Source organism: Equus przewalskii, chromosome 25, assembly GCF_037783145.1.
Source record: "Equus przewalskii isolate Varuska chromosome 25, EquPr2, whole genome shotgun sequence".
Classification (NCBI taxonomy): domain Eukaryota; kingdom Metazoa; phylum Chordata; class Mammalia; order Perissodactyla; family Equidae; genus Equus; species Equus przewalskii.
In genome coordinates this window covers 37,969,816-38,113,994 of record NC_091855.1, presented here as the reverse complement: position 1 = coordinate 38,113,994, position 144,179 = coordinate 37,969,816, and the positions used below count along the sequence as shown (strand labels likewise).

The 144,179-nt window shown below is 48.5% G+C and overlaps 1 protein-coding gene across 1 annotated transcript; it reads right to left on the bottom strand.

Annotated features, from left to right (window-relative positions):
• Positions 1 to 68,629: 68,629 nt before the first annotated feature.
• Positions 68,630 to 110,542, bottom strand: C25H14orf132 (chromosome 25 C14orf132 homolog). The gene is made up of 2 exons (XM_008537685.2): positions 109,983 to 110,542; positions 68,630 to 75,258 (listed from the first exon to the last, which is right to left on the bottom strand). Exons 1-2 carry the CDS (start codon positions 110,007 to 110,009, stop codon positions 75,034 to 75,036), a joined length of 252 nt encoding a protein of 83 aa, XP_008535907.1. The 5' UTR covers positions 110,010 to 110,542; the 3' UTR covers positions 68,630 to 75,033.
• Positions 110,543 to 144,179: the final 33,637 nt, after the last annotated feature.

The window sequence follows — 144,179 nt, the reverse complement described above, 5'->3', positions numbered from 1 at the left end:
TTTGGGGGTGGGAGCTTGGGGTTCAGAGGGGAAGGACCCTCTGGGGACTCAGAGCCCATACACTGGGAGTTTGGGTGAAATTTCTCCAAATCCCTGAGGCACCAGGAGGCCCAGCTGACCCTTAGGTTTTGTTTGTATACATGAGTTTAGGTTTTCATGAACCTGGCCAAACAGCCTGAGAATTTTCCCCTTCCCATCCACACTGGTGTAGCTCCCTTGGCTGCACCCAGTGCCCTGGGGCTCCTGTCCATTCAAGCTCTGAGTTCTGGAAGCAGTCCTGCCAAGCCTTGAATGCCTGATCCCCTTAGCCTCTGGCAGAATCCAGGCCTGCTGGATCACCCACTTCCTACAGATGCTCTGAACATTCCTGATCTGACCCCATGCCCTACCCTCCTCTCCCACCCACCCCTTCCTCTGCGTCCTGCAGAATTCAGGGTTTATCCTGAGTTCTGATCATTTCATCTTGTACTAACCCAGACCTGGCCATCTGCTGAAAACACTGCTTCCCTCACAGTCTTCTCAAGAGGTTGGTTTTTGCTGTGACGCTCCACAATCTCAGGATCTGGGAGCAGTAGACTCAACTCGTTGCTCTTCATTCCACTTGCAAACTCTCTCCTTCCTCTTCAAAGCCCCTAATTCCTTTGAAGTTCATTGTCTGACTTCGTGACCCTTGCTCCTTCTTGTGGCTGCCATTTCCTGACTCCTCATCACCCCCCTTAGTCACCGGTAACATTAGTACTGATTCACTGACTCTTTCTCCACCAGTGTGCTCTTCATCATTCTTGGCACATGAATATCCATCTGTCTTAGAAGCAGAACCTGAGACTGGATTCCTGTGTAAATAATTTATTGGAGAATACTCCCAGGAAAAGGGGAGACAGGGAAGAAAGACAGGGCAGGTGGAAAAAGCTAAGTAGTAAAGTGGTCTCTGCTGGAGACCGGCTTCTGCCAGATCCCACGGGGAGTTCTGGAGCATTAGCCGCACCAAAGAATTAGTTCCATCTCCAGGAGGCAGCCTTTGTACCTGCCATGGGTCTGCCATTGACTGAGGTCTGCAGAGTGCAGGAAGCCTGGCCTCCTGGAAACTGGGCAGCAGCCACTCTACCGTCCCACCCCAAGTAACCTCCTAGTTGTCTGATCTCAAAGGACAGCCAGCCATCTTTTCTGCCACTTGTCTTAGCCACCCATTCACAATCTTGATTTCAAGCTACCCGCTTTCTGACCACCATCTCTTATTCTTCCAGCTCCCTTCCTTCCAAAACTTCTCTGCTCTCACCATCTGCTCACCCTCTGCCTGCATCTGTAGGCTGATTATAGCCAGAAAAAAAATCATGCAAGTGAGCTGGCTGTTCCCATTTCAGATTTGGGAGGACGGGTCTCTAGAGGGGCAAGGAGAACCTTCCATGAATCCAGCTACACTTCCTAGAGACATACACATCCGCTTTCCTCGTTTACCACTTCTTCCTTCTCTACATCTTCCACGTTGCTTTCTTCCCTTCCTCTTGGCTGATGGTCTTCTCTCTCTCCCATTTTATGGAGTCAGTTGATGTATTTAGATGAGAACGTCCCATCACCGAGTCCCAGCCTCCCAGCTGGTCACCACATGTTCCTCAATGGAAGACATGTCTCTGTTTCAACCTACTTGGCTCAGGATTTCGTTCCCTCTCACCCTCTCAAGGACTTTGCCTCTGTAATTCTCCCCTCTCTTTCGCCCATCACCAGTTATACCCTTTCTGCTGGACTGCCCAAATGTGCCCAAATGGCACCCTTTGACCCTCCCATGACCCCACATCCTCCCCCCTCCACCACCCCACTTTTCTGCTTCTTTACCAGCACCACAGAGAGTTGTCTTGACTTGTGAGCTTCACTTTCTTCCTTCTCCCCTGGCCTTTCCAACTGGGCTCTTGTCCCTACGATTCTCCAGGAGCTGCTTCCAGGCAACCAATGCCGTCCATTGTGCCAAAGCGAATGTTCAGCCCTGTCCTCATCTCCCTTGACTTGCTGGTGTCATTTGATGTGACTGGCCATGTCATCCTTCTGCAACTCTCCTCTCTGTAGGCTTCCCACCTCACAGGCTGCTGCCTCTGCTGGGTCCTCCTCCTCCCCTGGCCCTCTCCATGTTGGAGTGCTCCCGGGCCAGCCTGCAGCCTTCCTCCCCGCTCTGCCCACACTCTCCAGGTGAGCTCCTGCAGCCCCTGCCTTCAAGTACCATCACGTGTTGACTCTAATGTTTCCTTCTCCATCCCAGACTTCTCCTCTGAGCTCCAGACTCTTCCTCTCTCCCTGCCAACTGGCCGTCTCCGCCTACGTGAAGAACAGACACCTCAGACCTAACTGGACAAAGTAGAACTGTTGGCTCTCACCACCACCTCTAAGTCCGCTCCTTCTCCAGTCTGCCCCAAGACAGGAAATGGCGTCACTGCTTGCCTTGAGGCTCAGCCAGAAACCCAGAGGTTACCCTTGATTCCTCTCTTCCTCAGGCCTCACTTCCAAACCACTGGTTACTCCTGGTGGCTCCACCTCCACCTCTCAGCACCTCATTGCACCATCGGGACCCGTCACCATCAGCTCGCCTCTGGCCCCCGCGGAGCACCTGACGGGTCTCCCACCCTCGCTTTCCTCACAGAGCTGAGCGATCTTATGGAGATGGGGAGGTCGTGGAGGGCACTGTAGCTGGTGAAGTGATTCTCTTTGTCTCTTATTCTAGGTGGGATGGGAGGGGACCCCTGCAGGGTTCTGAGCCAAGAAACAGACCTGACTTAGCCTCTCAACCGATCACTCTGCCTGCTGTGTTCGTAATAGACGGGGGAGGCCAGGGCGAATGGCAGAGAACTGTGAGGAGCGTTTTGCAACAATTCATGGGGAAGATGGTGGTGGCTTGGGGTGGAAGCTCACCAGAGCCACGCGGATTGATTGCTATAATCAAGGGTCGGGTCAGCCAATATTACCTGCCAACATCGTAGCACAGCTGAGGAGGTAGCTGTCTACCGGGCACTGATCATGGCATGTGCTTTACGCACCAGCTTGCCCGAAGAATCTGGCAATAGAGACAACTAACAGTTATTAAATGTCTCCTATGAGGCAGGCACTGCCGGCTTGACTAGAACAAGGCTCAGAACCAGAGCTGCTGGCAGGGAGACCTCATTTCACACATGTTATTGAGAGTAACTTTACTAAGCAGATCCAGGGGTCAGAGAATGGCTAACGACACACGGGGCTCATGCGGTTCAGCGGAACAGAGGTGTCAGGAACCACGCAGTGATGCGAGGCTCCAGGATGAAGCGGGGTAGGCACCCTCCATGTCACCAGCATCTTAGGTCACTGCTCCCTGCTACAGGGATGGAGCTGTGTGCTAGGCAAGAGGAACAAAGTGGGATCAACTGCAGACTTTGTTCATCGAAGTGTTCAGCCCAGCCAGGGAGGGGTGCCCAACTCTTTCGAGGGGCAGACTCATTTGAGTGCAAGTAACAGATGCAAGTGAGAAGGAATTTTAGAGTCTAACGTAACTGAAGAGTCCAGGGAGTTCGGGAGCTGCTTTACTGAGGCTCACAGAATGTCACCAGAACCTCAGGACCTCCGGGACCAGGATGGGGAAGGGTGGATCCCCAAGAGGCTATTACTGGAAGGGGAGAAGGGAGCACTGGGCAGCCACGGTCATCAAAGAGAGTCTGTGACAACCAGCTGGACTCAGGCCAAACTGTACAAAACACTATCCAAGAGGTGTGTCAGGGAGGGAAAGATTGCCTCCAGTTCAGCAAGCAGTTCCCAGAAAGGTGGGCTTGGAACTGAGTCTTAAAGGAGCATTTCCAGCAAGTTGGACAGGCAGGAAAGAAAGTCATCCTAGACAGGGATGGCATGAGGTACAGGTACAGAGGCGTGGCAGTGGACGGGCTGCTCAGGGGTCAGGAGATGGTGCGTGGCTGGAGCATCAGGAGTTTTGGGAGCTAAGGGAAGAAGTCGATCGGGGCAGGATTGTAAAAGGCCTGTAGTGTCCGCGTGAGGAAGCTGGACTTCCTTTTTTCAGCACTGGAGAGGAATTGGAGGTTTGAGGACAGAGAAGCAATGTGTTCTGTGCTTTAGAAAGACTTGTGGCAGCATGGAGAGTGGACAGCAGTGCAAGTGAGGCTGCCATGGGCCTAAAATGGGGTAGAAATCCTGGCAAGGGGCAGAGAGGTGGGTTTGAGGAAACTGAGAAGCTAGACCATAAGGGACTCAGGGGCTGGTTGAATGTGGGAGCCGTGTGGGAGGCCACTGATTGCTTAGCCAAGATCTATGCTCCTCCTTCTTGTTGGCAGAAACTCAGGGCAGCAATGTGCCTAGTGACTGCTCACCTCCCCAGGTGTCTTGTGGTGAAAGGTACAAGGCACCTCGTTGTGTAACCCAGCTGTGCCAACGCAACGTAAACAGAAATCTACCAGACAAAGCTGTTGATTCCCACCTAAAAAGGAACAAACTCACGTGACATGCCCCTTTGCCCTGCATCTTCCCCTTTCTTCCTGCTTGAAATGTACCTGCAATGCTGGGAGGTAGAGCAGCCTTCTTGTGACCATGAGGATGGGAACTTCAAGGTAGGGATGGTGGAGCAGGAGGCTATGAAGAGTCTGGGTTCTTGATGATTTCCTCAAGCAGATGCACCAGCCTCAGACTTCCTGCCTCCAGATTTCATGTTACACAACACAAACAGATGCCTCTTTGGTTAAGCCACTGTAGTCGGGTTTGACACATACAGCTCAAGACAATCTTAAGAGACACAGTTTGATGAAGGCAATGTTGGAAGTGACTTTGGAAACTTGAAGACCCAGGTGGAGATTGATGCCATGAGCTATGATTGGGAACAGGTTTGAAAGGGTCAGCATGGCAGGAAAAGAGCCTGCCACCCAGAGCCAGGCCAGCCTGTGGCCAAGTGGGCCCTGGGAAAAATCTCTTATCCTGCTCACCCTCTGGATCCCCATCTGTGAGATGGGATTTTAAAGCCAAATTTCTCAAGACTGGAAACAGCGTGGCCATTTTATAAGGTATCCGATGCAAGCTTTGGGTTCCCAATAACTTACAGGTTTGTTTTTGGAGTGATAGGATAGAGGCGGCCAGCCTTGCTGGGGATTTAAAGCAGAGGTTAGAGAAGCCGGCACAAGAAGGGCGCTGAGAGCTGTAGCCCGGATCCCAGCCCAAAGGGCCCCTCAGCTTCCCATGGGATGAGGACGCCCCTGAGCCAGTGGTGGGGCCAGCGAGGCTCCTGAGGGGTGAGCTGGCCGTGGGGTGGGAGTCTGCTGCCCACACACCTCCTCTTCCTGTCCAGCATAGGCACGCTGAATGTGGAATGACGTGTAGACCAGACACAAAGATGACTAAATACGGGTGGTCGGTTGTTTGTGGGCTCATCCCTGATATTGCATTTCGTGCAGCAACATAAACTCCACGCAGCCAGCCAACAGAGCTGACCGCTAATGTGTTTATAATGGTTATTAAGAAGGGAGGTGACTTTTCCACAGGCGTTCCAAAAGGTGACTCAGCTCTCGTTGAGCCCCCTCCACTCACAGACCGCTTGCTGGAAACTGAAAGACTGTGGGCAGCAGAAATCTGGGCGCCAATGTCCTGTGGGACATCCTCTCAGGGGGTCAGGGGATACGAAGGCCACAAGAGGCATCGGAAGCTATCGAGGCCACCGCCCATCAGAGTTTGAGCGCCCTTGTTGTTCTCTGCCAAGCTGTCGCTCAGGCTCTACCTCAACACCTCCAGAGACGGGGACCTTGCCTCCCCCAGGATGCCCACCACCCTAAGACTGCGAGGATTCTGGGAACAGGTCGCCGGTTTTATTCGATTTGCATCCTCAGAGCCTGGAAGACTCCAGAAATGTCCATCCCATTCTCTTCCACCCCCCACCAGCCTTTGCTGAGCCTTGAGCGAAGTCTGGGGGGGTCTAAGACAAGCAAATGCAGTCCCTGCCTTGAGGATCCCAGAGTCTAGAGAAGGAGGAAGGCCATGGGCAGGTGATGATGATACAGTGTGATGGTGCCACAGTGGGGTCGTGCAGGTGAGACAGTTGAGCAGATGCTCATGGAAGGGGCTCCCACCAGGCACTGTGGGCTCTCGCCTGCCGGGCAGGTGGGAATGAGTGACTGAAAGGCCTTCGCTCTGTGGGCCTGAGGTCAGCAGAGACTTCCTTGACTCGTACCATCGAGGTAAGATCTTCTGGAGCCCCCGCTTCTCATCCTGAGGAAATCCAAAGACTTTCCAATATTTCTGGGGGATTTAAGCTCCCACAGATGCCTCTGGCCGCAAGCCCCTGGTTCCACCAAATTCTACTGAATACAATTCACGGCTTATCTCCCCACCCCCCATCCCACCTGTGTGTGTTGAACCCAACATGGACCCCGACTCTCTCTCTGTTTCTGCAAATGAAACAAATGAGACAAAGCTCACACAAAGGGTGTGCAGGAGCATGTGCATGCGGAGGCGCCTCCAGTGAGGGTCCGGGAGAAGGGGCGGGGCGTGCATCACTGACGCCCTCCTGTAAGCCCATTGGCCACTCTCACCGGGACGACTGTCCCTGGCTGCTTCCCCGAGACCCAGCTCGCAGCCGGCCTACATGTGTGTGACTCTCTCTTGGTCCCTCCACTCACTCTCTTCACCCCACCTCCCTGCTGGTCCCCAAATTCCGTGTTCTATCCGTCTGTTCCACAGAATAACCCCTCTCCCCGCAGCCTGCATTTACCTGTCCAAACCCACTCGGGCTTAGCAGGACAACAGGACGTTTCCCAGAGCACGCTCTTTCCCCTACAGAAGCGAGACACTTGCGAATAGCCGTTCTCCTGCTCTGGGATTCCTCTGTTCCTATCGTGAGCGCCAACCAGGCTCCCCTCCATCCTTGTTCTGTCACTCAGGCTGCGTAGAACCAGTGTGTCGCCTCCTTTCCTGGGCAGAGGGCTGGGCCAACTTTGTGTCCTCGCTCTGTCTCAGCCTTGAAGGGAAGTGATGGGCCAGCATTTCTTTGTGCCATTCACTTCCCGTCATTGACCATGAGGGTGTTCGTCCCAAGTTTAAGCTTGTGGATTCTTCCTGCCCCCAGCAGGCAATCCAGGGTGCAAAGAGATCTGTCTGGCCGCCTCTGCGGTCAGGGGTTTAGAGCAATTTTATTGTGGCACAATGTGGTGTTAAAGGAACTGTGCTGTCAGAGAGCATTCTCTAGAAGGCCTGTGGTTTGGGCTTTCTTCTCCTAGCTTCCTCAGGACTGGCAATGGGTCATAAGCAGGGTCGGGGAGGGAGCATGGAAACCGTGGGAGTCTGCCTTTGGGTCCTCGCAGGCAGAGAAATGAATTAATTGGTCCTCATCCTTGTCACTCAGCACACACCCCTGCCTGCTCCCAATTGTCCTGGCATCTGGGGCCAGGGGTAGGGAGAAGGTGCCAAGAGGGAGAGGAGAGGAGGCAGGTGGATGTCGCCTCTGGCCTCCCTTTCCTCTGTCCCTCCTGGCCTCGAGGATGCACATGAGTTTCCCTCCATGTTTTCCCAAGGATGGGGTGGAGATTGGAAGAGCTGGAATCAGCCATGTGGCAACTGGTCCTCATTTCATTCCTTCCTTATTTCCCAGGGGACAAAAGAGCCCACCGTTGCCCCCTAAACAGAAGGAGGAACACAGGGGTCCTGAGAGCTGGGCTCTAGCCCAGCTTTTTTGCCAACTCCTCTTTCTGGCCTGAAACCGAGGATATTGGCTCACAGACCACACTGCGAGAGCTGTGGCTGACTTCAGGGGTTCCCTTCAGCTAATTCCTTCCTTGTTTCCATCTCATTGGTAATTCTCCTCCACCAATCCGTGAGCACCTCAGGAGAGAGACCACGTTCACATGACTTTGATTACAGTAGATTGTTATAATTCTACTTTATTATGAGTTATTGTTAATCTCACACTGTGCCTAATTTATGAATTAACCTTTGTCATAAGTATGTATGTAAAGCCACGCGCCACACGATGACGTTGAGGTCAATGACAGACTGTGTATACGACGGTGCAGTACCATACAGCCCAGGTGTGCAGTAGACTGCACCGTCTGGATTCATGTGAGTACACCCAATGATGTTCACACAATGGTGGAATCACCTAAAGACACATTTCTCGGAGTGTGTCCCCGTCATTAACTGGTGCGTGGCTGTACAGTCATGTGCATATACAGGGTTTGGTACTATCCATGGTTTCAGGCATCCACGGGGGGTCTTGGAATGTATCCCCTGCAGTTAAGGGGGAATTGCTGTACTCTCTCCACCCAGAGACAGTTCCTGTTAATCTTTGATTTCTTCGCTTTTAGAGTTAATTACTACTGCACTGCTCTGTTTGTATTCTTTGCCAGATTTGTAATCAGTTATGCAAACAATTCTGAAGCCTCTTTTTACCCCAATTTACAATATATCATAAGCATTTGTCCGGAGTTACTTTTGTAAATATCTCTTTTAAACAGTTGCATAATCTTCTACCGGGTAGATTTGCCGTGGTTTACTGAACTGATCTCGTTTATCAGAAGTTAAGGTTGTTTTCACATTTTCAGTGCGATAAATAACACTGATGACACAGCTTCATATGTCGTTGGTTGTTTACTTGGAGACGCAGGGCCCGCTACACAGCTTGGGCTCTGCCAGGCTGAGCCTCGGCTACGAGTATACAGCCACAGATGTGTTTTGTTTGGCTCACACAGTGCTGATCTGCTTTTTTATTTTAATAGAGAATTCACAAACAAATTCTATTTTATAGCTTCTTTTGAAGAGTCAGAAGATTAGGTGACCCTAGGCCCATATTCCTGCATGTCACCATCTGCTGAAGCCCTTTGACTGGGGTAGGATCTCCCCCTTTTACCCCAGTCTCCACTGCTCTCTATTGTGTCCTTCACATGGAGGCCATGTGGCAGTAGCCATTTGCCATTGCACCTATGCTGATCGTTTTTCTTAATGAGAAGGGTGAGATATTTCTTATACTTCTTTCAAAAGTGAGAGATGAAGGACAGACTGAGAGGGCTTTTGAGTTTCATAAAACAGAGAATATTTTTCTTGGTGTAATTGAAGAATATTCCTAACACTTAAAAGGCAAATCAAGTCTCTCTTTGTGGAAGGAATGCCACTAAAATAGACATTTTGTGCAAGTTTGACACAGCATTGTAGGTTCCTCTGCCCTGACCTGCTTCACTCATTGCAGTTCTCCACTGGGCTCCTGCTCACATTTCTGTATGAAACCTCTTCTATAGGATGCTGTGCCTGTCAGTGGGCTTTGGGCAGCAAACAAAAGACATTTGATGCAAAAAGACTTAAGCAAGTAAGGAATTTATGTCTCATATAACTCATAGTCCAGAGGGAGGGTGGGCTTCAGGCACAGTTCAATCAATGGGACCCAGGTGAATCTTTCCAGTCTCTCTACTCAGCGCTAATGTCACCTTGAAGTTGGTCCCTCTCATGATTGCAAGATGGCGGCCAGTGACGATTGGGGCAATATGCTTCCTTATTCACAACCCCCAGGAGAAACTGTTTCCCAACCTTATGAATCTGTTCCTTCAGTGTGAGCAGGCCAACGTAGGATATATGCCTACTCTTTGTCAGATAATAGTCGCCAGGGCAATGCGATGCACTGATTGGTTAAATTAATCATAGCACTGGAATGGATCGTGGGGAGTCAACCTCGGGTTCACCATAGACCCCTTCCTTGAGCTCTCTCGACTCTGCTCATCCTCATTCCTGGCTGGGCTTTGGATTTGCAGAGACACAAATTCAGCTCTTCTTGAGTCAAGTCCCATATCAAATCCCAGCAGAAGCCAGTTTTCTCCAAACCCGGTAATTGGCCTTTGCACCTGTCACCTATAACCCTCCTTCCACGGACCAGACAGCCTGCTCGTTCTCAGCATCACCATTCATTTCACTCTTTGGTTTGGGACTTCAAATTATTTCTCAACAATTCCATGTTTCAACACGTAATTTTTTCCCAAGCCTCCATACGACCCCAGGAGACTGGTGATCAAGACAGCGCCAGTGGTTTACAGAACATCAGACATTTCAATGGACAGGCGGAGAGGCTGTCTTTCCCATCAGACTCCTGATTTCCCCGAGGCTGCTACTCGATGTGCTAATACAACCCGTAATCGGGCTGTTTCTTCCCGTACCAGCTAGTGTCCACCGGGAACCTGGTTGTGGTGTGCTGTGGGGAGCCGGCTTCCCTGGTTTCCGGGTTCCATGCCTTGCACAGTTGAGCGTTCCTAGTAGGGAGGTTTTCCGGCTAATGAACCTTGACATCGCTCTCAGCTATCTGACCCCACATCCTGGGCCACTGCCAGCTACGATCCAGGAAGCACAGGTCCCCAAAGCGATCAGGCACACAACAGTTTGGGTTTTGCAGCTGCCTTCCCCGTGCTAATGTAATTATGTCTCTGCTACCATTAGCCCCGACAGGGGTTGGTCTTTGGGGATCTCTAAATGCACATTAGGCCCGCCGCCAGGGCTGCATTCTCATCAACACGTGGACCGCTCGCAAAGATGTTCCTTTACGTTTAGCAGAGGATGAAATCACAGAGTATGGGACAGAGGAAGGCAACCTGGGGCTCTGTAAGTCTAATTCCTGTAGCACCTGCGTTAGGGGCTGGGATGCTCATCCAAAAGGAGGACTCTTGGGCTTCAATGCTGCTCCCCAAGGACACGCTAAGAGTCAACCACCTAGAACGGCAGCCCCTGTTCCTCCTCTAGCTACAGCCCCCCTGCATGCAGGAGGTAGCTTATTTAGAGGTGATAGGGTCACAATTGGATTACGGCACAGTCGTAAAAGCCCCGGTCCCCACATTCAGATCATTACTCTAACCAGCTTAGGAAACGGGCTTTACTATTCTGGTTTTGCATCCCTGTCCTTCCTCTTACTGGCCACAGCTCCTGTATAGGAATCGACCAGGTGGTACCCTGCCCGAGACTGTCTAGTCAAGGGGTGGGCGGAGCTAAGATCCAGCTTGCTTTCTCTTCCCCAAGTGATGTCCTCTGCATGGGCCCATCTGCCTGGAAGAAGCTCTGTCCTTTCTCTCTCTCTCTCTCTTTTTTTTTAACCATTTAATTCTTTTATTCTATATGCAAATTTCTTTCTCATTTTTATATTGTTTAGGCACACTATTGATGTAATTCCTTTCCAACTGAGGTAAAATTTACATACAGTGAAGAACACAGATCTTAAATGTTGGATCTGATGGGTTTTAACAAATATGTATATCCATGGAATTAACTCCCAATAAAGGAAGTAAATATGTCCCTTTCCACAAGAAGTTCTCTTCCCGCCTAGTCAACCTCCACCTCCCAAAGGCGACCACCGTTCTTATTGATGTCACCATAGAACACGATGGTTTGCCCTGTTCTCCAACGTCATAGAAAAGGAATCACGTGCAGTCTTGTATGTGTGGCTTATTTTTTCGGTATAATGTCTACCTGAATTCTACACATTGTTGTGTATATTGGTGGTGTCTTCTGTTGCTGAGCTGCATTCCGTTGTAAGGACAGACTACAGCTTTTTTATCCACTCACCTGCTGACAGACATTAAGGTTGTTTCCAGTCTGGGGATATTTTAAGTAAATCCACTGTAAACAATCTGTGTGGGAGTTTTTATGGACATATACTTTCATTTTTTGCCTGGGTAAATATCTAGGAGCAGAGTGTCTGGTCATATGGTAAGGATATGTTAAACTTTATAGGAAGCCGTATGAGTGTATACAGTAGTAGCTTATGCTGTGTGAGTGTATAAAGTATGTGTATACTGTATGAGTGTGTGAGAGTTCTGGTTGCTTCACGTGTTCACCAACATCTGGTGTTATTAGATTTTTAAACTTTTAGCTCTTCAAGTGATATGAAGTTGTATCTCATTGTGGTTTAATTTCCATTTCCCTAATGTCTAATAACATTGAAGACTTTGTCATGTGCTTATTGGCCAGCTGTGTGTCTTCTTTTGTGAAATGTCTCTTTAAATCTTTTGCCCAATTTTTATTCTATTGTTTGTCGTTTCATTACTAAGTTGTAAGAGTTTTACGATACATCCTGGATACCAGCCCTTCCTCAGATGTATGTTTTGTAAATATTTTCTCCCAGTCTTTGGCTTGTGGATTCATTTTTTAAAAAACAATGACTTTTGATGACCAGAAGTCTTTACTTTAGGTCAAGTCTAATTTTATAATTTTTTTCTTTTATGCTTATTGTTTTTCTCTCCTGTGTAGGAAACTTTTACCTACCTTAAGTCATGAAGATCGTTTCCTAAGTTTACTTTTAGAATTTTTATTTTAACCTTTTTGTTTAGGCATTAAATTCACCTTAAATTAATTTTGCTTAATGATGTGAAGTGGGGATGTAGGTTCATTTTTTTCCAATGTCGTTATCCAGTTGTTCCACACTTAATTGATGAGAAGGCTTTTCTTTCTCCATTGGATTGCTTTGGTACATTATAAAAATCAAATAACCTACATAAATGTGGGTTTATTTCTGGGCTCTATATTCTATTCCTTTGATCTATGTCTTGGTCTGTATGTCTGTACCACACTCTCTTGGTGAATGTAGCTTTATGGTAAGTCTTGATGTCTGAAGTCAGAGAGGGTAAGTCCTCCAACTTTGTCCTTTCTTTTCAAAATTGCTTTGAATATGGTAGGTTCTTGTTCAGAAGTGCATTGTCAGTTTTGAGGAGAGAAAAAATCTTGCTAGGAGCTAATTTGATTGGAATTGCATTAAATCCATATACAATTTAGTGAGAATTGACATCTATAACACACTGAGTCTTCAAGTCCATGAACATAGTATAGCTCTGTTTATTTAGATCTTCTTTCATCCCTCTCAGCAAAGTTTTTTAGTTTTCAGTATATAGAACTTGCACATCTTAAAAAAATTTTTTTTACATTTATGTCTAAGTATTTAACTGTTTTTTGATATTGTAAATGCTATTGCTTTCTAATTTTAAATTTCAAGTTGTTTGCTCTAACATATAAAATTATGATTGATTTTTGTATGTTAACCAGGTATTTTGGGACCTCACAAAATTCACTCATTAATTCTAAGAGTTGTTGTGTAGCTTTCTTAGCATTTTCTGTACAATCATGTTGTCTGCAAGAGTTTTATTTCTTTCTTTGCTACCTTCATGCCTTTGATTTTCTTTACTTGCCGATTACATGGTAGAACCTCCAGTACCATATCGAATAGAAGGGATAAGAGCATGTGTCCTTGCCTTGCTCCTTGTCTTAAGGCAAAAGCATTAGAAATTTCACTATTAAATATAATACTGCTGTAGTTTTTCATAAGTGCTCTTTTCCCTTTAGTCCTACTTTTCTTTTTCCTATGAATGGGATTGAATTTTGTCAAATGCCTTTTTTTTCAATCTATTAAAATTGCCTTGTGTCTTCCCTCTTTCGTCTTGTTAACATGACAATTTACATTGTCTGATTTTCAAAGGTTAAGCCAATCTTGCATTCCTGCAATAAAACCCAGTTAGTCATGAGGTAGTATCCTTTTTATATAGCACTGGATTTGGTATGATAATATTTTGTTAAGATTTTTGTTTTTATATTCATGCGAGATATTTATCTGTAATTTCTTTTTACGTACTGTTTTGGTTTTAGGGTTATACTGGCTGGTTATGTCCGCAGAATAATCCTTCTTTCCTTCTTAACATTAATAGTTTATATTTAGTCTTTTTTTCTTGACCAGCCTAACTAGGTGTTTATCGTTTTTTCTTTTATCTTTTCTAAGGATCAATTTTTGGATTTGTTCATTTTCTCTTTTGTATATCTGCTTCTATTTTACTAGTTTCTGCTTTTATCTTTATTGCCATCTTCCTCCTGTTTATTTTTGTTTTCCTTTGCTCTTTTTTCTATTTTCTTATTGCAGAAGCTTAGAATATTGATTTTAGGCCATTTTTCTTTTCTGATATAAGCACTTAAAGCTATAAACTTTCTCCTAAGTGCTGTCTTAGCTGCATTGCACAAATTTTCTTCCTGTTTTAAATACTTTCTAATTTCCTTTGTGATTTCTTCTTTGACCCATGGATTAGTTAGAAGTTTGTGGTTTAATGTCCAAATGTTTGCTGATTCTCTAGATATATTTTTATCATTGATTTCTAATTTAATTCCATTTACTTCCACTTTTCATGATTTGATTCATTGTAAATTTATTGAGACTTAGTTTATGACCCAGCAGCAGGTCCGTTTCGGTAAACATACCATGTGCAGTTGAAGTAAAGATGGATTGTGCAATTGTTAATAGTGTTGTTCTGGTTGTCTAAGTCCTACCAAACTTCGTATCCAGTTATTTTATCAGTTGTTAAGGGAGGGATATTAAGCCTTCTTTAGAATATAGCCAGAGTTCCTTTCCCAAAACACGTTTTAAATCACGCTACCCTTCTCTTCAAAAACTGGCAGGGGGACCCAGCACATGCAGGGCAAAGCCAAACTCCACAGCATGGCTTTCCAGGCCTCCACGATCCAGCCGTGCCTGCTAATCCAGCCTCACCTGTCAAGAGCGTGACCAAGGCGTCCACGGAGGACCTCACTGCTGATGAGTGCACACATGGTGGAGGATGGGGACGTCAGAGAGCGGGGTTCATTCTCCCAGCCCTTCCTCAGGCATGACAAGCCACACTCCAGTGATCTCAAGAACTTCAACTGTGTTGGCACTTTGAAAGTGACCCATTTGGGACAGTGACTTAAGAGTGTCACTTATTGTCTGGCAATCTTCAGCTCCTGAAGTGTCAGTCTTTGGTTTCTGGTTATTTCTCAAATTGACATAGGCAGTGAAGGGAAGCAATGTAACACCGTGATATCACGTCGCACACAGGCTTCTTTCCAGTTTCTGAAGAGGAATTTGAGATGATGTTTGGATAAGCGACAGGAGTTACAGAATAAGTGAGTGGATACAGGAGAGGCCTCTTTGAAGACCAATGATTAAGTGGCCGTCGACAGTTAAGTAAAGTTGATTTACTCTGCCATTGCCAAACTTTTAAGTTTCTCTTGTAGGGCCTCCAGGCTCCAGCCCTGGGGCGCTTGCTCAGGCAGCTCCTTCGGTGTAGAATGCCATCTCTCCTGTCCTTCACCTTTTGGAACTGAGCTCGTCATTCGAAACCCTACTTCAATGCCTCCTCCTCCATAAAGCCTTCCTTGATTTCCTTCTCAGAGTCGCTACCCCCCACCCCCACCCACCACTGCCCCATGAGCGTTTGCTCACATCCTATTTCAGTATAACATAATGGAAGTAAAGAGAGGCTCTGGAGACAGACTCGAGTGTGTATCCTGAGTTTGCCACATGTTAGATTTAAGATATTGGGCCAGTTACTTAACCTTTCCAAGTGCCTGTTTTCTCATCTGTGAAGTGGAGTTAATAATGGGAACTTCCTCGTAAGTTGTCATGGGAATTAAACGAGGTGATACATGCAAGGTACTGTAGCACTGGCATGGAATAGACGCTAGATTGATGCCGGCAGCTGTGATGATGATGGGCTGACCATGACCGTGATTACTTGATTAATTTGTCTTTTTACCTGTCTCACCTTCTGCGCTATAACTTCCTGGAAGAAGGAAACTGTGTCTGGTTTCTGTGTCCCACACATCTGTCATGCACCTGGACCACAGTAAGCCCTCAGCCAACGTCCTTTAAAATGCAAAATGAGATGAACCAGACCCTGAAACTGAAACATAGACACTCACTTCTATCTCAACATTATAAAGGGCCCCCCAGTGCTGGAGTCAACCAGAAGGGCAAGCACTCTATCAGAATCTGTTTGTTCAGATATGTCTAATGTGTTTGTTCATGCCGCTGCATGCCAGGGGAAATGTGAGGTCAGACTTACCCCTTCCTTGCATCTCTGACTGCTTGTTGGCATTCTGCCTTTGTTGAGTTCCTGTGGTTGTACCCTACAGGATGCGGGGTGGGGGGGCCCAGCAGTTTTTATCCCTGTTTTGGAAGCTGGCTCTGCCCTGTGTATTAAGCACTTCCCCCCTCACACACTGAGTGACTGGGCTGGGAAGGGGCTGAGGGATGGGCCAAGGCAGATCTCACATACCGCCCATGAATGCATTGCCCCAGAGGGAACTGGCTGGCGTGTGTTTTCCCACTCCTGGCACATGCACACAGAAGTGTTTGTTCTGCAGTGTCCGGGGGAGCTGCAGGCCTCGAACAATGGTGAATGATTTATTTGGTAACGTGTATTTGAGTTTCCAAGGGTTGCTAAGCATATTAAATAGCTGTCCTCTCTTTTCAGTCCCAACCAGTGGTTTCTGGAAACGCCCAGGAAGAATTTCACCTCGTTCACATGGTTTTTCAAGGTGCTGTTTAATCTTTCCCCTCAGTCTTCCTGGCCCTTGGGTGATTATCACTGTGCCTCTCAACCTTATGGCTGTGGGTGATTGATCAATCTTATGGAAATTTTAAAAATTAAATTGGAAAACTCCATAGATTAAAATTTAAGGCTAATCACGGGTGACTCCTAATCTATTCTGTATGAGAATCATCGTTCTTCATGTTCTGATCTGCCATGGGGATGTTCCCCATCTCCATGGGGATGTCGTGTCTAAATGTCTAAATTGGCAGAGGTCTCACCTGGATGTGCGGCAGGGCAGGCATCAACGTGTGTGGGGGCTGGTGTTTTCTACTCCCCTGTGACAAAGCATTGCTCCTAATCCCCGCATAATAAACCCGCTTTCTAGTCTGCGCCAGGGCTATGAAAATAATCATGAGCCAAATTCTTTCCTTGAGCCTTCAGCAAAAATCCAGAGGCACGACGTTCTTGCTTCCATCCGGATTTGATTGATCCCCTGTCAAGCTATGGAATCTATTTTGTATGTTTTTCTAAACAAAATTGTCCATAAGTTATATGTTATTTTGGAGCTTTCTCCTTGCAATTACAACATATCACAAGCATTTTCTTACAGCATTCAGTAGTTCTCTCCGCAATCATTTTTAACGGTTGCAGAGAGTGTCACTGAATAATTGTCTCCTAATTTATTTATCCAAAATATTACTGTTGGATGTTTGGAATAACCATATCTTAATACCATTTACTAAGTCATTTGTCAAATGTCCAGTAAGCATCAATCGCATGCCAGGCCTCCTAGGGATAAATAAGACTCAGTCCTGCCCTTAAGAAGCTCCCAGTCTAGCGGGGGAAGATCTTGTGATCGATTGTGCTAGAGCAAGAAGAATTCTGTCCACAGATGCAAAGGACACGGATCAGGACCAGGCCAGATTTCTCTGATGGGCGGGGGCGGTCCGTAAAGCCTGCTATGCCCTCTCACCCCAAGTGCTCAGACCCTGCGCTGCAGCTGTTGGAGGAGGGAAGTGCCCATCGGGCCAGGTGCTGGCAGCCTCCCTCCGTCTCCACCTCCTTCTTGTGTAGTGGTTCTCAACCCCTCTGCATCTTAGTTTCAGCTGGTCGACTCTCAAAATACCAGCACCCAGGCTGACCAGTATAACCAGGAGTGGGGCTTGAGCAGTGGTGTGCTGGCAAATATTTAACAATCAGCTCTCAAAAAGAGTATGCATCTTTATACATGCATATATGCTTATTATACGTTTTACTGGTATAAGGGATGTGCAGGACACAACTCACAAATAGTTAAAAATAAGCAATACTCTTGGGGCTGGCCCCGTGGCCGAGTGGTTAAGTTCGCGCGCTCCGCTGCAGGCGGCCCAGTGTTTCGTTGGTTCGAATCCTGGGCGCGGACATGGCACTGCTCATCAAACCACGCTGAGGCAGCGTCCCACATGCCACAACTAGAAGAACCCACAACGAAGAATATACAACTATGTACCGGGGGGCTTTGGGGAGAAAAAGGAAAAAAAAAAAAAAATAAAATCTTTAAAAAAAAAAAAAAAAAAAAAAAAAAAAAAATAAGCAATACTCTTTCTTGTCAATTCCATAACAGCAATTGATTCTTATAGAAAGCTTTTGCTGAACCATAGTCAACCTATGGTTGTGAATGACAAAGGAATACAGTTCTGCCACGAATAATGGTTGATATTTTCATTTATGTTGATAAGTAGGATGCAAGTGAAACAACGAAGAATCAGAGCTTCACTCATCTATCCATGACACGAGTGACTTCGTTGCTGGATTGGATAACGGTTTTTGAATACTGGAAGAATATTTTCTCTCTCTTTCTTTCTTTTTTTTTTTTTTTTGGCACAATTCACTACATAACAGCTACAAACATGGCACTCTTTGAAGTTTGATCTGCATTACTAACATTTTCTCCATCAACTTCTCAAGCGTCGATAGTCCACAAAATAACAAATCAAGCCCCGGTGGGCATTTGCCCGTTCCTGTGGTGTAAATTCCCTTGGGGCCGATGTCAAGCTACTGATGTGACATCAACGAATGTAGCCTGTGGAGCAGGGGTGCCGTAGCTCCTTGTTGTACAGAATTTGCACCATACCCATGCAATAGACCTGAATGACCTCGAAGACGTAGACAATAGTAAAATGCAGTCAAATAATTAAGAAACGATGACTTTTGAGTGTTTCCACCATTGATTTAGATATACTTTACTTAACTATAAGTTTATACAATTTATTGTTTGCTAATATCCAGCAAAACTTGTGAAAATTTTGTAATCGGCTTTCACATGGCACTAAAAGTCAGCTGTCACACACCTCCAGGTCCCAACCTGGGCACTAGGGTCTTCCCAAAGCTCCCCAAGCGATTCTGATGTCCAGCCATCATTGAGAACCACTCCCCAGGCAGAGATCTTCACATTTTTTCTTTTTTTTTTCTGCTGGTGGCTCTTTAAAGTACTTTGAAAATTATCCCTTTATACATACTTAGGTTGACAGCTAAAACTCATCTTAAGTTGAGATAGTTACAAAGCCTCTAGTTTCCAAAATAATGTAAATATTGATATTTAAAAAATAAAACAGTTACATCTCTCTCCTAAAAGTATCCTGTGGAATCTAAATGCCATAGCACTTCGATACAATGTAGGGAAGGAAAAAATCTTTTTTCCTTCTACCTTCTAGGTTCTGCCTGGGGCTCTGTAACAAAAGACAGATTAACAAGAGAAAAACAGACAGAAATTTAGGTACACGTATATCTCATTTATGCGTGGGAGAAACTCAGGGATGAGTAATTCAAAGGGGTGACTAAAATTTGGGCTTATCTCGCATCTTCAACGAAGAACAATACGTTTGTAGGGAAAGGACAGGACAAAGGGAAGAGGTTTTAAGCTTCCAAGGGTGGCGGACTCTGGGAAGAAAAGTTACACGGTGGGAACCTAGTGCAGTGAAGTTTGTTTGCGGATTCCTCTGGAACCTTCTCGGGGCTGATAAGAGTCTGGACTTGTCTCCAGTAAAGGAAATTTATACCCTGCTTTTAGGTGGGAAGAGAGAGAGTTGAGAACTTTTCCTACATTTGCTGCTTCTATATTGTCTTCAGCTCAAAATAACGCTTATGTAACAGAGGCATATTTTGGGATGACATAGTCTGGTTTCCTTTAATACCCATCCAACGTTTATATAAATACATAAACAATTCATTTTTAAAAGTTATAATTTTATATTGTTCCTTTTTCTCTTTGAACTCATATTTCCACTCCACTTCCCTCCCCCAAATCTTTCTCAATGTAATAAATATGTCTTTGCCTGCCATGAAATTGTGGATGTAAATAGAAATGCAGACAACCATAATTCTCTCTGAACATAGGCTCTAAGTGTTAAAAAAAGTCTTCTGAATTGAGTTACCATTACGATTATTCCTAGTTCACAGTTGATTAAGCAACAGAATATATTACAAATTATGTTAATTATTAAACAAAAGAAGTGAAATGTTATTGGAAATGCATCTCCTACTGGGTGGATAGGGCTTTCTCCCTCCCTTTGTCCATGTGTCTGTGGATGCATATTCATTATTGCAAGAATGGGTCGGGGGCCAGCATCGGTTCCATTCTGTTTTCCATTTTTATAGATGGAAGTCCTGAGGAGCCGTTCTCACATAAATAAGTCAACAGGAATGGAAGAAGTTTGGCTTCAGAAGTCACTCAATTCTTTGACCATCTTCTAAGCTATGTGCCAAAAGTCGCACAGTTACCTTTTGTCAAAAATGATTTTTAATACTCTATCAGCACAATTAGGTCCTTCTTCAATTTAGTTGGAAGAATTACAAACCATTTGACTAAGAAAAGGGCAATTAGCCATGGGTACTTCTAACTGTCCCTTTGTTGGGCACTCTGAGGTGTTTACACCCTGAGGCAAGTCACCACCAGCCTTCCCTTTGTGAGGTGGGAGGCGGCAGGAGAGAGCACAGAAGCCACCTGCCCCTTGGGCTACAGTCCAGGTTTTGGGGTAGATCGGCTTTAGGAAAGAGTCAACTGGAAGTTGAGAATCTGGAAATTTATTCCCTTAAACCAGGCATGCCTGAATATCCTCTTGGGAGTCTTTTTGCGCCATGAGGGGCACATGTAGCCCAGTTTGAAGACCACTGCTCTAGACTCTCCTAGGAAAATAAGGAGAAGACCCCTGGACCTCTTCCAATGCCAGCCACAGCAGTGCCCTGTTGTGACCTGGATCCAGCAGTACCTGAAGCTGTGCTGGGGACGAGGTGGCCCCTACAGTGCTGCAGCATCTTCTGGGTGGACATTAGAGCTCTGCCCCAGTGACCATGCCTTCCTGGACCATTTTTCATGGAAGGCAAGAAAACTCTGCTTCTGGCAGGAGCAGAAGCCATCAAGTCCCTGTGCCTCAGTTTCCCCACTTGAAAATAAGATCTGCCACACCAGCTTCACGTGGTTGTTGTGGGATGAAATGAGACAAAGACTATTTTAGTGCTTTGGAAGCACCAAGCGTGATACAGCCTCAGGGAAGCAGTTCTCCCCCAGACAGAGTCCAAGAGCAGGCGGGAGACAGGGTTCGTGCGGGAGAGAGACTCTGCAGTTGTAGGAACCTGCTCTGTGCTCTTGAGAAAAGTCACCCCAAACTTGAAAGTAAGGCAAGTTGTGGGGGCTCGGCCTATCTTTGCAACAGTTTCCTGGGACCTTATATAATAGCCTCGCCCAAGAAGACTGTCCCTGTGATCGATGCTGCTACCGCGCACCGTGTGTGAAGTCACACGCTGGTTTGTAGATTTTTGTCTGGCAAAAAGTCCATGTTTTTTGGTTCAGTAGAAAAGATAACCCCAAAGATTATGTCTTTATGGACATTGACCACATATTATCTAGACCAGCAGTCTTATTCTCCTAACTTTAAAAAATATACATTTTTAAATATCCAGTTCCTCAAATGCTCCTTGAACCAGCTCTATTACTTGACTAGTTCCCACATTAATGAGTTGAATAAATATTTCACGTATGTCCATTCTATATACTTTTTTCATTCTATATTTTTACGAGAATCATGTATTAAACTTTTTGAAAGTTATACTTGGACCATGCTCAGGACTGGTTATATATATCATTTGTTTATATAATTTCTTTGATCTTGTTTAATTCCTTGATAATCTTGGAAATAGACACTATCACCCCCATTCTACAGATGAAGAGATGGAGGCTCATCCAGGCAAAGAAGCTTGCCCGAGCTGCTGCAGACAGTGAGGAGTAAAGAATGGACAGTGTGGGAGGGATGTGAAAATGAAGCCTGTGGCTTCTTGGGGTCCCTTATTTGCTTTTGGCTGAAAACAAGTGAATTTTTAATTCAAACTCACATCCTTCCTCCCCGACCCCACCATCCCCCCAGCCTGCGGGAGTGGGTGAACTCGCCCTTCTCTGACCTCCTCTACTTCTAGTTTGGGATTATTCCACCTACTGCCCTGTGAACTCTGTCCCTCACCACTGAGGGCCACATCACTGCTCACAGGCTCCTGAGCCCCCTGACCCCCATCCCCAGGGGCTGAGCCTTCAGATGCATCACATTTCCCAGGAGGGATGGGAGAAGTCATCATTTTCTCCACTCTGTGAGGACCACCCCTGAGCCAGAATCTCCTCCTCTCCCAACGTCAGAGGTGATGCGACCTAGCCTGGCAGGGAGGCTGGAGGCCCGGAGCAGTGAGGGCTCCCCAGCCTGCCCCCAGCCACTGCTCCACCAGTGGGTCCAGTCAGCCCCAGAGGACAGTGGCAGCCGGAACCCCTGGTGACATCAGGTGGCAGAAATCTCCCTCTTCAACCAGGAACCCAGCTATGGGGGCTCTTTCTAACAAAGTGACTTTTATTCTCCCAAATGGAGACAACTTGATTATTTTATATGAAGACTGTATTTTGTTTGTAAAAATTCAAACAGAAAGATATTAAAAAAAGATGTTTTTTTCTTCCCCTCGGTCATTCACCACTTCTCAGAGAATTTGTTATACATTCTTTCAGAGGTGTGTGTGTGTGTGTAAATTTAGATGGGATTGTGTGAAATTTTAGATCTGTAGCCTGCCCTTTGTGCTCCGTAACAAAGCATAAGAATTGCTCCATGCGATCACATTTCCTCATTTAATTTTACCCTATAACCTTCCATTGTGTGAATGGTTGCATCATTTACTAATTGATCCCTATTGATGGGCGCTGAGTTTGTTTCCAGTGTTTTGCCCTTACAATCACTGCTGGGATTGTTAACAAGGGGAGATGGAACAGAGTTAAGTACAAACCTTCCATATCAGGCCACCCCCACGCCCCACCATAGTGGCCCCTGTGCGTCAGAGCTCCACCAGGGGCTCACCCACCGCAGGGTGATGTTATCACCTCCACGCCACAGTCCACAAAGCTGACCCTCAGAGCCTTTGAGCAGCTTCCTGTGGCCACACCAACCAGTGTGTCTGAGCCCCAGTCTGCCTGACTTTCAACCCCAGAGGCCTCGGATGGAGGAATCTGCCAGGATGAGTGTATTAATCATGTTTTTTGCTTTCCATATTTTATGATGCTTTGATATCTTGGGGCCCTGTGGACCTGGAGAGGGATGGCCCCTCAGGGCTGGCTCATTCCTCCAGCTGGCAAACAACTTGCCTGTGAGTCCAGGGCCCACACCCCAATCACCTCCCTTATCGAACTCTCACGCGCCAAGCCCAAATTTGCCCTGCCCTCAATCACCCCAGGGCCAGGCGCTGGACACGAGGGACCACACCTACAGCCCAAAGCCTGCCCAAATTATCCGAACTATTCCATCCTAGCTTACTAAGCATACCTGGCGTGCCTCACCCACTCTGTCCTGTGAAAACCACAATGAAGGCTCTGGCTCACGCTTTCCCTCCCTCCTTCTGCCTCCCGCCTGCCCGGGTGCTTCCCCTTGTGGCCCCACATGGCGTGGCGTGCCCCTTGCTCCCGGGAAGTGTAAGCAATAAGCTCTTCTTCCCAGAGAGGCATCTTACCATACCTGATTAAATAAAATCCTGCATACATTTTAAAGTAATGAGGAGACCGCTGGACTCTGGCTGGGGTGTGTGGTCCGCCCATCTCCTTTTTCCTCCTCGGCCCTCTGCCTGTTCCACCCATCCCAGGACATCCGCCTTCCTCTGCTGGTCTGTCTAGTCGCAGTTCGGGCCAGTCAATTCCCCTAAGGCTGCAAAGTCTAGGCTATGATGCTTTGAGCTAAATTTGTTCCGTTTCCAAAACACTGCTTCTGGGGGCCCTGGGATGCTTACCGTGTTAGTACTCACTTCCCACCTCTGAGAGTTTATCGGAAACCTCAGATAAGGAGAACAATTGCAATCCTCTTCAAGGCAATAAGGGCGTGAGTGGACTACATTACCTGGAAGGAGCAAAAAAGCTGATTTCAATTGCAGAGGAAACATTTGCCCTTCAGGAAGCTGACTTACTCCAAGGTCCCACAGAAGTCGTCCCCACAACCGAGTTGTCAGATGTCTGGAACAGCAGACCGTGCAGGATTCCCTAAATTAAAATGTTGAAGGGCCCCATGAGGCTTTGTCTTGAAATCAAAATCTTCTGCTTCCTTTTAAGAATTTCTCCAAGACAAATCCTTCGTGTGAAGCCCAGAGGAAAAACAAGTGGCAGGACCCAGATATTGGGGCGGGGTGTGTATATGTGTGTGTATAAATTTAAATGGGATTGTGTGAAATTTTAGACCCTGAACCTGCCCTTCGCACTCAATAACAAAGCATAAGTATCGTTTCGTGTGATCATGTGTGAAAATAGGAACTCAAGGCGCAAAATGACTCAGGGTTTTTCCTTAAGTGGAAACTAGACCACGTCCTCCAGCTGAGCTTCATAATCCCTTTGTTGAGTCTCAGAAGGAGACAAATATTCTTGGGAGGTGCCGGGAAACCGGAAGGCTGGGTCCTCGTTGTGAGCAGCGTGGGATGTGTGCCAGGCTGGATTCCCACCCCCGACACCCTCTTCCTGAGACCTGCTGTGTGCCTGAGCTGGGACACTTGGTAATGTGACCTCAGGGAGGACTGACAGGGACTCCATCAGTCAAAGAACACATGGCACTCACAGACGCACGCTGGGATCACCCAAAGTCTGCGTTTCATTCAGATGCTCCACCAGCAGGTCCTGGAGGTTTCTCTCCCTTGAAACTGGAACCAGATGGCGCTGAGACTGACCTGTGATTCAAACAGACAGGACCCAGGGGAGTGGGCAGAAGGGATAAAGAGAAGAGAGACGGTTCTTAGTTCTCTAGCGTCTGCCATGGGGTGGCCTGGTGGAGTTGTCCTCACAGTGACATGGAGAGACTTGTGTGCATTAGGAGCTGGGGTCAGGCCAGCTGGAAAGGGTGAAAGAGCTACTCCTGACCCTCCACTCCTGCTGTCATGGATATTATGGGTTAGAAGATATGACTCAAAGCCAGTGTGAAGCTCTGTGAGCTTCGTACATTCTTCTGGACCGTGTGTGTGTGTGTGTGTTTGTGTGTGCTCCTGACTGCCCTGACACTAGGATGTTTAACAGTGAATGCCCCCTCAATCTCCCACAAAGGAAGTTCTGGTGCTGGCGTTCTTGGGAGGACCCCAGCCTCTCCTGTGAGCCTGAGGCAGCTGGCAATATGAGAGGTTGGGGGGTAGCAGGGACATCAGAGGTCTTGTGCAAAACCTGCTATGAAAGGGGCTGAGGAATAGGTCTGTGCCTCCAGCCTGCACATACGAAAGCCCTGGGTCAGTGCTGTGGGATGGACCAGGCTCAGAGGGAGGCACATCCAGAGCCAGGTCAACAATAGGCTCCAAATTCCGCATGCACATCCATAGACCGGGCGGCTCACACAGGAGGAGGCAGAGCAGGAACGACCAGAAAGGCAGAAACATTTTAACAGATTCAAAATGAGGTTGGGGACCATCCCATGTTCTTTCTGGAACCTTCGTATACTTGGGGAGGGCGGCACGGCGTGCTCGAGGTGGCTTGTTCAGGCTTACAACGTGGATTGTATGCCTCTCTTCCCAACTCTGCAGTCAGTGACATTGGGTTGGGAGCTTGAAAGCGGCCATGATGGAAATAGTTTCACCATGGCCATCAGCAGTTGCTACAAACCAGGACATCTTTCTTCCCACAGAGCTGGTGGTTAAGCCTTTATCAGCTCATCGCTAGCGGGCAGTCGGTGAGGGTGGCGGGAAGGCACAGAGAAAGACCTCACAGGTAGCTTCCAACGTGTGCAGGGGGTTTTGAAAGTTCTGAGCCAAGTGAAAATTCATTGTAACCCAGGCCTGCAAGAAAGATCCTTGTGGTTTGTAGATTCAGCACCAAATTGTGGAAACAGCATGGGTTTAAGAGTCAGATAGGTCTGCCTGGGTTTGGACCCAAGCTCTGCTACCTACCAGCTTGTAACCTTGAGCTCCAACTTCATTTGTATGAAGTGGGGATGGCAATGGGAGCTGCCTCGTCAAGGCGTGCATTTGGAGGGCCAGACACTTTGTATGCACTGTCTCTAATCCTCACACACCTTTAGTGAATGCAGAAAAGCATTTACTCACTTAGTCATCAAGGATTTCTTGGGCACCTACTAGTACCATGTGCTGGGTAACATGATGTCCAACAGGCCACCCATATATGGGAGGCGTGGAGGGACAAACTAGCAGAGTGTGCAGGACAGAGTTCAACTTCATTGTATGACGGGATACCCAGCCCTCAATGTGGCCCCAACGAACCCCATCTCCTGATGTCCCACCTTTGTGTAGTTCCCTCCCACACTGTCTCAGAGCTGTTCTGAGTGACCAATAGCACGTGGCGGAAGTGATGGTACGTCACTTCCGAGATTAGGCTAGAGAAGACCTTGCAGCTTCAGTCTGGGGCGCTCTGTCTTGAATCATTCTTTCTGAGGGAAGCCAGCTGCCATGTTGTGAGCAGTCTGGTGGAGAGGCTTGTAAGGGGAGGCACTGAGACCTTTTTTTAAACCATTTTATTTTATTTTATTTTGAGGAAGATTGGCCCTGAGCTAACATCTGTTGCCAATCTTCCCCCTTTTTTTCCTCCTCAAAGCCCCAGTACATAGTTGTGTATCTTAGTTATTGTCCTTCTAGTTTGTCCATGTGGGATGCTGCCACAGCATGGCCTGTTGAGTGGTATGTAGATCCATGCCCGGGATCTCAACTGACGAACCTTGGACTGACGAAGCAGAGTGCGTGAACTTAACCACTATGCCATGGGGCCGACCCCACAGTGAAACCTTTTGCCAGCAACATGCGAGTGACCCTGGAGATGGACTCTCCAGCCCCAGCTGAGCCTTCAAATGACCAAAGTCCTGACTAACAGCTTGACTGCAACCTCATGGCAGAACCTGGGCCAGAACCACCCAGCTAAGCCTCTTCTGGATTCTGACCCTCAGAAACTGAGTGAGGCAATAAATACTTACTGTTTTGAGCTGCTAAATTTGGGAGTATTGTTATGCAGCAATAGATAACTAATACAGAGAAGTCTAAGGGCTTGCGACTAGAAAACTACTATGTGGTTTTACAGACAAGGATATGTAAGTTGGAGTAAAGATGTGAAACTTACCCAATCATGGGACCATAGAATGCTAGAGAGGAAATAAGTCTTAGAAATCATCTGCTCAACTGCATCATTAAAAAAGATCATTAAAAAGAATATTTGTTATTAAGTAGCCTTATGACATCAAAAAAAAAATCACACCCATAATGCCGTCCCTCCATCGCGTAACCCATTTGCTTTTCTCCACTGCCCCTTCCACTCTTCGGCTGTGAGCTGAAGAGTTATTATCCTGGTGTATATGCAATTTGGGACCAAGTTCTTAAAACTTGATATTGCTTCATTTATACATTTTCGGCTTTCTACATAGATATCACCTTGGTCATTTTAAATGTGCAGTATTGCATGGCACCAACAAGTCATTTCCCTGGTCTTGTAGGAAACATTTCTGTTGTGTATTTTAAATAATATTATGAGAAGCAACTATGCACATGGTCTTTCCATTTTTCCCCCAGTAAGTTCCCTTGGGTACATTCCCAGGAATGGAATTAATAAGAATGATTTATTTTTTGGCTCTTGGTATGTAGAGAAGAGGTGCAGGGGACAGGCCTTAATTTTGTTCATCCTACATCTCTGACATGCCTGGAGGCCCAGAGGGCGTGCTTCCTCCAGGTGTCGACACCTGATGGCCGGATTGGCCTCTAGGAAAAGCTCACCTTAATAGAAGGCGGGGGACTGAGCTGGAGAAATAACAACCGCTATTTATTGACAGCCTGCTGTGTTCCAGACATGTTACATTCATGATTTCTCATATCCACAATGACTCTAATAGGTATCTCTGAATGGTGTGTGTGACATATACATATATATCCCATTTTAAAGATGGAGGAAGTAAGGCCACACATCTGGAAAGTGATAAAACTAGCAGTACCCAGATTTGCTGGACTTGAATGCTCTTTTCACTACACAACCTTGTCTTGAAATCAGCATTTACTGCTCATCGGTGGTATATTTTGTGACTACATTGACCCCAGACCCCCTTCACTTGATATGACCTAGGGACATCCGGGTCACAAACGTGTCATCCTTCTCAAGGATCAGTTTCAGCATCAACAGAAATACATGACTGTGTCTGTTTAACTGCAAACTCATCTGCACCGAGATTTAAGAATTTCCCTCCTTTTCTCTGGTTTAATGTGGCTTTGAAGTAAAGGGCCTCGCTCCAGGTCGCCCAAAAGTTAGCTGCACAATTCCAGCTCAGCCGCACCCCCATCAATTCCCAGTTTATGGCTTTTTGTCCCTCCACCGCTTCCCCTGCTATCCAACCTAACACCTGTGCTCCAGAGAGGTGGAAGGTAGCCCCTTCTCCACAGGTCTCCAGGAAAACTGGTGGAGAATCAGTTTGTGAAAGATTCTTCTCCTTTGGAAACTGAGTCAGAGGGTGACTAATTCCCACACATCAAGGTCCGTCTGGCTAGACAAAGCCAGGGACACCGACTTCTGCACCGCCTTGCAGGCCACAGGAAACCTGGACAGCAGCCTCTGCCGACCTTTGAAGCGTCTGTTTCCTCAAAGCACCGGGCCCCAGGGCAGCTGTTCCAGCTCCCATCTCTGGTGAGCCGCAGGCCTTCGCAGGAGACTGTCTCCCTAGATGGCAGTTGTTTTCCTGTGCTCCAGGCTCCTTCCCAAAATAGGTGCTTGGGAAGCCGTTTGCTTTTACTCACCAAGGGAAGGGCGTCTTCCAGAAAAGATGAAGATATCTGGGATGGACCCGGGGAAGGGGCAGGCACAGTGACAATTAGACCTTTGGGGTTGGTCATTAAGGGAGGGACATTCTGTCTACCGTAGTGGCCACCAGCCCATTAATCAGATGAGAGGGAGGGGTGTGGTAGCCTGGAGGGACTGTCACCGGTTCCTACAGCATGGTTCCAAGTGTTTGAAGAGGTTTTGTTCTGTTACGAAGAGATCCTAGAATAATTTCTTCTCCTTTTTTTCTTTTTTTAACTAAGGTGAAATTCACAGAAATAGAAAATTAGCCATTTTAAAGTATACAATTCAGTGGCATTTAGTCCATTTACATCGTGGTGCAACCCCATCTGTCCCTAGTTCCAAAACATTTTCATCACCCCCAAAGGAAACCCATGAAGGAGTTATTCCCCGCTCCTCTCTCCCCGCAGCCTCTGGCAACCGTCGATATCCATTCTGTGTCTATGGAATTCCTCATTCTGCACATTTCATATAAATGGAATCATTTAATATGTGGTCTTTTGTGTCTGGCTTCTTTCACTGAGCATAAAGTTTTCAAGGTTCATCCATGTTGTAACATTTATCAGTGCTTCATTCGTTTTTTTAAAAGTTGAGACATAATTGACATACAGTTTCAGGTGTACAATACAATGATTCAATATATGTATATATTGCAAAAGTCCACCACAATAAGTCTAGTTAACATTCATTACCACACAGAGTTACGAATTTTTTTTCTTGTGATGAGAAATTTTAAGATCTACTGTCTTAGCAACTTTCAGACATCCAATACAGTATTATTGACTATAGTCACCATGCAGTACAATACATCCCCAGGACTTATTTATTTTACAGCTGGAGGTTTGTGGCTTTTGCCTACCTTCACGCGTTTTGTCCAAGCTCCTGCCCATCTCTGGCAATCACCAATTTGTTCTCTGTATCTATGAGTTTAGGTTTTTTTCTTTTTAAGATTCCACATATAAGTGAAATCATACAGTATCTGTCTTTCTCTGTCTGCCTTATTTCATTTAATATAACACCCTAGTACTTCATTCTTTTTTAAGGCTGAATAATATTCCATTGTAGGGTATACCACATTTTGTTTGTCCATTCATCCATTGACAGCTATTTGGGTTGTTCTCTGAGCTGTTGTGAATAGTGCTGCTATAAATATAAATATACGTACAAGTATTGATTTGAGTGCCCATTTTCAGTTCTTTTGGGTATGTGTCTAGAAGTGGACTTGCTGGCTCATATGGTAATTTTGAGGAACCGTCGAATCGTTTTTTTACAGTGGCTGTACCATTTTACATTCATATCAGCGACATATGAAGGTTCCAATTTCTTCACATCCTCGCCAACACTTGTTATTTTCCGGAGTTTTTTTAATTGGAGCCACCCTAGGGGGTGTGAATCACCTCATTTTGGTTTTGATTTGCATTTCCTGAATGGCCAGTGATGTTGAGCATCTTTTCTTGTGCTTGTTGGCCATTTGGAGAAAAATCTATTCAAGTCCTTTGCCCATTTTATAGTTGGATTGGTAAGGGTTTTAACCACAGAGCTGAAAAGGGTCTTGCGGAGCCTCTACTGCCTGTCTCCACCCCTCCCGTTTTATAGATGAGGAAACAGAAGCCCAGCAAGGTGCAAGGACATCCTGAGATCACACAGATAGTGACTGAGCTGGGATGGAAGCAGGTCTCCTGACAGGGCTCCACGGCTCCCTCACAGCCTCTTCTGCATGGATGTGACCTGAGACCAGGTTACAGATCCAAACAGGCTGGGCTTTGGCTCTCAGGAAAGCTCCAGAGCAGTCAATTCAGGGTCCTATTGATCTGGCTTGCTGGTCACCGACTGATAGAGGCAGGGCCTTAAGAGTAAAGCAAGAGCCATAGAGAGCAGAGCCAGCAGGATTCACAGTCCACTTAGCCTCACTCCCCATCCCAGGTGTTAACCTCTCCAGGTGTCTGTTCCTCCTGCAGTTTCGATTCACCATATTTTCACTTGCATGTAAAATGCAGGCATACAGACACACATGCATTCCGTTAAAAAAGAAACAACAGGCCCATAATGGAGTCACTTGTGCTAAGCTCCACGTCAGCAAAACTAGACTTCGTGCTTAACCTAATCGCTCCTTCAGCCTCTCGCAGGAACGTGACCTTTACCCAGGCGGTCTGGAATCACCTGGTCAGCACAGCGGGCTGGTCTGCCTGATAGAGCCCCGCCTTCTCCCAACGGCGGGTGACCTTGCTGGAAGCCATCCACTCTTTGTTAGAAACTTCCTTTTCCCACTTCTTTCTGCTTATAAAGCTTTCCGTTTTGTACAGCTCCTTGGAGCTCCTTTCTATTTGCTAGATGGGGGTGCAGCCCCATTCTTGAAGAGTTGAATAAAGCCAATTAGATCTCTAAATTTACCCTGTTGACTTTTGTTTTTTGACAATACACACATACGTAGACGGAGCATTTCCCCCGCTCTCCTTTCTTTTCAGCTTTCCCACTGTGTTCTCTGGAATCCCCATTCCATGGCTTGCTGATGGTGAGGCTGAGTGGTTTTGAGGCTGTGCCTTTGGGTGCAGATGCTGTCCCTCAGATTGTGGATTTGCAGATCCTGCAAAGGCACGGTTCCATGCGGGGAGCACGGACTGTTTCATTTGTGCCTTTAATGTTTGTCTTCTCAGCTCCTCCATAGCTGCCCCCTCTCCTGGGTCCTCAGCTGGCCCCATACTCATCACCTTATCAGTTCCTTGCCAGAAGCACCGAAAAGGCTCAGCTCCGGCTCATCTTTGCAAACTTCTCTGTTGAACTCGTGTCTCACCCACTACGGCTTTCTCTCTCCTCCCCTTGTCTATCCTCCTTAACTCCTCTTGCTCATTCTCTCTCACTATTCAACGCATCGTTTGACTTTTGCCTTCTTCTCCCCATCCCATTGAAATGGCTCTCATCAAGGTGACCTACCTACCTATAAATGCAACCAGCACTTTTGAGACTTTTTATTGCACAGCCTCTGGAAGGTCTGCAAAAAGGCAGATGTGCTGGGAGCGGCACAGGAAGCTATTGTCAGTCATTAACAAGTGCACGTGGGAACCCCCGCCCCCGCCAGCTTGGAACCCTTAGGTGACTTAGATGTGGGCTCCCTCGAGGACCTAAAGTTACACGGCCCAAATATGGAAAGAACAGGAGTAACCTACCCCCGTGGATCCCACCCTGTAGCAGGTGGAGCCTCATGGGTGTGTGACCTGTGCAGTCCCATGGGGCCCTGTGCGCAGAAAGGCCTCACGCTGGTTTAATGCTCTATGGTGGCTGTCTCGAACTTACAATTTTATCTTTGAACTTGTATTTTGTAGGTTAAGTCCGAAGGGACACTGGCGCATGTGTGTGAGGAAAGGAGACACAGGCAAGATGTGTGTCCCCGTTCCTTGCACCTCATTTACACATAGTGTTCAAGACGCCCTATGGACCCACGATGTGTAAGAGTCTAGCGAGACTCAAAGTGAGTACAAGGTGAGTGTGTCACAGCTGTTATCGAACCGGATTGTTTTGCCTGCCACACGATCGTGACAATCATCCAGATGACGAGTTTGCAAAGAGAAAGGATTTAATCACAAGGCAGCCGAGCGAGGAGGTGGGAGGACAAATCTTCAATCCACCTTCCCGAGAAACCGGGATTAGGGATATCTACGGGATAAAGGGGCGGGGTGGTCTGACGTGTGGGCATAGATGATCGAAGGAGGAAGTGGGGTAGTTGATGATCTGTGCCAGCGTCGTCAAGCTTCACGCCTCTTCACAGGACGCATGTTCACTAAATGGCAACGGTCCCATGATCTGGGGGCGGAGTTGTCAGCTCCTTGACATTGAAGGGTCACTTATCAGTCATCCTCACAGGCCCAGTGATGAGTTGGTGGTCTCAACCAGCCTGAAGTGGACAAGGAGTCGACTCTCAGTTCCTGAAAAATTTGAGCACCCGTTACCATGGTGACCCAGGCGTCAGAGATGCTCTCTGTAGACTGTGTTTAGTATCACAGTATCTGACTACTTTTGCAAACAGACAACTGAGGACAGTTAAAGCAAGCCAGCCCCTGGTTTCACAGCTACAACCAAATAAGAGGGGGGCTCTGACTCCCCCAATAAGTCACACTTTCCTTTCCGACCAGAACTTACTTTGAAAGCAAAAAGGAGGTAATGGTCTTCTAAGAAGCAGGAACAACCAAGAAACCCTGCCACGTTCTTTCTTATTTGTGTTACTTCTCTGTATTAGCCAACCACTCAAGGTGGAAATGGTGACAGAGAAGAAAAGGGAAAGACAGGGCGCCCTGTGGCTCCTTTTCCTTTTGTCCGTCCTCATTCATCAGCAGCTCAAGGTAAAGGGTTACGGCAGAATGTGCGCTTATCAAGAAAGGAAATGAAAGCAGTTGAGTTAGTTTTGTTCAATGTTTCAACTGTTCTGGGCAGAATGAAATACATATGTACATACAAACTACAAAATACAAATTGTGTCATTTCAGTGATTCCATGTATGAGTTACATGTTCTCATCTTTGCATTAAAACCGGAAATGCACAATATAAAGGTGAGCAAAATTCATGCCAATAATTTAACATTTGAATTCTTCTTTCCTTCGAACAACATTAAATAGCAAGTAAAACCCGCCAGGACAAATCGAGAGAGGCCGTGAAAGAAAGCAAAAAACTTTGTATTTCAGTATCTTCAATAGCATGTTTCTCCTGTTTTTTTGAACCAGGGCCCCACGTTTCCATTTTGCGCTGGGCCCCCGCAAATTATGCAGCTGGCCCTGAGAGCCGGACCTGGTTGAAGAGGGGTTGCCAGGTCCTCTGGGCTGCGGACGACAGAGCAGGGACCACTGCGGGGGACCAAAGGAGGCAGATTTGGTACAGACTCCAGAAGTCCTTAAAGGGAGGAAGTGATCCATGGTGGAATGAGTTTCCAGGACTTAAATAGTGAGGTCCTTGGTTCTGGAACATTCCAAGCAGAAATTAGAAGCTACTGATAGGGGAATGTAGTAGAAGAGATGCCTGACATGAGTGCATGTGATCTCAGAGACCTCCTTTAAGGCTAACAATTCTGTGACTTTTAGGGGGACGAGGACAGGTTCTCAGTCCCTTCTCTGAAACCCTGGTGTGACATAATAGGAAATATATATTTGGGCTTTGTCTCTGGTTCCTGACACAGAGCTCCTAAAACCCTTGGAATTTCCTCAGTGATAGGAGTGTCTTTTGTTCTTCATAACCTTGTCTGAGTTTATGCTAATCAGGTGACTCATGGTGGCCCCCTCCCCCCATAGCTTCAGGATGAGGACCAGTTGCCAGAGGAACCAACCAAACAATTAGAGGGTTGGAACTTTCAGCCCGCCCTCGGACCTGTGGTCAGGGACAGAGTTTGAGTCCAGTCACCAAAGGCCAGTGCTTTAATCCATCTTGCCTGGGTGGTGGAATCTCCACAGTCCCCCTAAATGATGGAGTTTGGGGAGCTTCTGAGTTGGGGAGCACATCCATGTGCTGGGAGGGTGGTGGACCCCAAACTCCATGGGGACAGAAACTCCTGTGCTCTAGACCCTTCTAGACCTCACCCTACATACCTCTTCCTGTGGTCGTTCATTCGCATCCTTTATAATAAACCAGCAACAACGAAGTGTTTTCTGGAGTTCTGTGAGCTGTTCTAACAAACCAAAGGGAGGGGAGTTTGTGGGAACCCCTCAAGTTTGTAGCCAAGACCGTCGGAAGTGTACATAACCTGGGGACCCAACACTTGCAACTGGCTCTGAAGTGGGGGCGTCTTGTGGGCCTGAGCCCTTAAACCTGTGGGGTCTGAGGTTAATCCTTGGTCACTGGCGTCAGAGTGGAACTGAATTATAGGGCATCCCATTGGTATCTGGAGAGTCAGAGAACCGGCTGATGTGAGGAAGAAAACCTACATATTGGTGCCAGAAGTGCTGTGAGTTAAAACCACTCACTCCGGGATCAGATTATTCCAGAACTCAAGACTTTCCCAGTTTTAGAAAGAAAACAGTGTGCATATACCAGACATTATGCAGCACCCCAGGGGAGTTTGAGAAACACCCTGAAATGGAACACTAGTGTTTCTGGAGCAAGCAGGTGGAGCCTCAGGCCAGGTTTTTCTGGGAAAGGAGTTCGGGTCACGTCAGACTGTCCCATGAGACGTGGGGAGTCTTCCGGAATTCAGAGCTTTTTGGGCTTTGGTGTTGCAGGTGAGGGATGGTATGTGAACTCTCAGAGCATTTCATGGCCTTAAAAACAAGACAAAAGTCCCGAACAACATCTGAATGGAGGCACCTGAGACAGCTTTACAATTTGCGATTGGAAGAGAGGAACCAGCACCTTACAATGGTTTAGATCTGACAGCAGGGCCAGGGGTTCCTCCGTGTGTTTGATCCTCACGGCAACCTGATGAGGGAAGACCCGTCATCACTCTCCCTTCGCGGGTGAGGAAGCTGAGGCCAGCATTGCACAGGTGGTACATGTTGGCGCCTGCATGGAAATCCAGATGCCAAACTCTTTCCATAGCTTCAAAACCTCCCAAATGGTGCCCAGTGAAGGTGCTTCAGGCAGGGCTGCTCTTCAGCGGGATGACTCAGCACAGCTGTACTGAATGTTGAACTTCCTTATAAAGTGACAAATAACGGGTCCTGAGCTTCCCAAGCCTCTGCCTTATCCTGCTGCCCCAGCTCCTTCCCCAGAGTCCTCCAGACTCTCCCACAAGGGCAGCAACCAGAGGCAGACACCGGGCAGAATGGGGAGCCTCCTGCACCTGCTCCGGTCCTCGAGGCCGGAGGCTGTGTCCTCTTGTGACTACAGATTTTTTTTAATAAGATGTCCCTTTGCACATGTGTGCTGTGACCACGGCAGCCACTGTCCCAGCAGTCGATGACTTTTTTTCTTCTTCTCCCCATGGCCCCCAGTACATTGTTGTATATTCTAGTTGTAGGTCCTTCTGGTTGTGCTCTGTGGGACACCACCTCAGCATGGCTTGATCAGCAGTGCCAGGTCCGCACCCAGGATCCAAACTGGCAAAACCCTGGGCCACCGAAGCAGAGTGTGCAAACTTAACCACTTGGCCATGGGGCTGCTCTGTGACTACAGACTTTTGACTCTCACACCTGTTAGAGGAGTGCTAAGACACTGATTATCCCAACCCTCAGGGGGCCAGAGGTGCTGAGCATGTTGCCTTCTGCCAAGAACAATGCTTCGGCCCCAGAAGGGTTGGGAAGCCCTGGACAAGTGCACAGTAGTATATTCCACGCTTGCCCGAGCATCACAGTCACCTGGAGTGCTTGCTGAAGACAGACTCCTGGGCCCCACCCTGGCCTATTCAGAGGCCAGGGGCCCAGGAAGCTGTACTGTGCACAAACTCTCCAGGTGAACCCCGTGATTGGGCAAGTTTTGGGATCCTCGGCACCATTTCATTGATTTTGGTAAGAAGGATTGAAATTCAAACTTGGGAGTGCAACAGTAACAAAGTTTCTCTAGTTCTCACAGGCAAGCAACTTTATAGACAAAAGCTCCCGACCTGAATGATTTCCACTTCTCCACAGCCACGCCCTCCCTTTGCAGTATACAGGTGTACATTTCCACCCTTCCGTTTCTCATGGTCCCGCCCCACTTCCTGTGCTGGCCTGGCTGCTCAGTCTCCACCCGGAGGGTCGCAGAGCATTCATGGAGTGCATTCTCCAATTGTTCTCCTTTGCCCCATCCCATTGATGGGATTTCAGAAATCGCCGGCTCCCCTGCTGGCATTCAAGCCCAAATGTCCATTTGTGGAGCTCACTTCCAAACTGGCTTATTTTGGCAACGATCTGATAATGTTTCTAAACGTAGGGGAATTTTCCATGATGCCTCTTGCCGGCATCTTGAGATTGCTACACAGGAACTGGTCGCATAGTTACAGAGAAGGTTTTTCTCCCCTCCCTTCCCCTGCGGCTGACTGCGGCTGCTCGCGAGCATGGCAGCCGCATCTGTGGACAGGCGCTCTTGTATCCCAAGCAGCCTTGGGAAAATAGATGGCTTGGCATTTTTTATGTTCACCTTTTTCTGAAGGATGAGGAAATGTGGGGTCAAATGGAATATTTTGGGGGACATTCTTAGCCTCTGATGCTGCCCAAAGGAAGTTAAATTCTTTTCTTTTTAGATCTCAGGAAATAATCTGTAACATTAGAAATCATTGCAGAAATATTTATTGTTCATAAACTTCCTGTTCTTTCATCCTCCAATCTGTTGATTCTGTAACATTACAGAGAGAGGGAATAACAGTTTCAACATCATGAAAATACTGTAAGTTCCTTGAAATCCACGTTTTCTTGTGGAAATGGTTTGGAATTGGAGCCCGTTAGCTCTGTCATTTACTGGCTATGTGACACAGAAAAGTTACTTAACTTCTCTGAACCTTGTTTTTTGTTGTTGTTGTTTTAACATGAAAAGTGTTTAACAATTGCAGTAGATTACAAACATGGTCACAATCCTTCACCTTTCCCAAATTCTCCCCCTTTGCAATGTGCTTTTCGAGTCCCCCCCATCAAGAAGTAGTATTTAGGGGCTGGCCTGGTGGCTCACTGGTTAAGTGCACACATTCTGCTTCGGCAGGCTGGGGTCATCAGTTCGGATCCCGAGTGCGGACATGGCACTGCTTGGCAAGCCATGCTGTGGTAGGCATCCCGCGTATAAAGTAGAGGAAGATGGGCATGGATATTAGCTCAGGGCCAGTCTTCCTCAGCAAAAAGAGGAGGATTGGCAGCAGATATTAGCTCAGGGCTAATTTTCCTCAAAAGAAAAGAAAAGACAAAAAAAAAAAAGAAGTGGTATTTATTTCCCATCTGTCTGAATCTGGGTGGGCCTTTTGCTTTGGCTGAAAAAATGATGGGTGCCAGTTTCAAGTCTAGGCTCAAGAAGCTTTGCACACTTCAGTTCTCTCTTGGAGCCCTGCTCAGCTGCCATGTGAGGAAATACGGGATGGCTCACTGGAGGATGAGAGACATGTGGAACAGAAATGAGCCACTCCAGTGGAGGCCATTCCAGACAGCCAGCTTCCAGTTGGCCAGCAGCTGAGTACAGAGGCATAAGTGAACTCAGCTGAGCCTAGAAGAATGTCCCAGCTGGGCCCAGCCCAAACTGTCTACCTGCAGAATGCTGGGCTAAATAAGCAGTCATTTTTTTAAGCCATTAGTTTTGGGGTGGTTTCTTATGCGGTAAAAGTTGATATAATATGCTTGTGTTTCAGTGCTGTTGTATATATAAAATTAGATATTATACATAAAACACTCGAATCGATACATATTGATGAGCAGAATTTGTTTGGATGGACTGCTAATCCAGCTGGGGTACAAATTTCATCCCTCCTGGGTAGACCATGTCAGCTTCAGTGTCCGTAGCTTATAAAGTCATGTGCCGCATCATGACATTTTAATCAGTGATGGACCACATATGCCATGGTGGCCCCATAAGATTGGTGCCATATAGCCTGGGTGTGTTGTGTGCTGTACCGTCTAGGCTTGCGCAAGTACACTCTATGATGTTTGCATAACAATTAAATCTCATAACAATGCATTTCTGGGAATATCTCCCTGTTGTTAACCGACACATGACTCTCTTTAAAAATAAACATATTTCCCTGAAAAGAAATGACAACAACATAAATAGAATGTTTCCAAAAGAACCCATAAAACTTAGCTTTCATCCTACTGCCTCTAGCACAGGGTGAAGCCCAAATGTCTTTGCAGGACTTGAAAAACCCTTCAAGGTCATGGTCTAGGCTCTGCCTTTCTTCTTTTTCCCTCCTGCTGCTCCTTGTTCTCTTTAGCTGTTCATAGAAATGACATGCGATACATCCATTGTGTAAAACACCTTCTAGTTTGGGAACAAAAAACTCCCAGGTGAAGTCTGTTTTTAAGCAATCTTACTGCGGTATAATTTACATGCAATAAAAGTACGGTTTGATGAGTTTGACAAATGCATATACCATGTAACCACCACCTCGATCAAGATAAGAGCACTTCTGATACTCACAAATTTTCCCTTGTACATATTTCCAGTCAATTCCGCCCCCATCAAGAGTTCTAGGCAACCACTAATCTGATTTCTATCACTATAGATCACTTGCACCTGTTTTCAGAGTGTCTTATGAATGCAACCATTCAGTATGACTTCTTTCTCTCAAGGTAATGTTTTTGAGATTTATCTATACTGTGGTGTGTGTCCTTAGTTCATTCCTTTTTTACTGCTGAGTAATATTCCATTATGTGGCTATGCCGCAATTTGTTTAACCAGTTTTCCGTTGATGCACATTTGGATTCTTTCCAGTTTTGGGCTTTTATGGATAAAGCCAATAGGAACATACGTGTATAACTATTTTTTGATGTATGTGTACATACGTTTTCATTTTTCTTTGGTCGTATAGTTGTATAAGTTATAGAAGTATAATTATTAGGTTGTATGGTAAGCACATATTTATAAGAACTATCAAATTGTTTTCCAAACATTTGTACCATTTTATACTCCACCAGTGGTGCATGATGGTTCCAGTTGCTTCTTATCCTTGCTAACGGTTGATACTATCAATCTCTTTAATTTTAGTTGCTCTAATAGGTGCACACCTATTAATGGTATCACATTGTAGTTTCAGTTTGCATTTCCCTGAGGTCTACGTATGCTGAACGTCTTTTCATGGACTTCATTCATCATTTATATATCTTATTTTGTGAAGTCTCTGTTCATTTCTTTTACCATCCCTCTTTAAAATTGGGTTGTTTGTGTTCTTATTATTGAGTTTTAAGTGTCCTTTGTGTATTTTGGATACAGATTCTTTGTCAGATTTATGTATTGTGAATATTTTCTCATTGTAGCTTGTTTTCTTACTTTCTTAATGGTGCTTTTAAAGAGCAGGAGTTTTGAATTTTTAAGAAGGGTAATTATCAATTTTGTCTTTTATGGCTAGTGCTTTTTCTGCTTCTTTGCCTACTATAAGGTCATAAATATTTTCTCTTCTGTGTTCTTCTGGAAGTTTTATAGTTATAGCGTTTTGGTCTATGATCCATTTCAAATAAATTTCATGTATGCTGTGAGGTAGAGGTTGAGGCTTATTTTTTTTCATTTGAATAGCTGGTTGTTCCAACATCATTGCTTAAAAAGACGATTCCTTCTCCCGTTGAATTATATTGGCATCATTGTTGAAAATCGATTGACTACATAAATGTGGTTCTATTCTGATTCACTACTGAATTAGTTTACTAGAATTGCTGTAAGAAATTACCACAAACTTGGCCACTTAAAACAATGGAAACTTATCATCTCACAGTTCTGGAGGCCAGAAGACTGAAATCAAGGTGTTGGCAGGGCCACACTCCCTCCAAAGCCTCTAGGGATATATCCTTGCTTGCATCTTCTAGCTTCTGGTGGCTCACGGCATTCTTTGGCTTGTAGGAGCATCACTCCACTCTCTGCCCCCATCTTTACATGGCCTTCTCCCTGTGTCTCCGTCTTCGCCTTTTCTCATAAGGACGCCAAACATTGGATCAGGGCCCATCCTAATTCCAGGATGATCTTGTCTCCAGCTTCTTTCTTAACTATATTTGCAAAGACCCTATTTCCAAATAAGGTCACGTTCTGAGGTTCTAGCTGAACATGAATTTTTTAGGGGGACATTATTCAACCCACTAGATTTATTAAATTCCATTGACCTGCTTGTTTACACTTGCTGCCAATACTACACTGTTATGATTACTGTGGCTTTATAGTGTGTCTTGATATTGGGGAGTGTAAGTTCTCCAACTTTGTTCTTTTAAAAAAATATTTTGACTATCCTATATCCTTGACATTTCTATATAGATTTGGACCAAACTTGTCAAAGTTCTCCCAAAAAACCCTGTGGGAATTTTTTTTCACACTGAGTCACACCTATAGATTAATTTCAGGGTAATGGACACATTAACAATATTGTCTTCTAATCCATAAACACAGTATATTTCTATCTTCTTTAATTTTTTTAATGAAGTTTTGCAGCTTTCTATCCATGTGTCTTGCACATATTTTGTTACATTTGCTCCTAAGTATTTTTTCATGCTATTATAGTAACATCATTTTAAAATTTTATTTTCCAATTATTCAATGCAAGTACGTAGAAATGCATATTTTTGTACATTGGCTTTTTAGCCTGTGACATTGCAAAATTTCCTTACTCTAGTAGACATTTTGTAGAGTTCCCATGATCTTTCACATAGACTATCATGTCATTTGTGAATAGAGACAATTTGACTTCTTATATTTTCAATATTTATGCTTTTTGCTTACCTCTTTGCACTGGCCAGGACTTTCAGTAAAACATGGAGTAGAAGTGAGGAGAGGGGGCGTCCTTGCCTGGTTACAAATATTAGGGGGGAAGCATTCTGTTTTTTACCATTAAATGTGATGCTACCTGTAGGCTTTTCATAGATGCCCTTTATTAGGTTGAGAAAGTTTCCTTTTTTACTCTTTGGTTTCTGAGAGGTTTCTTTATTTTAAACTGTGAATAGGTGTTGAAACTTGTCAAATGTTTTTTTCTGTATCTATTAAGATGATCACATTTTTCTCCATTCTGTTAATGTAATGAGTTACATTGGTTGATTTTTAAAACAACTTTAAGTTATAAACAACTGCATACTTACATAAAATTCACCTCTTTCAATTACACAACTCAATGATTTTTAGTAACTTTACTGAGTGGTGCAACCATCACCATAAATTAGTTTTAGAACATCTGTATTCTCCCTGTAAGATCCCTCATGCCCGTTTCAGTTAACTCCTGTCCCACGCTGGGCAACCACTAATCTACTTTACATACGCATTAGCCTTTTCTAGACCTTTCATATATAAGTGGAGTCACACAATATGTATCTGGCTTCTTTCACTTAGCACACTACTTTTGAGTTCTACTCGTGATGTAGCATGTGTCAACAGTTTGTTCCTTTTTCATTGCTGAATAGTATTCCATTGTATGGACGTACACATTTTGTCTATGTCCAGTTGATGGACAATTAGGTTGTTTTCGGTTTTTGGTTTTTATGAATAACGCTGCCATGAACATTTACGTGTAAATTTTTGTGTCAACATACTAATTTCTCTTGGATAGATACTTAGGAGTGGAATTGCTAGGCAGTATGATAGTTCTATGTTTAACTTTTTGAGAAACTGCCAAATTGTTTCTCAAAGTGGCTACACTGAAGGATTTTTTTGAATATTAAATCAAACTCGATTTCCTGGGATAAACCCCATCTCCACTTGGTCATGGTTACACACTCTTGATTTGATCTGTTAATATTTTTTGAGGATTTTTGCATCTATGTTCATGAAGGATATTGATCTGTGCTTTTCTTGTCTTTGCTTGTTTTGGACTCAGGGTAATGCTAGCCTCATAGAACAAGTGAAGAAATGTTCCCTCTTCATCTATTTTCTGAAAGCGTTTGCGCAATATTGGTATTATTTCTTTTTAAAGTATTTAACAGAATTCACCATGATGCCTCCTGGACATGGAAATTTCTTTGTGAGAAGGTTTTTATAACTAATTCAATGTATTTAAAAGATACAGGGCTCTTTAGATTATCTATTTCTTCATGAATCAGTTCTGGTAAGCTGAGTGTTTTGAGTCATTAAGTTTATTGGCATTAAATTTTTCACAACATACATTAAATTTTCTTTAAATCTCTGTGGGATCTGGCTGGGCGTGACCTCTACTATCCCTAAACCCAACTCAATTTCAGGTATCTCTGTTCTGCTGTCAACCCCTAGCAGCCACAACCTGGAAATGATGGGCCATCTCAGCCTGCACACACCCAGCCTGATACTCATCAAAGGCCTTTTGAGGACCCCAAACAGAGACTTAGGTGCACGCCTCCTGCCTGATGCTCTGCCTCACAGACTCCAGCTACTGCAGCTTCTCTGAAGGCTGGCTTTTGCCTCCCCAGAGCAGAGGGACTACGTGGCCTGCTTAGACTCCAGCTTGCTGCGTCACAGTTGGGAAATCGTCCTCTCGGAAGGGCTGGTGTTCTAAGGGGCTCATTCTCTAAGTTCCTCTTCTTTCAGGCTGGCACGCTCGTCCTGCTGGACGTCCAGTGCTGAGAAACAGTCGCTTTGTGCATTTTGTTCAGTTTTGTGGTTGTTTACGGCGGGAAGATGGGTCGGGTAAAGTTACTCCATCATGACCAGAAAGAAAAATCCATTTTTAAACTTCCATCTTTTTATCATAAATATTTAAAAATGTTTTCATGCAGTCATCATAATTGTTTTAATGAACCTATAGTCTTCTGCCCATTTGAGGTGCTGTGTTTTATTAAACTGCTCTTCCCGTAATGCCCATTCGGACTATTTTCAGGAATTAGCCATCATAGATGACAAAGAGCGTGTTTGTGCCTTGTGGCCCCTTGCTTTTGTTTGGTTATGTTTATGGAATAAATTTCTCAGTATGAAATTATTGAGTCCAGAGTTACAAACAGCTTCGTGGCTTTCTGTGTGTATTAGCACACTGCTTTGGGGTACACTTTTATCAACATCACCAATTAATCAACATCGAGTTGTTTTAATTTTTTCAAGTTTGGTCCATTTTATACTGATTTCTAAATAAAATAAACATTTTTTTCCCCTAACTTTCCTATGTTTCTTGAGAATATGCTTGGCTGGGTGCAGCAGACACTAAGATTTCATTTTTTTCCTTTTAACATGCAACTTGTTTAATTTCTGCCTGGTTTTGTTATATCCTCTCTTAGCAAATGCAATGCTTTCCTTTAACTCTTCGAGCATCCTAAACATATTTATTTTATAGTCGTCTCACATGTAGTGTTTCATAACGCTTTTTCCATCTAGAATGAAAGTTCTTCATTCAATGTGTTGACACTCTTGCATAGCATCAATTTTTTTCATGTATTCCTGATATTTGGTTCACAAACAGAGTACATTTGGGGTTTTTTGGTTTGCATCTGTTTTTGTTCCTCACTCTTCCTGTCTATGTGCATTTTTTCTGTGGCTTCTATCTGGCTCTATGGACTGTCAGTATAGAGTCTTGGCCTGTAACTGGGTTTTGGAGCTCTGGCTTCTCGTTAACATCAAGGACAACACAATGCTGTTACAGAGATGGTGGAGTGGGAGGGTCTTGGGCCAGCCACTGAGCCTTTTTCCTCCCTACCACCCAACTCCTTACCCCAAAGGTTCTGAGAAAGCTCCAGTCACAGGCAATGGGCCATTTTCTCCCGGCCCGTTCTGTGAATTGAGCCCTCTCCATGAACCTCCGTCATCTCCCAAGCCCTGGCCCCGTGCCCTGGCTTTAACTATGGGTCTACCTCTAACCCTCCTCCCCATTACATTGAATTCCACTCAAAGCTTTGCATTCCTGTTCTCTTCCCAGTTCACAAGGATGCATGCCATGCTTTTGAGTCACATTACGTCTCCTCTGGGTATCTCTTTCTTATACTGTCTTCTCTCATCGCTACCCATTTGGGAGTGGTGTTCAAGCATGAACAACCCTTTCTCTACCAGGGCCCTGATACCTAACCAGACACAGACAGAACCTCACTTTTTCCCTGGCTTTGTATGCTACATCTCCACCCTAACTTGGGCCCAAATCCAGACCTTTGTCCCCCGGGTCAGTTAGCACACAAAACAGTGTTTGTTTCCACAACCTGGCAAAACGCTAAAGGAAGCCCTGCTGCCATTTTGTTCTGATGTGGAATAATGTGAGTCAGTTGAAATCAACAAATGTTTACTGCGGTCAGCTATGTTTGGTTGGCGGGATTGAGGATTAAAATACAACAAAAGAGTCTTAAAGCCTGTGAACAACTCCTAATAAGGAAAGGTAACAGTTACATAGTTAATCTCCCCCAAATGGCGCTTTGTTTGAAAATCTTTGGTGCCTTCCAGAAAATTGCTTCTTAGCACTTCACAATTCCACTGGCATTTACACGTCCAGGACTTCTTTCTCTTTACTCTCGAATCCAGCTACACCTATATCCTCCCACCATACTCAATTCCTGCCTCTGCACCTTTGCTCAAACCTGCGAGATTTCTGCTTGTAGCTGTAATGCAGGCTGGTGGATATTCTGGTCTGTGGCTTAGGGCAGCAGTGCGGGCTGGGGACATGGATTTGGGATCCAAAGCATAGAGATGTGTATTAGTTTGCGAAGTCTGCCATAACAAAGTACCATGGACTGGCTGGGTTAGACAACAGAAATGTATTTTCTCGCAGGTCTGGAGCCTGGAAGTCTGAGGTCAGGACGTTGCCAGGGTTGGTTTCCTCTGAGGCCTCTCCCCTTGACTTGCAGATGGCCTCTCCCTTGTTGCTTCTTCACACGGTCCTGTCTCTGTCCTCAAATCCCTGATATCTCTCCAGGTCCTAATCTTCTCCTCTTATAAGGACATCAGTCAGATTGGATTGGAGTCCACCCTAATGACGTCATTTTACCGTAATCACCTCTTTAAGGGCCTTATCTCCAAATACAGTCTCACTCTGAGGTCCTGGAGGTTAGGGCTTCCACATGAATTTTGGGGGGACACAATTCTGTCCATGACAATATGGTAGCTGAGATCACTGAGGGAGAGGGTGAGTCAGGGTGCAAACCCGGCAGCCTAGAGATCCATGAACAGAATGGGCTGTAGTCACCCACTAGCATCTCAAGTTGTATTTTTTCAACACAGATATACTTTATTTGACTATTATTCTCATTTTTTAAAAAAGTGATGTTCACAAAGAAAGGTTCTCTTTGCTAATTTTCTTGAAACCAGCTTCCCTTTCAGGATATCTTTTGGTTTCCAACTTTTGATGGAGGCCTTAGCGCAGAGAACCACTTCTCTATCATAAGAAAAACAACCAAGCAAATGCCTGGTAGATGCCCCTGATGCTCAGGCTCAGCTTTGGCGGTGCAGGGGGGCGTGGCAGGGGCGCGTGGAACCAGGAGTGTGCGCTGGTCAGATCCCATAGAGTGCCACCCTGTGGTGGGGCTGACCCAATGCTGCTGTAGTCCTGATTTTTCAAAGGAAGCTGAAAATAGGCATTTTTTAATGTACAATACCCACCTTTTTAAAATATTGGCTCAATTGCTTAAAAAACACTGTGAAGATCACACAAAACACATCTTCAGGCTATTTGGAAGGTGAGCCACCAATTTCTAACCTTAAAGTGAGACGAGAACAGACGCTAGGACAGAGCTCAGAAGAATCACGTCTACTAAAAGTCAGAAGGAATTTTACAACTAAGAACCATGACTGGATGCCGACACCATCCGATGAAAGGTTAATCAGGGACTTTACCTGGAGGAGTCTTACCCGACTCACTCTGCGACAAGGGACATTGTGTGTCTGCTGGAGTGTGATGCAAAAGGAAGTACCAGTCCCACCTATGAACTCTTTGCCAAAATTACTCAACCTGAATCTAATAGAGCCTCTAGATGGGATTTCCTGCTTACAGGAAATTCAAAGGTTAGAGAAACCCGTTAAAGGACATTACAAGGTTGTAGGAAATTCTACTGGACAAGTGGCCTGATTTTTTCATGGGGGACAAAAGGAAAGAGGGACTGTTACAGATTAAAAGAGATTTAAGAGCCAAATCAACCAAATGCAATGCGTGCACCATCTTTTGCATCCTGATTAGAACAAAAGTGAAACAGTTGGAGAAAGTTGGACCTTGGCTTTGTATTGACGGGCATTAAGGACTTTTAATTTGATTACACGTGATAATGATTTTGTGGTTATTTATTTTTAAGGCCTTATCTGTTGGAGATACAAACTGAAGTGTTCATGGGTGAAATGACAGATGTGGAATTTGCTTTAAAACACTCTGGGAAAAGAAGAGGAGAAGAGGCAGGGCGGATGAACCAGGATGAGCAAAACGTTGGTAATTATAGAAGCTGGTGATAAACACATGGGGGTCATTATATGATTCTCTCTACTTTTATGTATATTTTTAAAATCTATGATAAATAGAATCTCAGTATAAAGCCCAGGTCAGTGGGCAGCCCGTGCAAACAGGTAGGAGGACCAGGGCAGCATGCCCACCCGCCTGGCTCCCATCTCTGTCAACTGGTCAACACTGTGCTCTGACACTAGGCCTTGACTCGCAATGATAAGCTGCCTTATTCTAGCTTTTCAGTCTTTCTTTCAGCAAACATTAAGTAAGCACCTATTATGTGGTAGGGCTGGGCAAGAGCTGAGTCAAAAACAGATGTCATTTTAGGATGCTGCACCCAGTTCCAATGTGTGTAGATTTTCCCCACACCACCAAGCAACTCTCTGACACCAGCTGGGTGTCCTACAGTTCGATTCAATTCTGACACTACCTACCTGGAGACAGCATCAGACCCCACAGGTTAAGGGCTCAGTCCTTCAAAACGGCGCCCTCTCCCCCAACTTCAGACACAAGTCGCAAGTCCAGGTTTTCACCTGTGCTTGCGGCAACTGGCTATGGATCAGAGGTTCCAACTGCTCCTTGGGTTTGATTGATCTGTTAGAGCAGCTGGCAGAACCCAGAGAGACATTTTACATACTAGAGTACTGGTTTATTATAAAAGGATGTAACTCGGGAACACCCAGATGGAAGAGATGCATGGAGCAAAGTATAGGGAGAGGGGTGAGGGGCTCCCATGCTCTGAGCGGCCTCTCTCCCAGAACCTCCACCTGCTCACCACCCCAGAAGCTCTCTGAACCCTGTCCTTTTGGGTTTTTATGGAGGTTTCATTACATAGTCATGATTAATGAGATTATTGGCCGCTGAGGATTGATTCCACCTCCAGCCTCTCTCCCCTTTCCCCTCCCCGGAGGTCAGGGGGTTGGGACTGAAAGTTCCAGCCCTCCAATCACAGGGTTAGTTCTCCTGGCAACCACGCCCCATCCTTAAGTGCTGGTCCAAAAGTCACCTTATTAACATAACAAAAGACACTTTTTATCACTCTCCTCACTTAGGAAATTCCAAGGGTTTTAGGAGCTCTGCTGCAGAAATGAGAAGACTAAACATATATTTCTTGTAAGTCGCAATATTATACATTTTCACAAAGAACTGTTCTCTTCCCTAATTTTCTTGAAACAAGCTTCCCCTGTTTCCCATAGTTCCTGGGCTCACAGCCTCCTCGCTGGGCCCTTCCAACTAGGAGAGAACCTCCTGGAGGCAGGAGCCCCGTCTTGTTCTGGGGAACACTGTGTTGTTTTGTAACAACATCGCTACTTCCGGGAGCTTGCTGTGTGCCAGGCCTGGTGCTAAATACTTGTCTACCTTATTTAAAATTGTGATCTTTTATTTGTCATGGATGTTTTTTTGCATAAATTTGGATTTTTAAAAACACTGCATTAAAATAGTATTTATTAGCTTTCTTCTTTTTTTTTTTTTGCACCCCTTAAATTTTGTGCTGAGGTTAGTGCCTTACTCGCCTCACCTGATGCTGGCCCACAGGTAGGTCTCACTAAATGCCCGAAACAGTGTGGATATCTGTTATTGTACTGGTGAATGTTCTGAAACTTTCCTTAGCACCTTGCAAACCTCATGACAGAAAGCAGGACAAAGGGGATTAACATCCTCTGGCTAAAGAACACTGGGTGGCATTTGAGGCCTGCATTTTCACCAAAGCCCTATTCTCATTGTCTTACTTAAATTGCAAATCAATGGCCAGGAAGATGGGGAAGTAGCAGGGCAGGAGTTTCGCTTTCTCAAAGTCAAGGCCTTTCTACTGCCCGGAATGGGCGTCTTCATTACTGACCTTCATTACTGAAACAGTCGGCCCCTGTTTGTTCTCACAGGCCCAGGATTCCTCTGGGCTCCTGTTCTCTGGAGCTCTCCTCCCCTCGCCTCTATTCCAGGAACTCTCTCTCCTCTCCGCTTCCTGTGTCAAGACATCAACACCCCAAATTTTGGCTGGCAATTTCTCTCTAAGCAGCAGGAGGCGTCACACACCACGCTCAGACTCTGGTCGCCTCCAGCTTGTGTCTTCAGCTCGTATTGGCCACCTGCCCTCCCGGGGCTTCATGGCGGATTCCTAGTCGTGCCATCCCCAGGAACCACCTGCAAACTCTGCATTGACTGGCATCTCTCCCCTTTCTTTTCTTTTCTTTTTTAAAATTTGAACAAAGAATCAGTCATGGGACTTCACAATTGTCATTGCCAACCACCTATTTCTCACATATGTACTGAGGCTATGCGTCTACCATTTAACTGGTGGCAGAGGGAAACCCACGTCTGTATGATTCAAGCCAGAAACCACTTCAGTGGTTTATTTAGTTAGTTATTTAATTTTTTGTGTGTGTGTGAAGAAGATTGGCCCTGAGCTAACATCTGTGCCAGTCTTCCTCTAATTTATGTGGGATGCTGCCACAGCATGGCTTGATGCACAGTGCATAGGTCTATGCCCAGGATCCGAACCTATGAACCCCGGGCTGCTGGAGCAGAGTGTGTGAACTTAACCACTATGCCACTGGGCTGGCCCCCTCGGTAGTTTAAAACAGAGGCTGTCACGCAGAAAAATTTGTCATCCCAAAATATGCCTCTTCGGCATAAGGATTATTTTAGGCTAGTTATTTTTAAGAAACAGCAGAATGGGAGAAGCTCTAAAAATCAAGTAGAAGTCACGCTTTGTGAAAGATATTTACATTTGTAAGGGAAATCTCCATTCTTAAGGTTGTCTTCCTCCTGGTACAGGAGATAAGGGGAGGACCTTATCTCTAGAAACTCTTATCAACGAGGAAGGCAAAGACTTAAATCTGCATGGTGACCTTTCCCTTGTTTTCTGTGCTTTTCTTGGTGATCTCCCATAACTGACTCGCCCCATGTCTTTAGCTGAAGATGGTATTGAAGGTGGTGGCTGTGGCCATTTTGGCAAGTAGCTGAGTTTTCCTGGGTCTCTCCCATGTATACAGGAGGTATGCATGTCATTAAACTTTTGCTTGATTTTCTCCTGTTAATCTGTCTCACGTCAATTGGATTACTAGACCAGCTGGAGGAACTTAGAAGGGTAGAGGAGAAATTTTTCCTCCCTGACAAGGCCAAGTCGGTTTGGGGCTTATTTATCCAAAAGCTGTATAGACAAGAAGGAGATAACTATGTAGCATGCTCTGGCTTCCAACAGGAAAGAGAGTGACTTTCTCCCCAAACTGATGAAGAAGGAGCAGAATATCCCACCTCAAAATATGTCATTTGGTATATTGCTTATTTTGACTTAAAGTTACTTGAGAAACAGCCTGTGCAAGAAGGGCAGTCTAATCCTCCTTTGTCTCCCTGAAACAGGAGGTAAATCTCCATGTGACAGGTAATCCCCCTGTCCCAGGAGGGTCTAAGCATCGTCATCACCAGGGACAGAGACAGGGAATTTAGGGCCAAGAAGGCTGTGGGAACAAACCCTGTTACTTCATCACCAATTTACTACCCCAAGCCCAAACCTTTGTCTTGTCAATTCTTCATAAATTTATTTATTTTGTCTGAAAGATACAAAATCTCCTCCTTTGACCCTTTCTTTGAACCCCTACTTTTATGGGACTCCCATGTGTACAAAATTAAATTTGTTTTTCTCCTGTTAATCTGTCCTAGGTCAACGTAATTACAGTCATGTGGTGCCTAACAACAGGGATATGCTCAGAGAAATGCGTTGTTAGGCAATTTCATCATTGTGTGAACATCATAGCGTGTACTTACACAAACCTAGATGGGATAGCCTGCTACACACCTAGGGCATATGGTACTAGTCTTATGGGACCGCTGTCATATATGTGGTCTGTTGTTGACTGAAACATCACTGTGTGGTGCATGACTATATTAGATGAGCCAAAGAACTTAGAAGACAAGAAGGAAAAAATTTTCCATGCCTACATTGACATCCTTGACAGGGAGTTACGTCTCTAAGACATTCTTGAATTAATAATGGCGATGGTTCTCCTGAGAGAAAAGCAGTTGTTTTCTTAAAAGGGCCTCTCACAGGCTTCTTGGGCACCCACGTAAAGAGTCAATGCCCCCAAAGGCAGGGATGTGCCTGAAGGTTCTTGGTACCATAGTCTCTACTCTGTGTGAAATGAAGAGGAAACAAGAAGTAAGACTTGTGCATTAGTTAAGCTCTTGATACCATGCCCAGCACATGGGAGGCACTCAATACATCTTGTCAAATGAATGGATGAATCGGCATTTAGGTATCACCTAGGTGGTCCTATTTTCAGAGATTTTGTGGAGGGTCCCCCCCCACTACCCAAATTTTCCGTTACCTTTACTGGGAAGCCTGGAATTCCTCCATGATTGCTTGTAGCTTAAAACATTGCTCCTTTTCTTATGTTGTTAACACTTAGTGGGAAGGAAGTTTCTGGAGGATTTGGAAGACAGGAGTAATTTTTCCATGCTTGTCGTGTTTCTCGTTGTCTGCCCTTGGAACGATGGAGTCCTTCAGGGGCGGGGACTGGGTGTTTCATGTCTGTGTCCTCTGGGTCTTGCACAGAATATGCCACCCCAGAACAAGCCTCTTTGGCATACGGATTATTTTGAGAAACAGTAGACACAGGAGAAGCCCTAAAACAGAGTGGAAGTCATCCTTTTATGAGGGACATTTGGATTTATGAAGGAAATCTCCATCATAAGGGTGTTTCCCTCTCTGTACCAGAAAGGGAAGGTTGGCTCTAAATCACAAGAAACTCATCAATGGAGAAGGCACTGACTTGAGTCTGAGTAATAACCTTACCCTTGTTTACTATGCTTTTCATGGAAATCTCCCATAACTGCCCCATCCCCAAACACACACCCTCCTTTCTTTGTCTTGAGCCGAAGATGGTATTTAAGCTGGTGGCTTAGGTCACCTTGGGGAGTTACTCGTTTTCCGCTGGGTATCTCCCACGTATACGTGGAGTATACATGCTCACAGACTTCTGTTTGTTTTCCTCTTGTTAGTGTCTCTTCACTCTAGCGGATCTCAGACAAGAGCTCAGAAGTGTAGAAAGAAAATTATTTTTCCTCCTCTACGAGCTGTGATCAGCACATCGTAGGCACTCAAGAAAAACGTTTTTTGAACAAGTGACTGAGAAGGGCACTCTTGTCTTTTTGGTGGTTCAGTGGTCAGCGCAGGGCTTGGCTCACAATAAAGATTTATTCAGTAGAAGGCCAAACAAATGTTTTTTCAGAAACACTGGAAAGTGAGAAGCATTTTGACCTGGAAAAGTACAGATTCAGGCTGGATAAAGAGGCTTGCAAATATATTCCAATCAGACTCACTGTTGATGAACCTGCTTCCAAAATGTTAATTTCCCCTCTTTGTCTCGCGCCTCCCGGAGGAGATGAAGAAGTTTCCCAGGTAATCCCTGGAGGAATCCTGAAGCTGGCCCTCAGGCCGTTGGGAGAGAAGCAAGGAGCTGGGAAGTGCTTGGCCCTGGGGCCGCTGGAGGCTCTGGGACTTTCGGCCTCTTCTCTGACCTTCTGCCTCCCACCAGGGAAAAGGACACCAGGCTGTGTTGAGTATTTACTCCATAAAGATTATTAACTACGGTATCAAACAATGCACACGACAATCCTAGAGCATAGGTGTAACCCCCCCCCCCCCCCTTTACAGATGGGAACTAACCCGCAGAGGGTTAAATAACTGGCACCGGTCCACGTGTGTGGGAGGCTAAGCTGCAGAATCAAAGCCGAATAGGTTCCCAAAGCCGGTGCCCTTCTCCGCCATGCTGCCTCCTGCAAGGCGTGATGCCAGCACATAATATGCAGGATTCATGGAGGGCTCCCACGTGTACCTGATGGACACCAGGTGGGGCTTGGCAGTCCTCTTATTTTATAGATGAGGGAAGAGGCCCAAGGCCACCCAGGTGGAGCTCAGGACCCAGGATGGGAACCCAGGGTCCAAGCCCTTAAGCCCCACTGGCTTCCTCTCACGCTGTTCTCTCTGTGGCCACCATATTCTTGGCACAGACCACCACAGGGTGCCCAGCAGATCTCCCTGCCCTGGGCCTTGTCTGCCTTCAATTTACATTCCCCCTCCCCCACTGCTGCCTGCACTGCTTTCTGAATCCCAGAGCCGAGCCTGCCAGCGCCCAGGCCAGGCCCCCAGCAGCACCAGCAGGAGCCCCTTCTGGGAGACGCATTGTTTCTCAAGAGCAGACACAACCAAGATGGCCATTCATCTTGGAAACACTTTGCACAATTATCTACTTTGTAAATAAAACTCTATCTCTATTTAAAAATGTATTAAGCACCTACTGTGTGCCAAGCCCTGTGGGAAGTGTTGGTGGGTGCAGTGGAGCACACTGGGAGAGTCATTGACCTCACAGGTGTTGACCAGCCTGCAGAGGAGGGCCTGGCATTCGTCCTTGACTCCCCATATGCACAGGAACAGGAGCAGGGGCGTTAGTGTATCAGCTTGGTTAATCGACCCATTTTAGAGTTGAGGAATGGAGGCTCAGAAAGGCTTAGTGACTTACCTAAACGATACATGATGGGGCCTGAATTCAAACCCAGGTCTGTCTGCTTTTTCTCTTGGCAAACACCAGGAAGGGACACGATGAGGATGGGAATGGGGGGTGGGCTGGATGGGTGCTGTGTCTTCATAAGGCGGAGACAGTGACCTCTCGAGGGTCTCCTCATATAATGTCACTAATCCTATCAGATGCGGGCTCCATCTTTAGGACCCCGTTGAACCTTAATTACACCCTTACTCCAAATACAGCCCCACTGGGGGTTAGGGCTTCACCATAGACATATCGGAGCAACATCATTCAGTCCATAGCAGGAGAGAATCAGGAATGGTGGCTTTCTAGGCATCTGTAGAGGAGAGTTTGAGGGTTGGGTAAAGGCTTCTTGGAGTTCATCAGAGAGATTCTTTTCTCTGATCCCCTAACTCCCAGTGTGCCTCAGCTTCTTCCTCTATAAAGTGAGATTATACAGCTTTCTCGTATGGTTACTATGAGAAGATAATGAGACAATAGATCTAAAATGCTCAGCACAGGTCTGGTACACAGAGGCTGTTCCTATTATTAGCTAGGTAGGGTGACGTCTGCTTCCCACAACTTGAACCCGGGCAGGTCTCAGGACTTGCTTTGACCAACGGAATGCAGCAAAATGGACGCTGTGTGAACATCAGAGCCCACGCTTCGAGAGGTGTTACAACTCTCACTATTGCTTCCGTTCGACTCTGACACCCTCCTGTGAATAAGCCCAAGCTAGCCTGTTGGAGGATGAGAGACCAAGGTGTCACCTTACAGGTGCAAATTAGACTATTCTAGATTATCAGGTTGCAAGCTGACCACAGACTCGTGGGTGAACCCAGCAAACATCAGCCTGGCTGGCCCAGACCAGAAAAATCACCCAGCTGACCCACGGATTGGTGAGCTAAACAAAGTGGTTATGGTTTTTATGCTGCTATGTTTTGGGATGATTTCTTTTTTTCATGCAAAACAGGCTAAGTGATAGAGCGACTCTCTGTCCATCTTAGTGATGTAGGGGAGAGTATTCTGTAAAATGACTTTATGGCTTTTGTCTTCATCGTCAAACTAGGTAATGACATCTGAGCTGGCATTGAAGTATACAGCCTGAGAATCGTCCTATGACTTGGTTTTCTTTTTTTCCCTTCAAATGTTTGATTATACCAGTAAAAATTATGCACATAACCCATGCATAATTCTGTGTGTAGCAACTGGCACATCTGAGTCGATCCTTGAGGCCTCGGACGGCGTCCTTTCTCCTCGTCTTCTTCCCACAGGCAGCTGTGGTCACATCCTTTCTCTGTGCATTTACGTTCGCATCCGTGGACCCGTGGCGAGCGGGGGGCAGGGTTTTCTGTCTTCTAATGATGTCATAGCACACTTAGGTTTGTACTGCTTGCTCTGCCTCCCAATGATTGCATCTTGGAGAATTGTCACTTCAGTGCAGCTAAACTTCCTTTCTCCTTCCAAACTGCTGCTTCATATTCCAAGAATCGATAGACATCCTTGCTAGTTTACGGATATTTCAAACAATGCTGTAATGAAAATCTCTGTATGTATTTTCTGTGCATAAGTGTAGAGGTTTCTCTGGAGCAGACACCTTGAGGTGTAATTTCCGGGGGATGGGCTGCGCGCATATTTGCAAGTTTCATAGCTCTTTCAAATCTGCCCTCAAAGGAGACTGTTTAGACTCACATCTCATTGCCTCGTACCCTTTCCAGTATATATTATCCCTGTTCTTTGATTTTACCCTTTTGGCTTCATCTCCCAGGCACCGGAGGGAGCCTTGGGGAGTGATGGCCTGCTATCTCCTTGCTGTGCTTGGTGACAGGAGTGGAACAAGCACAGTCTTGCTTTTCTCTTCATCATACCTTTGGCTATGTGAGCTTGTTTGTTTGTTTATTGTCCATCTCCCATCTAGGGCTTGGCACACAGCACGTGCTTCGTTGTGGAGGGGACCCTGAATGAAGAGCGGACACGACATCGCCATCCCGGCCTGAACTGCCCCTGCCCAGGCACAGCTGCCTCCCACGTGTGCACAGCCCAGCCACAAGGCGAGCCCCCCCGCCCTGCTGAGAGCTACTGAGAGGCTCCCCTGCACACGGCCCTGGCATCTCATGGGAGAATGGGAAGGGGGACGTTGAAGCCCACGTCATTGCCATGGACATGAAGAGTAATGTGCTTGTAGAGATTGGGGGAGCAGAAGCATAAGTTTGGGCGTTTGGGTGACGGGTGTCCAGGAGGGTGGGGCGCTCACCTTCAGAGGATCCAAGCTCATGGGCTCTGGCCTTTCCGACTACTCTCCAGAGGCTTGTCCAGGTCGGGTCTGGAGACTTCCCAGCAGCTCTGGCTCAGGTGCATGCATAGAGGGTGCCTAGCACTAAGTCCCAGTATAGACAGTTTTGAGGACGGGTTTGTGTCTAAGCGATCTGAAAAGCAGGCAGCCTGTGTCCCCCAAACTCACAGGGAGCACTACCTCTTCTGCTGTGCTCTTCCGCCGTGAGACCCACACACCCAACCAGGCCAGCGTCATCCAGACCAGCTGAACGCCACACAGCCTGTCTTCTGCTTGGAGTGTTTTTGTGACATTGGTCACCTGGAGGCTGTGAATCTGAAGGACACAGACACCTTGGGGGTCTTCCCTCCTTCCCTTCCTTCTCCCTCCCTCTCCCCTTCCTCCTTTCCTCTCCTCCATTCTTCAAAAGAAATTTATCAAATGCCAACTAGATGTCAGCCACTGTGGTGAGTACTGAGGATTCAAGGTGAATAAAGCAGAAATCTAGTGAGGGAGACAAACAAATATATATACTTAGAAGGTAGGTTAAGGCCTATGACAGCGGGACACAGGAGCAGGGACACCAACAATGTTGGCTTTGTCACAGACGAGGTTGTCAGGGCCCCTGAACAGAGCTGGTCGTGATGAACCAGAAGACAGAAGACTCTGGGCAGAGGGTCAGCGTGGGGCGGGCCCGAGGCTGGGCAGAACCCGCTGCATCCACAGGACCCAAGGAAAACAAGGATGTCCTGGGGGAGAGAGGGACCTGCGTGCTGCAGGAGCCACCGTGGGGTGGGCCGTCTTGGTGTGGAGGGCTGAGTTGGGAGGCCAACTCTCCTGATTTGCCCAGGATCTGGGAGCTTCCCTGGACCTGAAGCTTCTAGTGCTAAAACTAGGAAAGTCCCTGGCAAATCAGGACAAGTTGGTCACCCTGGGGCGGGGGTAATCAGGCAAAGCTGCCCAGAGAACAGAAGAAGGGAGGCGGTGGGGCTGAACCAGCAGAGGGAAAGTGTGTGTGGGGTGACTGTGTTCCTACATGGGTTTTTTGTAGGGAATGACACAGCTTGCTGGCACCGATGACCAATCTGAAAACAACTTTTGCTTTTTGCCTGCTTGCTGCACTTGAGACCCATTGCGGAAGGCGCAGTGGGTAAATGATGACTTCACTGCCATCCTGGCCCGCCTCCCACGGTTTGGCGCCTCTGGAGAGGGCCTGGGGATGTCATTACTGTAATCTCTGCCATCTGGCTGTCTTTGGCCTCCTGCCCTTCCTCACATGGTCAGAGGTCACCCCTCGTCTCCCCAGGAGCTTCCTGGAATGGCAGCCCTCCCCGGGGCCAGAAGGAGCGGCAGGGAGGGGAGGAAGCCTCATGGTCCATTCGAGTGGCAGCCACTCCCGTGACTGAGCTCCACACGGTACTTGAGACTGGATGTTTGAAGTTCTGTCTCGGTGCATCCGTAAAACCACTGAGACAGATTTGTGTGTCTCCTATTGCTACGATGACAGATGACCACAAATTTAGTGGCTGAAAACAGCACAAATTGATGATCTTACAGTTCTGGAACCAGAAGTCCAAAATCAGCCTTAGGGAGCTAAAGTCAAGGTGTCTGCAGGGCTGGTTCCTTCTGGAAGCTCTGGAGGAGTGTCTTTTTCCTTGTCATTTTCAGCTCCTGGAGGCACCCTGCATTCCTTGGCCCGTGGCCCCTTCCTCACATCACTGCCACCTCTTGCTGCCATCTTCACATCTCTTACTTCTTGCACGGACCCTCTGTTTCTCTGTCAAGGACTCCTGTGGTTATACTCAGCCATCTGGATAATCCAGGATCATCTCCCCATCTCAAGATCTTTAACTTAATTATGGCTGCCAAGTCCCTTTTGCCACATAAGGGGGCACATGCACAGGTCTGATGGGTTAGGACGTGTACTTCTTTGGAGGGTCTTTTTCAGCCTATCACAGCGCTACTCGTGTTGCCATTCTACAGATGAGGAAACTGAAGCTGGGGGAATTTGAGTCTCTCGCCTCAGGTCCGGGACAGGACTGGAATCGAAACCCAGGCTGCCTCCAGGGCCACCACACTGGCTCGTACGGGTCACAGTTCCCTTTATGAGAATTAGGAGCAGGCACCCTTTTCCCTGGGCAGGGGTAGCCCACGCTGGGCACACAGCCGGACGTCAGCCCCCAGATGCCCCCTAGGCTACACGCCCCTGTGTAGTGACAACCTGTGCAGCCATGTGTGGCCATCGACGTGCCTGCATATATGCTCCCTTTTAACCAAGCACTGATGGGCGGGCTCTGTGGGGTTAAGTTGGGAGATGGGAGCAAATGGATATGGGGCCGCCTTCCCGTGCCAGCTGTGCACAGAGCTGCCTCCTCCTAAGCTTCCCCCCAGGGGCTAAGAGGAGGCCAGGAGGAGAGGCATCCTGTCTGGTGAGCCGGGCGGGCCCCACTGCTCTTCAGGAAGGCCTGTCTCAGTCTTATCTTCTAGGGCTGGGTTGGAAACTTTTTTTTTACAAAGGGCCAGATAATAAACATTTTTGACTTTGCCAGCCACGTGGTGTCTGCTGCAACCGCTCACATGCTATTGCAGGGCTCAGGCAGCTGTAGACAAGACGTGAATGAAAAGGCGGGCTGTGTCCCAACAAAACTTTATTTACAAAAACAGACGGTGGCCCCCGTTGGCCTCTGTGGGCGTTTTCCTTTCCCTGGCCTTCCCTGGGACACTGACCAAAGAGACGGGTGCTCCCTGATCAACTTCAAGGCACAACAGGACTTGCCCCAACTCTTCCAACCAGGAGAGACTGGTTTTAATGGGAGGCTGAGCTGATCTGGTGAGTGGTGAGCCCTCAGGACGGTAACACGTGCCGCAGTCTTCGAGTGTGTGCCGAGTGCAAGGCCAGCTGCCGACATCATCTCACTGAAGCCGTAGGACATCCCTGTATCCTATTCCTGGGAAATGGAGTCACAAATAACCTCACTCCCCTGGCTGGCCCAACACCCACCACAAGAGGGAGATGCGTGGGGCTTTTAGGGAAGATGGTACATCTTTGCAGGGCTACAGCCAGTCGGACAGCAATGTGCAGGCTGCTGGGTCCACCCGCCCCTCATGCGCTGACCCAGGCTCGTCCTGCCTGCCGCACAGTATGCCGATCACCGAGACGCTGAGTTTCACAGCAGAGAAAGGATTTCTTCACAAGGCAGCCAAGCAAGGAGACAAGAGAACAAGTCTCAGATCCACCTCCTCAAAAATAAGGATGAGGGATGTTTATGGGAGAGGGGGCAGGGTGGTCTGAAGTGTGAGGACAGATGACCGAGGTGAGGAGAGGGAGGCAATCGATGTTCTGTGCAAACGCAGTCGAGCTTCCCAGCTCTTCACGGGACTCACGTTCACAGAATGGTGGCATTAGTGTGACCTGAAGGTAGAATTTTCACCTCGAGGTCAAAGGTCACCTATCATTCTCGCAGGCCCAGTTGATAGGTGGGTGGTCTCAACTGGCCTGGACTGGACGAGGGGTCCACCATCAGTTCCTGGAAAACAACTTAAGCATCCGTTACCATGGTGACCCAAGCATCAGAGACGTTATCTGTAAGAAGCCTAGTGGGAGTCTGATAACACATTACTTATCTACGTGACTGTTAAGAATAATCGTGAACGGCTATCTGGGCACGGGGTTCACTACCCCTCTCCAAACTGGTGTTTTTAAATCCAGAGCTGCAAACCCAGTGCCTACAGGGGCCGGGCAAGAAAGGCGGGGTTGAAAGCGGCTGCTGCAGGACAATCTGGACAGTCTGGAGTGATAGCAGGGCGGCTGCTAACACGTGCCGGGCCAGGGCAATTGTACCAACAGAGGACCACATACAGTGTGTCCGAATGTGTCAAAGTCATGTAACAGCTAATGAATTATTGAGAAAAAAATACGTTATTTTTCTATTTTGACAACTATACCTTTACAACAACCTGGAAGGCTGGATTTGCCTGTAAACTTCCTGGACTCGATCATGGTTAATTTCATGCATCGACTTGCTAGGCTATGGTGGCCCAGTCAAACGCCAGTCTTGATGCTGCTGTGAAGGTATTTTGTAGATGGGACTGACATTCAAGTCAGTGGACTTTGAGTAAAGCACATTGTCCTCTATAACGTGGGTGGGCCTCGACTAATCAGCTGAAGGCTATAAGAAAAAAAGACTAAGGTAGGCTCTTCCCAGAAGAGGAAGGAATCCTCCAGACGGGAGCCTAGAAACCCTGCCTGAGTTTCCAGCCTGCTGCCCCATGGAATTTGAATTTAAGGACACAACATCAACTCTTACCTGAACTTCCAGCCTGCTGGCCTGCCCTGTAGATTTACCCGGGCCCCACAACAGCATGAACCCATTCCTGAAGATAAGTCTTTCTTTTCCACCTATCTATAGCCTCTTGGTTCCGTTTCTCTAGAGAACCCTGATGAATACAGACTCTGTGGGGTTCTGGGCTGGAATGGGTTCCCCAGGGAGAGTAAGCTCCGGCCTGGGGCCTGGCCCCCCCTTCTGCCCCAAAGAGCCCGCACGTCTGAGCTCCATCAAATGCCCCTCTCCGTGTTTTGCAAACAGCTGTTCTTGGTACTGCCCTGGGGCCTAAGGGTGCAGACACCCACGGCTGTCAGCAAGCAGATGTACGAACCGCCTAGGCCCAGAGGAAGGCACAGAGTTCTGGGGTCCCGAGCACTGAAGTGCAGTCTGGAAGGGGGAACAGAGGATCCAGATGGACACGTCCTCCTGGCCTCTTGGCCTCCTTGCCCTACAGGAAGGGGCATGCAGAAGAGGACAGGGAGGGACCCTTTAAAGCGTGGGGCCCAGGGCAGGGAGCCCTTTCTCCCGGCCTGTCATGAACTGATAAGGGCACACTTCCTTTAGAGAGCGGCCAGCCCCAGCTCTCCCAGCGCCGTGGGCAGGCAGCCACTGTGTGTGGCCCTTCCCCTTGGGTCAGAAATCCAGATTTTCTATTGCTGTTGTTGTTGGCAACTAATTAAAACGAAATTTACAAGATTGTGCAGGCTGAAGAGGTTACTAGATGAGCGAAAACGTTTGGTTTGTCGACCTGAGTCCGTGATTTATGGGGGTGATGACTTTGTGAAAATTCATGGAACTGTAGGCATGTGCTACGTGCGTTTTCCTGTCTATGTCATGCTTCAATAAAGAACTTCATTCAGACAAACAGAGCCACGACCAGGCCCATCAGAAGAGGTTTGCGGGCTGGGTTTGGCCAGCACCCACCAGTTTGGACCCAGCTTTAGTGTCGACTTGATGTTTGTTTCATGGGGCGGGGTCTGGGCACACACAAGGGCGTTTGATGGATTTCCCCCATGGTTTAGGGCTGCTCCCTGGGTGGGAACATCATCTACTGAAAGATGCCGTCCCAGATCTTCTGCCGGAGCTTCCTGCAGTCGGTGCTGGTCACACAGGTCCTACCCAGGAAACGGCGGAGATGGGCCTGGAACCCACGGTGACCGGCGGGCCACCTTGGCCTGTTCACATTCCTGACATTATACTGCCCCCTGCTGGTCCTGGCTTGCTGTGTTTTCCAGCTGACTTTGGGCCCTCAAGCCGTGCTGCCCTCTGGGGGCAATTTTTGGGAATAAATTAAACACACAGGAGGGGTGGGCCAGGGTGTAGTGGTTAAGTTTGCCTGCTCCGCTCTGGTGTCCTGGGGTTCACGGGTTCAGATCCTGGGTGTGTACCTACACACCACTCATTGAGCCATGCTATGGTGACGTCCCACATATAAAATAGAGGAAGACTACCACAGATGTTGGCTCAGTGACAATCTTCCTCAAGCAAAAAGAGGAGGATAGGCAACTGATGTTAGCTCAGGGCCAATCTTCCTCACCAAAAAAAAACCAAACAAAAACCACCTGGGTATGAGCGGAAGATGCTTTAAAAAATTAAACAGTTTAATTGGACACCTGGAGTTTTCTGAGCAAGGCAGGATTTTGAATGGGTTTCCAGAGACTTGAAAAGTGAGAGTTAACACGGGTCAGCACAGGCACAGACATACACACTCCTTCCTGTAGGAGGGGACCGAAGGTTGGGGAGGCGGCAGAGGTAGTCGTGGCTCTTTCCAACGGCTCCTCTGAAGGCAGCCCCAACTCAACAGGACTCCCCTCCCCTCGCTCCTCCAGGCCAAGGGGTGCAAGAGCCTGGCTGTCACTACCGTGCATCCAAGTGGCCCACCAGCTATTCCACCTCTGACCTGGCTTCGCCTGATGCCCCCGCTGGAATTAACACGGGGTCCTCACATACTCACGTGCCCACAGCTGACCTGGGATCCATCACGCTGCATTTTCATTTCCATATTCACAAAATAGGCTCCTGGCCGCCTCTCCTCTCTCCCACTTGAAACAAAAAAACCCTAAGCACACGGGAAGTCTTAAATGCACATAAGGAAATCTGTCTAAGTGGCTTTGTAAAGAGTTTCTTGTCAGGGCTGGCCCCGTGGCCGAGTGGTTAAGTTCGCGCGCTCCGCTGCAGGCGGCCCAGTGTTTCGTTGGTTCGAATCCTGGGCGCGGACATGGCACTGCTCATCAGACCACGCTGAGGCAGCGTCCCACATGCCACAACTAGAAGGACCCACAATGAAGAATATACAACTATGTACCGGGGGGCTTTGGGGAGAAAAAGAAAAAAATAAAATCTTTAAAAAAAAAAAAAAAAGAAGTCAATTCTAAGCATTTGTGCAAAAAGTTTAAAAAAAAAAAAGAGTTTCTTGTCTTTTTCAAGTTAAAGGCAAGAAATCTTTATTAAGTAACTTTTAATATGAGAAAAAGAAAACTCATAATTCTCCTTACGGCAAATATTTCATATCAAGTGCTTCGGCCACCTTAAGTTAAAGGCCTTTTGTCATAAAAGATATGGTTTTAAACTTCACTCAAATTGAATTTATAATCCTCGTGACTTCCCTACACGAACATAACAAAAGAGTGTAGTAAAATTAACAAGTCCACAGCTATAGTGATAATTTATCATACCTGGTTTGTGGTTTTTAGAAATAATACGTGCACCTGACATATGTCGAGTCCGTGGCTAATTAATCGCAGGGAACAGTGCGACAGAATGCATGCTCACTGAACATTCGTTTGTATCTGTAAGACACAGCTACGGATGAGCTTTCAATGCTGACGTTTGTGTTGAGCATCTGTTGGCTGGGAAGCAGTCACAACTGTGCTCAGACCCTATGGCAAGCGGGCCTGTAATTCCCGCACCATCTTGATCCTTCTCAGGGCTATCAGAGATGGACAGATGACGGCTTCCATTCTGGGATCTCCACTACTGACACACAAAGCAAGAAAAATGACGGACAAGGTTAAAGTGAGGGGGGGATGAAACTCGAACTGGGGATGCTGATGGCAGTGTTCCGTGATGACTGCGGGCTGCAGGCAGCTCCCTGAGGCACTGACCCTGAACATGAGGCTGGGGGTCAGCCAGCGCCAGGCAGACCCAAAGCAGCACCCACCATGGTGTGACTGATGGGAGAGAGCACACTAAAGTCTAGCTTATGAAGACAGATTGCTGGTGGCAACCTTGGGCATCTAATCAATGAATGGAGGAGGGGGAAGCTTAGGTTGTGGGGTGTAGAAGAACTGAGTTTGAAACCCCCTTGTCACTCACTGGCTGTGTGCCATTGGACAAGTCACCTAACCTCTCTGAGCTTCAGCTTCTCCATCTATAAAATGGAGATGAAAGAACCTAGTTCTCAGGACAGTGAGGGCGACTGCTCTAGATGTGCTCCCCAGAAACAGACCCGAGACAAGGTTCATGTGTGAGCGATTTATAAGGGAAGTGGTTCTGGGGATAGCAGGGGAAGTTAGGGGGGCAGGACAGGGACAGGCAGGGAGCAAAGCAAGGGCGGCCGTGTCTGGCAAAGTCTGGCAGAGGGCAGCGTCAGCCCAACGCTGCGGGGGGCTCTGGAATGTGAGCCACGGCCCACCGGGCAAAGCAGCACCAGTCACCGGCTAAGGCCCAGGGTGGGGAGGGGAGCGACCCCGCGTGTTTCTGGCTGCTCCTTCCACGTGGGCAGAGCTGCTGCTCCTGTGGCCTGCGGGCTGTTTGCAGGGGTCACAGTTGGAGGCAAAAATATATGGTAGGTGGGGCGGAGCAAGTGAAAACCTGAAAGCCCTCGGAGGGGATCTGGGCAGAGCACCGCAGGGGACCAAATTCTCAGATCAAATTAGAAAGCGTACGTCAGAGAAGTCCATACACTACACAGTGCTGGGCGTGTGTTGGTGACGTTTGCCTCCCCAAAGCAACGAAACTTACACGGGACGGTATAGGGGCTGCCCCCCGACTCGACTACTACAGAAAAAACCGAGGGAGCCCATCTGGTACGTTCTCATTCTTTGGGGGCAGGACCCAAAGGGATGCCAGTCACACAGGCCAATACCAGGGTCAGGTCCTAGGCGGTGGGACTCCGTGGGGCAATGCCTGGGGCCCTCAGAGACCAGGGGACAAGGCAACGATTCCATGATTTGCTAGAACGGTTCGCAGAACTCAGGGGAACACTTGACGTACGTTTGTCAGTTGATTATAAAGGAAATCCTGAAGGCTACGGATTAACAGCCAGATGAAGGGGAGAGCAGGGCGGGGTCTGACAGGGCCCCGAGTTCAGAAGCTTGCGTCCCCGTCGAGTTTGGGGGGGCGCCACCCTCCTGGCAGGTGGATGTGTGTGTTCACCAACCTGGAAGTTCTCCGGACCCTGTGGTTTAGGGACTTTTATGGAGCCTTCGTCACGTAGGTTAACTGAACACTTGCTCAGTCTCCAGCCCCTCTCGCCCACCTGGAGGATGGGGCGGGGCTGAAAGTTCCATGCTTCTAATCACGGCTTGGTCTTTCCAGTGACGGGCTCCCATCCAGAAGCCACCTGGGAGCCCGAGAAGAGTCACTCATTAGAACAAAGGATGCTCCTGTCGCCCAGGAAATTCCAAGTGTCTCAGGAGCCCTGCGTGAGAGACCGGGGGCAGAGACCAAATGTGTACTTCTTTTTCTTTTTTTTAAAATCACTTTATAGAGGTATGATTGACATGTAAAAAGCAGTACGTATGTAATGTATACAACTCAGTGAGTTTGGGGATACGAATGTACCTGTGAAACCATCACCAGCATGAGGGCCACAGACAAATCCACGCCTCCCAAAGTTTCCTCCATCCTTTTCTTACTATCATTACTACTACTATTCTTGTTGTTGTTGTTGTAAGAACACTTAACATAAGATGTACCCTGTTAGCAAATTTTAAGTATATGATACAGTATTGTTAGCAATGGACACTATTATACATTTCTTCTTATGTCGCAGATATCACGTTGTTTAACTATTTCTTTCTTGGCTTCTTGTCTACATTGTCATCAGAGGGTGACAGATACACTTTGTTTTGTTCACGTCTGCACCCCCAGGCTCTAGAACAGTGCCTGGCACACAGCAGGTGCTCGATCAGATTACTGAATGAGCGAGGACACGAGCTTCAGTTTTCTTTTCTAAAACATGGAGACGTCGTCTCTGCCCTGGGGTGCCAGCCTGGTTGGGAGGTCTTCCTCTGGCTGCACTCCCTCCATACTCCCTACTCCCAGCCTTCCCACTGTCACACCTACACCCTTTTGTCTTCAGCTGGATCATTTGCACCCCACCCCCCCCCAACTCCCCACTCAAGACAGGGAATAGGGGCCCTGCCCTGTTTATCCCACGAGTCTACGAGCCCAGCCCAGACAGGTGGCATGGGGCAGGGGAGCGCGAGGGGCGGGCGGAGGTTGGCCGAGAGGGGTCGACTCCTGAGCGCCTGCCCAGAGGATCAGGCTGGATTGGAAAATGCTCTGCAAACCCTGAAGGCAGCCCCTCCAAGGGCCGGTTACCGTGGCAGTTAATGTCATTTGAGCAGTTTGCAGAAAAGGCCCCAGCAGCCTGGCTTGTATAAATATTAATCACGGCGCCATTTCTGCTGCCCTGCTTAGGCCAGCACTCTGCAGGAACCTGAGCAATTAGCGGTCTGCCCGGCCAAACAGAAAATCACCGGCGACGGTGGCCTTTGGAGCTCTGTGGACAGGCCGGCTCCCTGAATCCCTGGGAGACCACGACCGTCCTGGTGACCTGTCCCTCCCCTCCCTCCCCTCTTCCCCCCGCCCCGTGGGCTCAGACGGTTCCTGGAGGTGATGCAGCGAATGGCCAGCATCCCAGCTCCTCTCGTTTATTTACTCACCCCTTTGTGTGGAAGTATGATGCTATGCCACGTCTGGCTTGGGCATTGTGGGGGACACAAGGGTGAGCCAAAAGGGGCCTTGCCCTCAGGGAGTGCACTAGTGGGCCGGGCAGGCTTGTCCAGGAGAGGGGAGCCTGCCCACCCCACCAACTCACAATGCAACCAGCTCCTGGACAAAAGTGAAGAGCTGTGGTTGTTTGAACGATTATTTCTTTTCTTTTTTTGCTGAGGAAGATTCGTCCTGAGCTAACATCTGTGCCAATCTTCCTCTATTTTATATGTGGGATGCCGCCACAGCATGGCCACCGACAAGTGGTGGGTAGGTCCACACCCAGGAACTAGACCAGGATCCCTGAAGTGGAGCATGCTGAACTTAACTACCAGGCCACTGGAGCTGGCCCTCAATGATTCTCTCTTTACAGGCCCAATACTGCACATTGACATTCTGCTCCAGGAAACACATTTCAGACCATTAAAATATCAAGGCTGAATGGCAGCAAATAGAATGCAAACATAGGTATTTACAAGCCAAGTTTGTGAAACCAAAAATTTCATGAAACTGCTAGCAGGGAGGGTGCTGGTGGGGAGCGGGGGGCATTTTTGGTGTGGGCTGGCCTGGCTGTAGCATCTTAAAATGTAAATACAGCAGCATTGGATTGTGGCTGTTATCATCTTTTCTTGAAAAATCTGGCTGCTAGTTTTGTTATTTCAAAATGATGCTCTTCAGTCTGGAGAACATCGGGGTGGGCTGTGTGAATACATCTGCCATCTTTGCATGCTGCACGATGGGGAGGAAGACCCAGGGTTATTGGCCCAAGCTGTGGGGAGGGTGGAGGCGCTGGGAAGAGAGCCAGAGGGGCAGGTTTGAGAAGCAAAATTGGGAGTAACTTCCCAGCTTCCTTGCTGCCTCCCTGTTCCAGACACTGTGCCTCCTCCCCCTCTGAGGACCAGCCCTGCTTGGGTACATTGCCCACCATGGCTCCCCACCCTGAGATTCAAGGCCCCTTCAAGCTGGTTTTATACCATTATCAGCCTTATCCCCATTACTGCCGTCACCTCCAGGTTCCAGCCTGTCCTCCCACGCCCCCCAGCCCTCATGTACCCGCTGGCTGTGTACCTGCTTCTCCACATTCTATGCTCGATTGAGTCTTGCTTCCTCCAGGCAGCCCTCAGTGGTCTATTTGGCTTTACTTGCTGCCTAGGGAACCTCGTACAGACCTTAACATTGTGGAACACCTTCTTTTTCTTGGCTCTCTCCGTTCCTCGGCTCACTTACCTGCAGGGCAGTTGGCAGACTGTTGGCTGGGACAGCGGGTAGCCAGGCCCTGGGCTCTCCTCATCCAGCAGGCTAGCCAAGGCAGGGTTCAAAAGTCGTTGAGAGAAAGCTGCAGGTCTCCCTGAGGCCTAGGCCCAGGCCTGGCCCAATGTCAGTCCCACCAAACCCCCTTGTGGACGCAGGCCAGCCCAGAGTCAGATGTTGGGGGGCAGTCTCCACCTCTGGATGGGATGACAGAGCTGCAGAGTCACAATGCAACAGGAACTTGCACATAGGAATGGGAACATTTTCTGGCCCTTTCTGCATCTTCCACAAACAGCATGAATTGCCTGAGGGGCCTCCTAAGAGAAGACTGCATGGCGTGGTGTGGACTGTGTGAATCTGCCCGTCGTCCCCTGGCTGCCGAGCTCAGAGCAGCGGTGGCCAGGGCCAGCTTCGTGGGCATGTGACCGGCAAGGCTGCACAGGGCTGGTACCCAGAAGGGCCCCACACTTGGTTTAATGCCCTGCAGCCGCCATCTTGAAATTCTTCATAACTCAATGAGTCCCACATTTTCATTTTACATCAGGTCCCACAAATTAGGTAGCTGGACCTGATATTGGCTGTATTATCTGTCCAGCACGGAATGACCCCTGCTCTGGAGACCCTGAGGCTCCAGGGTCTTCCTGCCTGACAGAGAACCATCCAAGGCTGTTGTTAGGGGGCACCTCTGCAGCCCAAGGCTTCTTGGTCTTAAACCCTTGATGCTTGACCCAAGAATCTTCTGACTGGCATACCTGTCCCTGCCCCTGCTCCTGCCCCGGAGGCAGAGCTCCTGCCATTTAGGATGACCAGGCTCGAAGCTGGGGCCCAGAGCTTTGGGTTTAAGCTCACGCTAGCTGTCAACTATCACATAAGCCATTGACCTAATCAATCCCTTTCAGCATTCCTGCCTCATGGGTTCCAGCCACCAGGGCGGATCTCTTTTGCAGCCCGATCTGGACCCTTTGGAAGGGACCCTCGTGTGGAACCCGACGCTTCGCCCCCTATCATCACGCTTCTCTCCTCCTCACATATGTGCTCCAGGGCACGAGCTGCTCACTTGTCCCAGGTCCCTGCTCCTGGCACAGGGCCTCCCACATAGTTGGTGCCCCACAGCTGCGGAGGGGGCACCTTGCGGAGGGAAGCCAGTGGAATACGGACTCAGGCAGTCCTGGATGCCAGTCTTGGCTCTGCTGCCCACCAGCTACACGGCCTTGGGCAGGAAACCTCTCCAAGCCTCGGTTTCCTCACTTGTAAAAACAGGGTAACAGCAGCAGCTGCTTCATACAGCTGTTGAGGAGAGCAAGTGGGTTAACACACACGGAGAGCTCAGACGGCACAGAACACCCAGTAAGTGCTGTCTGCTGCTATCAGTTAATGAATGAATAAAACTACAACTGCATAGAGTTTTATTCTATAAAACGATATAGTTTATAACTATAAAGTTATAACTATATAAATTATACTATATAACTACATAAATGAATAAAACTATAACTGCGTATAATGAATGAATAAACTCTATCACCGTCCCTTGTCATCTTGACTGGGCTGGTCTTTCAGATACTATTCACTCATTCCCCGAATGCCCGCTGGGTGTTTACTGTGAGCCAGGCACGGTGCTAGGGGCACGGGATAAAAAGTTGAACAAGATAAACTTTGCTCTCAGAGGGTGGGGAAACTGATGGGTAAGTGAACGGAGCTTGTGTGATTTGCTACAGGTGTGGTGACGGGGAGCTCGGGAGGGGTCAAGGGCAGGAGGGGGTCCCGTCATCCTGCCTGGGGTGGTGCAGAAGGAGCAGGAGAAGGGAGGTGATGCTGGAGCTGAGCCTGGCAAAGATGAGCAGTCTCCTTTAGATAAAGCAAAGGGTGGATTCAGACACTTACGAGTTAATGTTTTTGTTCTTTTTTTTAATTATCATAATAGAAAATGACAAAAACAACAACAGTGCGAAGAGTCAGAGGGGCACAATTCCACAGCCACATTTTCACATCCATTAAGGTTAGATATTTTTAATCAAAAGAGCACACTGGAACCCTACTGTTAAGAAATAGCCTTTTCACTGTAGTAAAAGTTAGCGATCCCATCAGGAAACCAGGGGGCTTGAGTAGCAAAGAACTACAAGAATAGTTAAAATACCTTTTTATTAAGTAAACTACCTACATTTACAAGTTGATTATGAAAACATCATAAGACAGAAACGTTTCCGATTCTCTCGGCGGCGTGAACTGGTATCTGGAGGGCGGCTAGTTACGAGAATAAGGTTTCTGTAAAACGTTAAATAGTAGAAAGAGCGTTGGTGCGCCTTCAACCGGGGAGACAGGGTGCGGCCGCGGGAAGGTCAGAAATAGGAGATGGAGGTTTCCCCAAGGCTGTTAAGCAGCCTTCTTCCCTTCTAAGCTTTTCCCCAAATGGTCCACCTCCGAGGCAGTGGCGAGAGGCCAGGCCCCTGAAGGTCCCAGAGACGCACAGTTCCTGGGAGGAGGAGCATGCGACAAGCTCCGCCCCACCCTCCCATCCACTTTGTAGGGTTCTCTCCATCGGGACTGAGATTCCCCACGAAAGCCCCAGACGGAGGGAACGGAGAGTCACGTGGCTTTCCAAGACTTGCTGGATTCCAGGTCACGGCCCAGATTCCCACATCACGGCCAGGATGATGCGAACTTGAGGCGGCACCCACGATCACTGCTGTAGCTCAGAAGAGCTTGGATTTATTCAATCACTCACAAATGGGGAAAAGCGGGGCTTTGGAAGGGACCCATAGTTACGGAATCAGAGATAGTACGGCCCAGTGCCACGTTTCCCAACCTTGGCACCGTGGCACTTCGGTGGCTAATTCTTGGTTGAGAGGGGCTGTTGAGCAGCATCGCTGGCCTCTATCCACTAGATGCCAGTGGAACACCTCCGCAAGTTCTGACAACCAAAACTGTCTCCAGACGTTGCCAAAGGTCCCCTGGGGGACAAAGCTGCCCCCAGTTGAGAACCACAGGCCTAGTGGTTCAGAGACATTGTAGATAGATGCCCTGGGCTTCAGACCCCACTCTCCTGCTGACCAGCCTGACCTGGCAACTCTCCCACACTCCTGAGACTCAGTTTCCTCAAGTGCTTGCTTGGAAGCCCCATCCTGCCAATTTACTGAGCTCTGATCAGAACCAACTGGATTGTGGGGATAATGCTTCGAAGTGCAAACGTGGTGACTCTCCGGGAATGTTAAGATGTTGGGAGAAAGACGGCTGGTGAGTCAGACACTGGGGCTGCTGGTGGCTGCTCAGCCACGTGGATGGGGGCTTGGTGAGGGATGAGGGCTCTGGACGCCCCCAGCAGCCGCCGCAAACGAATTCCCTGCATCATGCCTTGTATATCCGTCCAGAGTCATCCCCAAGGCTGAAGGGTCTCAAACCTCCTCCCGGGAGGCGGGAAGTCAGCACAAAGGCCCCAGAAGAAGGCGATGGGCCTCACCAACCATTTGGATGGAGCGGTCTGGGTGGGTGCCAGTCGCCACCGTGGTCAAAAAGTAGGTGCAGGAGACGTCCCAGCAACTGTGCAGGTTGTCCAGCCTCTTCAGGGCTTTCTCTGCTTTCATTTTCCAGCTTGATAAAAACTTGACTTTTACAGTGACTCAGAACAAACAATGCAGACATATTCCAAAATTTACGCAATTTTGTGTACTTCTGACCATTTAATTATGCTCCTGCTAGTTACCAGTTCTCGCTCTGGGGGAATCTTCCCTCTTCTTCTATCACTACGGCTAGCATTGTTTTGTCCCCCGCTACCTCCCACCTCCTGAATGTTAGCTCTCCACTATTTACCCTGTGGCCTCGGCTGCCCTCTCCCAAATTAGTCCCGATCGGATGCTCTCTGAAGCCTCTCACTGCTGGGGTTCCGAGACTGCTCAATACGTGTGCATGGCTGCCCATCCCTCCCCAGGACACACACTTGAAATTCGCTCTCCAGGACCCAAACAGCTTCAGCCTCAGAGCCCCGGCCCGGGATGGACCATTCCAGAAGGCTCATCACAGAGGGCATGGTGCTGGGAGATGTAGGGTAACTCTCCAGCCCGTAGAGCCAACAGAGCTGGACCCGAATCACAGCTCCTCAGCTGTGGGTTCTCGGGCGCATGGCCCAGCCTCAGTTTTCTCAACAGAAAAATGGGACGATAATTAATGTGCACTTTTCTACACCCTCACTCCTGCTGCCAAGGGGTGATTTGAGAAGCAAATGAGATACGAACAGAGTGCACAGCACAAGGAAGATGCGCAACAAACGGCAGCAGTAAGAATAATAATTATTAATAATATCACCACTAATAATGAAGGGAGGTCACGCTCCTGAAGAAGGAAAGTGCCATTTGTCTGCAAGGAATCAGGGAGCAGAGCAGACGCCGGCCAAGTCTCTCATCTCCAGGCAGGGGTTCCAACACATCCAACCCGTCCATTTAGAACCGGCTGGAAAATGGCCTGTTGCTGCTCCAGCCGAGTGATACTCGTCTGCCCTCCCTGGGATCCTGGGGGATTCCTGAAAAGAGATGGAATCGTCTCTCTAGGGGGTAGAGAGGGGCAGAGGAGTCTCATTTGCCTCTTGACCTCCTTGAAAAGCAGAGGGACACCTCCTTGAAAAGCAGAGGGACAGCAGTGACATGGCAGGCACTGACAGAACCATCACCTTGCCCAGAACCCTACGGGGGCAGAACCCCTTAGGACATGCCTGCTAAAGTGTCCTCTCCTTCAAGGCTCCAGCGACGGTGACTCCAGCCTCATAAAGCAGGTGGTGCTCTGCTTAGGGAAGTGTCCCACACGCAAACACACAGAGGTGTGGGACACTGACGGCTCGCAGAGGGGAAATGGGGGGGGCACGAGGAAGGGCAAGCACAGACAACATTCCAGCAAATGCAGGACTCTTTCTCTGAGGAGCGGCTACTGAAAGAGGCAGCCCTCCGTCCTCAGCACTGACTCGACAAGTCAAGGTGGGCTCTGGGGCCGGCCTCATCCAGGAGAAGCCAGAACGGGAGCCCCAGGCTTGGTCCAAGAGAGGAGGATCCATCCCCCGCCCCCAACCCCAGCTCGGGAGAGCCTGGAGGCTCAGGCTGGGGCCCAACCTGCAACACGGACCGTCCCACGACACTCCTCAGCAATTCCTGCTGCAGGAGCCTCACTCCTCGTGTGGGTCCCTCTGGGGCTCCAGGTCTAAACCGGGGCCCTTTTCCATGGCTCCCGAGACAGCTGGTCTCTGGGAACTTCTCTGGCCATACAAAGAGACTTGTGCTTAACTTTAAAGAGGTGGGCAGGGGACAGGAACCACTACCCCTGAAGCCTGGGCAGAGAGAGGGCCCTGGGCAGGGGGATGGCTGTGCCTCATTCGAGGATGGTCAGATTTCCATCTGTGGAAGCCAGAGCTGGCCCAGGCTACACCATGACGTGGGACCCTGGGAAATGGCTTCTGTAGACCCAGGGCCTGGTTTAAATGTGCCCAGAGGTTCTATCCAGCCACTGAAGGCCTAACTTTAGAGCTGGAAGATTTGGGTTCAAATCCCAGCTTGTCACTTTCATGCTGTGTGGCCTTGGGCAGGTTACTTCATTCCTCTGCGCTTCTGGTTCCTTATCTGTGTATTGGAGCAATGATGCTGTAATGTAACATAAGGATTAAACATATGCGTGTGAATCTAGCACAGGGCTTGAACACAATACTCAGGCAATGATGTCAGAGCTCTTGTCCTTTACCTGACATCCAAGACAGAACCCCAACTGAGGCAGGAGGGAGGGTGCAGCACACTCTTTGGCTGGAAATCTAGCGTGCACATCTATCCTCATTGTTATCCGAGCGACGGTGGAAAAAAAATAGGTAAAAACACAATAGGTGATTGAGGTGGAGTGACCCTGAGCAAGTCACTGTGCTATGTATGGTGAAGAGTTTGGACAAGACGGTCCCTAAAGCTTCTGACCATCTATGGCCCAGACACCGAAAAGAGGAAAGGCTTAAAAGTTGAATTCAATTGACATTTACGTCAGGGGTAAAAAAAAGAAAACTTCATGGGGGACATCTCTGTGTTCAGAGGTACCCAGCCAACTTGGGGCCCACCAGGGCTGCCATGGGAGGCGGGGGCCTCCTCAGAGCTAGAGCCATCCTTTTCTCTCCTCCCCTCATCACAGCAAACAGAACCCTCCCTCCCACCGCATCTCGACAGGCCATTTGGGAACAGGCAGCTGCCACCTGCCTCTACAAGGCTGCAGGCTCCCCGGGGGAGGTGGGGTCAGAAGGTGAAGAATCAGAGAGTATGTGGGCTGGGGTGACGCCCATGAAGACACCGGGTGACGCCCATGAAGACACCAAGTATGGCCTTGTCTCCTTACCCTGGCTCTGGACCTCCCTTCTTGGGTTTTCTCATGAAGACAGCTGTCTAAGAAAGACCTTGCTCACGGGGCAGACACCAGGGCTCGACGGAGAGCAGTTTGCTGGAGAAGCGGCTGGGAAGATGTGCACGCAATGGCTGACTACCCAGCCCAGCCTCCGGGCTGGTCCTGCAGAGAGCAGGGCCCCGTCAGTGATTCCAGAAGGAGTCCAGGCAGAAGATCCCTCATTCCTTCTCCATCTCTGTGCTCACGACCTCCACTTGAGCTGAAGCATTGGTGGGTGGATGCCTGGCTTCAGTGACAGATGTGGCCATTAAGAGCTGGCGGCAGTCAGCCGGCGCTGTCTGGAGGTTGGCTGGTAATCCTGTTATCACGGCAGCTCAGCGCCACCTCCCAGAGATGAGTGGCTGCCTCTGGACAATTGAGATGTCCCTTCGCATGTCATCAAGACACTCATTTCTCCTGAGGCCACAGGGACAAATTCAGCCTTTTTGCAATTGTCTCCAAACATGCACCAGGGCTTCTGAATCTGTCTTTTAAGTTTCTCAACCAGAGAGGGGAGGTCTATGCCATTTACTTTTCTTTCCTACAATTCAGAGAGAACGCAGGGAGAGAGCCACACCTGGCCTGCAGGAGAGCGAGCCCGTGGCTGAGCTCCACCCACTCGTCTGGGCGCAGGGAGCTGCTTGGGAAGGGGGTACTGTGCAATGAGCTTTCCTAAGGACGGAAGAAGAGTGAGCCCTTCCCATACGGCTCCCCGGGCACACCCCTTCCCACTCTGGTCTTCATCTGGGGGCCCCTGTTAGCCAGGCCCCCAGACACTGACTTTATATTGAAACTGACTTGGACAGAGCACGTTCTCAACTGCAAGAGAGCACGGAAGCCAAACCCAGTTTAAAATGCAGCTGTCTGGACGCCCCACCCACCTTGCACACAGCTTCAAGACCCTCTGGATATTCTCCCTGAGGCAGCCGGGTAGGCAAGAATCGGCTCAGGGGAGCACTTAGCTGGACGGAGAGAGCCCTTCACTCCGAGCTGAGAGTCAGGACACGTCCCTTCCAATCGACCCCTCCATCAACTTGCTGTGTGACCACAGGCAAACCACGCCCCTTCCACTCCCATCCCTCAAACGATTAGGCGGACGGGAGCCTTCTTCCGCTGTAGAAGGCTGTGTTCTCTCAGAGAAGACCACCTTCCCATGGGTGGTCTGGAGAGCGAACTGCCTGGCAGATCTGATTCTTAAATGCGTCTTCTCTTTTTAAAAAGAGAAAGTCCATCCAGCAGATAAAAACCACCACCGCCAGCAGCCGGAAGTCCCTCTGCAGCACCAGCCATCACGCCATCTTTGGGTTTCCTGATCATTTGGGGTCTCATAAGGAGTCAGGTTCTGGTGACAAGGTGCCCTTTCCAAGTCAAACTAGGAACCATCAATGGCCATTCAAGTGACGGCCATCAATATTTCAGGGGGCTGCGTGGGAAAGCAAGATTGGGGTGGGAACACTGAAGTTTGGAGGGCTGCTCCTGCCCCGGCACCCCACACGCCAGGTGTGATAAGTCTGCATAAAAACAAGACACATAAGTGATTATTTACTGCCAGCAATGCATCGTCCAACCATGTCTGTATTTTAAACCTAACTGGCTGCGCCTTCTGGTCTCAAGTTCTTGGAATGGAGTTTCAAGAATTCTCCAGTCTGTTCCTTGAAGACTTTGCCCCGTCACGCCTCCGGGGGCTGGAAGCCCATGCTCCCATGTTTTCTGGATCAGCTTGACCACAGCATGGAATATTTGAAACCAGGGCTGCCTGGGGAAATTCCGGACGCATAGTCGCTGCGCCTGGTTCTAGAACGTGGGCACAGCCAAAGGCCAAGAGCGATGGTGCCCGTGGGACGCCTCGCCCCGCTGTGAGCCCAGCATAGGGTGAGCCGTCCTGGAGCTCCAGGGCACTCTGTCCCTCAGAAGGTGAAGGCGTACACCACCCCCACCACCACAATGTTCCCCAGCGTCGCTATGATGGCAATCCAGAGCAAGACGGCGTCGTTGGAGGACCGCGGAGGCTCCTCCGGCTGGCCTGGGCCGTTGGAGGCTGCATGGACGTTGGTGGAGGAGTTAAAGAGGGAGTACTCGGTGCTGAAGTCCTCATTGGGCGAGTCCATGAAGGCTCCTCCCATCATGGGCAGCTGTGAAGAAGGAGAGAGAATTAACCAGGGCCCACGGGGGCTTGGAAAGAGCTGCCCCCCAGAGGGACATCTGCCTGGTCATGCACCTCCATGCGAAGATACACAGCATCTCGCAGGGCTCCCCTTTTGCTTTTGAAATAATTGACAGTGTGTATTTTAATCTATAAAAATTGGTGCTCACAGCAACCTGTTGAGGCACACACTCTCACGCCCACTTTGCGGATGCAAACATCACACAGAGCAGCTCAGCATCTCACCGATGGCGACTTGCAACTCGTTGGGAGGTACAGACCTTCCCTTTCTAAAGGCCAGGCCCCTCCCGGACAGCACGGGGTGTAAAATGTCTCTATTCCTCTTCTAATTTTAAAAGTAATATATGCTCGGCATCGAACATTAAGAACATATAAAAGAGGACCAAAAAAAGAGAGAATCATAACCTTACCGCTTCGGGACAATCAGTTAACATTTTGACACTTTTCTTTACGGTCTTTTTTTCTGTGCGTGTGTGTGTGACAGAGAAAGAGAGAATATGTTTAAACACGTGGTCTGGACCCAGCCCTGTGGCCAAGTGGTTAAGTTCTCCTGTCCCGCTTTGGCAGCTCAGGGTTTCGCTGGTTCGGATCCAGGGCACGGACATGGCACCGCTTGCTCATCAGGCCATGCTGAGGTGGTGTCCCACACAGCACAACTAGAAGGACCTATAACTAGAATATACAACTATGTACCGGGGGGCTTTGGGGAGAAAAAGAAGAAAATTTTAAAAAAGAGAAGATTGGCAACAGATGTTAGCTCAAGTGCCAAGCCTTTTATTTTTTTTAAGATAACAACTGTTGCCAAAAAGTTCCTCTTTTTCTTTCTTCCTGCTTCTTCTCCCCAAATCCCCCCAGCACATAGTTTTACATGCTAGTTGTGATTGCCTCTGGTTGTGGCACATGAGACGCTGCCTCAGCGTGGCCTGATGAGCAATGCCATGTCCGCGTCCAGGATCCAAACCAGTGAAACCCTGGGCCACTGAAGCAGAGTGAGTGAACTTAACCACTCGGCCATGGGACCAGCCCCTCAGGTGCCAATCTTTTTTAAAAAAAAGAGAAAAATGTGGTTTTATACTCCTGTATAAGAAGCCCATCGAAGTACCATTTTGATAGTTGTATAATATTCTATCATAAGTACAAGCCACAATTTAACCATCCTCCTAGAACTGAGATTTAGGAATTTCGATGTTTTCCTATTATGAAGAATGCACTGAGAAGCATCCTTGAACATACATCTGGGTGTACACACACGCTTGCACGTGCATTTGCAGTTATTGGAGCAGACTCCCAGGCACAGAACTTCCGAGTGAACGGTATGAACATTTCGGAGCCTCTGGTGCCCGGGGACACCCTCCCAGAAGAGTGATTCTAGTCCCCGAGGCCTTGACAGCCGCACAGAAGGATGCTGGCATCCCTCTTCCCATGGCAAAGGCTCTTTCCTGCTGAGACTCCGGGTGGGCTGCCCGTAGGGAGGCCGCGACCCTGGATACAGCCCTGAAGGGTCTGCTCCAGCTCAGGAGACCAATGTCCAGGCCATCCAGGCCCTTCCACACCCCTCCAGGGGCTGATGTGCCTGAAGGCGCAGCGTTGCCTCTGGCATCTAGGAGGCCCATAGTCATGTTTGCTTTGAATGGCGCCTGAAAGAACGAAGACGGAAGAGTTAAGCCTTCCTTCAATACGCATTATTGAGGGCTACTGCTTCTGCCAGCACCGAGGCCCTGCTACGGGCAGCGAATGTGCTACAGATTTTAAAATACTCTCATTTAATCACTCAACTATCCTGCTGGAGGGGACCACTATATCTCCACTTTACAGATGGGTAACCAGAGGTCAAGGCCACAGCCCTAATGCGTGGTGGAGTCAGGGCTGAGAACCAGGGGCGTCTCGCCTGTGGAGCTCTGCCCATAGCCACCCCGACTCTGGGGTCAGACTTGAATTGGGCCCTGGAGATGTAATGGTCACTGCCCCCAGGAGGCATGCGCCAGCTGGAAGATGCGGACTGCACGGTGGATTATAGGAATGAGGGCCACATCACTCAGCCACTCGTCTGACAAATACATATAAGGACATATCGACTGGGTGTCACGGTTCTAGACTCTGGATACAGTGGTGAGCAAGACAGACAAGGCTTGTCCTTTCAGGGGGCCTGCCCTCTATCCAGTTGGGGGTGAGAGCAAGGAAGGAGGAAGGAGAGGAGTGAAAAAGACAGGGAGGGAGGGATAGAGGGAAGGAAAAAAAGGAAGAACATCTGATGGGAATACGAACCATCAGAAAATTAACCCAGGGAGGCGCCACCATGGCTGAGGGGTGAGTTTCAGGCAGCTCTATGCTTGGCCGGCCCCCCGGAATCTTAGGGGCCTCTTTTTAAAGGATGCCCATGACTGGGTCAACAGGTGGCTTGGGAGCACCTGCTTGGGTTGAGAAGGACAGCCATTGATGGGTCAAGCTCAGCGTTTCATCCATAACACAGCTCTGTCCTTTAGGTGGGGACCTGGCTGTTGCCAACCTGGGGGTGTAGTGGAAAAGCCACTATTGGGAGCGCAGGACAGGCCACGTGCCGATGCCTGATGGCAGCTGCTGGTTACAGGGGACGTGTTCACGTTGTGAGAATTCATGAAGGGCCACATTTACATGTGTTTTTCTTACGTGTCTGTTCTGGTATAATAGTATAGTAAATCAATATGTTGAATTAAATAAACATGTCTAGTATCTATTAATAAATACAATGACAAACCCAAATGAGAATAACAATATATATTCTATTAAAATACAATTCAAAGTTCAAATAAAAGGACCGTGACCTCATTTTGTCCCCAAGCTGGTGATGCAGATGAGGTGGGTTACAGATGGATCAGGCCATTTTGGCCTAAGGGGGCCGAGGGCCACGGGGCTGGGCAGTGAGCCTCTGGTCTGCAGGGAGGGGCCTGGGCATTCCCATTAAACCTACTCGTCCTTCAGATCTCAGCCAATGGGCTTGTCCACTATAGCCATCTCTCCTGCATGCCCCCAAGACCAAGTCCTCTCCTTGGGGGCACCCATCGCAAGCCACAGGTCCGTCTGCTTCCCCCAGTGGCCTAGAAGCTCTGTGATAGGGGAGCGGATCTGTTTATTCTCATCACTGAATTGCTGGAGCCCTGCACAGGTCTGCCACACAGCGGTGCCTAATACCTATTGACTGACGGACGAACGACAGCCACTCTCTCCTTGGACAAACAACAGTCACTCCTACGTTGGCTGATTCGGCCTCCCCAGTATCTCCCCGCTCAGTCCCTTGGCGCTCCAGCCCCATTCCGCCGGCCTTGCCTCATAGGGGTGCTGCCCTTCTCCAGGCTAACTCAGCAGTGTCTTCCCCTGACGCGCCCGCGATGGAAGCATGACTCAGGTGGGGCCACCGACACTATTAGTCTGTGGCCTCTTAGAAAGCGGGGCTCAGGCCAGGGGAGGAAGCTGCGCTTTCCTGCTCCTGAACGCGCCTGGAGTTCACCGCGCCTGGACTCCGAGGGTTGTTCCACAGCCGCCTCCCCGGCGCCCCCTTCTGGACTCCCCAGAATGAGCCCCTAATCCTGTCCTGTGCCCGCGGCTGCCTCTCAGTCCTCCTCCTTGGCCTGGGCTTTCAGACGGAGGCCCTCCCGACTCCGAGTGTGCGAGCTGATCCACTCCTCCATCCTGCTGAGACCTGGGGGCGCCTGTCCCTCCCTCTCCTTCCTGCAGGGCACGTGTGGGTTTGATGAATATGTTATCCAACTGCTTAAGCTCAAATGAGCGAATCAGGAACCCGGCATTTCCAGTCGTGGGCTTTTGTTCCATCCACATCAGATACCCATTTGCAGTTGTAACAGACAACCCCCCCAACGACCCCCCCGAATTATGTTGAGGCCAAGAGATGCCCCAAGCCCGGCCAGCACTGTGCTCAATCCGTCTGTCTCAGGTTTGTTGGTTTTGACGGGTTTTTTCCTTCGTAAAACAGATCATACATTCGGAGCGACAGCTTAGACATGAAAATAACTTTCAATGGCAAAATCTCATGAACGGAAAGCCAAAAAAGGCCAGCCTCCATTCCATCATTCGTGAGTTGGGAAGATCTGATTAGGAGCTGACCCAGGATCAGAATGAAGGAGCATCAGCTGAAGTCACCTCAGAAGCAGGTAGTGAGAGAAGCATCTGGAAAGTCTTTCTGAAAGGCCCTCCAGCCAGCCCTGTCTAATCTTAAGCCACTTTGGAAGATGCCCTCCAGGTGGCAACTGGGTCTTGTCACACCAGTGGGCAGGTGCGATCACTGGGAGTGGATTCCTGAGGATGGAATCCTTGGCTGCGGCTTTGGCTCAGAGCAGCCGTGGGGGTGAGAGTCCTAACCTCAAACGCCGGAAGGGCTAACGTGCAGAAGAGAGTGTGGCCCAAGGAGGCGAACAAGAAACCCAGTTTCCTCTTGCTGAGTTAAGACACTAACAATCAGAAAGACACGGGGTTGGCAGGGGGTGGGGGGTGGGGGGCTCGTTTCCCCATCAGAGGAGATGTCATGTCAAGATCAGAATAACACTTGTTGGCTTGTTGAAGAGGGGACAGTGGGACAGAGTGGACCAACTGTAGATGTGCACGGTGTTACCTGTGAAGGCTGTGCCTCCCGCCCACACCTCCAGGAAGGCGGAGACCTTCCCTGTTGCCCGCGGCGTCCAGTGCCTAGAACATGGCAGACACTCACAGGAGACCTGGTGACAAAACAACCAATTCTAGGACCATCAGCCAAGAAGCCTGAGGGCATGCTGCGATTTGGCCCAGGAGCCAACGTCTCCTCGCTGTGTGATCCAGGGCCATTTCTAGGTTACTCTCTGAGGCTCAGGTTTCTCATTTAAAAACAGGGAAAATAATAAAACCTGCCTGAGAGCAGGGAGCTGCCAGGAGGCGCTCATCCTGGGTGAAAATTGCTTTCAGGGGTGAGGATGGGGGGATGGTAGGTCACAAAATAAACTCAGATACCATTCCTGAAATTAAAAATGCCTACAAAACACTGCCATGTGTTATACATGGATCCACATATACCTAAGTTAATGACAGATCGTGAATCTATCAGCCAGATTCACCGAGTGACTGCTTCTGAGAAAGGGAGACATGTGGAACAAAAGGGGACTCATTTTTTCTATAATATTTTATTATAAGAAAAGATGAGCAAACATGGTGAAATATGAAAAAAAGTCTATTGTGGTCAGTGGGCACATACAGGTGTCTGTTACTTTTGGTAATTTTAAACTTCACGTTAAGTGCAATGCTTTGAACACTGGAATGAGTCACCCACACAATGGTTATGATGCCACTCTCTGAGGCCAGGATGGTGCCCCAGCCCTCGGGGTCCCCGTCCCTCAGGATTGGGGTCACCAAGTGACATGCAGTGGGTGAGCGTGGTGTGGAGGGTTCCAGGAGGGCACGGTTGTCGTGGACACTGGGGCGCCGTCCCCCGGGGTGTACGCAGTGCCCACCTGCCCCCCGACAGCAGAGCTGCCCCGAGGAGGGGGGCGGCATCCAGGTCCCCATCTGTTCCTGCTGAGGAGATGGGGGTAACACACGTCTCCCCTAAGCCGGGCCTCTTGGAGAAAGGAATAGAAAATGCTTTCAAAAGGAAATCTTCAAAGCGCCCTAACCCGCGGTGGCTCAGGCAGACACTTTCCTGAAGAATAGCCACCTTTGAGAGGACAGGGAATGACAGACAACGGGCATTTGTTGTCGGTGGCTCTGGGAGGTGGGGCTTGCTCGCACCCCCTGGTCTCCACCAGACCCCCCTCCCTCAGAAGGCCATCCTTGGGACCCTGGCACTGCAGCATCCTGGCCCAGCCACAGCGAGAATTTGATGCATTCATAATGTCCCTTGTCCCCAGTGGGCTGTGACGCCCCGGGGCCGCTTAGGGCCAGAAGACCGGGCTCTGGCCCTGCTCTCGCTGTGCCTCCCTCTCTGAGCCTCGCTTACCGCCGATCTCTAAGGTCAAGCCCCGTGCTCAGAAGTCCTTGCCAGAAACTGTGTCAGTTATAGATGGAACTAAAAGGAGAGCCAGTGTGGTGAGGATTCAGATAACCCTTCTCTGAATGCAGGACACAAAAACACAGGCCACTGAGCTCAATCCGAATTTCAGATAAACAACAAAATAAATTTTTAGTATAAATCCCCAATATTGCATTGGACATACTTATAGTAAAAAATTATACTAAAAAATTATCTGACATTCAAATTTAACTGGGCGCCCTGTATTTTTATTGGCTAAATATGAACTCTGTGTGGCCCATCGGAGAAGTAGCTGCAATTTCAGAATATGTACAAGGACCATGCCCTCAGTTTTGTCTCATCAGAGCACGCCATCTGTGGCCCAGGCTCCCCAGGTGACCTAGTTCATTGGAAAATTCCAAGGATGCTTCCAGGCGGCCTATAAATGTTATAAAGATAATTTCTCTTGTCTCTAAATTCTTGCAGGGTCTCTATGGTGCAAATATAAGGGCTGGATAGATTCAGAGTGCCATCCATCTATCTGTTATTCATTCAACAAACACTGAAGGCCCCACTCTGCACCAGGAGGTGTTCAACAGGCACTAGAGATGCCAAGGGGTAACCCTTGACCTCTGACCTTGAAGACCTTAACATTTAAAAGGAACACAGACTTAAACACACAGCCCTAAAATGGCATTAACGCACTTTAACAGACATAAAAACCAGGGAACGGATCTCTGGCCTGGGCCACTTCTGCTGCTGGGTCTGTTTCCTGTCTCAACAATAAGGATTCTAGCCTTGGACCCAGGGGACCCTTGTGATTTGTTAAACACAATGAAAAGCCTGCTGGTGTCCATCAAGAGAGAGCGGCCGAATATGTCGAGACCCACCTAGGACCCAGGAAAATAAGAATATTTTTGGAAAGCCTGAAAGCACCACCAGAATTAAGAGGAAGAAGCAAATTCACCACTTTCAAAAGCGTCGCCATAGAAACTTGGCACAACACAGCAGGAGAAAAGGCGGTCTCCTCAGAGCACATTACCTTTGATTACCAGTAACGAAGGGAGCACTTGCCCTGGGGACAGAGAGCCCAGACAGTGGGGGTCCAGGGTCCCAGGGCCCTGTCCTCCACAGTGTGTCCATGTCCACGGTGAGAACTCAGGGGGCCATCACTTGTTTTTAGAGGAGACCCACTGAGAACCTTGAGCAGAAATAGCCAAGACCAGCTGGGGACGTGGCTGCCCTCCCTGGCTGTGCCCGCCTGACGCCATCGTCCACAAGGCCGGGGCTCCCTGCGGGTGGAGGGGTGGCTGCCCTCTGTTGGTTCAGCTGTGAGAAGGTAGAGCCACCTTCACCGGGTGTTAGCAGTCGAGCACCCTCCTGACCATATTAAATTCCCTTTCATGGACTAGAATAAAGTCTCAAGGCCTTGAGGCGACGAGTGGAAAATTCGTTCGTTCAATCGTTCATTCATTCGTCAGCTGAACAAGCATCCACTACCTGCCGGGCTGAGGGGGGGTGCTGGCTGGAAGCCAGAGGTGCAGAGAAAAACCACGTGACCCATCCTCTTTTGGAGAAGAGGGAGAGAAAGGGAAAGAGAGAAGGAGGAGAGGGGGAGTGGTGGGGGACGGAACTAACACAAGAGAGAAAATTAGAATAGAGCATCGTCTACGTAGGTGTCAACAGGTGGGCACGACCTGGAAGGCAGGCAGGGTGGAGCAAGGGCACACTCAGCGTCTCCACCTCCCCAAGCGGATCCTTTTCTCAGACCCCTTGTTAACCTCCCCCTCCTCTGTATGACAAAGTCATTTTCAGTAGTAATCATGACATGAAACAAACAACGAGAGGCCAGACTCTCCACTGGGGGCACAGATCTGGATCGCCAGGGGCGCATTTTAAAACACCACTCTTCTCCTCCCACCAAGGAAGCTCCCGGTGAATCACTGTGCCCTCCTCCATGGGGACACCTGTGTGAGCAGAAGAAGGGACAGATGTGGCGCAAGGCAGGGCATGACTAATGTCCTAGGAGGCTTCTGGAAGGCTTCTGTGAGGAGGTGGGCCTTGAGATGGGTCCTGATAGATGGACAGGAGGGAGCCCATCAGGCTGAGAAAGGGGGCTGTCGGGTCCACAACTTGCTGATATCATAGTGCGGACCTGGTTCACAGCGATCTCTCCCATCCTTCGCTGGCTCTGCTGGCTACCGTCTGGGACGCTCTGGCTGTGGCTGGTTCGGGACCCGTGCAGCCGCACTCGCAGGCATTCCTGCAAGTCCAACGGCTCAGAAGCCAGGTCCGTGTCGGGGAAGCCATGTCAAAGCCATGTCAAATCCCTGCCTGTGCACAAGAGGGAAAGAGCCCAGCGTGTTTGAAGAAAACGGGAACGGAGAAGATAAAGGGAGCCGGTGCCACATGCGCAGTCCCTGCCAGGGAGAGCAAGGCTGTTCCACAGAGAGGCCTGGATGGAGTCCAGGGGGAAAAAGCTAAGATCCAGGAAAGCAGATAAAGATGGAGATGCGACATTCGTTGTTTCTCAAGAAGACCCCTCAGTCCTGCTCTCCGAGTCAAGAGGAGTTTTTAATAAATAACTGCTTACACGGAACCTTAATTCCTTTTCAGGGGCCTGTGCAGCAAGACGGGTACCTCTTCTTGACCTCTGACCCTGAGGACAGCCCTCCGCCACAGGGTGGGGGGTGCTCACACAGCCGAGACCTTGTCCGCAGCCGCACATCAACAGCTGCTTGAAATCCCTCTGGCCTCAGTTTACCAAACTCTCCAAAAGACATGACGGTCCCGGCCTCATCCACCTCCCAGAGATTCTGCGAGCATCACGTGAAAAGCTTTTTCTTTTTATGTGAGAGAGGTCATAGTTTACCATGTGCTGACACCCTTCCATTTCGTGCGTCAGGGCAGGGAGGACCTGTGCTGTTCCCTTTGGCCCTGAGTGTTTTGCACACAGTAGGTACTCAGTAAATGCTCACTGGTTTGTTTGAAATCAAGCCCATATTATGTTCCACAGGAAACCTGCCTGTTGCAGAGAAATCGTCTCAGAAACAAGGCTGTATTTTTCCCCAAGAGTATTTAAAGGCCCTCTGACGGCTCACGAGGCCCTGGACACCCCCAGGAAGGATGTGCTTGACAGCCCAGGAGCAGAGAAAGCACGTCAATCCTCTGTTGAAAAGCCCTGGTCCAGTTTCAGCTGAAAAGTATGGAAAAGGGACCTGGGCCTGCTCTCTCTGGGTCTGCCAAGGATGCCGCTCGGGGTGGTACTGAGGGAACCTGACCGTTTGCAGCAGGTGGAGGGAGCTGGGAGGAGGGAAGTTCTCTAAGAAGATGTAGAAAATGCCCCCGTGTCCAATCAGACAAGACAGCCCTGGTGTTTCAAACGATTCACGTACAGATGCACGTGGGTGGAAGTCATCTCCACGTCAGCTTTTGAACCGGCAGGGAAGAAAGACGAGCAGATAAATGAAACGGTGATACAAAGATGCTCGGGTCCTTCTGGCTTGCTTTCTTCTTTGATTAATTGGCAGCAATCAGATCACGATGCTCGTCACATCGTTGACGTGGCAGGAAGGAGGGCTAGGGGTTCAGGCCGGGGGCAAATGCAGGCTCTGTACCCCCCTGATGGTGCAGCGAGGGACGCGCCATCTCCCTCCAAGCCCGTTTTCTTCACCTGGCCTGTGGGACAATGCCCCCGACCGCCAGGCAGTGGGGAAGGTTGTGTGCACACAGCAGGCACTGGATAAATGGGATGACTGCTGGAGAAAAAACAGTGAGCAGATAAGACAGCCGCCTGCCAGGGCTTTTGACTTCAAAACTGCTGAAAGCCCAGGCCAGCTGGATAGAGGATTTATCTTCAGGAAGTGTGACGAACTCCTCACTGAGGAGGAATGTGGGTACCGAGATAGAACACTAAGTGTCAGAATGATTGTCCCACTGAGGACGGGTGAGAAGGCTGCGGAATTAAGCTGAGGCGTTTATTTCTTTAAACCTTGCTCACCAAAAGGCATCATCTGTTACATCCTGGTAATTCGCTGGCTAACTAGTCCTACTTAAAGAACAGGCAGTAAATTAACCACACACCCTCCCCCGGACCCCGGCCCATATTTACTACTGCAGCCCAGGTGTTCATTACACCCAGCCCCAGGACTGCACGGGGCCCTCCTGGTGGCCGTGTTTGCCATTTGTCAAACACTTAAACAAGAGCAAGCAGCTCCTTTAGTCTGTTTATTTTACAGACTAAAATAAAAGGGGCAACAATACACATGGCTAATGGAAAGAAGTAACACCAAACCCCAGCTACTCCAACAGAGAGAAGGCGCAGGGACAAGGACACCTGTATGCCACGTCTGATTTGGCTACCAAGGAGCTGTGTGACAGTGGACCAACCCCTCACCCTCTCTGAGCCTTACTTTTCTCATCTGTAAAATGGGACTAATGGAAACACCTCCCTCACTGGGGTGAGGACCTCACGAGCCGACAGATATAAAGACCTCAGGTCAACGCCTGGCACACAGTGTGAAACACAGGGCATGACACCTGGGGGATAATAACTGAATGAGCTACCATATTTCTGAGTGTTACTAGTACTATTGTTAGCAGTAGCACTTGGTGGTGGCAATGTCTCATTTTTACTACTTTAAGATGGTACATGCTCTGGAAAGAACTTTCTCAACCTCTGGAATTGTGAGTTCAATACTTTCCTTCCAGCTCAAGAGCCCGCAGCAAATAAGCAATGAGCTAGGGCAATGGGCTGGGGGTGTGCTTGGGGCGATCAGGGAACCCTCTGCTCACGCCCTACCCACACAGCATCTTGGATCTCTCATGTTTGCTGTGATGGACGGAGGGCTTATTCCTCTTTGGACGGAGATGTGTTTGTTGATCGACTGGTGGAGGGCAGATTCGCTGGGGTTGGGAGTGGGTGGGAGGGGAGAGGCTTATGGCCGAGGAGGAAAGCAAGTGAGAGGGTGAGGCGGGAGAAGAGTGAGAAAGACAGAGGACAAGAGGACACTGCCCTGTGGATAAGCCGAGCCCTGTATTCCCAGCCCAGAGGAAGACAGTGTGGGGCATGCAAACCATCTTCTCAAATAAACTCAACAACCGGTTTCTCCACGGAAGCAACAAAGGTGCCCAGGCCCGGAAATTCTCTACACCCCACACAGCACATCCGCCTCCGCCGGCTCAGCTTGTTCCGGGCTCATGGTAGAAACGGGCCGCTAGCACTCCAACTGTTCCGTCAAGGAGACGGTGGCTCCGGGGCGAGGACTTGCCAAAGGTCCCGCGGGGACTGGAGGGCCAGCTCAGACCTGGGCCTGCCGCCCCAGCCCCACCTGCCTTCACCTTCTGTGCAGAATCGACTTCAGGCACTCCATGTTCCCTGCAGGGGGAGACTCAGAAAAACGGCACAGCTGGGCTACAGCGGCACGCCTGATGTCTGCACCAACGACAGCCCAGTGGACAGAAGTGGGAAGGGCTGAGAGGATGCCACAGAAAGAGAGCAGTGCCTTAGAGGGCGGGACCAGGGCCCTGGGCTTCCTGGGAGGGGCTCCTGAACCTGGCCTTGAAGGAGGGGAGGGGGCATTTGGGCACAAAGCACGGAGAGTCTGGGTGGCACCGTCAGGAGCTGCGCTTGACTCAGCCTGGCTGAAGTGGGGACCAGGAAGGTGTGTGTGGGTCCCAGATTCAGAGACGCACCTGGGTCTGCTCATGGGGATGGAGGATCAGCCCAAGGACGGGGGCTTTATCCCACCGGCAGGGGAGGCACTGAAGAGCCTCAGCTGGAGAAAGCTTCTCCAGCAGGGGGAGGAAAGGAAAACGGGCCAGGAAGGAACCGGAGACCACCCACTGGGTGAGAGGCACCTGTGACGGTCCAGGCAGGAGAGGAGGCCTGGCCAGGGGCTACAACAGTGCCACAGGGATTGGGGACTGATGTTTCCATGTCAAGAAACACCCCACCCTGCCAGGGTCCCCTCAGCAGAGACTGCCCCCAGGTAGAGAATATACTACGAGTTACGCTGCAGTCTGACAGGGAATTTATTCATAGCTGGCTGACGACGAGGATGCCCAAACGCGACCTTCAGTCCCCCTCTGCCACTCATTCCTTGTATGCCCTGGGTAAGTGAGAGAACCTTTGGGCCTCAGTTTCCTAATCTGTAGAATGGGAAGGATGCTCGGAGCTCTTCCCGCACCAGGCTGCCATGAAGATTAACACATATAAAGTGCTTATAGCACTGGGCACTTAGTAAGGGCACCATAAATGCCAGGCTGCATCATTATGACTACTGCTGTATTTGCAAAGCTGTCTGCACACATCAGCACATCCAGTGTTCAAGACGAACCTGGGCAGCCGGCATTATTGAGCCCATTTTCACATGTGCAAATGGACTCAAGAGGCGTGATGCTCGGGGACCCAGTGGGACGTGGCAGAGGCTGGATGTGGAGTTGGAGGTCCCTGGGCAACCCGTAGCCACCCCGCGTGGAAGATGAAGAACCCGGCAGCTGCTCTCGGCCCTGACGTCAGCAGCCCTTCGGCTGCATCCCAGCGGCGCCCGGGAGGCTGGACCGGAACCCGGAATTCTGTGAAGGCCAGTCTTCCTTCCATCCTGTCTGCTCGATCGTGTGTCCAGATTATTTTCCTTGTTTTCAAATTTCATTTATAGATAAAAGATATATACACATAGACTTTAACCTAATGTGACGATCAGGTTCCACTTTGTAAGAAACATTTAATCTAGAGTCCTTGAGGTCCTGGGTGAGACGGCCAAGGAATGGAAGAGGAAAGCATTCGTCTCTTCATTCTCCTTCTGGTTCTAGAAGAGGAACTGTGGAGTGATCTCAACTTTCACACCAAAAATAAGTGATAAGAAAGATAAATGCTATTTATACATGAAGAAATGTAAACACGAATTAATTAGGATGTTTCTTTCCATAAAAGCCACTAAAGCTGCTGGTATTTGCATGGCTCCACGTTTATTTTAAGAGTCTCATTCAAAGACAGCTAGAAACATACTGGTCTCTTCAGAGTTTGCATGAAAGTGAATTATATGGCAGAAAAAATTAAAAATAATTATACTGATGCAAGATTCATCGGTATTTCAGAATATTGTTGTTTTAAGGCACTGAGTCGTTTCTGAGCCTCCATCTGCTGGTGCTGACTTTTCGTTGTTATTGTCCCTGGTCAACACGGTGCAAATGCCACCCTTTCTGCATCTCCTTCAGCTCTAAGTAGGAGAAGCCTGTCACTCTGTGAGAGGACACTGATCCCTCTGGAGATGGAGCCGTGGTTGCTGGACCTCATCCCCAAGCTCCCTGCTTGAGAGGACAGACTCATAGAAGCATTTTCCAACATCACATATAAATCTCTACAACACGCTGTGTGGGGAGAAAACCACGATGTTAACTTCGATTAAAAACTCTATGAATCCTGTTCTGCCTTAAAATGTTCTCCGAGTGGGCGCAGGATCCGAGCTTTTTAAGAAGTCTCCAGCATGCAGGCAGACTATTAAAACCCCTGGGAGCGTTTTAATAAGGTGCATAATTTAAAATAAGCCAATATTCACAAGGCTTTTAAAAGTAAGAAGGGGCAGTTAAGTGCTGGGGGTCAGGGAAGAGGGAAGGTAGAAATGGTGTCATCAAGGAATGTTCTGGTGGATAAAACATCACTGGGTGGGGGGAATGCTATTTCCCAGACAGGATGTGTCTGTAAGCAAGCTGTGCAAATAAAGCAAGCAATTCTGTGTGCAGAGATGCAGGGGGTGATGGAGTGGGAAGGACGTGCTCCAAGAACTACTAGCAGGGATGGGGACAGTGACAGCAACGGGTGACAATGACCAAGTCCTTGGGGGGCACTGGCTGGAGAGGGCGTCTTTAGTGGCCCTACATCTTGATCTGGGTGGCAGTTATGGGGATCCCTATATATGTATGTCAGAGTCCCCAAGCCACCCTCCTTACAGGTTTGAGAACTCTCTAGGATGACTCGTGGATACATTTATCACAGCACAGGACACAAAGCAAAATCAGCAAAGGGAAAAGGAGAAGGCCACAGGCACAGGCTTCCAAGCATCCCCTACCCCAGGGAGTCACACAGGACACACTCAAGTCCCCAGCAAGAGGTTGCAACAAAACATCTAAGATGTAGCCAACTAAGGACGCTCAGCACCGGGGTTTTTACTGGGGCTGGTCAGTAGGCACCCTCTGCCCAGTGCGTACCCTGATTCCAGACTCCCAGGAGGAAGGCAGGTGCTCTGCATAAACCGTATTGTTTGCACAGAGTTCAGGCACCGAGAGCCGTCCTTATCAGTTACAACGGTGGGGACCCTCCAGGCTCTAAATTAACAGATGCCGGCCAAGGGCCAACTCTGTAAGCCAGGCTCTCACAGGACAGCGGTCCAGCTCGTTCTGTTAAGAAATCTGCACAATATGTAGGGTCATCGGGCTGCACACTGAGGAGTGGTGCTCTTTGCTTCGTAAGTTATTCCTCACTTAAAAAATAAAACCAGAAACAAACAATAAAACAGAATCCACAGATACATTTGTGCGAAATCTGAGAGACTAGGGAACTACTGACACTGGGCTTTTTGTTTATCTTCCTTTAGACAGATAAGAGGAAAGATTGTTAAATATTTACATGACGATACCATAAGGTGCTGCATCTTGTCCTCAAAAGGTCAAGCGCTTCATTCTATTCGTCAAGAAGAGCCATCAGCTTTGCTGTTACGAGTATTTTGTTTTAACAGTTCTAAGGGCTATTGACTTACAACTTCGAGTCTACGAATATCCATTATCATGGGTTAGAATATTAGCTGTAGAAAACTATTCGGTCACCCAAGCTTATGAACGGTCTTTGCTTCAGGAGGATTTTCTCCACCAGCCGGGCCGTAAGCAGCCCATTGACAGCCAGTTCCCTAAACTAGCGTGAATCAGCTCAACGGTGCTGTCTTAAAATCCGTAACCCAGCTCAAGGCTTCTGCTTCCCAGCTCAAGGCCTCTGCTTCCCTGTGCACGATGATTTTGCAAGTAAAACAATCTGGCCGACAGATGAGCTCCAGATGCAATGCTGAACCTAACCCCGCCACCCGGCACCACCCCTGACCTGTGGAGGGAGCTCAAAAACTGGGGACTGAATCTCCACACTTGCGACAAGGTTCTGGGGGAAGGAGCTGGCCTGAGTCGGGAGCCCTAGGCATCTGGAGCCAGGCTGGTCAGAGGGAGCACCCGGTAGTCAAGAGACCCAAGCATGGGCAACAGGTGACCCCGATGCCATGGGTTTGTGACCTTGAACCAGTGACAGCACACAGTGCTCTTCCCCTCCCTGGGCCTCCCTTCCTTGGATCTGGATAATGCTCAGAGCCAGGCCTGTACCCTTGCTCTTCCTAATCCCCATGCAACCCTTCCAGACAAACATCGTTCCCTCGATTTTACACTTGAGGAAACAGGTCCAGAGCCGTTAAGCGGCTGGCTCAAGTCACGCAGCAGCTTAGATGGCAGAACCAGAATTGGTGGGCAGGGGTGTCTTCCTCCAAAGGCAGATGCGCAGCTGGGGTCGGGGGCCCAGGGGAGCAGCATGTTCCCCGCAAGTGGAGGCTTTTCAGGGTATTACGAGGACGGCACAGTTGCTACGACTGATGAAGAGGCAGAGGAAGAGCAGGTGGTCTAAGAGGGCACCTCTTCTACAGGCCGGCTCCACCCAAGGAGGCAGGCCCCGCCCCAGGCTCAGGCCTGTAGCCTCAGCACCATCCCCACACAGGACTTGCACCGCTCGGTGCGGACGGAGGGAGCTCTGATGCCAAGCCCCTTCTGGCTGCAGGATGCAAGTCTGTGATTGGCTGTCTGAGCCTCCCGTGTTCTCCCTTTTAGCGACTCCTGCCCAAACGGGGGACCAAAACTCCCAGGTGGGCAACTGTAGCAGGGCAGACACCCGGAGACCTGAACCCCACCCAGGAGGGTCTCAGGGAGGAGCTACGTCCAGATGAACCTGGCAGGCGTGAGGGCCCTGGGCTGGGAGCTGGCAGCTGACAGCTGGCCTTGTGCGCTACAGGTGTGATGAGGAGAGGGAATCCACAAAGGGGTTCTGATCCTCACTGGGTGTGGGGACAACCTGGACTTCACCCCTGCCATGGCCCTCCTTCCTTCCTGAGGGGGCCTCACTGATGCAATGTTCAAACCAGACAGAACCTGGCACTGGCTGGAGCCCAGAAATGCAGAACTCGGGGGACCTTCCAGACTGTTCCCTGCAGAGCCCGTGGCCACACCAGAGCTGCTGCGACCCACACGGAGGGCTTAAGTGCACAGAAGCAGAGCAGCAGGACAGGAAGCCCTATAGCAGCAGGGCTTGAGGCGCCACCTCCTCCAGGAAGCCTTCCCAGAGCACTTGCCCCTGCAAGCTGCTTGAGGTGCTCTCCTCTGAGGCCCAGCCTACCCTTCTCTCTGAGGATTGTCAGTTCTCTTGGCTCCTCCACTCTCCCACCAGACAGCTGGCTCCTTGATAGAAAGGACTGTCATGGTCACCTCTTCTCCCTAGCATGGAGCTAGGCCCAGGGAAGGGGCCCAGGGGACCACTACTGAATGAATAAAGTGGATTAAGGGATGAAGACTGGGCTTGGCACAAAGGTCTGAGTGGCATCAGTCTGCTCATTCTGTGGTCTGGGCACCTTTGCTTTCTAGGCCCAAGGGGTTTGTCCCCAGTGGGCACGGAAGTCAGAGGATCTGGCATCTGTCCCACTGTTCCGTCCAACAGGGCAGTTCCCCTCCGCCAGCCCTCCCCCCACACCCCCCACAGGGCTCCTCCTGCACGCAGAGACCACCCTTCAGATGTAGCACCAGTTCCGGCTCTGGAACCTTCCCAGGCCACTCACCGGCCATTTCCTCAGCCTCCGTGGAGCAGCTCCCCTGGGTCCCACCCCTAGTCGTACCCTTTGGAAGGGCCGGGATCCACCCTGGCAGGAGGTGGGCCTCCCATGTGGCTCTGGGATGCCCAATTCTCCCCTCTACACCTTGGTTTCTGCTTTTGAAAACAAAGATGGTAACCCCACTCCCGTGTGAGAGCTCCTCCGGCTCCCGCTCTGCGCTGCCAACCGCAAAGCTCAGTGGAAACTGTCACTCTTCTGATTCTCCGCCCCAGCTGAGCTCAGGTCTAAACACGCACCAGGCCAAACTGCAGAGCCGCTGAGCCGGGGAGCACGCCGTGAGGAAGAGCACGGGGGAGCCCAGGGCCGGCTCAGATCCCAGCTCTGCTTCTTCCCTCACCTCTCCGAGCCTCACGGCCTCATCTGCAAGAGAAGCATCATTGTAATTATCCTTCAGAGCGCGGCGGTGAGGCTTGATGTGCAGAACCTGGGAAAGGTCTCAGCAGAGAGCCTGGCACCCAGCAAATGGCAGATGTCATCACGGTCGGCACTGTCATAGTGACCCCAGGGACTTATGGCTCCTGGAAGGTCAATTCCTCCACCCCCGCGACATGAACTGAGAGACAGAAGGGGTCCCAGTGTCTTCATCTTCCTCTCTGCAAAGGATCCAAGCAGTGGAGGCCCGCATGCTCCTCCCCCAGAACATCCACTAGCATCACTTAATTCTCCTGACCAAAAGGATGAAAAATGAGCTCCACCTCCGAGGGCTCAGTAGACATCATTCATCAGGAGGAAGGTGAGCAGATTCTCCCTTTGCGGAAGATGCTGCTCCTCCCGTCTGCCGGTGTGCCGATCTGCCTGTGTGCCGGTCCGCCCTGCTTGCCACTAGGGTGTAATGAACTGCGGGTCCACCAGCCCAAGCCCCTCCAGTGGACGTCCCCAGGACTAATCCTTGTGTTGGGACAGAGCGACGGGCAGCTCCAGCCATCAGGACCAGTCTGCAGCCAGTTTGAGAACGCTGTCTGTGTGTTCCTCTGGCCTCATCCAGCTTCCTGTGTCTGCGTCACTTTGCTAATGGCTATGATCCTGATTAGACAGTTGCCCTCTGAGGCCAGGAGCTCTGCTGACTGACAAACCTGGAGCTGAGAGGGGCCCTGAGTACCAACCGCGGTCCCGGGCCGGGCAAGGTGACTAGTGTTTTTGCCATACATGGCAGAAGGAGATGTGATTAGCTGGTGCCATTGATGATGTACAGAGAAGTCCTGTGGTTAGTCCTGGTCACATACAACCAGGAAGAGGCTAAGGAGAATTTGGACCAGGATTTTCTGACCTCCATTCCAGGAGTCTTTCCATCCTCCATGCAGTAAGAGACCCTGTTTCCCCCCTACCCCTCACCCCCAACCCTATTTTGTAGAGTAAGAAATAGAAAATAACGCAACATCACACAGGCACCGTTTACTGGTCCGGCTCTGCACACGCATGGCTATGTCTGATCCTCATAACAACTCCACGTGGCAGGAAGGGTCAACACCCCACTGGACAGATGAGGAAACCGGGGCTTGGGAAGACAGACAACCTGCTCGAGACTCCCAGCTGGTTTCCAAGTCAGGTCTGCCTGACTCTACAACTCAAACTCTGACCCACCAGGCTACCTGGAGTCCCTACGTGGAGCCCAGAAAGGTTTGTCACCCCACCCCCAAAAGTCATACAATGTGCGAGCAGCATTGCCAAGACCAGAGAGCAGGTCTCCAGAGGCCCAGTTTCAAGTTCCCCCGACCTCTCGGCCCCACCGAGGGACGCCCCAGCCTGTCCTCCCCACGCAGGAGGCGCCCGGAGGGTGCGCCACGGGAATGCCCAGTGAACTGCTACTGAATGGTGCCTGCGCGCTGAGCGATCTGGACAGGCTTGCGAGAGCAGCTCACTGCCCCACGGCCCCTTTGTTTGCTCTTCATCAGTCCCCTCCAGGCAGCAGCTAGAACGGCTGCTTCCCTCACCCGGCAGCAGACTCAGGTCCTCAGCCCCACACTGTGTTCCAGGAGCTGAGATTACGGAAACGGCTCCCCAGTGGCTCTGCACGTGTAGAAACGCTCCGCACCTATCATCTCCTTTGATTCTTCCTTAAACCCCAGGAGGTGAGCTCTATGCTAGGGATGAGGACACTGAGGCTCAGAAAGTATTCATCCCCCAGGGCCCCAGTCCCAGATGTGGGCAGTCTCTGCGATCTCTGCTCCAGGCTTCCCGACACCGGGTCCTCGCCATGGGCTGGTGGGCTGGGGGCCAGGACGGTGATTCTGCCCCATTTGACGGGAGAGAAGGGACAGGAGTCTTGAGGACTAGGTCAGGGAAAGATGGCGAACAGAGAGGAGAGAGACTCAAGTGATCAGAAGGATGGGCTCCAAATCCTGGGGACGACGGCTTCTGCTGCCTTCTGGACACCAGACAGCGAGGATGCTTCAGGAATGCTATTTCAAGGAAGCCCTTACAGCACTTCTGGAAAGTAGGAATTATACCTTTTTCAGGCTGTAGAAACTGAGGATCAGACAGGCTAAGTAGTTTCCTCAAGGTGACACAGCTCAGGAGTGGCCAAGGGAGATGCAAGGTCAGATGTGCGCACTGCGGTTCTGAGGGATATGTATGACTATGTTGCTGGGAGGTAATTCTCTCTGGGTCTCTTGTGTTCTGAGTAAAGGCATTGACAGCTCCCATTCCCAACCATCTTCTCAAAGACGTCTGTAGAGTAAACAGCCCTGAAGAAACAGAGAGTGTCCCCTCTGGGGCAAAGGGCACATCTGCTTCCTGACCAGGATGATGTCTCCCTCTGAGATAATAATGTCTCCCTCTGGGACAAAGGCTGGGTAGGTTTGCTAGCAGGCCCCTTTAAAAGAGCGGGGTTTCCCTGTTACGCAAACCCACTGCATGCAGAGCTGCCCCGGGCTGCTCCGCCTGGCCCCCACGGGACTCGTGGGATAGGGCTCACGGATGTGAACATGAAGGCCTTGCTGCCGGCTGCGCTGTGAGCGATAAAGTCCTTTATCCAGGAGCCTTGTGTCTCCCATCAGCATCTTTTAAGTTGTGGCACACTCACTCGCAAGCAGGGTAAAATTTCAGACCTTTCACTGTTCTTGACATTTCTGTGCCAAGGTTCAAAAACATCAGCTGCAAAAATTCTGGAAGGGAGGATTGGCTGAACAGCAGCAAGTGGGAAAGAGAGACCTCTTACCAGTATGAGCCAAAGGTACAGCCTGACAGAAGGCAAGACTCGGCTCTCAGCGGCCACATCAGTGGGTATAGCAGGGCTAGATCTGAGGAGGTGACAGATTCTTCTTGCATCATATCTCGCTCTGAGAAAACTGATTTATAAGAGCACTGATGGACCAGAGCCTGACCTGGTGAAGATTCCAGAAGGAATATTCATTTAGGAAAATAATTGAAGGATGTGGCCACATTTGGTCCAAGAAAAGAGATGATGCAAAGGGAGGATATAGGATGACAGTCCAACATAATCATAATTACTGACATTTGTGCAGGCCTGTACAGTGTGCACTTGACATCCATCACCTCAGTTCATTCTCCTGCCACGCTGTGAACTAGGTGCTACTATTCCCATTTGACAGACAGAGAAACTGAGGCTCCAAGAAGTTAAGCACCTTGCTCCAAGTCATGAGCGGCAGAGCCAGGCCTGGAACTCGAGCCTCGTGCTTGCCCATCTCAGGTGCTCTCTGTGGACCCAGCCAACCACAGGAGAGGCTACCACGGGCAAGCAGGATCAGACTCGCTTCCTAGGACCAACAGGCAGAGTTAAAGGGAAGATGATTTTTGACTCAAGGAAGCTCACAGTGAATAATTCCTGTATACTGGCCACTTACTGGGTACCACATTTCCATAGCTAAGCCTCAAAATCCTGAGGTTTATCGTAACTTATCACCACCATCCCATTGCTCAGCTGAGAATGTGGAGGCTGGGAGGGATGACACGATTTCCCCGGCTGTGCAGTAGCTCACACACGGCTCTGCCGGACTCCAGGGACTGGAAGTCACTGCCTTGTGAGGTGGTGAGCTCCCTGTCGCTAAAGATACACAGAAGGTGACTCACCCTTCCTAAAGAGTGCTGGGGAGGGATTCCGGCATTTTACGGTAGGTCTGCCTAGGTGATTGGGCCAGAGTCCTAGAGCAATGCAAACATCCGAGTCAGAACTCACACTCAGGGTCCCCGACTCAGGGGCTCATTATGCCTACTCTACAGCATTTATTAAGCACCTACCAGGGGCCAGGCCCTGGGGCTCCAAAGAATAAGGCACAGCTTGTTCCGTCAGCCTCTGAGGTCTCCTAGACAGAGAGGGACGCGCTCTGAGGCTTCAGTGCCGTGGGGAGGGCTGAGTTCACCTCGCCTGGAGAGCTCCCTCCCATGGCCTCGGGACCACAGCAGCGCTGTCATCAGTTTTTTGTGTTTTTTTTTGGCACTTTCTCCCTAGATGGACTGCTGGGGATCGCCAGGGTGAGCCATGCATTCTAGCTGGGCTCCCAGAACAGTGCTCCACACCAGTGGGAGGCTTCAGGGTGATGGGTGGCTAGTGGGAGACTGGATGAGCCAAGGGCGGTCAGGCAAACCAACTTTTCTGAGCCTTAGGATTAATTTCCCGGAGGTAGGGTCGGTCCTTACAAGACCACCCCCTGCTGTTGGGGCTCAGTCTGGGATTTCAGGGGCTCTGTGATGGCACGTGGCAGGGCCAGGAGTGTGACGGGTCCCGCTCACCCTCTGCCACCTGCCCGATGAATCCAACCAGAGCCAGCACTTCCTGGGCACCCTCTGGGTGGCAGTGGGACATAGAGGTGAGCGGACAGCAGGGGCTGTATGTTCCCCATCTTCGGTCACCTTTCACGGGAGGTGACGAGGTGTCAGGACACGATGCCATCACTGACTATAACCGGCTGTGCACTTGTTCACCTGCACGTTCAGGGTCTGTCCCCACTGGAGAGCACGGATGTGAGTGCCTGTTCCCCAGCGTCCCCAGCGCCTAGAACGGAGTCTGACCCACACTCGGTGCTTACGAAACAGTTGAGAAATGAACGGGCCAGAGGGAAGGTGCTGACTCTGCAGAAGTTCGAACCATCCCCATTCATTTCTAAAGAGCAAGAATATGAGTGAAATATACAGGGAGGTGCACTATTTCGGTCATCCCCGGGAGATCCAACAAGCCCTCTGAATCACAGATGACCTCTGAGGGCGGTGACCCACTGTCCTGGTTTTCCCGGGACTGTCTGGGTTTCAGCACTGAATGTCCTACATCCTTGGGAACCCCTCAGTCCTGGGCAGACCTGGAGGTTTGGTCGCCTTACCTCTGAGTCATGGTTTTGACGGTGAAGCCCGGAGGTTAGTAGGGGTCAGCCCTCTGCTCAAACCCAAGCCCCATCAGCTACCTGCTGCAGAGTCTGACCCTCTCTGGGCTCCAGTCCTCATCAGTAAACTGGGGACGACAGCAGGTTCACATCACGGGACTGCTCGGAGGATGGAACAAGAGGCTGCATGAAAGCTCGCAGTCCTGGGCGGGCACATGGCAGACACCCTGTGGGGGATGTGGAGGGTGCCAGGCACGGGGAGTCTGAGGGACAGGGTGTGGGGTGTGGGGGCAGGACTGCATGGTGTCAGTAACCGGTGGCCTTGGGGAAAGCCGAGATCCAGACCCAGCGGGAAGCGCCGGAGAGCTGACGCAGGATGCGGTTTTCCACCCAGCTTTTCTCTGCTTCTATTGATTCCCGGCTCTCTCTCGATTCATTTATTAAATATTTACCAGGTCTGGTCCCGGGCAGGGCAGCAGCGCTCCTGACGTAAACCAGATGTGAACCTTTGCCCTCAAGGAAGCTCGGACCCAGGATGCTCTGATGCACAGGACGAGGGACGGCCATTTCCAGAGGGAGCGAGCTTCCCCTCTCGAGGCTCCCTCCCCAGTTCCTTCAGCCTGCTGTGGGCTCTGCTCCACCTCTGGCGCCAGCCTGTCTGCGCCTTGGAACAACTTGTTTCAGCCACAATCCACTCAGCCCACACAGGCCCCGGGGAGGAAGACGCAGGCTAACAGAGGGCTGGGCTGCAGAGGCGGGTGACACAGAACCACCCTTGTTTGGCGCTCAGATCTCCCTTCTCTCCCACTTCAACACTCTGCAAACCCTCAGGGCTACTCAGCATTGGTACCTGGGCCCTGGGCTCAGACCCAGCCTGTCTTATCCACTTCTTCCTGGGTGACTTTGGGCCAGACCCTCAGGCTCTCTGAACCTCGGTATCTTCCTCTCTGAAACGAGTGTGTGGTAGTCCTGCCCTCACAGGGCGGCAGGCAGCACAGAGCCCGGCCCTCAGCAGGCGCCCAAGATTTGTCCCCACGTCCATCTCTTCTTCCTCCACCCGAGGGCAGGCTCCTGCGTCACCCGTCTGCGTGGCTGGGAGCGATACCCTGTACATAAAGCGTGATGAGGGTGACAAAAATGACAAAGGCTGGCAGTAGCTTCTTTTTGGCTCCTCAACACCCCCCAACACAGCCCGAGGGGTGTCTCCACGGCTGACCCTGCCTGACTGATCTGGTTACTGGGACACGCAGCAGGCCCAGGTGGCATCTCCAGGGGGAGAGAAGCAGCACTGGCAGGATGTCAGAGAGGAGGCAGGAGACGCGGGAGGCACTGTTACAGCTCAGTGAAGAGAGGCAGGGCGCAGGGACCCGGAGAGCTCACTAGTCACCTCTCTCAGATCCCCCTCAAAGCTGCTGGAGTCAAGCCTTAATGCATTTCTAATTAGCACCCGGAGCTCCGGGCTGAGGAGATGGATGAGAGGCTGTCAGAGGGTCTAGAGAGGACAAACAGGGTCCCAGCTGTCGGCTGCCACCCTGGGTGGGCCTGAGGCTGAAGCAACGTGCTCCCACCACCTCACTTTCATCTTCCCGGGTAATGAGGCTCCTCAGAGTCCAGGAGCCTCAGAGAGGCCAGCCCTGCTCACTAAGCTACCCAACTTCTGGCTGCCGGCATGCAGACCTGACACCTGGATCATCAACTGGCTCTCCGGGGTCTTGGGACATCTTGTCACAGGACACCCTGAGGAACCTGAAGTGGCAATGGCAACAGGGAAAGAAGTTTGGTCTGTCCATGCACGGTCTGGCTTTCTGACACTGGTAGGAGAGACTCACCTGCGAGGTTAAGTACGTGCATTAGCCATGTTGACCGGTATTACGAAGAGAGAGAAGGGCTGGACCAGGCTTCCACAGCCGGGAAGGGGAGGCTGTGGGCCAGATCCAGACTCAAATGTCACAGTCCTTTTCCCACAACAGGAGGAAAGGAGGCAGGGTGGAAATACAGTTGTTAAATACACAGGCTTGAGAACATCCTACTTCCAGCCAAGATAGAGTAATGGGGACTGGATTTGCCCTCCCAACTGAGACAACAACAAAAATGGATAAAACATAGGAAGACGGCAATGAAAACAGTGACTCTTGAGAGATGGGGAACAAACAAGGAGAGCCCTACGGCTGGCTGACTCGGTGTTGTGCCTGGGGAGTTTCCAGGCTGTGGAGCAGGAAAGGGGAACCCAAGCGGAGGTGGGTGGACTTCTTGACTGAAGAGATGGGTCTGAGAGTCAGGAAGACCGAGGCAGCTGGAGACCATGAGGCAGAGTATGCAGAGGAGAGGGTGGACAGAGAGGGAACCCTGGAGATTCTGCAGAGGACCGCTCAAATCCTCAGCAGAGGGCCAGTGAGCACACGTGTGAGGAAGCCGGCTGAGGCAGGAGAGAACCACCCTGAAGGACAACAGGGACCAGTGCCTGGCGCCCCTACAGGGCCAGAAATAGTGCCTGTTTCCACCAGGCCTTTTGAAAATCTCCTAATTCACAGGGTGTTGGGTAGAATACTCAGACCAGCCTTGTCTCCATAATGGGAAGTAATGACTCTCAGACTAAAGATGGCTCTTCTCCCGCCTAACAAATCTTTTTTTTTTTTCTGCTTTATCTTCCCAAACCCCCCTGTACACAGTTGTATATCTTAGTTGCAGGTCCTTCTAGTTGTGGGATGTGGGACGCCGCCTCAACGTGGCCTGACGAGCGGTGCCATGTCTGCGCCCAGGATCTGAACCCTGGGCCTCCGCAGCGGAGCGCACGAACTTAACCACTCGGCCATGGAGCTGGCCCTGTGCCTAACAAATCTTAAGAGCAAGACCCCAACTGATCAAACTGTTTGCAAGTAATGTAAGCACATCCCAGAACCAAGCTTGAGAACATTTATAGGAATACAAGAATATCTAACATCTGACGACGTAAAATACTCAAGGTTTGACATCCAATCAAAAGTTATCAGGCATGCACAGCAGCAGGAAAATACAACCTGTAACGAGGAGAAAAGGCGATCAACCAAAACCAGCCCAGGACTGATGCAGAGTTGGAATTAACAGACAAGCACATTAAAACAGAGGTTAGAGCTGTATTCCACATGTCCCAACAGCCAGAGGAAATATCGAACACGGTGAGAAGAGAATGAAGATACAAAAAACACCCAAATTAAGCTTCTAGATGTGAAAACTACAACATCTGAGATCAAAAATACACAAGGAAGGATTATTGATAAGAAAATATTGATGAACTTGAAGACGTATCAATAATAATTATCCAAAATGAAAGAGAAACAGAAAAAAAAGACACAAAACAGTGAACAAGCACCAGGAAGTCGAGATAACTTCAGGCAGCCTAACATGTGTGTCCAAGGGAGAGGAGAGAGAAGGAGGACAGAAAAAACATGAAAAGAAATTATGGCAAACTCATACAACTCAATGGCAAAAACCAAACAACCCAACTAAAAAATGGGCAAAGGACCTGAAGAGGCATTTTTCCAAAGAAGATATTTAAATGGCCAGTGGGAACATGAAAAGGTGCTCAACATCCCTAGTCATCAGGGAAATGCAAATCAAACCACAACGGGATGTCACTTCATACCTGTGAGAATGGTTACTATCGAAAAGACAAGTGTGGATAAGGATGCGGAGAAAAGGGAAGCCTTGTGCACCCTTGGTGAGAGCGTAAATGGTGCCGTCACTATGGAAAATAATATGGAGGTTCAAAAAATTAAATTAAAAAATTAAAAATAGAACTATCCTATGATCCAGCAATTCCACTTCTGGTATATTTCCAAAGGAAACAAAATCACTATCCTGAGGAGATATATGCACCCCCATGTTCACTGCAGTGTTATTTCTAAGAGCCAGAACACTGAAACAGCCTGAGTGTCCACTGATGGATGGAAGGAGAAAGAAAATGTGGTGTACATATACCATTCAGCCATAAAAAAGAAGGAATCTTGCTATTTGCAACACCGTGGATGGACCTTGGGGGCATTATGCTACATAAAATAAGTCAGACAGAGAAAGACAAATACTGTATGATCTCACTTATATGTGGAATCTAAAAAAAATCAGATTCAGGGGCCGGCCCGGTGGCACAGCGGTTAAGTGCGCACGTTCCGCTTCGGTGGCTTGGGGTTCCCTGGTTTGGATCCCGGGTGCGGACATGGCATCACTTGGCAAAAGCCATGCTGTGGCAAGCGTCCCACATATAAAGTGGAGGAAGATGGGCACAGATGTTAGCTCAGGGCCAGTTTTCCTCAGCAAAAAGAGGAGGACTGGCAGCAGATGTTAGCTCAGGGCTGATCTTCCTCAAACAAGCAAACAAACAAAAACAAAACAGATTCACAGAAACTGACCAAATTAGTGGTTGCCAGAGGCAGAGGGTGGGGCAATTAGGTAAAGGAGGTCAAAAGGTATAAACTTCTAGTTATAAGATAAATACGTTCTAAGGATGTAATGGTGACTGTAGTTAACAATACTGTACCGGATATTTGAAGGTTGCTAAGAGACTAGATCTTAAAAGTTCTCACCACAAGAAAAAAAGAATTGTAACTATGTGAAGTGACAGATGTTAACTAAACTTATTGTGGTAATCATTTTGCAATATGCACATATATGAAATCATTATGTTGTACATCTTAAACTTATACAATGTTATATGTCAACTATATCTCAATAAAACTGGGGCGGGGGGAGAAAGAGAATGGCCGAAAATTTTCCAAATGGGATGAAAAGTATAAACTCACAGATGCAAGAAGCTCCCAAACTCTCACAACAAGAAACATGAAGAAAACTACATTAAGGCACATTATTATCAAAGTGCTCAAAATCAGTGAAGAGAAAACTGTAAAAGCAGCTGAAGGAAAAAAAAGACACATTGTGTTCAGAGGAACAAAATAAGGATGGTGTTAGACTTCTCCCTGGAAACAAGGCAAGCAGGAAGATGGGGGAGCAACATCTTTAAAATACTGAAAAAAAAAACTGTTAACATAGAATTCTAAGCCCAGTAAAAAATAACTTTCAAAACTGAAAGCCAAAAAAAGACTTTTTTTCTCCAGACAAACAAAAGCTGAAAGAATTCATCACCAGCACTTCTGTACTACCAGAAATGTTAAGGTTCTGTAGGCAGAAAGATAATGACACCACAAAGAAATATGGATCTACACAAAGGAATAAAGAACACTGGAAATAATAACCATATGGGAAAACATAAAAGATTTATTATTATTATTTAGATCTCTTTAAAAGATAATTGACTTTTTGGGGCTGGCCCGGTGATGCAGTGGTTAAGTTCACATGGTCCACTTCGGTGGCCCGGGCTTCACTGGTTCAGATCCCGGGTGCAGACATGGCACCGCTTGGCAAGCCATGCTGTGGTAGGCGTCCCACATATAAAGTGGAGGAAGATGGGCATGGATGTTGGCTCAGGGCCAGTCTTCCTCAGCAAAAAGAGGAGGACTGGCAGCAGATGTTAGCTTAGGGCTACTCTTCCTCAAAAAAAAAAAAAGATAATTGAAGATAATTGACTTTCAACAAAAATAATATTAATGTAGTGTGAGGTTTATAACATATGTAGAAGTGAAATGTGTAACAATAATAGCACAAAAGCTAAGAGGGGAGAAACAGACACTATATGTGAAGTGGCATAATATTTCTAGATAGGTGGTAATAAGATAAAGATATATACTATAAATACTAAAACAACCACTAAAATAACAAAATAGTTATAGCTAATAAGCCAACAGAGGAGATAACATGGAATAATAAGAAATTCTCAATTGATCCAAAAGAAGGCAGAAAAAGAGGAAAAGTGGAACAAAGGACAGTGGGGCCAATAGGAAACAAACATCAAGACAGTAGATTTAAACCCAACTATAGGAAAAATCACATTAAACATAAACGGCTTACACACTCCAATCAGAAGGCAGAGATTGTCAGACTGGATGTAAAAAGTAAGCTGAGGTGGCATGGAGATCTGACTTGAATCCCAGCTGGGGGCTCCAGGCAAACGACTTTGCCTTTCCAAGCCTCAGTTTCCTCATCTGTGAAATGGATCTTAAAACTGCCTGTCCCATGGGGCTGTCATGAGGATTTAGTGAGATTCTGCGGATTGCTCAACACAGCGCCTGCCTGGCACCTCCTAAGCATCTGATGAACGGCAGCTGTGATGGGGAGCTACAGGGACATCTTGAGGGAACAGAACAGAGAGGGAGTGAAGAGATGGGTTTCCATCATCTCAGAGTAGAAGGACCCCCGAAGCAGGACTGAGCATATAGCACATGCTCCGCAAATGCTCAAGTATTTAATTGGAGACTTGCGATCCACCTCCAGATGCCCTCTCAGTTCTGTGATATACAACTGTTTTAAGTTAAATGGAATGTCTTCACTCCTAAAACACTATCTAGAAATCTGGTCTACAGAAAACACTACAGATTTTTACTTCTTCCTTAACTGCTCATTACACCCCTGCAAAAATCTAACACTATATTCTCTCCTGAGGCAAGTCTAATGAGAACAACAAAATATTTAAATCTTTTAAATGGGAATCTGAAGTACAACAAGACAGGCCCTTCGGTCAAAAACATTTGAGATAATAGACAGTTTGTATTTTAATGATAATTCTTGCCTTACCGAAAAAGGAGTAGTGGCTGGCTGGGGAAAACATCCTCTAAGTAGCACATCACCAGACTCCCTAGAATTCTGTTTTTCTGGGCAGTACTGTGTTCCTCTGGGGAGGGAAAACTTCTGCTGGTTTCTTGCAGTTCTTTCAGAATGACCCCAGGGGCCTTGAGTGTAGCTACCACCATTTCAAGAGATAACAAAACCGCCTCGTCAACACTACCAGATGTCTTTTGTGTTTTCTTCCCCGGCTCCATGAAAAATGATTAAAATGCAAATTAACTGTGAGCCTCCCAACGGCCAGGTGCAGGGAGAGGTGGGGGAACTGGGCCTCGTGGGGGATGCAGCAACATCTTAGGTATGATTAGACTACACATGTCTCCCAGAAAGACCCAGCCGGTGTCAACACAATGTTCCAGATGTAGCCACGTCCTCCCACCAGCAAGGCCGAGGTTCTAAGAGCTGGGCTGAGGGGAGGAGTGGGGGGGAGGGGGGAGCCTCCTCAGGTCTCCCTAGCAAGTAGTGATCCCCCCATCCCACATCCCACAGCTCTTCCTCCCTCCACAACTCAAGGAACTTACTCTCTTACCAGGTGACACATATTAGGCTGAACTGTATACGAATATGAAACTATCATTTTGTGGGTCAAAAAATGGTCAAACGTCAGCAACTTCATATGGTTTTACCTAATAACATCATGGCCTACCTTCTTAGTAATAATTCACTTCTCTCCTGGGCTTGGCAGTTTACAAGGTTTTGTCACGGTCTACACGCACCTGTCCAGTCTAGAGACATTGCACTGGCAGCCCCAGGATGAATCCAGCCCACACACCTGTTCAGTTTGGTCCAGGTCATAGCTAGTCTCCAAGGATGGCCGCCATCCACTCCTTCCCTCCATCCTGGATGAGCATGCTACTCCCCACATCAAGAGATGGAACCTGACTCCTGTCCCCCAAAATCTGGGCTGGCCTGAGGACTTTCTTGACCAAAAGAATGAGGAGTTAGTGACATTCTGGGACTTCCAAGATTAGTTCATAAGAATCTTTGCAGCTTCCACCTGGGAATGCTTATACGAGGGGCAAGCAGGGCCACCCAGGAAGAGACCACCATCCTGGGATGATACCCCAGCTGCCTGAAGAAACGTCTGCAGGATGAAATGCCAAGTGGAGAGCACGGTCAAGCTGAATGGAGTTGGCAGACACGTATGTGAAGAAACCACACTGGACGTCTAGACTCCAGCCCCAGCGGCCCCAGCTGATGCCACTGGAGCAGAAACAAACTGCCCAGCTCTGTCCTTCCCAAATTCTGGTCCCAAAAATCATGAGCAAAATAAATTATTGCTTTAAGCCACTAAGGAACTGAAATAATAAGCAATAAGTAATCGAAGCAGCTCACACCATGGTTGGTCCATTCGTGAAAAATTTTTAATTAGTTGCCAACATTTGAAAATCCAGACTGCCCGTAAGAATCAGGATGCTCAGTTTTCTTGAGGACCCGGAAGCGCCCGCAGCCCAGGGCCTGTGTGTCTACATGGCACAGAGAGGTGCTGGGACTCAAGGCCGCTGCTCGCCGGGCCCAGGCCAGGCCCTGCTCTCTGGGTCACCACAGCCTCGCACCCCAACTGTTCTGCTCCACAAGGTCACCTGCCTGGCCCCAGTCTCCCTGGCCTCATCTCCCACTCCCTTGCCACCTGTCCCCTCAGCCCAACCGAACCGCAACTTGCAACCCCCACCCCCAACAGGAGACACTGTTTTGAGCCTTTGGACATGTCTTCCCCTCTGCCTGGAATGTCCTCACTCCTCTGTCTACACCACAGCCACGCATCCTTCAAACTCAGCTCAATTCAAACCTCCAGAAGCCTTCCCTGACCTCTGAAGTGGGGTGAGGTGCCTCCTCTGGGCTCCCAGGGCACCTCCGTTTACCTCCACCCTGTCACATATCACATGGCAGGGGCTGTGACCCCCTCCTCCCCAGGGCTCCGTGTAAGAAGGGTCTGCACACTGGGCATGTTTGCTGAATGACTAGATGAACAGTTCCATGAGGAAGGCAATTTTGTGCCCATTTCACAGGTGATGAAACTGAGGTTTAGAGAACTGATCTGTCCACTGCTTCTCTAAGACCAGTGGCCACTAACACAAGAACCAAGATCCTCACTCTTTATGGGTCTTCAGACCCTGGAATGGGTTAAATTGCGTCTCTTGAAAAGATACATTGAAGTCCTAACTCCTGGTGCCTGTGAATGTGACCTTGTTTGAAAACAGGATCTCTGCAGAGGCAATCAGGTCAAGACGAGGTCATCTGGGTGGGCCCTAACCAATGTGACTGGTGTCCTTATAAGAAGGGCAGAGACACAAGAGACACAGAGGGAGAGCACCAGTGACAACAGAGGCAGAGACTGGAGTGTGTCTCCAAGCCAAGGAACACCAAGTATTGCAGACAGCGCCGTGAAACTAAGAGAGAGGCGTGGAATGGCTTCTCCCCTAGAGCCTGCAGGAGACCAGGACCTTGCTGACCCCCTGATCTTGGACTTCCTGCCTCCAGAACTGGGAGAGAAGAAATGTCTGCTGTTTAAGCCCCTCAATTTGTGGTAATTTGTTATGGTGGTCCTAGGAAATGAATACACCTCTTTAAGAACTTGTTTAAAATGTACATAAACACAACATTTTGTGTACCTCAAAGGATCAATGATTCCCTGAAGCGGATCCATGGAGGGTCCCTGGTCGTCCCCACCATCCCCCCTCACGTGGACTGCTCTGCGAGGTGGTACGACGACCTGGAAGGAGAACCCTGAGGTCAGCAGATGGGGCTCCACTCCCGCTCCTCTGCGTCTTGGCCAAGCCACTCTGGCTCTCTCCCCATTTCCTCCCCGTCTATTGGATGGGAATAACAAAGGCACCCACCCCAATGACAGGCTTCCCACCTGTGGCAGGTGTGGTCTGGAGGGAGAACCTCAATTCTGGAGCAAGTTTCCAGGTTACGTTATTCTGGGCCTCACTATTTTAAGTTGCTAAACCAATACTCGGGTGACTTTCAGTGACCACATGACTTTTGATGACCCAAAAGGGACCAGGAAGACAAGGATCTGTTTCATCCAGAGACAGGGGAGGGAGACAGCCCTGCAGTGTGGGTTTAAGCTCCGGGTCTCGACCTTCACCGTACACTGGAACAAAGCGGGGGATGAGAAGAAAATCCTGATGGCTGCTCCCAGCCCCGGACTCTGAGGGGATTGTCTGGGGTCCGACCTGGGCAGCAGGACTCTTAAAAGCTCCTGGGAAAGTGTAATGGAAGTGACATTTCATCCATCAGACCCCAATCCTCAAAGTCTTGACGGTGACAAGTATTCAGGGGGGAGGGCCCTTGACACCTCGAATTCACTGTCTTTTCCTGCTAACGTCTTTTCACGCACATCCATCTTGTCTCGCCCTCATCCAATCATCCAACAGACACTTGTGGAGAACCTACCATGTGCCAGGCATATTGGTCGCCCTCGCTGGGAATGGCCTGGCTCATCATTTCTCCAATACTCTGTAAGCACCCAGAAAGAAAATCTATATCCCATTCAACTCTGTCCCGCAGTGTCCCCGTCCCAGTGCCTGACGTGGAGCTTGGCACAAGGGCAGTACTCAACATTCGCTCAACAAGCGGGTGGAGGCACTAACATTTCGCTACCAACCTGCCTGCTGCTGACGTGTGGGGACGGGCACTCGGTCACACACACCTGGCCGTCCCTGCACACCCAGAGCACGTGCTGAGCACTCACTTCAGGCAAGCACGGCTAATGCTGCAGATAAAGGAGTAAAAGTTCCCACCCTTTTGGGGATAAGAGGAACAGAGCAACACCAGAAAGCAATCCATTACAGTACAACGGACCATGGTAAGACCACTTCCGGGCGGAGAAGAAGAGATGAGTCATCTTCAAATATGTCCGCTCTGTCCTTTATATTGTGTCTCCAGGGTGAAGAATAAGATGGAAAATCCAGCATCTTTGCAAATACTCAGACCCACATTTGAAACTCAGTTCTCCTCCCTACTATTGGCATGTCCTGGACAAATTATTTAATCTCGTTGAAGTGTGATATCCTGATCTGTAAAATGCGCACGACGGTGCCCAAGTCACAGATTTGTAAGGATCGGCTGGAATCACGTGTGCGAGTGCCTGGCGTCCGGCATGCGGCAGGTGTTTAGCAAACCTTAGCCTCTCTCCCCATCTGACGGCACTTCATGTCTCCGCTCCTTGCGGCTAGCTCAGGACTGAGCCTGTAATCAACGCACAAACATCTGCCAACAGGAACAAACTGAGCCCATGAAACTTGAATTGTAAACAAACAAAAAAATAAAGAACCCAATCTCCGTGCAGGCTCTGCCTATAGGTGCTGAAAAGCTCTGTGTTTATTTTGTCAAGTCACCATAGCAACTCGTGATGCAGCGACCAGCCCCAGGCTTAACTGTGATCAATTTATTTTGTAACCAAGGAAATGCCAGCTGTTCCGTGGGATCCAGCAGGGAAAGCAGAGACAGAGGTTGTGTGAGCGCCTCTCTCCTCTAGAAATAAATCTGGCGAATCCTCCTCAGTTTTCATGTAGCTAAAGTCACCACTATCTAAAATGATGTCCACATGACAATATGTATAAACATGGATTTAGGAATAGGAGACAGAAAAGCTAGGCAAAAAAAAGGGCCAGCGTTGCTCATGGGAGCAATTAACATTACAGAAAACTCGTTATGAGGCTGCCAAGAGCTGGGACCTGGGCCCCTTGGAGCTAGCTTGGGGATTCTGCATCCTTTCATGCCTGCGTTTGTTCTCAGACTCGCTGTCCATACAGACTGGATTTTGCTGCTACTTTTTAAACAAGCCACCACCACCATGAAGTCGGGGGAAGAGGAAAACGTCCCCTCAAACTCCAGTCCCTGGAAAATTAAACAGCAGCTAGTGGGACCCCTGCCACACACCCAGGGGACAGAGGGAACCTCGGTGGCCTTCCTACCTCTAGGTTCCCAACATAACCAACTCATAGAAGGTGCAAGGTCTGAATCTGGTACACTGGGACTTACTCTGCCACACTAAATGGGGCCCTTCCCTGGAGCCAGCCTGTGGGCCAGCACTGGGTCCTCCAGAGCCCACAGACAGCTCGAGAAAGCGGGTGTGTGTTTGCCTTTGTTCTGGCTCAAGGGAGTTGAGGGTCGGAAACGTAAAGATCACCCAACCTCAAAACTCAAGGGGATGCTCCCGGAGCAAAGATGACGCTCTGAGAGGTCATGTTTCCCCTGCCATCGGGAGCATGTTTTGTGTGGAGGGAAGAGCGATGGTCGCGCGGGCACTGGATGGCTACAGACTCAGCACAAAGCAAAAAAGGGGAAAACGATCGCCGCGCTCCGACGAGTGGCTGGTCACAAAGCAGGTCTCACCGCCCTCCTCGGGCTGCAGGAGCGGTGGTCTCCGCACAAAAGCGAGAAAAGTGAGGTGGGCAGCACTCGAGGCCACCAGAAAGTCGCAGGTTACCCGGCGCATCCGGAAGATAAAGAATGGGGAAGAGCGAGGTTGCCCGCCCACCCGGGTTTGCACGGATCTGGGCTGCCCGGCCTTGGAGGGCTCCGGGGCACCGGCAGGTGGGGGATGGCCAGGGAGGGGCGGCTCGCACGGCCCCTCGCAGCTTGAGACCAGGTCGACCCGGGGCGTTCAAGGCTCACGGCCTGCCCCACCCCCGGAGAACCGCGCTCCCCTCCTCCAACGCACGCACCAGGTGGGGATGCCGGCTGCAGACAAAGGACCGGGACGTGGATCCCAGGCGGGCGCCACCGCCCGGCCAGAACCCTTCTGGCGCGCCCAGCCCCGGGGCAGGGCGAGATCGTGGCCCCCAACCTCCCCAAACTTGGCTGGGGGAAGGTGCCCAGTTACCTGCGCGGCCATAAAGGACAGATCCATGGTGTCGCTGCTCCCGCGGCTGCTGCCGCCCGCGCTCGAGTCTCCGCTGCTGCTGCTGCCGGTCCAGCCGCTTGCACAACTGGCTGGGAGCGGGCCGAGCGGCGAGCACGCACCCCCGGACGCCCGCGGCGGCGGCGGCGCCAACCTCACCAGCCCCTGCGAGACGGCGCGTTCCGAACCCGCGCGGCGCCCCCGGCTGCCTCTGCGCTCGCGGCTCCGGACCGCGGTGGGGCCCGTAGGCGGGGCGGGGCGGGGCGGCTCAGGGACCCGGAGCCCCTGCACGTGACCACTCCCAGCCCCACCCCCGAGGGTGGGCTGAACCTCGGAGCGCGAGCTTCCTTGTCCCTGAGCCGTCCGGAGGGAGAAACTGAGGCCCGAGGTGGCGAGCGGTGCAGGAACCAGCCTGGAACTCAGGTCCAGCGCTGTCGGCGGCCTGCCCCGTGCCCTTAGGCCGAGTCCGCCGGGCGCGGGGAGCGGTGCTTTCGTGGGGCTGGCACGCCTTGCTCAGGGGCCTGAGGATCAGGGTCAGAGTGACCACGTTTCCTTGCCAGCTGTGCGCCCAGAGTCCGCTGCGCTGGGGGCTCTGGAGCTGGGCAAGAAGTTTAAATCCTAGCTCTGCTCTGTTGTGCGACTTGGGCAAGGTAGTGCCTCTCTGAACCTGGGCTTCCTCACCTGTGAAATGAAGATAACAGAACCTGAGAATGAAATGAGATCATGTGTCTGGCATGGGTGTCTTCAATAAATATGAGCTCGAACATGGCTAATAACGTAGAGACTAAACTGTGAATGATGCCTTCTAGAATTGCACAGTGTGCAACCTGCACAACTGGTACCCTATGGCTTTGTTCCAATCTTCCCTTACCTCAGACAGGTATCTCACATTTTTTGGATGCCATAGCTAAAATGAGGAGAACAGCAGAGATGCCGAAAGGGTCCTATGTGTGTGTATGGGTGTGTAGACACCCCAAATTTGGTGGCTGGCCCACGGAAGAGCAGGTGGGAGCTTTGCCCTTCTCTGAGGTCTTACTGGTAGGGTGTGGGTTGTGCTCGGACGGGTGTCTGGTGAGCATTGCTTGGTCCCTCCTGGCGGTGTCCCTCTCAGCACCTTCTCACCCAAGCTCATCATGAGCCCCTAAACTGCCTGTGAAGGAGGCAGCCCCCAGACTCTCAGACTTTGTCAGGAACAAGAAAGCTATGGCACAGAGAGATGGAGGAGTCTGTTCAAGGTCACCCAGCAGCTGGGAGCCCAGCAGGGGCTGTGGGAATGGGACCAGAGCCTTACGGACTGGTATGAACTGCATGTTTGTGTCCCCCTTAAAATTCATGTGTTCTAACCCTAATCCTGCAGTGGGATTTGGAGGTGGGGCCTTTGAGAAGTAATGAGGTCGTGAGGTCATGAGGGTGGAGCTCTCGAGGGGATTAGTGTCTTTATAAGAAGAGACGAGAACCGGAGTTCTTAATTTTAATTTAGTCAAAGTTTATGAATATTTTCCTTTCCAGTTAGCCCTCGTTTATGAAATCCTTTCCCAACTTGAGACCATAAAGATAATCTCCTGTAGTTTTTTATTTCAATTTTTTCATATTTCAGCCCTTTTGTAAATGATTATTTTTTGGTCTGGGTTACGGAAGCAATTTCATTTTTCCCATGTGAATAAGCAATTATCCCAGCCCTTTCTTGACCAGTCTCGCCCTTTCTGTTTGGTGTTGATTAGCATCACCAAATTTGCCAGGTGTGCATCCGGGTGTGGGTCCGTTTCTGGGAGGTCTAGTCTGTTCCATTGGCTGTTCATCTGGCCCGGTATTGATGCTGTTCTGACTTCGTCACCGAGATGGTTAATTTTAGGCGTCAACTTGACTGGGTCATGGGACGCCCAGATAGATGGTTAGACATTCTTTCTGAATTTGTCTATGAGAGTGTTTCTGGAAGAGATGAGAATTTGAATCGGTGGACTGAGCAAAGCCGTTGGCCGAACCCAACGTGGGTGCACATCACCCAGCCCACTGAGAACAAAAAGGAGGAGGAAGGTTGAGTTCGCCCCCTGCCTGACCCCCTGAGCTGTTTTAAATTTTGATGAAGTCAGTTTACCTTAATGGATTGTCGTCTGCTGTCAAGTTTAAGAACTCTTTGCCCAGCCCTAGATCCTGGAGACTTTCTCGTATGTTTTCTTCTGGAATATTTATAGTTTTCAGTTTTACACTTAAATCCATGATTCCTTTGGAGTTAATTTTTATATCAGATGCGAGACTTTGGTAGAGATTCATATTTTGCTTAAATATGAATTTGCCGGAAAGACTGTCTTTCCTCCGCTGAATTGCTTTTACACCTTTGTCAAGCTCAGTTGGGCGTAGTCGTGTGGGTCTATTTCCGGGTGCTTTGTTCTGTCCCATCCATCTATGTGTCTTCTCTTTGCTGATTGCTCCAGCTATGTGACAACTCTGGCTAAACTGATTCCTCCACTTTTATTCTTCTTTTTCAAAAGTATTTTAGCCATTCTAGTTGTGTTTTGCCTTCCTATATAAATTTTATATTAATCTTGTCTGTATCTACAAAACAATTCTACTAGGTTGGGATTATGTTAAATTTATGTATCAAATGGGGAGAAATTGCATCTTTGCTGTGTGAGTCTTTCAATCCATGAAGACAGCATAATAAATCTTTCCATTTATTTAGATTTTCTTTATTCTTTTCATCAGTGTTGTGTAGTTTTCAGCATGCAGTCCTGGACACGTTTGTTAAATTCACACCTAGGAATTTCTTTCTTTTCTTTTTTAAGGATTGTAAATGGTATTAAACTTTTCATTTTGGTGTCCATTGCAAGTATATAGAAATATCATGGGTTTTGTTTTGTCTATCTTGAATCCTGTGACCTAGAACTTATTAGTTCTTGGAATATTTTTGTAGATTCCTTGGGATTTTCTGTGTGGACAATCACGTCATCTGCAAGTATGGATCATTTTCTTTCTTTCTTTCTGACTTGTTTTCTCTTTATTTCCTTGCCTTGCCTTACTGCACTGACCAGAACTTCTAGAACGAGGTTCAACATGGGTGGTGAGGCAGACCCCCATGTTTCCATTTGCTCCTCACGAGGACCCCCGGAGGCAGGCAGGACAATGGTGAAGGTGGAGAGACCTGCCCGAGGTGGCTGGCTCTTCTGCACCCCTGGCTGCTTCGTGATGACTGTGCTCCTGCAGGGGGCATCTCGTCGAGGAGGTGCTCAGCAGACAAATGGCTGGTGCAGTTCCCCGCCTGGCAGGTCTGGCCTTGCTCAGGAAGAGCCCAGCTCTCTCCCAGGACTCAACTCTGAAGAAAAAGAGAGATGGAACAGGCGGCGAGCTGAGGACGTCTGTTGGTTTGCCTGTTCTGTTTTTATGTTTTAAACTCAAACCTCCCTGAGAGACACCTTGAGTGAATACCTGCACTGAGCTGTGTGTCCTCGACAAGCCTCTCCTCTCTGGGCTCCAGTCCTCTCATCTCTAAAAGAAGGGGCAGATGTGGACCCACCAATCCTGAGTCCATTTTTAATGCCTGCCGTGTCCTGGCAGTGGACAGAACTATTTCATCACAATGTCCTTAAAGAAAGAAAACATTGTATGTTAGTGGTCACATTCAGTGTGTCAAGGAGGACCAGAGGATTTAAAAAGTTGTCAACAAAAGCTTGAACCGAGGTATTTTTAACTGACTCTATTGATGTATAATTTACATAAATGTACCCGTTTCACATATACAGTACAGGTTGAAGAGTTTTGACACATATATACACCCGTGGAACCAGAATTACAATCAAGATACAGAAGATTCCACCTCTAAAAATTCCCTCTTGTCCCTTTGCAGTCAACCCCCACCCCCCACCTCCAGCCTCAGGCTTCCATCCTATAGGTTATGCAACCAATGTTCAGGTTTCTGTCACCGCAGATTAGATTTGTCTTTTCTAAATTTTTCTGTGGATAGAAGCATACGGAAGGGACTCGATCCACCTTATTTTCTTCAGGGTGATGTTTCTGAGAATCATCCGTATTGTTGCATGTATCCTTAGTTCCATTTTTATTGCTGGATGGCGTTCTGACATATGGACATACCACGGTTTGTTTATTTGTCCTCCTGTTGATGGACATTTGGGTTATTTCCAAGTTTTTGGTTTTTATGAACAAAGCGCCTCTGAGCATTTCTGTACAAGTCTTTGTATAGACATTTTATTTTCATTTTCTTGGATAAAAACCTGGGAGTAGAATTGCTGGGTTGTATGTTTATAAAAAATTGCCGAACTATTTTAAAGAGTGTTTGTACATTTTCGTTTCCCACCAGCAGTGTTTCAGAATTCCAGTTGCTTTGTATTCTCACCAACACTTGGCATTTTCATTGTTTTTAATTTAGCCATCCTAGTGGGTGTGAGGTGGTACTTCATTACGGTTTAAACTTGCATTTCTCTGATAACTGGTGACGTTGAACATCTCTTTTGCTTGCCTACTGTTGGCCATTTGTATATTTTCTTTTGTGAAGGATCTGTTCCAATCTTTTGCCCATTAAAAAAGATTAGATCAGTTGTCTTTTTATTATTGAATTGTAAGAGTTCTTTATGTGCTGTGGGTACAAGTTCTATGGCAGCTATATGTACTGCAAATATTTTCTCTGCCTGTGGCTTTTTTCATTTTCTTAATGGTGTTTTTCAAAGAAAAGTTCTCAGTTTTGAAAAAATCCCATTGATTTTTTTTTGTTGTTGTTCTTTTATGGTTCATGCTTTTTGTGACCTCTCTAAGAAATCTTTGCCTACCTCAATGTCATGAAGATTTTCTCCCTTTTTTCCTCCAAAGGTTTATAGTTACAGCTTTTATGTTTAGGTCTATGATCTATTTTTGTTTTTATATGTGGTATGAAGTGAAGGCTGAGGTCCTTCTTTTTTTTCTTTCCCAAATGGATGTCCAATTGTGCCAGCACCGTTTGTTGTAATGACTAACCTTTCTCCAGTGGATTACCCAGGACTAAGGCTAGGTTTAAGGAGACGCAAAGTTTAAGGTGGCACGCACTCTCAGGTGCCAACTCTGCATTTGTGCGACCCTCAGAGTGAGTGTCTCCTTAAATTTGGATGCCAAGGCACCTTGCTGGCCCCACCCACTGACGGTAAGCATCTCACTTTAGAAATTTCACTCTCCCCTGTAGCTCTCCCAGATGACCTCATCCAGGTGTGTAAGGATCCAGTGAGGACGCCCAGACCTCTGTCCTGAGCTCCAGACAGGCACGTCCATCTGTCTACTCAGCAACTTCTCCTGGGTGGTAATGACATCTCAAATGTAACCTGGCCAGCGCTGAGCTATGATGTCCCCCTTCCTCTTGGCTCTGTCACTAAGCAGATGCTGGTTCTACTCAGGCCCTCCGTGGATGACTTTGCATGGCACACACTGCACACGGGTGGCTGGCAGAGAGGCGAATGGCAGTTAAAATTCAGCCATTCTCATGGACTCCTGTGCTCGGGTGAGGGGCTGTGTCCGTCCGGAGGAGGAGGAAGGGGTGCCTTTGCTAATTGCCCCAAAGGCCGCACAAGGGCCAGTACAGCCAGGAGTCATCCTGCAGTCTTCTTTCTCCCTTATACCCGCTCTCCACCCGCTAACCCTATCGTTCACTGTGTTCTGGCCACGTGGGGCTTCTGTCTGTCCCGGGAGCATGCCAAGTGCATTTCCCTGCAGGGACATAGTCGTTGCTATTCCTTCTGCTTCCCACTCTCTTCCTCCAGGTCTTCTTTTGGTTGGTTCAGATTTCACTTCAAAAGCCACCTCCCCCAGGAGGCCTTCCCTAGCTTAAGGAAACTGTCCGTAAAATAAAAAGCACCTTATTTTATTTTTTCTCTAATGTTTCTTCATTTTTGTTGAGAGAGGCATTCTGTGCGGGCCCTGAGCATCCCGGCTTTCGGGCCACCTGCATGCTCTGGGTCCTGGCAGCTCGGTGTGGGGACAGGGGAGGGATGCATCTCTGCACAGGACACTTAACGGCTTTGGCTTCCAGGAACAATCTCCAGGCTGCTGTCGTGCCAAGTCCTGGACACATAATTCATGCACACAGAGAACTTGGGATCCTGTGAAGAGGAACATTCTGTTCCTTAAAAGGCTCTCGGCCTGAAGGCCACAGCAGGAGGCCTGACTCTGTCATTGTGCCTCATCTGGGACCCAGATGGAGCAGGCAGGGGGCCGCAGAGACCCTGGGGTGGATGCTTTCTTTTCCTGGGAGGCCCTTCAAAGGGTTTAAGAATTCATGAACTTCTCACAGAGTGATTGATAAATTATTCAAAGCACGTCACCGCGGTGGAGACAGCCCAGGACCCATCCCCCATTTTAGCCGGCAGAGAAAATTGAGGGCAGCAGCAGGGACAGCAAAATACCTAGGAAATCCTGCTGTCCTTTGAGGCGTGGGCCCAGCACTCCCTGCTCTGTCCACTCTCGCAGCCAGACACGTTTTTTCTGAGCATTTACTACGGATCTCCCTCGGTGTTTTTTTAGAAATGACCCTAGACCACCAGTATCGGATCACCAGGGGACCTTGTTAAAAGGCAGATTCCTCCTGAATCAGATTATCTAGAAGGGGACCGCGGCGCTGGCATGGTACACACTCCCTGCATGAAACTGACACCGGCTTACCTTCCTCCCAACCGAAATTAAGCCTTCTCGTCTCTGGGCCTCCCTAGGACCCTGCAATGAAATCGTGATTCTATTCCATTCCATTTAACAGGTGTTTACTGAGCACCCGCGCTGTGCCGCACACAGGCGTGGCATCTTGTATGCGTTGCCTCTAAACCCCAGAAAATACAGGCTCACAGAGGTTGAGAAACTTGCTCAGGTCACTCAGCACATATGGGCAGAGTCAGGATTTGAATCCAGATCCAGCTGATTCTGAGTCCACGTGTCTTGTATGCTATGGCTCCTGTCCATAGGAACCTCTGTTTTAGTTAGTTGGAAGCAAGAACAAGTAATTATAAAGTGAGGAAGAATTCGTTCCTTCATTCATTCTGTAACTCAACAAGTTCCCATTCATCCATTCAGTGCGTGTTTCCTGAGCATCTACTGTGTGCCAGGCACCGCGTGCTTAGAAGGGTCGAGGGAGCTGTGCAGAGCTTCAACAGCGATGACAGGGAGCTGCCATATGGTCCAAAGCTCCCTATTTGGGGAGGCTGAAGAATCGGGTTTGCATCTCGGCCCTGCCACTTGCCAGCTAGGTGACATTAGGCAAGATACCTAACCTTTCTGAGCCAGAGCTTTTTCATCTCTAAAAGTGGAGGATTGAATGAGACGGCAGACAGAGTGCCGAGCACTGCACCTCACACATAGTAGGTATGCTGTTGATGGTAGGAGACAAAAAGGTTAGTTCAAGTCCATGGGGGGAGGAGAAGGTGCTAGTTTTTGTTTGTTTGGTTTTTTTGGGAGGAAGATTGGCCCTGAGCTAACATCTGTTACCAATTTTCCTCTTTTTGTTGAGGAAGATTGTCGCTGAGCTATCATTTTTGCTAGTCTTTCTCTATTTCATGTGAGATTGCTTTCACAGTGTGGCTTGATGAGCAGTGCTGGGTTTGTGCCCGGGATCCGAACCTGTGAACCCCAGGCCACCAAAGCTGAGTGCGCAAATTTAACCACTGCACCACCAGGCCAGCCCCAGAGAAGGGGCTAGTTTTACACAAGGATCACGTATTTGTTTACGTTTGTTCTAGTTCTGACACACGTTCTGCTAGAACGAGGACACCAGAGGATCATAGAGCCAGAGGTAGGATGGTTTCTTATTCACCCGTGAAACGCACCAGCGCCTAGCAGCGCCTGGCTTAAACACAGTGCTGTGGGAATGCTTCCTGGATGAACAGACCGATGAGCTAACAAACATTATGGTTGAATAAATAAAGGAATAAAACTAAGTAGGAGGATGTAGGAAGTAAAAGTCCCCTCTGCCCCCTCACTGACCTCACCTGCTGTCCTCTGCTGGAGCACGTGCATCGGGGCTGTTACTGAAAACAAGTGAATGCTTGATGCTGGAAGCTCACCAGTCGGTCGCACTGATTCCTCCGTGGTGCAGGGCCCCTGGAGCAGGATTCCTGGGCCATTGCCACACCCACGTCTCCTAGCACCCTCATACACTCACTCATTCACTCCAAAACAGTGACTGAGCTCCCACCGAGAGCCAGGTGCTGTGCCAGGCTCCCTGGAGGATGGATACACCTTCACTGGGCGGTAGTTCACAGGGGCGAAATGTACCAGGGCCATCACCAAACGTTAACATGGTCCAGACCTGTGCTATCCAATATGGCAGCCACCGGCCGCATGTAGCTAAGGAGCACTTGAAACATGCCCAGTCTGAATAGAGCTGTAAGCGTAAAATACATGCAGGGTTTTACGCACAATCATTTTTATATTGATTACATGTTGAAATGACAGTATTTTGATAAATTGGGCTAAATAAAATAAATTATTAAAATCAATTCTACCTGTTTCTTTATGTTTGTTTTTTTTAACGTGGCTACTAGAAAATCTTAAATAGCATATAGTGGCTCTCGTTCTGTTTCTATTGAAGAGCCCAGGCAGAGAGAATTCAGAGCAAAAAGCTCAGCCATGATGCTGGGATGGGAGGCAGGTGGACTGGAGGGGCTGGGCATGCTTTGTGGCTTTCAGGGATGGGCTGGCTTGGGGCAGGTGGGCAGAAAGAGGGACAGACGAGGTACTCCAGCCAGGAGTCAATTTCAACCAAAATAAGTCCCCAGTTTCCCAAGTAGACAAAACCGAGAGGCATGTCAAACCCAGACATGCTCGTCTCACTGTTTGGGGAGGATGGCAGCCTCCTGCACCCTAGCGTCCCAGGCCGGGACCAGGGGCCTTGATGGGGGCTGGGGTGTGGAACACTGAGCCTCAGAAATCCTGTGTCCCCCTCCGAAATCCGTGCCACACATCTGCTAACATCTCTCATGCACGGAGAAGTGTCTGCCTCTCCCCAAACCCCAGCTCAACCCTTCCAGGCCACCCCCACTTGCTCTACTTTGTAGGAAACTTCCAGAGCTCCAGGCACCGTCCCCAGAAAGTAATTGCTGTTTCTGCTTCCTTTGTTGGCTGCGCCTCCAGAGTCTGATGAGCTCATTTTAATTAAAGTCCTGATTGCATTGGGAAGCAACGGTGGGGACGTGCAGGTCTGCTGGGGAGGGCGGCAGCGCTGTGACGCAGGAAGATGCTTCTGCCCCCAGCTTTGCCTGCCTGGGCGGCTGCCTGAAGTCACCTCCCAGAAACAACAACAACAACAGCAACGATGATAGCAATCATGCGGTCACCAGGCCGCTCCTGTTTTCCTGCACGTAGCTCCCAAGCCCCTCTGTGTCTACCTCTTGGTCACTCCGCAGAGCGGCCCTGGGAGGCAGCCCAGGCCAGGGCACGGGGTCTGCATGTCACAGTCGCAGTTCAGAGAAGCAACTGCCTCGAAGTCGTGACTCATGAGCAGAAGGGCAGGACTTGAACTCAGCGTCAGGCCTGGTGATCTGGCCACTCTCCCAGCTCGTATCCCGACTCCTGGGAGTAAGATGTGTCCCTCAGGACCCCCAGCCACATCCTACCTCTGCCTCCACTTAGCTGACTTGATCTCCGGGAGCCTCGATTTCTGCATTGTGTAAAATGGCTAATGTCACGGACAGCAAGGATTTGATTAAAATCAGCACCTCCATTGGAGGCCTGCTCTTGCCCTCCCATGGCTCCTCGTGGCGTCCAGGACAGAGTGTGAGCATCTCAGTGTGGCTCCCACGCCCTCCCAGCTCCGCCCTGCCAGCCTCCTCACTTCCTCTGGCCCATTTCCCTCTGACCTCTCTGCTCTGGCCGCGCTGAACTGGTCTAATGACTCCAGCCAAGCTGTGCTGCCTCTCTCCTTCAGCCTTTGCCCCCGGTTCCCTTCTGCCTGGAACACGCTCCCTGTAACCGCCCCCCCGTCCCCACACACTATCCCTGTCCCATCCTGCCTGCATCTTCCTCACCCTTCATGGCTCCATGCAGACATCCCCTCCTCCAGGGATCTGCCCAGGGCTGCCCAGTGCCCACCCTCATGGGAGCCTGCATGCTTACCACGCTGACCATGTGCCCCTACACTGGAAAGCTCCTGGAAGGGACACGCCTGGCGACCTCACTGCTCTGACCCCACTGCCTGTCTCCTAGATCTGAGGCTAGAGATAAGCAAGGATTCTGGAACCAGGCCTGGCTTGGATGCTGTTATGGGTTGAATTGTGTCCCCCCAAAGACATGTTGAAGTGCTAACACCCAGGACCTGTGAAAGTGTCCTTGCTTGAAAGGAGGGTCTTGCAGATGTAGTCAAGTTAAAATAAGGTCATTAGGGTGGGCGATAATCCAATATGATTGTTGTCCCTACAAGAAGAGGAAAAGAGACAGAAAAACAGAGAGAGAGAAGACAGCCATGTGACGATGGAGGCGGAGACCAGAGTGATGCAGCTACAAGCCCAGGAACGCCCAGGGCTGCTGGCCACCAGCAAAACCTGGGGAGAGACGAGGAAGGACTGAGTCTGCTGACGCCTTGGTTTCAGACGTCTAGCTTCCGGAACAGTAAGAAAATAAATATATTTCTGTTGTTTTAAGCCACTTGGTTTGTGGCTCTTTATTAGAGCAGCTGTAGGAAACTGATCCAAACGCCCAGCTCTACGACTGACTGCGACATTCACTCTGTGCTTCAGTTTCTTGCAAATGGGGATGATAGTTAGGATTCACCTTGTAGAATTGTGAGGATTAAATGAATTAACAGTGTGAAGCCTAGTAAACAATAAATGCTCTGTAAGAATGAGCTGTTATTACTATTTATAATAATAGGTGCTCAAAAATTTATGTTGAAAAACGAGGCAGGTGAAAGACACATAGTAGGTGTTCCAGAATTATTCATTCCCCTTTTCTCTGTGCTCACCAGGTACAGCTGCCATTTATGTCTGGAAACTGACAGTGGACATGTGTTGTTTGTCTCTTTCCAGCATCCATTTTCTCTCTTCTGGTGGCAGTGCCCCAATTTTCCTTGGATGATCCCCATCCTCAGCTCTCTGTCCATGTGGCTCATCTGGAGTTGATCCTACACTCCACTACTGTGGGAATTTGATTCAGAGGGGGACATGTAATCCCAAGTTGGTTCAATGAGAGTTAGCTCTGGAATTTTGACTGGAAAGAGAAGCTTTCTTTCTGTGAGGTTGCTAAGCTGGTAGAATGTAAATCTGGAGTTGCTAGCAGCCATCTTTCTACCAAAGCTAACCAAAGGAAAGTAGAGAAGAGAGATGGAGAAAGTTCCTAATACCATCACTGGAGCACCTGGATCCTATGGTGCCTGAAGGCACATCTACCTGTGGACTTTTCAGTTACCAGAGAAAATAAACTGCAATTTTATCTCCTTAAACCAAAAGATCTGACTCAATATTGAAATTGGGAGCGGAAGGGGTTGTTGCAGGTGACAGAACCTAAAATGAGGAATCGGCTGAATGGCGAATGGTGTGGAACAATGAGAATTTTCCCACCTGCAGCAAGGAAGTTGGCAGTCCCTGTTAAACAGGAGGAACCAGCTGGCTAAGAGTCACTTACTTGTCCTGGGACTGGGGCCATGTACCTGCTGGTACTGGACTTTAAGAGATGTGGCAGGAAAAAGGATACTGGAGCATGTTGACTGCTTCCTGCGGACTTCAGTAAATTCTTACTAGAAAGAGACGAGCTTTGATGGAAGCTGGCCCGTCCAAGTGATGGGCGAGAACAAAAGAATAAAATCCTCTTTCTTACATGAGGCTTTTTCTGCCTGTGGTCAATAACGCAAGTTGACTGAGAGTCAGAAAAGAGAACAGAGGAAGGCCTGTTTCCAATCTGTAGAATTTCCCAACTGTGGCCTGGATGCAAGGACCACCCCCTCCAGCAGAGCTCTAGCTTTGGATGCTGGTCAGAGGAGTCGTCCTGAAACAAGTAGACGGGGATCTTGATGAGCTTGTAAGTTCATTGAACTTCTGGAGAAATCCCAATCCTGGGAAACTGAAAGCCTAGTTGCTCAGCCCCTAAGGGAATCGCGAAGCCTTGAACCTACACCAACAGGAGTTTGATCGCCAGCCATACACTTCCAAAGGAGCATCCTTCACGATCCAGCAGGGCAGGTCAGCAGATTAGCAGAGCAGAGACACCCAAAAGTGGCTGATCAAAGGACTCGTCCATCTCCAGGAAGGAGTCCTCGCTGTCATTCATAAGCTAAAGAACATGGGCAAGTGACAGCCTTATGTTGTTTTTCCTTATCTTCTTTTCCCAAAGGTATTTTTGTTGCAATTTTTCTTGTTTTTTCTCCACCGTTATACAAGAGCTGTGTTAGGAGAGTTAGTTTACCATTCAGCCATATGTTGCTGGACTCTAGGAACTATACTCGGATCTAATTGAGATTGATGAAATCCACCCAGAGATCGTGGGTTCGGATCTGGATGTGGACATGCCTTTAGCTTGTCTCTGATTCGGGGTGGGGAGAGGGTAGTGTTTGATCGTCTGTGATGTTGCTGCCCTGTGTTAGGTGGAGGCATTTTTGAAGCTGAGGGCAGACGGTGGTATGCGGAGATTGGTTAAGTACAGGATGTAGTTGACATCTATTGCTTTCATCTGCCCAACACCCATCCTTGCCTTTTCTGCTCCCAGCACCCTGTTTTTGCCTTGGGAAACAGACCTTCCCAACTGCCACACATAGTGCTTAGGCCAGGTTGAGACGTCCTTCACCTCCCAACTTCTCAGCCCTAGGGGTCACTCCATGACCCGGGCCTGGACCATCGGTGATTACATCCCACACTCCGTCAGGGATAGACATATTATTCCAATAAGAGTCAAGCAAATGCTTTCTCTGGAACTGCTAGGAAGAAAGAAGTTCCCTTTCCTTTGGGGCCATTAAGCTGGTAGAGGGCAAGTCTGGAGCTGCTGGTGGCATCTTGCTCCCGTGAAAGGAGAGCCTCCTTGAAAGCGGAGGTGATCAGAATTGAAAGACGGAGTGAGATAGACTGATGACAACACCCTTTGAGCCCCTGGAGCTCAGGTGCCCCGGAACTTCCAGCTAGATGAGCCGATAAATCTCCTCTTTTGCTGAGCCCCTTTAATCGATTTTCTGCCATTTGCGGTTGAAAGAGTGTTGCCATATAAGAACTCAAGCTGGCTCTTGGAGTGAGAGTGGTTGGAATATAAGAGCCCCGGGAGTTTTTGTAAGGGTTTGCTCTTCAGTATTCTCTCTTCTCTGACTACCTGTAAATGACTCAGAAAACTCCCCATCACCAATTGCAATATTTCCATAGCTGTGTGAACCCAGCAGAAATGTGGACCTAGTTAGCTATTGAGGTGTGGGAGTCTTCACTGCTTGACTGAATTTAGTTTTTTCCCCTCACATATGGGGTGTGTATGGATGAATATAATTATCTTTGAACTTTATTGGATAGCTCTTTATTTTGATATAATTTCAAACACCAAAAAGTTGCAAGAATAGTACAAAGAACTCTCATATGTCCTTCACCCACCAATTATTATTTTACCACATTTTCATTATCATTCTTTTTCTATATATACACGTATCCAGATTATTAATTTTCTCTGAACCATTGAGAATAAGGTTGCAGATTTCATGCATCTTTACCCAAAAATAGTTATTCTGTATTTTTAAGAACAAGAAAATTCATCTTACAGTGTAATTATCAAAATCGGACAACTTAACATTGATAAAATACTATTATTTAATCTATAGAACCTATTCAAATTTCACAAGTTGTCCCATAATGTCCTTTATGGTCATTTTTATTCTAACCCAGGATTTAGTTTTGGGATTAAGCATTGCATTTAATTTTCCTTGCTTTTTAGTCTCCCTCAGTCTGGAATGGTTCATCAGTTTATCTTTGCTTTTCTTAACACCGGCATTTTTGTTTTGCAGAATGCCCTTAGTTGGTGTCTTAGTCTCTTTGGGCAGCAATAACAAAGTACGATAGAGTGGATGACCTAGAAACAACAGAAATTTATTTCTCACAGTTCTGGAGGCTGAGAAGGCCAAGATCAAGGTGCCAGCAGAGTTAATGTCTGGTGAGGACCTACTTTCTGGATCATAAATGCTGCCTTCTTGCTGTGTCTTCACATGGGGGAGAGAGAGAACAAATTCCCTCTGGTGTCTCTTCTTACAAAGACACTAATGCCATTATGAAGGCCCCGCTCTCATGATTTCATTAACCCTCATTACCTCCCAGAGGATCCCATCTCAAAACATCATTACATGGGGGTTGAGGGTTCCAATATATGAATTTGTAGGGGGATAAAATTTAACCCAAGGCAACTACATTATTGTGATGCTCACATTGTCTTGCATTTGGCCATTGGAAGCCTCTTTAAGTTTGGTTCAGGTTGGTTTCTGTGTCCTTTTTCATGTTTTTATTTATTTATCTTTGAGCCCTTACCTACTTTTGAGATACAGTGTTTAGAAATCAAGATCTGGTAATCGTTGGGCTTTTGAAGTCTGAATAGGGCAACATTTGAAACTCTGATGATCTTCTGTGGAAGCTCAGAGACCTTGGGGAAACTCTTGGTCTTTCATCTGTAAAGTGCAACACTTCCCAGTTGTTTCAGCCTCTTTATTTTTAGCTATGGGATGCTCTGTTCAAAGAAGCCCAATGGGTAAAACAGATGTGACAGAGTGAACGAGCGAGAAATTAGCTGGTGTCTGGTTACCTTGGCTGCCAAGGACACTTCAGTAAGGGTGAAAAGGGGTCCGTCCTCTCCCCAGCCTCAATAGGATAGACAGCCATGCTTTGAGTTCCAAGTTGGGGGCTCTCTTGCATCAAAGAGGATTCGATAGCTTTTGTGTTTGATGATTAAGCTAGCTCTTCTCATAGAGGGAGGGGTTGTTTATGTCTTGGCTTTGAGGAGGGCTGTGGAGTGGTCCTGAGCTTAGAAAGGGGCTGATTTTGCTTGTTTCTGGAATGCAGATGCCTGGGCTCTGCTTCCACAAATGACCACCATGGACGGGGATGGTGGGCAAAGGAGACAGGCAAGCTTCTCCCCCAATTTGATGGTCTGACTCAACCTCGGGGTTTCTGGCATAAGTGAAAGGAGTGGGAGGGAGTCCACCAGGGTTAGATATTGGACTTCTTGGACGCTATTATGAGAAGAACTTGGAGCTGGATCTGATTTGATTTTTAAAATGTATCATTCTGTGTTTCTATATGTTGGCTGGGCGGTATTTACTCTTGGCACACAGATAAAAGGAGAGTTCTCCGTTGAAGAGGGAGATCCGAAAGCATATGGAATTTGCCATACTCTAAACACTCACTGCTGAGGTTGGACATGCAGTGTCACCATGTCTAGCCCTGGGTGTTGGAATAGAAACATCTCAGGACCTGGAATCCCAAGAGTGTCCCCATTTGTAAAGGGAGGGCGGTGATAGCACATTGCAGCGTTGTCATAAAAGTTAAATGAGATGATCCACGGTAATTGCTTGGCCCAGTATCTGTCCATAGGACATGCTCAATAAAAGGGGCCATTATTCTTAGTTCACTAGTTAACTTACTTTTTGATTCATTCCTAAGGCTCCAGGTCCTGTTCTTTAGTGTGTCCTTAAAGCATTGGCCTGCTTTACCCACTTCCTGGTTTTTGACTCAGAGTGTCCTATGGACAGACGTTCAAGTCAATGCCCAGGCCGCCATGAATCCTTACCATCTTCAGCCCCTCTATAGGGAGCTCTTCTTTCATACTCTACACAAGTAAAGCAAACTTGACATCAACCAGTTGAGAGAGGTGGCCTGGGACACATATGTTTGAGCCACTGCATTACCAGGAAGGCTCCACCTTGCCTTAGTTTGGGAAAAGCTCCCTGCCGCCTGATGGGGCACAGCTGGGTGTTGTGGGCATCCTGACTTCTCTCATCATTGCACACCCCAGGAGGCCTGGAAGCAGGAGAAGAGGCTCCCAGGACAATGACTTTGATTTCTAGTAATGGACACGCTAATTAGGTAATTGTTTTCCAAGTTGAAAATCATCCCTTTGGGGATCTACTGATGCATTCAATCCGAGGGAACCTGCATTACCCTCTGGATGCCGTCCTGGGCCTTCAGACTGGGCAGCACATCTGTCCATTCCACACTGGGGAGGCCTTGGAGGGTATCAGAGTGAGGCCCTGGGGACGTTTGACAGCTAATGAGGCAGAAGATAATGATCCTGAGGGCCCCTGTCCACATCACACCACTTGGACTCAATTGAAAAGTATTTTTCAATTGCCACGTGGTGACTGACGGCTCAGAAGTAGTGTGCGGGGCAAGAAAAGCAGCTTTCCCCTTTCGCCTCTTTTCCCTTCCTCCCCCTCCTCCTCCTCCTCCTTCCTTCTTCTTCTCTTCCTCTTCCAATTATTACATTATTATTACTTACTTGAGAGGAATTGTCGTAACTTCTGCAGACAAAATGATTAAAAACATAGTTGTGCTCTCTGCCCTCATAGGGTTCATAGTCAAGTGGAAAAGCCAGATTAATGAAACAAGCAATTACAATATGTTTTGGAAAGAGCTAGAATGTGCCAGGTGTGACAGGAGCACATAGGACAGGCAAATAACCCAGAATTCGGGGGACAGCAAAGGTCTCTGGGAGAAAGAAATATCTAACTGGGACCTGAAAGATGACTGGGGATTAGTAAGGTAAAAGCAGAGAAGGAGGGAGGAAGGGCAGAGTGGTGAGGAGCGAGGCTGGAGGGGTAAACAAGGGACAGATCATGGCAGGGTTGGAAGCCACATGAAAGAGTTGGGGCTTTATTCTAAAGGTGATGTTGAAAGGTGTTAATCAGGCATCTTTCATAAGATAATACTGCCAGGGCTGGCCCCGTGGCATAGTGGTTAAGTTCAGCACACTCTGCTTCAGCAGCCTGGATTGGTGGGTTTGGATCCCATGTGTGGACCTAGACCACTCATCAGCCATGCTGTGGTGGAGACCTACACATAAAGTGGAGGAGGATTGGCACAGATGTTAGCTCAGTGCTAATCTTCCTCAGCAAAAATAAAAAATAAAAAAAAATAACAGTGTCAACTCGAGTAGGGTGTGAAAGAGGGCACAGAAGTTAAGAGATAAGTTGGGAATGGGTTATAGTCACAGCCTGGGACACAGAATGGGACACAGCCTGGACATGGTCATGATGATGGATTGGATAGAATCAATAGGTTCCAAAGGCATTTATGAGAGATGGTTAGGAGGTGGAATCAACAGGACTGGAAATTGACTGGATGTGGGAGAGTGGTCTATAAAAATGGTGCCCAGTTTCCTGATTTGGCCAACCAAGTGGGCATTTTTGCCATTTCCTGAAGTGAGGAAACTGGAGCAAGAGCAGAAAGGAGGAAGCCAAGAGCCCATTTTAAGCGTGTTGTAGTTGAGATGCGGAGGGGCCATCCCAGTGGAGAAGTCTAGTAGGCAGACAGCACGTAGTTCTGGAGCTCAGAAAGGAATCCCGGGATGGAGAAAGAGATGTTGGAGATGTGGACCTACAACAGACAGATGTCTGATTCTAAAGCTTGTGAGTGGAAATACTCGAAGAGACTGGCTGGATTCCACTGAACGACCTGGAGAGATTTCATATTCAACATTTACCACACACCTACTACATGCCAGGCTCTGTGCGGGCCACTGAGTAGTCCATAATGAATAACTTCATCTACAGTTCTTTCCCTTATGGGTGCATGGGTCCCTCCAAGTTTCAAGACTCCATGACTAACTATAGTGAAAAAAAAAACCCCCGTGATATTTACACCACCTTGGGAAACCAACGCTTCCTAGGGATTTCCAATGAGACACAAAATAACCCTGCATGAATCATCTGTGCATAGTAAAGAAAGCCATCGATTGTGGTAATTGAAGCTGTCCAGCATTGCTTTAAAAAAATCAATATTGCTGCCAAGAAAATTCTGTGTAGCTTTACAATCAAATCCATCAGCCACTTCCTGCAACAGAGGATTGTTGGAAAGCAAGATAAATGAGCCACAGAAGGGATCTGTCTCAGCCAATTCAATCCACCCGGCAGGGCGATGATGCTGGAGACAAGTCTCTGAATCAAAAAGTAGCCAACCCCTAAAAAAGGAAACTCTGAGCCCAGTGCTCAATGTTCAGCCCCACACTGGGCAGTAGAGGGAGGGTTCCAGCTCTGCAACTGGGAGAAGAATCCCTGAGGGCTGTCTGTGTTCAGCAGGACACTGAGGGTGAGATTTGACCTAGGGGTTCTATTGTAGATGTATGTTTTAGAAAAATAAAGTCACATGGCGTAAGGAAGCAAGTGCAAGAATATTTATGGAAGCAACGCTCTCATAGCAAGAAAAGGAAAGGAAAGGAAAGAAGCGACCTCAGTGACACCAATTAAGGAACCGATAAATAAACTGTTATACAGCCTCAGTATGGCATGCTCTATAGCTCTCTTAATATGAGGTGATCCCAAATGTTGCATGTAAGATTTCTAAGACATTAAAAAATTCCCCACATTTCTTATGAAGGTGTGAGGCACGTAAAGTTAAATTTATCCTTCTTTGCGTACACTTCTGTGAGTTTTGACAAACGTAGGCAGCCACTATCAAGATAGAGAAGAGCTCCACATCTCCCAAAATACCCTCCGCCGTGTTCCTTTGCAGTCAACCCCTCCCCCATCCCCAGTCACCAGCAACCACTGATCTGTTATCTATCCCCACAACTTTGCCTTTGCAAGACCGTCATGGAAACGGAATTGTACAGCATGTAGCCCTTTGAGTATGGCCACTTTCTCTCAGTATAATGCATCTGAGATACAACCGTGTGGTTGTGTGTCTCAGAAGTTCCTTCTCTTTTTCTTCAGCCGAGGAGTGTTCCATTGCACACATGGACCAGTTTGTTTATCCATTCCCTGCTGAGGGACTTGAAGTTGTTTCTGCGTCTTTCTTTCTTTCTTTTTCTTTTTTTCTTCTTTTTTTGTGGCTAATTTCAAATAAGCCACTATAAACATTCGTGTTGTTTTTTTTATTTGAGCCATGCCTCACGTATCTTAAAATTTACCATTTTAAAGCATAAAATTCAGTGATTTGTAGTATATTCACAGAATTGTGCAACCATTACCATATCTAATTCTAGAACATTTTTATCACACCCATAAGAAGCCCCCGTATCTACTAGCACTGACTCCCGATTTCCTCTTCCCAGCGTGTGGCAACCACTCATCTATTTTCTCTTTCTATGAATTTCCTATTCAATACATTTCATATGAATGGGATCACATAATATGTGGCCTCTGTGTCTGGTTTCTTTGACTTAGCTTCGCATTTTCCAGGTACATCAGTGATGTAGCATGTGTCGCTACTACAGGTCTTTTTAAGGCTGAAAATATTCCATTGTCTGGATATACCACATTCTGTTTATCCATCCATTAGCTGATGGGTATTTGGTGTTTTCATTTTTTGTCTATTATAAATAATTCTGCTTTCAAAATTCATGTACAAATTTTTTATGGATATATGTTTTCAGTTTTCTTGGAGTGGAATTGCTGGCTCTTACAGTAATTCCATGCTTAACTTTTTGAAACCCCCAAACTTTTTGAAACCGCCATGTTTTCCCAAGTGGCTGCACCATCTTATAGTTCTACCAGCAATATATGAGCCTTCCAATTTTTCCATGTCCTCACCAAAACGTGTTATTTTTTTTTTGTTGATTCTAGTCATCCTAGTGGATGTGATATATATATATATATATATTTTTTTGAATCATTATCTTAGTGACTATCCTGGGAATTATAGCTAAAATCTTAATTTATAATAATCTAGTTCATTAATACCAATTTAAATTTTAAAAGTCCACAAAAGCTTTGCTCCTTTATAGCTCTGTTCACTCCCCCATCCTCTGTGCTATTACTATCATGCAAATTACATCTTAACACATTTTATGCCTATAAACAGATTTATAATTTTTGTTTTATGCAGTTGTGTTTTTTTAAAAGAAAATCAGATAGAAGGAGAAAAAAACAATTACATACAAAAAATACATTTATAACATCTTCTGTATTTTCTCTTCCTGTGGATTTGAGTTACTGTCTAGTGTCTTTGCACTCAGCCAGGGGGATTCCCTTTAGCATTTCTTGTACAGAAGTTCTGCTAGCAACTAATTCTCTGAGTTTTTGTTTATCTGAGAATATCTTAATTTCCATATCCATAGTTTTGGATCTTATAGCAAACTATGTCCATAGTTGTGCTGGATATAGAATTCTTGGTTGACTGTCTTTTGCTTTCTTTACTTGAAGACATCACCCCACTGCCTGTACGGCTCCATGATTTCTGATGAGAAATCAGCTACTAATCTTTTTGAGAATCACTTAGACATGATGGGTCACGTGGTTTTTGCTGCTTTCAAGATTCTTTCCTTGTCTTTGGATGTTGAAAGTTGGATTATGATGCATCTAGGTGTGGAACGTTTTGAGTTTATCCTACTCAGAGTTTGTTAAGTTTCTTGGATGTGCATGTTAATGTTTTTCATCAAATTTTAGCAAGTGTTAGGTCATTGTGTCTTCAAACATACTTTTTGTCCTCTTCTTTCTTTCCTTTTCTTCTGATATTCTCATTTATGTGTATCCAGTCATGTGTCACTTAACGATGGGGATACATTCTGAGAAATGCATCATTATGTGATTTTGTCATGCAAACGTCATAGAGTGCACTTACATAAACCTGGATGGTATAGCCCACTACACGCCTAGGCTGTATGGTTTTAATCTTATGGGACCAGCAACGTACAGGCAGGCTGTCGTTGATCAAAATGTCATTATGCAGCATGTGACTGTGTTGGCACACTTGCTGGTGTTCCAGAGGTCTCTGAAGCTCTGTTCATTTACATTACTCTTTTTTAAAAAATTATTTTTTCTTTCTGTTCCTCAAAATAGATAATCTCAGTGGAACTATCTTGAAGTTTACTGTTTCTTTCTTCTGCTGATTCCTTGTTACTTGACGCTTGTTAGCCTGGTGGCAGGATCGACTACACAATTTGAAGGGCCCAGTGAAAAATGAAAATGTGGGTCAAAAACTATTAAGAATGTTAAGATGACAACAGCAGAGTGTTAAACCAAGTGCAGGACCCTTCTGAGCATGGGCCCTGTGTGACTGCACTGGTCACATGCCCATGAAGTCACACCTGCCTCTGGTGGAGGTTTGGGGTGGAGACATTCTCTCTCGTTCTGACTCAGCCTCGATTTTAGGTGAGGCCCCTGCCACTGGGTCTTGGAGTTGGGACCTTCTCAGCCATCCTGCCCACTTCCAACTGGAGGTCTGGTCAGTGGACAGTGACCCTGCATCTTCCCCAAAAGTAGAGAGCATTCTTTGGTCCCCTTCCCCCAGCTATAATGGATTTTCACCAGCACCCTGAGGGTGACAGGGTTTATTGTCCTGTGGCATGGTTGTCTGCCTTCTGACCTCAGCTCTCTTGGGGCTCAAGAAAAGTTATGAATTACAAGTTGGCAATTTTGTTGTTGTAAAGGTGGAAGCAGTGTTTGTTTCATTTTCTTCCACCCTAAGTGGAGACTATGTAGTGGAAATCTGAGTATCTAAAATTTCTTTATTATGGTGAATTGCAGTATGATGCACCCTGTCACCCAGCTACAACAATTGTCAGTCCAAGACTCCTCTTGTTTCCTCCAGTGGGTAATTTTGCAGGAAATACTATATAAAATCAAATTTCAAACGTAATATGTCATTATAACACATCTTTTAATTCAGTAAATATATCATAGCAGTAAATAATAATTGAATGGGAACTCACTTGGGTTCAGATAAATATCTGTATGTTTGCAAATGCAGAGATGAAAGTCTGGAAAGGGCACAGCAAACTATATCAGCATTTGTCCTCGAGAGAGGAGTGGGACCGGGTGGGGGTCAAGGACGATGTATGTTTTATCTTTAATTTCTTTATTAACTATGACAGCCTATTCTTGTCTTATTTGTGTGAGCTAAAATGTGTGAGAAGGAAATAGGAAATGAAAAGAATAAAACAGACTTCGGAATCTGACATGGGTTTGAGTCCCATCTCCACTGCTGACCTTACGTGTGACCTTGGACAAGTCACATGTCCCGGGGCTGAGGGGTGGGGAGGTTTGGGTGGCAGATAAGCATCCCTTACAGGATTAATCGCACTAGAGGATTGATTGACTCACCTGTGTAAGACCTTCTGTCTCCACCCAGTGTAGAATTATGAACAGGCACAAACTCACTGAGGAATATTACATCCTAATTATAATGAGCTTCTTCTGCCCCTGTGTGGTGTGTTGAAGTTATTGCTAGGATTTTTCTAAGTCAAAGGGAAACCAAAGTGAACATAATTTATTTTCCTTTTAAATTGGAATTCATCTCTTTTTTTTTTTGAGGAAGATTAGCCCTGAGCTAACACCTGCCATCAATCCTCCTCTTTTTGCTGAGGAAGACTGGCCCTGAGCTAACATCTGTGCCCATTTTCCTCTACTTTATATGTGGGACGCCTGCCACAGCATGGCTTGATAAGCCGTGTGTAGGTTCACACCTGGGATCTGAACCGGCAAACCCCCGGCTGCTGAAGTGAAACATGCGAACCTAACCACTGAGCCACCGGGCCGGCCCTGGAATTCATCTCCATCACTTCTTGGTCTCCAAGACCGCTTCTACAGTGTCTTATTTAGGCTTCTATTACTGTCAAGTGCTTACAGTATCTCTCTTTCCTCCCCTAGCTTGTAAACCCCTTAAGGCCAGGAACAAACTTAATTCTCTCTTTCTGTCTGTTTCTCTCAATTTCTTTATTTCCAAGAAAAATGGAATAAACCCGTATCAAGCCTGCAGGGCTGTTTTGAAGATTAAATCACCTCCAGTCCATGTAAACACTTTGTCAACTACTACCTGCTTCCCAGATCTATCCATTTGCTCATTCACAAACTTTCGTTCACGATGTCTGCAGCCGCGCGCTGCACAATTTGGAGGGCCAGCTCATTCCCCTAAAGGATCTGTGGCCTCATGGGTGGTGGAAGAGAACAACGGCCACAAACTACAGAAAGTCTGTGGTCAGTGCTGTACAAAGTACCGTGAGAACCTAGAGAAGGAAGGGGAATGTTGCTGGGGACAGAGGGCAAGGGAGCAGTTCATACAGAAAGAGGGTTTGAGAACAGCTTGAGGTGTCAGCAGCAGCTCCCTGTGGAGAGATGATACGAGAGGGCATGTCATCAAGTTCAGAGGGGCGGGGGGGCAGGGAGACTCGTTCAGGGGCCAGAATCAGGATCCTGCATGGTGCACTTTAAGGGGCACGGTGGGTGTGGCTGGAGAAGAGTCTAGAAAGGTGGGCTGAGCAAGCACATGAAGGACCTTGAATGCCGTATCGAGGAATAAGTACGCAAATCACCCAAGCTTGCAGTGCCTTCTGGAGGGCAGATACTCAACAGTCACTTGTGAAATTGAATTAAGTGGATGCGAACCATAGGAAGCTTCATGGTTTCTATCTTGAATCGTCCATTGTCTTTTACTTAGAGACAGGTGATTTTCAAAGCTTCAATCTCACCAGGTCTATTTTAACAATAGCATTTCTCTGAACACTTTCACTGTACCAGCATGTGACATTTATATTCACTAAACAAAAAGTCTCACGTCTTGACAATGTGATGATTTTTTTTCTCAGAAGGTGATCCTTAAAAAAATATGGCTTTTTTAAGAGGCTCGTACACACGTACACTTTTTAGGATACAGAAGATTCGGTAATCGTATCCAGATTTTGGAACATCTGAAAATGCAGCTAAGTGCCTTTTGGCTAGAAGATAAATTCCTCTCAAAGGAACTTGATTATGATTTTAGCAGTTGACAGCCAGCATTCATCAAAGTTGTCGCCTTCAGGCTTTTAAGAAAATGGAAGAAAATGGAATGACAAAGAAATATGGCTGGTTGGAATGGAGGGTGAGAATAAATTAGGATGTAAATTTTTAAATTCTTAAGAATACATTTAAAGTTTTATAATTATGATTCTAGAAGAAGACAAGCCTTCAACTCATAATTTGATGCCAGTTATCTTCATGGATTAGTTATTATCTGAACTTTCACTTTATAGAGAAGCCAAATTTAGTTAGAAGAAAAAGGAGCAAGGAATTTGACTAGGCATGCCACAAAATATGGAGAAAAGCAATAAATATATGAACAAAAAGATGCCTTAATGAGTTAAAACACTATTCAATTTTTCACCCATGAAACTGGCAAAGATTTAAAAATATCGACTGTGGGTGTTGCCAAGGGAAGGATGAAATGGGCACAGGCAAATATTGCTATAGTAGATGGTGCAGTGTGCCACCCAGACTCCCCCCGAAGGACAGGGGCACTTCTTTCCCCAGCTGCCAGGAGTGTTGGCTGCTGATGGACGGGTCACAGCTGAGTCCCTTCCTGGGAATTGACCCCTTGGGGCATCCTACATCTAATGACTGATCCTACGGGTTCACAAAAGCCTGAGCCTTTTGCCTTGATTCAGGACAGCTGGAGGCGCCATCCCAGGTCCAGAATTCCCTGTGCCGTCGCTCAGGGCTTGAAATTGCACTGCAGTCCCACCTTCTGCTCTGCCAGTCTTGCTTCTTCCCTCCCTCGCTGACAGGCATTGTAAGAGCCCTTCCCAATAACTCGCCTGCCCACAAACCTCTGTCTTATGTCTGTTTTGATAGAAGACGACTGCCAGGAGGAAATGAACACGTTTCTCCTTGTCAAATGTATTAATATTTTCCTTTATGAAATCTTATTTTGATTCTACATTTATAAAATATTTTCCACCATGAATCAAGTTAACATGAACCCATATTTTCTCCTAGTTCTTTTAGTAGTCCATATTTTTATATGTAACTCTTTTTTGTGTGTGTGAGGAAGATTGGTCCTGAGCTAATATCTGTTGCCAGTCTTCCTCTTTTTTTTTTTTTCCCTTCCCAAAGCCCCAGTACATAGCTATATATCCTAATTGTAAGTCCTTCTAATTCTTCTATGTGGGATACCGCCACAGCATGGCTTGATGAGTGGTGGGTAGGTCTGTGTCAGGGATCTGAACTGGCGAACCCCGGGTGGCTGAAGCAGAGTGCGCAAACTTAACCACTCGGCCATGGGACCAACCCCAACATGTAACTCTTTAATTCATCTGGAATTCATACCAGTGTAATGTGTGGAGTGGGATCTAATTAAATCTCCCCCCATACAGTGGACCTCCAGCACTCATTATGGGATAAACTGCCTTCTTCTCCATGGATACTGAGCGGCGTGTGATTTGATTTCACAAGAGTCCAACATCTTCCACTGGGAGCTTTCCAAAGTAGAGGGTCCAATTTAGGCAGGACCAGCGTGAATCACACGTGGCCAGCAGAGGTCTCTGGTGCATAAGAAATGGGCCTCTGCCAGCTGGCTAAGTTCCCCAGACAAATGGTTTGCTTTCTCTGAACAAAGTGAATTCTGAAATTGCCAGAGCTGGACTGTCCCCAGCTCCGGGCTGGGCCCCACAGGCTGAGGCCTCTCTCTGCTGTCGATGGTGCAGGGACCTGTGCCTGAAGAGTCTGATGGAGAAGCAGATGGAGCTCCACTCCCAGGGCCCCCTCCTGCCCCCCCTCTCCCCAAGAGTCTGTCTTAAAAAGTGAGTTTCCTGTTGCTGGAAGGGCCAGACAGAGGTTCCAGAAATTTCCATTAGCCTTCCAGAGATCTGGAGTCCGACCATCAGGGCCACTCCAGGCTGCCTTGCTATAAACTAATGAACTCGAATTTATAAAATACGGAGTGCTTAGTGATGTTTCTTGGGTGAAATTTTCTCAGCAATGACCCAGCAACTCTTCTGTGCTGCGATTCGAGGCTTGGGAGAAGGCCCTTCCCCACCCCCGACTCTGTCTCGTCATGGCGCCTTCCTTGACATCACCACAGGTTCATGCCACTGGCTCCCAAGAGGGCTTCATTCAGTTAAAATCCTCTGCAGGAAGAGCAGCAGCGGCTCCATCAGCTGGCCGGGCCTGGGCCTGGGTGCTCAGCTGAGAGCTGGAGATGACTTTTCTGCGGTCACAATTTTATGGACATTTGGCCCCGGCCATGGCAGTGTGGGCAGCGAAACCGGACGGCTCGTAATTCCAGCTCTGCTCCTGGTGGACACAGGCTGCAGGTGCAGGCAAGCGCCTTCGTCTGAGCCTCATCAGTGAGTGAGGGCAGACCGTGAGCCGGGCCCTTATTTTCCCAGATGCCCTGAACCTTGATTTTGTGAGAGGGTGGTGTGCATGCCACTATATGGTTAGCTCTTGTCTGTGTTAGCCAGGGTGGGGTTGGGTCAAGGTTGTCCACGGTCTCCACCTCTCCCGTAACAAGCAGAGCTCCTGGGACCATCTGTTTGTCAAACACACGGGCTTCAGGCCCCCACCCAGCCCTGATGAACCAGAGTTGCTGGTGTGGGCCCAGGGACTTGCATGTAATTGGGGGATTCTGATGCACAGTGACCACTGTCCATAGGACAAAGTCCAGCCTCTCTCTAGCGTGGCTTGCAAGTCCTACAGAATCTGGCCCTTGCCTGACATACTCCTTGTGCACCCTTCCCCCAACAACACACACACACACACACACGCACACACCATACACCATGACCCAGCCATTCCCTACCTCTTAAAATTTGGAGAATGCGCCTGGATGAGTCATACTACTGTGATTTTGCTCACACTAGTTCCTTCTCCTGAACATCGTTTCCTACAACTTCCTCCCAACCCACCTCTTCTCCTCGAAACCCAAGATCAGCTGCTCATGCTTCGTGCTTCATTTGAGTGTCATCTCTTCCCTGGAGCCTCTCTAGAGTCATTTGTCCTCAGAGTACACCAACTCCACTTTCCCTTATGCCCCCCGCACCATGTCCTGACACCTGTCACCTCACCTGTCATCCTTGGGGACCCTTGTGTGTCTACCTCCTCCCTCCCAGCCTGCACTCCACGAAGGTAGTGCCACTGTAGTATTTGTCATGGTAACCCCAGGGCTTACCCAAGAGTGCCCAGCACCTAGAAGAGATGTAAGTGTTCGCTGGATGAATGAATGAATGAGTTGTCTATGCAGCTCCTGAGAAAAAAGAACACAGTGTGTGGTCAGCTGAGTTCTGGGAGAATAGGCATCGAATTGGCCAGCATCATTTGATGAGGGAGAGTAAGATCCTTACTGGAGGGTGGTGGAGAATCTTGTAGGGCACCTTGAAGAAATTGGTGTCAGAGAATGGGATGGGAAGGTTGCATGACAGGGAAAGTGGGAAGCTGAAGTGGGAAAGGGATGTTGACCATTCAGGCCTTTGTCTCACATTCAACTGAGATCAGCCTTGGCAATTTGGATGGTTCAAATTCCAGGAAGCTCGTCTTCTTTGTTGCACATGCCTTGCTCATCTCAGACTCTCTATGGCTGGCATAGTGCCTGGTACATGGTAGGCAGTGGGGCCATGTTGGCTGAGAGCATAGGGAATTTGGAATGGGGCGGAGTTGACTTCTAACAGGGGAAGGACAGAGCAGCAGGTGCAAAGCTAAACTGGAAGTAGAAACAGCATAAGCTTTGGAATCTGGCAAACCTGGGTTCAAATTCCAGCTCTGCTATTTGCTGTGAACCTTGAGTTAGTCACTAAACCTCTCTGGGCTTCGGATTCCTCCTGTGTAAACAGGGGTAGGGACCTGAATCATGAAGAACTGTTGGGATGATTGGAATATGTTTCTGAAGTGCATGCACAGAGTGGGGGCTCGTAGACAGCAGCTGTTGCTGTTCTGTGAGGTTCCTGTGATGAGCCTCCTCTGTCCGTGGAGCAAAAGGGAGAAATATTGGAGATTCTACCCATGGGGTGGCCATCGCTCAGCATACATTCAGATCATGTTTTTATATTGGTCTTAGAAAGAGCCTTTTGGGCAATAGATTTCCTTATTGAAATATTCCCAAGGTTTAAACCCACAGGTGTGGGTTGGGGACAACCTACCTGGCAGCTCCAGCTCCACCCCTAGTAGCCTCCCTCTGATTATTGAGGTTCCCATTTATTATTAATGAAGATGGTCAAAAGTTGACATCATTAGGGAGGTCTTTGGAGAACCTATTATACATTTAACAAAGAGCCTAAAATGTGAGGTGTTTCCTCCTTCAGGTAAGACATTCTAATCCCTTAGAGGCCCATGTGTGGGCTTTAGGGGACCTTTGAACATCCTGCAATGGAATGGCAGGTTATGAACTATTGGATAAGTTAGATGATTTTGTGTTTTCAAAAGCCAGAGTTTACTTGGGAAGAGTGAGCAAGTCTTGTTTGTCTGCTGGTTGATGGCTGGCTTCAGAGGGAAATGCCTTTCACAGAAATGGATGGGGGTTCTCAACCCAGACACAGCTGGGGCAGAGACTGGATTCTGACCTGGGCGCTTTCTGGAGCTGAACCTGGATCAAGTTCCCCTGTGCTTTCCACACTCCTAAATACCAGAGGTGGGAAGGACATGCACCTTCAGGCTTTCACGCTTAAGAATCTAAATCCTATGGTTCCTAACTTCAGGTAGAGAAATCCTTGGAGTGGGGAAAAGACGTTCCTCCAAGAGCTCTGTGCCCAGAAGGGTTAAGACTCTCCTGGCCTAAATGTACTTGAACAAAGCTACACGGTGTGGAAAGAAATTCTCCAAGAAGCTGTCTCTGGGTGGGGCTGTCCCCCAGGCTGACTGTCTTCAGAGAGGGTGAGGATCATCTGCTGGGAGCCCATCACTCCTTCCTGGTGGGACGAGCAGTGGGAGAGGGGCCTTCATAGGGGAGTTTGGGCCACACATCTTACTCAAGATTGTCAGAAAGGGGAGAGGAGGTATCTGTGAGTCCTTCAGCCTCTCTCTCACATCTCAGAAATAACAGGAGAAAAAATGAGTCTAACCAAACCTGTAGACTGGTTCAGGGGAGGTTCTGAAGTCCAAGGCCAGCAGCATCAGAACTTTCAAGGCTTTGGAAACTTTGTAACAAGCTAAATGTGTTACTTTGTTATCCAATGCCTTTTTCTATTCTGTGACTAGAGGAAAAGTATTACATAGTAGGAATATTAGTCCAGACAGGTAAGGTTCTGCTGCAGAAACAAATAAACCCAGGATTTTCTATAACTCCATGCAATAATGGCTTATTTGCTTCTTGCATAAAGTTTAATGCACTCAGGGGGGGCCCTCTTCCACCTTGCAGCCATGTCACTTGGTGCATGCTGCAGAGGCAAGAGAGAAAGACACATGTCACTTCTTTCACACACCATTGGCCAGAACTAGTTACCTGGCCCCAACTTAACTGCAAGGGAGGCTGGGAAATGTAAGGAAGCAAAGAGAGTACTTGACGAGTACTGTCTCTAGCAAGTATGCCCTCTGGGCTCCAAATGTCCTTTTGATCTCTTCTCCTCCCACACACAGCTCACTGGATCCCTCCTTCAAAATCTCTTCTAGTTGCTATATCCAGTTTCAAACCTAAGATTTCCAGACGGTGTTTAACCATCTTCCCATCAGGTCTACATGGCTCCTCTTGGTCCGGGGATCTCTGAACTGAAAAAGCAAGTCATTTGCCAACCCCACCCCCAATATATAATGACGGAACTGGACAAACGTGACTTTAATAAGTACTCCTCTTTGGAGAAAGGAGAGATGGGAGATACACAGCAGTCTCTGTTCATTATAGTCTGAAATCTCGCTGAGCAGACACTGTCAAAGCCCCTATCTAGGGGTTGGGGAGTGTCCATGGTTACACCCTGACATCACTCTCTGGGAGATGCTCCCTTGTTCACTGTTCTCTGTTAATCCTGGTTCCACCTTCTGGGAGGTTCTTCCTTTTTTATGAGCCTTGTTGGTGGCGTGCAAAGCGGTCATTGAGGAATAAGCCCTCTCTGGGGACTGCTTGGTCTTTGGGCTGCTTGGTGTTCTAGAAGCTTGGCACAAAGATTGTCTTAAGTCTTGAACGGTGAAAGCCTCCCTCAGCCTGGCTGTGTCGTGGTTTCTTTGGTAATACGACCCTTGAAAACAGTACATTTCTGATATATTTGCTTCCAGCTGGGTTCATGCATCAATAACTGTACCTAAAGCTTGTTTTGAAACTAGTCCCCTATCTGCATTATTTCTTTGCTCCCTTGCCTCATGCCCCACCCAACTTAACGGAGGCCCCATTGGGGATGTCTGGAGCAGTAGCTTGGCTACCCACACCCTTACTCTGATCTCTGCTGTGAATTTGATCTTTACTGGGACGTTTGGGTGGACTTTGTACCTTAAAGCCTCTTTTGATCCCATCTCGTTCTATTTTGGCTCTAGCAATGGTTGGCTTTTTCATCCCTGCCAGGCCCCAAATTTCTGGACTCTCTGTTTCCCCCTTTTTCGTCTGAGCTCACATCCTCTTATTTTATCTAATCAATCCAGCCAACAGTAACCAACACACACCATTAATGACATTTCTCCAACTCCTGACCTAGAATTGTCAATTCATTAAGCCCGTGGTCTGCCTCCCAGATAACTACAGGCAACAGTTTCACCGTATATTGTGCTATTTTCTAATAAGATGACTTTGACATGTTTCTTAGTTTTCCTCAGTGCCTGTCACTCTATCACTAAGGAAGTGTCCAATATTTTAGGTTTGTTGCTCTGGCAGGACTCCACGTCTGGTCCCAACTTCTGTTGTGGTTCGGATAATTAGTGCTTGTTGCCACAATGAACCAACCCTGAAGTTGCTCAGCTCGCACGATGAGCGTAAGGGCTTGGGAGCAAAGACCAGCATCTCAGATCGGCTCCCCGGAAACAGGCTCTGAGGCGGAGCTGTGTGTGGAGGCTTATTGGAGAGCGTTCAGGGAAGACATACCCGTATGGAAATGAGGAAGGAAGGACTGGGTGGAGGGACAAGCTGACTTGCTGTGTGGTTGCCTGGAGACCTCAGCCAGTCCTCGGGGGGGCTCTGGAGCCGGGAGGGCCCTTCAGCGTTGTCCCAAACTGGAGCAAGAGAGACTTTGTATCCAGGCATCAGCCACTCACTGGCTACTGGCCACCCCCTTGGAGAGGACATACCCTTGGGTATGGATTTATCCCACTGAGAGGGGAAGTCCCAGTGAGGGATGCAGCTGTGGGCTATCAGCAGCCAGGTGATGTGCGTATCCTCCCTGAAGAGGGGACCTGTGGGGGACACCATAGTGTCCATGTGAGGTGATGCAAAGGTTCAGGTGTTACAGAGAGGGCACCATCACTGACTCAGCTGCCCTCAGCCCTGGAGCAGGCCGGCTCCAGTGGACACCTGAAGTGAAGGTGCTTGGTACGGATGATCCCAGCTGCCTGCCTCCGGATTCCCTCAGATAACAACGGCTGTTTCTCTTTTCCCTTCCATATCGCAAGCAAAGACCTCTCGTTTGCAGAAACTAAACAAGGACCATATTGGGAGAGGATTCTGGGAAATTCAGTTTTGTGCATTTCCTCTGCAATGCAGTGGAGAAGGTGGCAGGAGGTGGGGACGTAGCTGAAACAGACCACCTGATGGTGTAGAGATGCTCCGTAAATGGTCGAAGAAATGAATGATCCAAAAATTGGGAAAACCTTTATGTCCAACGAGAGTCATCCTAGAATCATTTACAAAAGCGAAATGATCCCCAAACAGGTAATAAAAGGGGATATCTGAGTATGTGGGCATGAAATCATGAAGCCAGGCTGCAAGCTGCTTGGAAGCCGAGATGGACCCAGCACAGGGCCCAACTCCGACACTCAGTGAATGTGTGATGCACCGCCTAATTGGCCCCCTCGCTGGGGCATTCGCGGGTATGAAAAATGATAACATGCAGCAGCTAAATACAGTGTGGAGGACATGCTGTTAAGCGGAAAAGCAGGATTCAAAATCTTAAGCTCACTGTAATTAAAATAAAGTATATATGCAGGTGAAACAAGGCAGAGAGTGGAAATGAAAAAGAATGAATTGTAAAGGCTCTGGGCAGCATCTTTGGAAGCTGAGAAGCTGGAGGAAGCAGAGGAAGAATGGGGTGAGTGGCCTCTCAGAGCAAGGGGGGCTGAGGGCAGGTCAGGGGAGGCGGAGAGGTGAGTACAGATGCAAGTGGTCAGCCTGTGGGTGTGGGAGCAGAGCAGGCCTTCCAGCCCACTTCCGCTCAAGGCTAGTCAAGCCATCTTGGTTCAGGAAAGGAGATCACTAGGTGCGGACAGGTGTGATAGCCATCTTCCTGAGGGTCCCAGCTGGTCATAAAGGCTTCTTTGCCTGCTTTTTCTCTGAGCCTAAATTTCCCTCCAAGACCTCATGGTGGGCGGTAGCCAGTCAGATTCAGAATTTGACGATCCCTTGGTTCTTGGGGGCAAATATTGTCTATATCTCTTGATGAATGAAGCTCAGGTAGGTTAAACTACCCACTACAACGTGATAGAACTGGGATGAGAACTCAGATACGATCACATCAAGTTTAGCTCCTTTTTGCCGCACATCTTTGCTTCTGTTGAAACTGGGTATGATTAGAGTAGCATCCATGGGTGTGTGCACACTTTGTCACACCGTCAGCACCATCACATCATCTCATCATCGTCTCCCCACCACCACCATCATCCCTTCCTCATCATCACCCCATCATCTTCATCACACCAGCCAGTCAGTTTAAGACCTTATGAGGCAAAGCTGAAGTTTCTCAGAAAGAAGAAATTCTCCCTTCAGACTGTTGCAGCAACTCCTGCCTGAGTTTCTAGCCTGCTGGCCTGCCCTATGAATTTCAACCCCACACCGTGTGAGCCAACTCCTTAAAGTAAATCTCTTTATACATCCATATTGATATACATAGATATAAACTAAGATAAATATAGTGATATAGATATCTGACTATATATAAGATATATAAGGATATATATGGATAAGTATACAGATATATAAAGATATATATGATATCTATATATAGATATATAAATATATGTAAGGATATATTTATAAACACATTTAAATATAGATAAAAGTAAATATATTTATTGTATATATACGAAAAGACACACACATGTATATGATACACATGTATCTGGTTGGTTCTGTTTCTCCGGGGAGCCCTGACTGACACACCTGGTCTAATGCCTCCATTTGACGCAGGAGGAGAAACTAAGAGCCAGCAAGGGGCAATGGCACGCCCAAGGTCACACTCTGAGTTGGTAGCTAGATCCCAGGCATCTTGACCCAGTTTGAGGCTCTTTCCTGTCCCCCAAATGAAGCCTTTGCTGAGATCTGTGGTGGGGAGAAGGCTGAGCTGGGGAGCCCGCGTTGCCTTCTCTCATCTCGTCTCAAGCACAGCCTTTCATCGTGTGCAGGAGCACTGGGCTGGTGTTAAAGTGGATTGTTTTTCATGTCTCAGAACTTCAGCCCTAGAGGGAAGGAGGGTGGTACAGAGTGAGGGACATTTTCGCTGATTCTCATTTCCTTGAGATTTTGCATAATTTTGGTCATTAACTTCGGGGTGCATTGTCAGACCGTTCGGTCCCTGGGGGGCAGTAATGATGTCTGTTGTGCGTGAAATGCTGTTCCAGGTAGAGAACTCCAGGCGAAGAGGGCGTTCGGCATCAGGAGCTGACCCAGTTTTTCAAAGAGCCCGGAGGATTTGTTGCGCTTAAAATCCTGCATTTCCATGGTCCCTTGTCAGGGAAATTTCCCTTTGTTGTTGCTTCTGCTGTCCTTGTCCTGAACAGCACATTGTGTCTCAGGGACCTTCACACTTCACTCCCCACCCCACCCGAGGGCGCAAGAGCTAGGGGCCTCTCCTTTGCTGATGACGCAGGAGCACTGGACTGGGAGTCAAGGAACCTGGGTCCAGCCTCAGCTCTCTCCTGCTTTAGCTGTGCAATTTTTCTGGAGCCACTTACCCTCTCTGGGCCTCCTCCCCCACCTCTTGAGGCTCCCGTAGCTTGTGGTTTATACCACAAGTAGTAGTAGTAGTCACGTAGTTGGACCAGTCCTGTCTTCAAGAGATGCAGGGTAGTGTGGTGTAGACAGCTCACACTCTGGGCAGAGATTCTGTTTGAGTCCAGCACGGCACTTGTTAGCCACCTGATCTATGACTCGTTACTGAACCTCAATCTCCCCATCTGTGAAATGGAGATGTCACAGGTAATGCCCCAGAAGGCCCTTGTGAGAATTAAATGTGATACTGTCCTGATGACTTGTGAGCTTTCCTCAGCATGATCAGTACTCGGATGCCTTTCTCCTACTAAACTGGGGGCCTATAAAG

Bases quoted from the DNA above. Each gene is read 5' to 3' on its own strand.
- C25H14orf132 (XM_008537685.2), bottom strand. From the start codon at position 110,009: ATGGATCTGTCCTTTATGGCCGCGCAG. The intron at 75,259-109,982 runs GTAACTGGGCAC...CCTTCTTCACAG, and splicing joins TGTCCTTTATGGCCGCGCAG to CTGCCCATGATGGGAGGAGC.